Source organism: Solanum dulcamara, chromosome 11, assembly GCF_947179165.1.
Source record: "Solanum dulcamara chromosome 11, daSolDulc1.2, whole genome shotgun sequence".
NCBI lineage: Eukaryota > Viridiplantae > Streptophyta > Magnoliopsida > Solanales > Solanaceae > Solanum > Solanum dulcamara.
In genome coordinates, this window is record NC_077247.1 from 35,263,386 (window position 1) to 35,380,514 (window position 117,129).

Here is a 117,129-nt window from a genome sequence, read left to right on the forward strand (position 1 = left end):
GTAAAAGATCAGCTAACTTCTTTTTGAATTTATTTCCTTTAAAGAAAATGTGAGGCTACTTAGGAAGAAGTCAGTATTGAGTTTTTAGAGTCCGATAGGTTAATTAAATAGACCAAATCTCTTCTATGAGAGCAATACAAGTGTAGTATAGTTAGATAAAACAAGTCGTATATTATATCCCAAATGGAGAAACTTTTAGTAATTGAAAATATTATTAGCTTAGATTCTGACACAAATAACATTATACCAGAAATTAAGTTTATAATAATATCTTCTCATATGTCATGTAATGAAAATAAGTTACGTTAAGTTACGTTATATATATATATATATATATATATTGTTGGACTATTCGTAGTTAAAAGGTAGTTTGGATTGAAGACAAGTAATGATAAGATTAGTTATGTCAGGATTAATTATGTTTAGATTTATTGTTTTAGTGTTATTTTTTAGTGAATATTTGATTTGTAGTATGACAAATAATATGAATGACATAATTTCTAAGAATAAATTGTTTGTTTATAAAAATATCCTCCAAAAGTTTAAGGGATCGCTTGGTAGAGTATATTAACAAAAATAATGCATGTATTAGCTCTGTGTATTAGTAATATCTTGTTTGGTAAACTTTTTTATGCTATGTGCATTAGTTATACACTCTAGTGTGTATTGCTAATACCATAAATTTTCTAGGTATTAGTAATGCAAAGGAATATGATGCAAGCATTAACATGGTTAAAGACTCAATTACCCCTCAAAACTCTTTTTACATCATAATTGTGGATGACATCTTTATAAATAAGTAGTTTTATGCAATCCATGTTATTTTTAATATACCAAATCAAACAATGCATAAGAAATAATCTATGTACAATTAATGCAAGCATAACTAATACAAGCATTATTAATACACTCTCTTTAACATTGTTTTTATGTACCCTATCAAATGACCCCTAAATATATAAAAAGTGATGTATAAAAAAGAGTTTGAAGGGATATTTTTGCCCTACAAAACATTTTTTTGATCCCTTAATTTTAGAATAATTGTAATTTTAGTTTTGTAATATTTGACGAAGTATACTTGACCTTTAATTAGATGAAAAATGCACTTATGATTCCTTTATTTGTGAATATTCACAAATTTAGCATGACTATTAATGATTCAACCACCTAATCATATTCTTTAGTTATGTTAAGCTTGCACTGTTTTATATCTTATATAATATTCTGCTACAAACAAGATTAAAAACACTAACTTCAATTAACAAGTCTTTCGTATGTGCGCTGCACGTGAATGTCGAGTCATGTAAGATGATCACAGATAGCTTGATTTTAGAGCGTATGCTTATGTAAAGTAATATCAATAGTATAATGATAAAAAAAAATGACCTAAAAATTATACATGAATGAAAACAATAAGTGATTTTCTGAATGAACAATGTTGACTTTAAAAATTCAATTTATTTCTTGCTCATTAAACATAAAAAAATATTAATATAATTATTTAATTCGAATTAAAGACCCTTTTACATCGAAAGGAACTCGTTTATATACAATTTATTGTTTGATATCACGAATTTCATGTTTTCTTTTAGAAATATCTAAAACTAACTAAAGGAATAAAATGAATGATATTTTTTTACTCACAAATAGAGGTAATTGACTAGCATAATTATCGTCGATCAAACGCCACTTGATGATGTAATATTTGGGTATTTAACTAATTATGTAATTGTCGTCTATCAAAACACCACTTGATGATGTAATATTTGCTATTTGACTAACGTAACGATCGCCGACCATATTTTGCTTAGTGATACAATTTTTGGATATTTTGCTAACATAATTGCCACCAACAAAGCGTTGCTTGGTCATGATGCAACATTTGAGTCAAAATTGTCAAGGCTAGTTCAACTTCGTATTCCAGAGTTTTTGCATGATGACCTCAATTTTCATTATAGCATTTAAGATATATAGAGTTAATAAAAAAAAAATAATAGAACTTTTTGATCCCTTAATTTTAGAAAAAATTAAATTTAAATTTTATAATATTGACCAAGTATATTTGACCATTGATTAGATGAAAAATGAATTTTATTCCTTTATTTGTGAATTTTATATATTTAACATGATTATCAATATATAGTTTTTATCACTTAATTACTCATTAGCTATATTAAGCTTATATTGTCATTCCGTATCTGATATAATAATACAGTTACAAAAGATTCAAAATGTACCAACAACACTAATTTCAATTGATGAGTGATCTTGACTCATGCATTGCACATAATTATCGAGTTATATAAGATGATCGTAGATCGTGTGATATTGGAGCGTACATTTATTATAAGTCATATTTATATCGTAATATTAAAAAAATGACTTAAACATTATGCACAAATGAAGAAGATAAGGAATTTTTGAATGATCAATGTTGACAGTTAAAAAATTAATTTGTCGCGTACTCATTAAACATAAAAAATATTATTGTAATTTAATTCCAATTACATACTTTTTCACATTGAAGAGGAACGATTCATTTACATATTATTTATTCTGTGATGTCATGCAATTCATATTTTCTTTTGAAAATATCTAAAATTGACTAAAAGGTGAAGTGAAGGATCGAATTTACCAAAATATTAAAAAAATCACTTGTTTCAGCATATTATGATAAAGGAAAAAAATTATTTACTCACGGACTGAGGTATTTGATTAATGTAATCATCGTCGATAATAAATACAAAAAAATTATTTACTCATAAATGAAGGTATTGATTACTGTAATCGCTTCTGATCAAATGACATCTGGTGACGCAATATTTGATTATTTGACTAACGTAATCATCGCCAATCAAGTGCCACTTGATGATCCAATATTTGAATATTTGACTAACGTAATCATCAATGATCAAATGGCGCTTTGTGATGCAATATTTGGGTATTTTGACTAATATAACCCTCACCGACTTAAGGATACTCGGTGATGCAAAATTTGAGCCACAATTGTTAAGGTTTTAGCCAATTCAGAGTTCTGCATGATGACCTCAATATTCACTGTTGAATTTAAACTTTTTAATAAAAAAACTTCACAAACATTTTTTGACCCTTCAATTTTAGAAAAAAAATCTAATTATAGTTTTGTAATATTTAACTGAGTGCATTTGTCCTTTAATTAAATAAAAAATGCATTTTTGATCTCTTTATTAATAAATATTCACATATTTAGCATGATTATTAATGGTTTGATCAATTAATTACTCTTTAATTATGTTAGCCTTGTACTATTAGTCCATATCTGACAACATAGTTCAAGAAATAGTCCAAAAATTAACATTTTTCTACAAAAAGAGAAAAAAAGCACTCATTTCAATTACCTAAATCTCTCGACACGTGCATTTTATATAATTGTCGAGTTATGTAAGATGATCGTAAATCATTTGATATTAAAGTGTACATTTATTTTAAGTAATATCAATATTATAATGTTAAATAATTGCTTTAAAATTAGACAAGGATGAAAATAATAAGCGATTTTTTGAATAATCAATTTTGACAATTAAAAGTTCATTTTGTCGCATGGCCAATAGACATAAAAATATTAATGTAGTTTAATTCGAATTAAGAATCTTCATACATCGAAGGGGACAACTCATTTACATACCATTTATTTCGTGCTATTATGCATTCCATTTTTCCTTTTAGAAATATCTAAAATTAACTAAAAGAATAAAATTAATGACCGGATTTACAAATACAAATTTTTCCACTTATTTTAACTTAATATAATAAATACAAAAGTTATTGACTCACCATAAAAGTATTTGATTAATGTAATCATCGGGCACAAAACGTTATTTGGTGACACAATATTTGGATATTTGACTAACATACTTGTCTCCGATCAAATATCACTAGATGATGCAATATGTGAATATTTGACTAATACAATTATTGACGATCAAACACTTTTTAGTAATGTAATGTTTGAATCAAAGTTATCAAGCATATTTATAAATATTTTCTTTTAAAAAATAAATATATATATATATTTTAAATAAACATATTACATGTTATAACATGTAAAGATAATAATTTTTTATCGAATTATAAAATATCCACTTTCTGAAGATCTTTTCCTTCTCTTGGGATCGAATATAAATATTTCTCACACTAATTATATAGCTTAAAACTTATCAAATAACAAATAGTTATTTGCTTGAGCTACTTTTTCCAAACTTTTCAGTTAAGTTAGTTGGTCTTAACAGTTGAAAAAACCGACCAAAAACATTATCCTCTCAAGTGATGACTTACGTGTCCTAAATCTTGCGAATATTCTTATGGAATTAAGGAGATCCCCTTTTTCTCCCATGATTCCCATTATCAAGGAGCATGATTTTTGTTATTAATAACTGTTCCTTCGTCTTCATGAGATACTGATAAAGTCTTCGTACATTTTCTTCTCCCTAAACTTCATTTATGAGATTTCACTGAATATATTATTATTGTTGTTGTAATAAATGTTCCTCCGTTCAATTTTATTTGTTCATTATATTAAATTATTTTTGAAATATTTCATTCTTAATATTAATTACTTATATCTCATAAATTATTTTGTAAAAACTTAAAATTAAACATCAATTAGTACGAATGTATGATAAATTACACATATCAATTATTATTTATTAAAGTAATACGTGAAATTCAAACTGAACAAGCAAAAGTAAATTCAAACAGTGTTCTCATAGTTGTTTTTGTTGGAGGGGTCTTGCTTAAAAGGTGTTGCAACTCCCTCTTGGTCAACAGTAACAACAACAACAACCCAGTGAAATTTCACAATGTGGAGTCTGAGGAGGATAAAGTATACGCAGACCTTACTCCTATCAAGGTAGAACGACTATTTTTGAAAGACCCTAGGCTCAATTGCAACTCCCTCTTGGTCAAACACACTTATTTTCTCCTACTACTATTTATTTGCGAAAGAAAAATTATAATTTATTATTACAAATTACAATAAAAATAAAAGGTTTATATCCCCTACCCATAGGTTCAAATTAAATGTAAACTGAAATTTATTGGATAAAGTAGAAATTCAATTTATTTTTTTCAAAACCAAACATGGTAAGTTGGTATATCTATGAACCGACTAAATCCTATCTACAGAAACAATTGTCTTAACAATTTTAGAATAAACAGTTTATGCTACTTTTATAATTAACAAAAACATTTTTTTTTGCTATTTCACATGTACGAGGGTGCCAAAACCAGGGTAAGGACAGTAAGAGGGGACTCAGAACACTTCCCAGTTATGATGGGGTTGCATCAAGGATCAGCTCTTAGCCCGTTCCTATTTGCCTTGGTGATGGATGGATTGACGCGACAAATTCAAGGTGAGGTGCCATGGTGTATGCTTTTTGCGGACGACATAGTCCTCATCGATGAGACTCTTAGCGGAGTTAACGCTAAGCTGGAAGATTGGAGACGCACCTTGGAGTCTAAGGGATTTAAGCTGAGTAGGACCAAGACAGAGTACCTAGAATGCAAGTTCAGTGAGACACCTCAAGAGGTTGGCGCAGAAGTTAGGCTCGGGGACCAAGCCATCCAAAAGAGAAGTAGTTTTAAGTACCTTGGTTCTATCATGCAAGACAGCGGAGAGATCGACGAGGATGTCACACACCGTATTGGGGCAGGATGGATGAAATGGAGGCTCGCCTCCGGTGTGTTATGTGACAAGAAGGTGCCACCACAACTTAAGGGCAAGTTCTACAAAGTGGTCGTTAGACCAGCTATGTTATATGGGGCGGAGTGTTGGCCAGCTAAGGTCTCCCATGTGCAAAAGATGAAGGTTGCCGAGATGAGAATGTTGAGATGGATGTGTGGGCATACCAGGAGTGACAAGATTAGTAATGAGGCTATTCGAGAAAAGGTAGGAGTGGCCTCGGTGGAAGACAAGATGCGGGAAACGCGACTGAGATGGTTTGGACATGTGAAGAGGAGAGTCCCAGATGCACCAGTGCGGAGATGTGAGAGGTTGGCCATGGATGGTTTCAGAAGAGGTAGGGGTAGGCCGAAGAAATATTGGGGAGAGGTGATCAGACAGGACATGGCGCATTTACGACTTACCGAGGACATGACCCTAGATAGGAGGGTGTGGAGGACACACATTAGGGTAGAAGGCTAGTACATAATGGTTTTATTCTCCCTTACTCGTAGGTGTATTAACGCACTATGATTTCTTGTACTCTGATGTATGTTAGTTATGGTATTTATGTTATTATCCAATAATAATATCTACTGTTTTTTTGTGCTTTGATTATACTATTGTTTGGACCGTTTTCGTCATCTATTTATTTACTCTAATATTCTTGTCTAACCTTTTTCTATGCTTTTATTGAGCCGAGGGTCTTTCGGAAACAGCCGTTCTACATTGGTAGGAGTCAGGTCTGCGTACACTCTACCCTCCTCAGACCCCACGATGTGGGATTTTACTGGATTGTTGTTGTTGTTGCTGTCCTGTATTCAACTTCTCTTTAAAACAAATCCAAAAAATTTATTAAAGGGTTAAAAGGATGGATTATTTTTTTTTATAAAAAAAACAAAGACATTACGTTCTTTATTTATTTACTTTCATTAGGTGCAACAAATACAAATTATTTTTGACTAGCGTAACTATCGCCGATAAAAAATCACTTGGTATTGTAACGTCAGTTTCAGTTATTAAACATTGAGCCACGTGGATTGAATTTTTTACGTAAAAAGTTCAAACTTGCCCCCACAATTTTGCCACGTTTCAACAAATATTTGTCACGTTAAGCTTCATGGAAAAATAAGATCTAGAAGAACACCACGTACTAAAAACTACATTCTTAAATCACAAATTTGAGCTTTGTAAATGTTGTTTTTTAATAGAAAATGTTTTATCTTTTCGATACAAATATCGAATACGAAATTTTAAATATTCAATTCAAGACCATAAGTAAATCACTAGATAGAGAGATGATACATAAGAATAACGTTCTTCAGATTTAGAAAACATTTTTTTTAAATTTTTTTTAAAGTGCTTTATCAAGTTATTTAAAAACACATTTTCAGTAAGTCTTCATTAGACATATAAAAAAGTCTATGAATTTCTTCTTATTTAAATTAACCCTCATATTAATAAATATTTACTTTTAGTCCCAAATAATTTAACACTTTATAAAATCAAAAAATGAGCTCTTTTAAATAACAACATATTTATATACTATGATATTAATATGCGAGTTCATAAAATTAAAATTACTAATAAATTGATCTTAGAATAAATATCAAAATTAGGGTGTGAAATAAAAAAATAATTAAAAAGAGTAAGCACCGAGTAGCATTACTAAATGATGCAGAGCTTTTAATAATAGATTTCGAATTCAAATATGGAAGGGTAAGTTTTTCATGCTTAATTTAAATCTTTATAATATGCAAAGAGTCAAATATAAGAAAAAAGAATTATATCGAAAAGAACGTTGAAGAACAAATAGAAGCTGTCTTTTTCCAAACTTTTCTTTCATGGGTAGTTAATATAGTTGGTCTTAAATGAATTGGAGGGTTTAGTATATGTGATTGGTTTTTGTGTATAAAAAAGATAAGATATTGTTTTCAGATATTGAAAAGTTCAAACCGTCCAAAAACATTATCCTATATTATGGGGAAATAGGTTTAGATAGACTTAGGTGGGAACATTGGACTGATGAGCATGTGTCCAAGACCAACTTTAATATTCTTATGTGCAATTTTTGCGGTTATGAAGCTGCCCTCATTCTATCGTTGCAAATTCAAAATTTTAAAATTATAATTTATGATTATTTATTTAAATTAAAATATACAATATTATTTGAATATGAATATGAAAAAAAAATTCAACGAGAATACGACACTTTTAGTCGTAAGTCATTGAGAAAACTACGGTTACTATTATAACTAGTAAGGAAAAGACTTTTAATCACTAAAACTAGATGACTTTGTATATTTTGAAAATGATAAATAATAATATCACGACTTACCGTTATGCATGTCTTACGCTTCAAAGTTTGGCTGGAAGCTAAAAAAAACTTGTCCTAGTGAATGAGATCTAGGAAATAGAAAAAGTGGGAAAAAAAAAAGAAAAAACTAATTTTTATCATATCTATTTTTTTATACTTTAAAATAATTATAAATATTCTAAACTATTACATAATCACTCATTTCTCCTTCCCATTCGCTATTCAGCCCTCTCTCCCCCTCGCCTCTCCTTTTTTCTCTCGCTCTCTCACTTCTTTCTTCTCTCTCCCCTTCGCTCACTCTCGCCTTCTTCCTGTTCTCTCTTCCTCTCTCTCTATGCACATATATACTGATGAATATATTAATGTATTTTTATAATAATATATGTACTTATGCTTGAATATATTAAATTGACATCAGATACACTAATGAAATTGATATGGAATATATGAGATGAAATTGATAGCAGATACACTGAATCAAATTGATACTGAATAACAGATACATAATATTTGTGAGACTTATATACATTCGAAAATACATATATACATAGGGAGCGAGATGAGTGAGAGAGGGAGAGGGGAGAGCGAGAGAGTCACTGTATCGTAGATACATGTGAATCACGCTTGAATACCGTGTATCTAGAATAAATTATACCTTGACACCACATGTATTCGTGATACATATATCTGAGCCCGCCAGATACATGTATCGGCGAACAAAGAATAGTATGGAAGGTAATTTGTTAAACTACCGTGTCCAAACATAAATCGGACCTAAACTAACGAAATTTGTGTTGTTTCCTCAAAAAATAATCAACAAAAGGTCAATCGAGTATTGATCCCTTGCTTCTCATATAATGCGCACAAAACTTTCTGCCTTGAAAACAAAGTATCCATCAGACCTTTTTGTATGTGGGCTTATAAGCCGAAAGCGATAAAGTTAAAAATTCTAACATATTTTGGTTTATTTTTATCTTAAAAATAAATGCTAAAAATATTTTTAAATTTTCCAAACCTATTAAAATACTTAAAATAAGTCACTTCGATTGGTCTACATATATGCAATTTGCATTGGGGTTGTCGATGAATGCTAGTCGCTCGAGCACCCGACACCTACAACGTGGGTCCACCCTGACACCCAACCCACTGCTGGGGAGTGAGTCATGCTTCTAAACAATTCTAAAAGGGTTGTTGCCAAGGATATTGGGCCCATTATGGATTCCGAACAATGTATTAAAAATTCTTCAAGGATGATTTTAGGTAAAATTACCCTTTTACACATATTCCCCTAATATATTTACTTTTATTCCCATTTACACCAAAAAATTTCCAAATTCCCTCTTTTTCCTTTCTCTCTCTATACCTCTCTGATACATCCGCCTATTCTTTTATTCTTGCCCTAATTTGCTCTAGTTAATTTGTTACTCTTCAACTGTTAATCAATTTCAAGGTTCCAAATAAGGTATATTTCAATCTTTCCTTATATGGAATTTTACTTCATCCTCATTCAATCTGATTTCTCCTAAAATTTGTATATTTTGATTTCTTTTGAAAATCTTTGAAAAATCTTCTAAATTTTTATCATTTGTTTTCTTCTGTAAATCTTTCTGTTTTTGTTTCTCATTCCTTCAATGGAATCCGTTCATGGTCTCAAACAGTCCACTAAAAATCAACGAATTCTTGTTTCTCCTGGTTCTGATTCGTCTTGGGAAGGTTACGACGAAGTTAGATCCAAACATCGTAACGATCCAACAGTAATGAATAAGCTACGTGAGAAATTGAAGTCGAAAGCTACAGTTAAACATGCACCCAAAGAAATAGATAACAAGATTGAAGGGGTTACAACACGCCCTAATCTCCCAAAGGTATGTGTTCAATTAAGTTTTTTGTTTTAGAATGAAAATTTTGTGAAGGTTTTAATGATTCTGATACATATCATTTATGTATTAGATTCATAATGTATTTTTAAAAGGAATTTTTTTTGGAGATTTTATATTTCTGATACATCATGTTTAAGTGTCAGTTTCTGTTGTTTTAATTTTTAATGATTTTGATACATATACATTTATGTATCAGATACATAATGTCTTTTTCAAATGTATTTTTTTTGGAGATTTTCTATTTCTGATACATCATGTTTAAGTGTCAGTTTCTGTTGTTTTAATTTTTAATGATTCTGATACATATACATTTATGTATCAGATACATAATGTCTTTTTCAAATGTATTTTTTTGGAGATTTTCTATTTCTGATACATCATGTTTAAGTGTCAGTTTCTGTTGTTTCAAGTTTTAACGAAGTTGATACATATCATTTATGTATCAGATACATAATGTCTTTTTCAAATGCAATTATTTGAGATTTACTATTTCTGATACATTATGTTTAAGTCTCAATTTCTGTTATTTCAAGTTTAATGATTCTGATACATCTACATTTATGTATCAGATACATAATGTCTGTTTCATATACAATTTTTTGAGAATTATTATTTCTGATACATCATCTTTAAGTCTCAGTATTTGTTATTTTCAAGTTTTAATGATTATGATACATATACATTTATGTATCAGATACATAATGTTTTGTTCAAATGCAATTTTTTGGAGATTTACTATTTCTGATACATCATGTGTAAGTGTCATTTTTTGATGTTTCAAGTTTTAATGATTATGATACATATACATTTATGTATCAGATACATAATGTTTTGTTCAAATGCATTTTTTTGGAGATTTACTATTTCTGATACATCATGTGTAAGTGTCATTTTTTGATGTTTCAAGTTTTAATGATTCTGATACTTCTACATTTATGTATCAGAATATAATATATAATTGTTTCTGATACATCTTCTGTATGTATCAGATTCTCATCTCATGCATCAGATATTTTAATGCATATGATACATCGTATTTATGTATAAAGTTCAAGTTGTATTTAACCATTTTCATGTCAATGCAGGGAATGAAATACGTCATCAAGAAGATCCCGTCCCACCCATTGAGATTCGGAACGGCATATAGGGCTAATTTTCTTGATGATTTTGAATCATCAATAGGTGGAGATATTGTTGTCAGAAGGCCATGGATGGTTGTGTTAGCGATAACGACGATCCAAAAAAAAACTAGGAGAGACATCTCTCCAAACCAAGGAGAACTGATTGATGTCAAGTAGTTTTTTTTTATAGTAAACATTTTAGGTGATTCTGATTCTTTTAATGTATCTGATACATAAACTGTAATGTATCAGATTTAATATGTTTTAATATTTCCATACATCAGATTTACTATGTTTTTCTCTGGTGTCAAAATCGAATATAAAATCAAAGTTTATGTTTTATATTTGTACTGTATCAAACTTGTATCGAGTATAATATTCATAAGTGTCACATTTTGTGAATTCTGATACATGAATCAAGTTTTATTTATTATGATACATCATGCACATGTATCAGATTCTCATTTCTCAATATTTAATGATTCCGATACATTAATTTTTAAAATTCACGTACATAACTGTCGCCTTCTTTAATAGATCAGTAATTGATATAAAGAGCCAATCTTTTATCCATAAATAGCTGATGTGCATTAACTATTCTATAGCTAAAGTTATGTATCAGATACATAACTTATGTATCAGCAAAAGTGAAAAAATAACTGAAATCAAATTCGGTATGAATTGATGCTCTGTTTTTTCCATTCGAGACGACGCTCTATTTTTTTGCTTGAATCTTCATGGACATAACAATTGATTTTTTTAACAATTGATGTATCAGATACATAACTTATGTATCACCAAAACTGGAAAAAAATTGAAATCGAAGTTGGTTTGAATTTATGCTCTGTTTTTTTGGCTTGAATCTTCAACTTCACAACCGTTATTTTTTTAACCAAATTAATCCCATTAATTAGATTAGTAATTGATTTAAAGAACCAATCATCCCTTATATTAAGATATTATCCATAAATAGATGATCTTCATTAATTACTCATTAGATAATTGATGTATCAGATACAAAACTAATGTATCAGAAAAGTTGGAAAAAAAGGGGATATCGGGTAATTTTGATACAATGAGGGATGTATAGTAATTAGACTTTTCCATTATGGGATTTAGGTAAAGTTTACATGATTTTAATCTACGATTGTTGATAACATTCTATAATAATGTACTTTAATTTCAAAAAAGTTAAGATTTTAAAACTTAACTTATGCCATATCATTTAGAATAATGCACAAAAGGGGTCGAACTTTGTTGCCGATCCAAGCAAATTCCACCAAGTATAGTATTTCTAGACTGAAAACTATATCTGCCTGGCCCTGGCTAGTATTAATTAATGGAGTCAGGATGTATACATTTGACCTAACAAACACGTACATATCCACGTTTATGTACGAATTGCTGAAGTTTCTTGACAATTTATTGAAATACATACCCTTAACTAAAACAAGGGGAAGAGAAAAGGAAATAAAAAATTGATTATTAAAAAAAAACAACCATCTTGTCTACAGTACAATTGGTACTTGATCCACAATCAAAGCTTCTGATTGGAAAACAGGATCAGCACAGGAAATGAAGCCTGACCTTAATTATTGAGAATGTAACGTAGGTATTTTCTTGTTTGATCAGCCCAATGAAAAAAGAAATTGGCTAACACCACAAAACCCAAAGGATAATCAACTTGGATCCACACTTAAATGGCCTTTGGTGCCTGGATATTATCAGGCAGGACAAGCTCAGGAGGTGTTTCACGGACAACACCCAGCATAGAATCATACTCCTTGTCTTTTCGAGCAAATTTCTTCCGCAACGCCTTCTCAAATTCAATCGCATCAAAGCTTTTTGCATTTTCACCAGCATGAACCTGTGCTAAATTAGAATAGTTGGCTGCTGACTCCGAGATAAAAGCAATTTCTTCTTGTGTGAGCTTCCTCAGAAATCTAGCTGGATTTCCTCCCCAGACCTGTTTATGAAAAAGAACACCAAAACAACATTTATTAGCAAGCTAAAGGTAATCAATTGTCTTTCATAGTTTTTCATCCCAAGTGATGGAAGTGCACTATGCTGGCAAGGTAGAAAGGTGGCAGAGAACATAAAAATAAACTCAAAAAGGATATTACGCGGGAATCTTTATATTCACATCCCAAGTCATGTTATCTCTACACTACAACTTCACAAGTTTATGTATATGAAAAATAAGAGACCTTTTTTAAGTTGAAAATTAAGAAACATATTGCATGACATAGCAACTAGCATCGAAACTTACAAGAAAATCCATCTTTAGGTCAATAACCATGCCAGAGTCAGATGTGTGTTCTGTGTGATACCTAAGATGATGGCAAAATGAATAGCTTAAAACTGAAGTTACCACAAACCTCTCCACAAGGAATCCTTGTATTCTGCCTGACAAGGGCACCAGCAGCAACCATTGCATTTTTCTCCACAACAGCTCCATCAAGCAGAGTTGCACCCATACCAACAAATGCCTCATCTTCAACAGTACATCCATGTAAAACAGCACTATGACCTTCAAAGTTAGATTTCAAAGTTACCATCAAGGTTACTGCAAATATTCACAGCGGGTGTATGTTATTGATTTGCCAAATAGTTCTCACCTACAGTAACATTGTTGCCAATAATTGTTGGCAAAACCTTTCCACTTAGATTTGATTTGGCTACATGAACAAGAGAATTGTCCTGGATATTGCTTCCTGCTCCAATACTAATACTGTTCACGTCACCTGCATGGAATCTTTCACATTGAGCAAGAACAACCAAACTAATATATATACACACACACACACACACATTGGGCGCAAGAAAGTCACCATAGTCCTCACACTTCTCAAACATACACACGTGGCCAGATAACACATATCTGGTGCAGTTTACACAGAGGCCAAAGACTACAAAAAGTTCTATTTTGTTTACAGATGAGATAGCATATTATTTACTAATTAGAATCAATAAAGTGAACTCAAAAATAAACTAAGGAAAATAACATGCAAGCAAATTTTGATTGAAGCCCTATCCTGTTAAAAGATCAGCAATTAAAAGGCCAAAACAGAACTCTAATGAGCTAGGAATTGACTAAATGACAATATGGGAGAAACAGGAAGTTCCTAACAAATCAAGATTCAAGAAGGGACAACAACTTATAAAATATTTCCGGGCATGGGAGGATATCCATCAGTCAAAATTCATGGCAACATGTATTGAACATGAGACATTATCTTCTAACAGCGTAGAAATCACAAATATCTTACCAAACCCTGTATACTTGATTCCAATGTGTTAAGTGTAAATTAAAGTATGTTTGAATTCTGGTCATCCCGCACAATAGTGGATTGATATTTAGACAGTTAAGAGCGATTTGAGGGGGTTCTTTGGAGGTTAAAAGATGTTTTGTGATATTATAGTGAAAATCTTCCCATTGAATGATTGGCCTTGATAGATTGTATAGGCTCTTTAAGAAAGTTCCAACTCTGAGTGAACCCAAAGTAAACATACTTAATTCTACTTTGCATCTATGTTTGTTTACAGTTCACAGATGATATTTTTTAATATATTTAAACCAAACACTAATATAAGAAACCTATTTTTTTATAAAATGGTATGAAGCAGCTTTGAATTGGAGCGACATGGATAGTGAGGATTTATCTAGCTGAACCTAACCAGATTGGAATTGAGGCGTAGAAGTAATAGTTGTTATATATAAACCAAACGCCACTTGTTCAATACAAACAGTTCAACAAAAAGTACAGCCTTATCAATTTAAACTGATCCAAACTCAGAAAAGCCCCTGGTACTAGGCATGCCTCTGGGTTACAAGCACAAGGAATTGGCTATCTGGGATGGGATTATAGAGAGGACAGAAACGAAGATCTCAAAGTGGAAGTCACAGTATTTATCTCGGGGAGGTAGACTGACTCTGATAAATGCAGTGTTAGACTCTTTACCTACTTATGTAATGTCTATGTTTCCAATTCTAGCTGGGTGGAGGATAAACTTGAAAAGCTCAGAAGAGATTTTCTATGGAATGGAAACAAGGAGGACAAGGGTTTTCATTTGGTGAAATGGGATGTTGTTCAACTAGAGAAGAAAGCAGGTGGGATCTTGGTATCAGGAATTTGAAATTACATAATAATTGCCTTTTGATGAAGTGGTTATGGAGATATGCTAATGAATACCAAGCTTTGTTGAAGGAGATGATCAGGAGCAAATATGGGCAGTTGTTAGACCCCCAAGTTCGGACTTAGACGTATGGTGGGCGAGGGCAGTGTCAAGGGCTTGTACATTGCCCCTTGACACGGGCCTGTGTGGCTGTGGCAAGCAATGTGCGGGGTTGCATGCCGATGTCATGGTGTGCAGCTATGTCAAGGTGATTGGGTGATAGCAAGCAGCTTGACGAATGTCAGCGGCGCGAGATAGGCGAATGGCATCAGGCGGGCATGCACGCGATAGGCGCATGGCACCGGGTGGGCATGCGTGCATGCAATGGGGTTGGCATCGGCAGACATGCGTGTTGGCATGGGCGTTGAAACAAGGGCGATTTTTCACCTCAAAAATTCCCACTGCTCGGCAGTCGACTCGCAGCCAACTTCAGCCTTCCAACGCTAACAACGTTTGACACTTAGTTTATTTTGTATCAAACACACACAAAGGAAACAAACACACACAATGTACGAGCAAAATGCCCAACCTTTTATTTATCTCTCTCTCAGATTTACAAAAGGAACACTCGAATTTGGCTAAGTACTACAAAACTCTTGCTACCTCTACTTAGCCAAATTATGCCTACTTATATAGAAATCATGGCAGCAGCTCTCCAATTAATGTTATCATGATGTCCTATGATAACTTCTGTACTTGAATAACCTGTCTGCTAATAGCGTTTATCTTCACAAATGCTCTTGACTGATATAGATTAAGATTGAATTGATTTTGCCTCAGATACACCTTAGAACAATATTGTTTTCATTTGATGAGTAAGATTACTAGAAAGGACACAGGTAGTGTGCGCCTTTGTATGACTCTTCAACTTATTATTTTCTTGAGTTTCTGTGTGCAGCTATGGCATTTAAAACTCTCCATGCCCAACCTCTGATAAGTCTTTTCTTTTTGTTTGACACAGTGGTAGAATATTTTGGGTTAAACGGAATCACTGCAGTAATTAGTGCACTCATCTTTGCAATTGGATCCTACTTTGTAAGTGTACCACTGGACCTTCATATAGTTGGTTTTTGTCAAATTATTTTCATATGCTTGCAGAGCAGCAGTTCGGCTTGTACCTGCTTTCAACTGATTATCTACACAAAATTTTAACTGTTGTCGCCATAAATTGATCTGCTCTTTCCTTGTGTTTGTGCAGTCATGGCTACGGGTTTCACAACTTCTTCACACAATCAGCCAAGTAACCGTGGGTGCTGCACTGGGATTCTCTTTCTCCGTTTTCTGGTTTTGGTTGTGGGATGCAATAGTCCTTGACGCATTTATATCTCACTTGTGGGTTCGGATTCTAGTTGTTCTTGGCACAGCAGCCATTTGTGCTAGCTTTCTCCTATATGTGATCCGATATTGGGTTCTTGAGGAGATCAACTTATACTACTGAGAAACTACATATTAACATTGAACTTTGATATAGAAACTAACAAAACAAAACTAATAATACATATATTTCATTCATGTATTCTCCCAATATATTTTCATAATAATAATAAACATAAATTGTCAAGGAGAACTTAAAATAGCACGTTCTCCTATATGTAAATACATAAACTCCATCTCTCTGCTATAAATTTAGTAGAGTACTATAACTTTCTTTAATACCCCATACAGATCAAACATCAGTTTTGGTTCTTCTGTCACCAAGCTAAGCAGCAGATGGGGCAGTTATGTAACGGACAGCGCCACGCATGAACTTGTTGGTAGTATTGACATTCTTAATATTGTTGTAATCTAGTGATTCATCATTGTATATATCCCTCCATTTTTTGACCAGCATCTTTATGTCTTGTCTGTCCATGTTCTCTTCCTCTCCTGTGTATCTCCATGGTTTAGATCCTGCTGCACAGTAATGAACAACTTTCACCTTGTCAACCTCTACATTCTCTGGGTGACGCCACAGCATGGCTAAAACTAAGTTGTACTTGTTTGGAATTGGCTTGTAAATGTCCTTGAAGAACATGTTCAATAAGTCCTGCACAAGTTAATTTCCCCCAACAACCCATATAAGTTAATTGGACAAAGATCAACCTAGAAGAACAAAAAAGGCAAGATTAATGTTATTTTTACCTGTTCAGCAAAAGAAGTAGGAGGGGTTACTTCAAGGGTATTCAAAAGGTCATCATAAGTAGGGAGACTTGGCTCAAATAAGAACATGCCTGCATTGAAATAAAGACGAGGCTTTGGTCCCAACTCTTCTTCAGGCCACTGGACTTTTTCTGGACACTGTTGGCAATACCCAATTTTGTATTGTGGGCTATGACTCCAAGTCTTCTCACAGAAACAGTCCATCACGGCATAGAAATAGCCATCTGGCAAGTCAAACAAATGGTCTATGTTCTCAAACACCTGAATATCTCCATCCAAGTATATCATCTTCCTATACTCCACAAACTGCATTTACTCATCACAAAAAAAAATAATTAAAAAAAGAATAATTACTAGTTTGCACCAATTTAATCTCTTTTTTCTTAAAAAAATAATAATTAATAGATTGGTCAAAAAAGTGTGTGACCTTTGTGTGTTCAATACAAAAGAAAATGTTTTCTCGAAAAATAATTGAATTTTTTTTGGTATGTAAAGAAAAATATTTATATTAAAAACATTAGCATATAATCTAGACAAATACTATAGAGACAAATACTATAGAGGTGGGGTGAGGGGTACTGAAGAAACGGTGTGTTGGAGGCCGGAGAAAAACACAATTAATGTGAAAATGTCATTTGTGAAACTAGTTTTTTATCCTTCATTTTCCTCCATTTGAAAAAAACTTATTTTCCTAGAAAAATATTTTCTGAATCAACTTTCACCATACCGAACACACCCTAAGGGAGTAAGAGTACATCGCTCATATTACGTACACACTTAACATGTGGTGGTAAAATTTGTACACCATCAATATACATCACATTTAACGAAAATTTGTACACCTATCAATATACATCACATTTAACGTGGAAAAAAATAAAGTTAAAACTCAAATCCAAAATCTAGCTTATACGTACGTACCTCCCATATGCGGAGTTTAGAGTAGTTGATGATATAATAAGCCATAGCAAACTGAGTCTGATTCTCAGGAGGATAAACGGGTTGGATCTCCCGGACTATACAGCCCTGGTTGATGAGTATGTGGCGGTGTTCGTCTGGGACGTCAGGCAACACCGCCACCACAAGAGGGTAAGCAGATTTCACCTTTCTTAACCCTTTAGCTAAACCAACAACACCTTTTACGTAGTCACCATTACCTGCCAAAAATGTCACATAGGCACGGCTAGACAAACTAGCTGCCTTGCCCAAACCCTTATTGTTTGCAACATCAAATACATTTGGACTCATATTTCAATTTATGAGTTTAGAAGAGAATGTTTTTTGTGTTCTGTTTATTGATGTGTTTTTGTTGTGTATTCGTGTATGGTGTCTTGAGGTACCTTTATATAGGCGTTAGGCAAGATAATAATATATATATATTTTAAAAATTGCATGGGAAATGAAATCCACCTATGTGCACGAGCATACGACGTCGTGTCAATTCTTTTGGCTACGTCGGTTACTTTTTTATTTTTTATTTTTTTTTATATCTCGAAAGAAAATTATGGATAATTGGCGGTGCAGGTGTACGTGGCCAAAATATAATATCTAAGGTTTAGTACATCAGTCTCTTAAATTATGCAGTTTGAGTTATTTAAATATCATATACCATATCCTTTAATTATACGCATTAACTTTAATTTAAAAAAACTAAAAATTATGGGGTTTTACAATTTATTAAGACGAATACATATAATTAAAGAAGATGACATAATTTATATAGTTAACTTAATCATATAATAAATGAATGAAAATACAGACACAAAAAAAAAAGAGTTCAGAATTTAAATTGAAAGAATCTAATTGAAGCATACTTTATTAGGAAGCAAGATATTTAATTAAAATAAAATTTAATTTAAGTGTTTAAATGAATTATCCTAGCAAAGTTTAAGAAATTGACTATGAATTAAGCTTAAATTGAATAACTTATAATGCCAACTCTTTTGAAATTTTTCTTAATTATTCCCTCCGTCCATCTTTACTTGTCCACTATTGACTTTGCACAATTCTTAAGAAATTATAAATAGATGGATAATTTTACCATATCATTCTTTGAATATAATAAATATAATATCTTGAAAAATGTAATAGAAAAATGATTACTAATTAATAATAAGGATAATTTAGAAAATTATTTCTTAATTTTATAATTTAAATAAGTATTGTTGAATATCAGGTTTTAGTATATTGCATAAATAAAGATGGACGGATGGAGTAATAGTTAACCAAACTTGTAAATCTAGAGTAATCAATTTTGGCCCGCCCAACAGTATCTCATTCTTAAAGTGCACACGTAGATCTCTTTATTTAATGTAAAAGATCAGCTAACTTCTTTTTGAATTTATTTCCTTTAAAGAAAATGTGAGGCTACTTAGGAAGAAGTCAGTATTGAGTTTTTAGAGTCCGATAGGTTAATTAAATAGACCAAATCTCTTCTATGAGAGCAATACAAGTGTAGTATAGTTAGATAAAACAAGTCGTATATTATATCCCAAATGGAGAAACTTTTAGTAATTGAAAATATTATTAGCTTAGATTCTGACACAAATAACATTATACCAGAAATTAAGTTTATAATAATATCTTCTCATATGTCATGTAATGAAAATAAGTTACGTTAAGTTACGTTATATATATATATATATATATATATTGTTGGACTATTCGTAGTTAAAAGGTAGTTTGGATTGAAGACAAGTAATGATAAGATTAGTTATGTCAGGATTAATTATGTTTAGATTTATTGTTTTAGTGTTATTTTTTAGTGAATATTTGATTTGTAGTATGACAAATAATATGAATGACATAATTTCTAAGAATAAATTGTTTGTTTATAAAAATATCCTCCAAAAGTTTAAGGGATCGCTTGGTAGAGTATATTAACAAAAATAATGCATGTATTAGCTCTGTGTATTAGTAATATCTTGTTTGGTAAACTTTTTTATGCTATGTGCATTAGTTATACACTCTAGTGTGTATTGCTAATACCATAAATTTTCTAGGTATTAGTAATGCAAAGGAATATGATGCAAGCATTAACATGGTTAAAGACTCAATTACCCCTCAAAACTCTTTTTACATCATAATTGTGGATGACATCTTTATAAATAAGTAGTTTTATGCAATCCATGTTATTTTTAATATACCAAATCAAACAATGCATAAGAAATAATCTATGTACAATTAATGCAAGCATAACTAATACAAGCATTATTAATACACTCTCTTTAACATTGTTTTTATGTACCCTATCAAATGACCCCTAAATATATAAAAAGTGATGTATAAAAAAGAGTTTGAAGGGATATTTTTGCCCTACAAAACATTTTTTTGATCCCTTAATTTTAGAATAATTGTAATTTTAGTTTTGTAATATTTGACGAAGTATACTTGACCTTTAATTAGATGAAAAATGCACTTATGATTCCTTTATTTGTGAATATTCACAAATTTAGCATGACTATTAATGATTCAACCACCTAATCATATTCTTTAGTTATGTTAAGCTTGCACTGTTTTATATCTTATATAATATTCTGCTACAAACAAGATTAAAAACACTAACTTCAATTAACAAGTCTTTCGTATGTGCGCTGCACGTGAATGTCGAGTCATGTAAGATGATCACAGATAGCTTGATTTTAGAGCGTATGCTTATGTAAAGTAATATCAATAGTATAATGATAAAAAAAAATGACCTAAAAATTATACATGAATGAAAACAATAAGTGATTTTCTGAATGAACAATGTTGACTTTAAAAATTCAATTTATTTCTTGCTCATTAAACATAAAAAAATATTAATATAATTATTTAATTCGAATTAAAGACCCTTTTACATCGAAAGGAACTCGTTTATATACAATTTATTGTTTGATATCACGAATTTCATGTTTTCTTTTAGAAATATCTAAAACTAACTAAAGGAATAAAATGAATGATATTTTTTTACTCACAAATAGAGGTAATTGACTAGCATAATTATCGTCGATCAAACGCCACTTGATGATGTAATATTTGGGTATTTAACTAATTATGTAATTGTCGTCTATCAAAACACCACTTGATGATGTAATATTTGCTATTTGACTAACGTAACGATCGCCGACCATATTTTGCTTAGTGATACAATTTTTGGATATTTTGCTAACATAATTGCCACCAACAAAGCGTTGCTTGGTCATGATGCAACATTTGAGTCAAAATTGTCAAGGCTAGTTCAACTTCGTATTCCAGAGTTTTTGCATGATGACCTCAATTTTCATTATAGCATTTAAGATATATAGAGTTAATAAAAAAAAAATAATAGAACTTTTTGATCCCTTAATTTTAGAAAAAATTAAATTTAAATTTTATAATATTGACCAAGTATATTTGACCATTGATTAGATGAAAAATGAATTTTATTCCTTTATTTGTGAATTTTATATATTTAACATGATTATCAATATATAGTTTTTATCACTTAATTACTCATTAGCTATATTAAGCTTATATTGTCATTCCGTATCTGATATAATAATACAGTTACAAAAGATTCAAAATGTACCAACAACACTAATTTCAATTGATGAGTGATCTTGACTCATGCATTGCACATAATTATCGAGTTATATAAGATGATCGTAGATCGTGTGATATTGGAGCGTACATTTATTATAAGTCATATTTATATCGTAATATTAAAAAAATGACTTAAACATTATGCACAAATGAAGAAGATAAGGAATTTTTGAATGATCAATGTTGACAGTTAAAAAATTAATTTGTCGCGTACTCATTAAACATAAAAAATATTATTGTAATTTAATTCCAATTACATACTTTTTCACATTGAAGAGGAACGATTCATTTACATATTATTTATTCTGTGATGTCATGCAATTCATATTTTCTTTTGAAAATATCTAAAATTGACTAAAAGGTGAAGTGAAGGATCGAATTTACCAAAATATTAAAAAAATCACTTGTTTCAGCATATTATGATAAAGGAAAAAAATTATTTACTCACGGACTGAGGTATTTGATTAATGTAATCATCGTCGATAATAAATACAAAAAAATTATTTACTCATAAATGAAGGTATTGATTACTGTAATCGCTTCTGATCAAATGACATCTGGTGACGCAATATTTGATTATTTGACTAACGTAATCATCGCCAATCAAGTGCCACTTGATGATCCAATATTTGAATATTTGACTAACGTAATCATCAATGATCAAATGGCGCTTTGTGATGCAATATTTGGGTATTTTGACTAATATAACCCTCACCGACTTAAGGATACTCGGTGATGCAAAATTTGAGCCACAATTGTTAAGGTTTTAGCCAATTCAGAGTTCTGCATGATGACCTCAATATTCACTGTTGAATTTAAACTTTTTAATAAAAAAACTTCACAAACATTTTTTGACCCTTCAATTTTAGAAAAAAAATCTAATTATAGTTTTGTAATATTTAACTGAGTGCATTTGTCCTTTAATTAAATAAAAAATGCATTTTTGATCTCTTTATTAATAAATATTCACATATTTAGCATGATTATTAATGGTTTGATCAATTAATTACTCTTTAATTATGTTAGCCTTGTACTATTAGTCCATATCTGACAACATAGTTCAAGAAATAGTCCAAAAATTAACATTTTTCTACAAAAAGAGAAAAAAAGCACTCATTTCAATTACCTAAATCTCTCGACACGTGCATTTTATATAATTGTCGAGTTATGTAAGATGATCGTAAATCATTTGATATTAAAGTGTACATTTATTTTAAGTAATATCAATATTATAATGTTAAATAATTGCTTTAAAATTAGACAAGGATGAAAATAATAAGCGATTTTTTGAATAATCAATTTTGACAATTAAAAGTTCATTTTGTCGCATGGCCAATAGACATAAAAATATTAATGTAGTTTAATTCGAATTAAGAATCTTCATACATCGAAGGGGACAACTCATTTACATACCATTTATTTCGTGCTATTATGCATTCCATTTTTCCTTTTAGAAATATCTAAAATTAACTAAAAGAATAAAATTAATGACCGGATTTACAAATACAAATTTTTCCACTTATTTTAACTTAATATAATAAATACAAAAGTTATTGACTCACCATAAAAGTATTTGATTAATGTAATCATCGGGCACAAAACGTTATTTGGTGACACAATATTTGGATATTTGACTAACATACTTGTCTCCGATCAAATATCACTAGATGATGCAATATGTGAATATTTGACTAATACAATTATTGACGATCAAACACTTTTTAGTAATGTAATGTTTGAATCAAAGTTATCAAGCATATTTATAAATATTTTCTTTTAAAAAATAAATATATATATATATTTTAAATAAACATATTACATGTTATAACATGTAAAGATAATAATTTTTTATCGAATTATAAAATATCCACTTTCTGAAGATCTTTTCCTTCTCTTGGGATCGAATATAAATATTTCTCACACTAATTATATAGCTTAAAACTTATCAAATAACAAATAGTTATTTGCTTGAGCTACTTTTTCCAAACTTTTCAGTTAAGTTAGTTGGTCTTAACAGTTGAAAAAACCGACCAAAAACATTATCCTCTCAAGTGATGACTTACGTGTCCTAAATCTTGCGAATATTCTTATGGAATTAAGGAGATCCCCTTTTTCTCCCATGATTCCCATTATCAAGGAGCATGATTTTTGTTATTAATAACTGTTCCTTCGTCTTCATGAGATACTGATAAAGTCTTCGTACATTTTCTTCTCCCTAAACTTCATTTATGAGATTTCACTGAATATATTATTATTGTTGTTGTAATAAATGTTCCTCCGTTCAATTTTATTTGTTCATTATATTAAATTATTTTTGAAATATTTCATTCTTAATATTAATTACTTATATCTCATAAATTATTTTGTAAAAACTTAAAATTAAACATCAATTAGTACGAATGTATGATAAATTACACATATCAATTATTATTTATTAAAGTAATACGTGAAATTCAAACTGAACAAGCAAAAGTAAATTCAAACAGTGTTCTCATAGTTGTTTTTGTTGGAGGGGTCTTGCTTAAAAGGTGTTGCAACTCCCTCTTGGTCAACAGTAACAACAACAACAACCCAGTGAAATTTCACAATGTGGAGTCTGAGGAGGATAAAGTATACGCAGACCTTACTCCTATCAAGGTAGAACGACTATTTTTGAAAGACCCTAGGCTCAATTGCAACTCCCTCTTGGTCAAACACACTTATTTTCTCCTACTACTATTTATTTGCGAAAGAAAAATTATAATCTATTATTACAAATTACAATAAAAATAAAAGGTTTATATCCCCTACCCATAGGTTCAAATTAAATGTAAACTGAAATTTATTGGATAAAGTAGAAATTCAATTTATTTTTTTCAAAACCAAACATGGTAAGTTGGTATATCTATGAACCGACTAAATCCTATCTACAGAAACAATTGTCTTAACAATTTTAGAATAAACAGTTTATGCTACTTTTATAATTAACAAAAACATTTTTTTTTGCTATTTCACATGTACGAGGGTGCCAAAACCAGGGTAAGGACAGTAAGAGGGGACTCAGAACACTTCCCAGTTATGATGGGGTTGCATCAAGGATCAGCTCTTAGCCCGTTCCTATTTGCCTTGGTGATGGATGGATTGACGCGACAAATTCAAGGTGAGGTGCCATGGTGTATGCTTTTTGCGGACGACATAGTCCTCATCGATGAGACTCTTAGCGGAGTTAACGCTAAGCTGGAAGATTGGAGACGCACCTTGGAGTCTAAGGGGTTTAAGCTGAGTAGGACCAAGACAGAGTACCTAGAATGCAAGTTCAGTGAGACACCTCAAGAGGTTGGCGCAGAAGTTAGGCTCGGGGACCAAGCCATCCAAAAGAGAAGTAGTTTTAAGTACCTTGGTTCTATCATGCAAGACAGCGGAGAGATCGACGAGGATGTCACACACCGTATTGGGGCAGGATGGATGAAATGGAGGCTCGCCTCCGGTGTGTTATGTGACAAGAAGGTGCCACCACAACTTAAGGGCAAGTTCTACAAAGTGGTCGTTAGACCAGCTATGTTATATGGGGCGGAGTGTTGGCCAGCTAAGGTCTCCCATGTGCAAAAGATGAAGGTTGCCGAGATGAGAATGTTGAGATGGATGTGTGGGCATACCAGGAGTGACAAGATTAGTAATGAGGCTATTCGAGAAAAGGTAGGAGTGGCCTCGGTGGAAGACAAGATGCGGGAAACGCGACTGAGATGGTTTGGACATGTGAAGAGGAGAGTCCCAGATGCACCAGTGCGGAGATGTGAGAGGTTGGCCATGGATGGTTTCAGAAGAGGTAGGGGTAGGCCGAAGAAATATTGGGGAGAGGTGATCAGACAGGACATGGCGCATTTACGACTTACCGAGGACATGACCCTAGATAGGAGGGTGTGGAGGACACACATTAGGGTAGAAGGCTAGTACATAATGGTTTTATTCTCCCTTACTCGTAGGTGTATTAACGCACTATGATTTCTTGTACTCTGATGTATGTTAGTTATGGTATTTATGTTATTATCCAATAATAATATCTACTGTTTTTTTGTGCTTTGATTATACTATTGTTTGGACCGTTTTCGTCATCTATTTATTTACTCTAATATTCTTGTCTAACCTTTTTCTATGCTTTTATTGAGCCGAGGGTCTTTCGGAAACAGCCGTCCTACATTGGTAGGAGTCAGGTCTGCGTACACTCTACCCTCCTCAGACCCCACGATGTGGGATTTTACTGGATTGTTGTTGTTGTTGCTGTCCTGTATTCAACTTCTCTTTAAAACAAATCCAAAAAATTTATTAAAGGGTTAAAAGGATGGATTATTTTTTTTTATAAAAAAAACAAAGACATTACGTTCTTTATTTATTTACTTTCATTAGGTGCAACAAATACAAATTATTTTTGACTAGCGTAACTATCGCCGATAAAAAATCACTTGGTATTGTAACGTCAGTTTCAGTTATTAAACATTGAGCCACGTGGATTGAATATTTTACGTAAAAAGTTCAAACTTGCCCCCACAATTTTGCCACGTTTCAACAAATATTTGTCACGTTAAGCTTCATGGAAAAATAAGATCTAGAAGAACACCACGTACTAAAAACTACATTCTTAAATCACAAATTTGAGCTTTGTAAATGTTGTTTTTTAATAGAAAATGTTTTATCTTTTCGATACAAATATCGAATACGAAATTTTAAATATTCAATTCAAGACCGTAAGTAAATCACTAGATAGAGAGATGATACATAAGAATAACGTTCTTCAGATTTAGAAAATATTTTTTTTAAATTTTTTTTAAAGTGCTTTATCAAGTTATTTAAAAACACATTTTCAGTAAGTCTTCATTAGACATATAAAAAAGTCTATGAATTTCTTCTTATTTAAATTAACCCTCATATTAATAAATATTTACTTTTAGTCCCAAATAATTTAACACTTTATAAAATCAAAAAATGAGCTCTTTTAAATAACAACATATTTATATACTATGATATTAATATGCGAGTTCATAAAATTAAAATTACTAATAAATTGATCTTAGAATAAATATCAAAATTAGGGTGTGAAATAAAAAAATAATTAAAAAGAGTAAGCACCGAGTAGCATTACTAAATGATGCAGAGCTTTTAATAATAGATTTCGAATTCAAATATGGAAGGGTAAGTTTTTCATGCTTAATTTAAATCTTTATAATATGCAAAGAGTCAAATATAAGAAAAAAGAATTATATCGAAAAGAACGTTGAAGAACAAATAGAAGCTGTCTTTTTCCAAACTTTTCTTTCATGGGTAGTTAATATAGTTGGTCTTAAATGAATTGGAGGGTTTAGTATATGTGATTGGTTTTTGTGTATAAAAAAGATAAGATATTGTTTTCAGATATTGAAAAGTTCAAACCGTCCAAAAACATTATCCTATATTATGGGGAAATAGGTTTAGATAGACTTAGGTGGGAACATTGGACTGATGAGCATGTGTCCAAGACCAACTTTAATATTCTTATGTGCAATTTTTGCGGTTATGAAGCTGCCCTCATTCTATCGTTGCAAATTCAAAATTTTAAAATTATAATTTATGATTATTTATTTAAATTAAAATATACAATATTATTTGAATATGAATATGAAAAAAAAATTCAACGAGAATACGACACTTTTAGTCGTAAGTCATTGAGAAAACTACGGTTACTATTATAACTAGTAAGGAAAAGACTTTTAATCACTAAAACTAGATGACTTTGTATATTTTGAAAATGATAAATAATAATATCACGACTTACCGTTATGCATGTCTTACGCTTCAAAGTTTGGCTGGAAGCTAAAAAAAACTTGTCCTAGTGAATGAGATCTAGGAAATAGAAAAAGTGGGGAAAAAAAAAGAAAAAACTAATTTTTATCATATCTATTTTTTTATACTTTAAAATAATTATAAATATTCTAAACTATTACATAATCACTCATTTCTCCTTCCCATTCGCTATTCAGCCCTCTCTCCCCCTCGCCTCTCCTTTTTTCTCTCGCTCTCTCACTTCTTTCTTCTCTCTCCCCTTCGCTCACTCTCGCCTTCTTCCTGTTCTCTCTTCCTCTCTCTCTATGCACATATATACTGATGAATATATTAATGTATTTTTATAATAATATATGTACTTATGCTCGAATATATTAAATTGACATCAAATACACTAATGAAATTGATATGGAATATATGAGATGAAATTGATAGCAGATACACTGAATCAAATTGATACTGAATAACAGATACATAATATTTGTGAGACTTATATACATTCGAAAATACATATATACATAGGGAGCGAGATGAGTGAGAGAGGGAGAGGGGAGAGCGAGAGAGTCACTGTATCGTAGATACATGTGAATCACGCTTGAATACCGTGTATCTAGAATAAATTATACCTTGACACCACATGTATTCGTGATACATATATCTGAGCCCGCCAGATACATGTATCGGCGAACAAAGAATAGTATGGAAGGTAATTTGTTAAACTACCGTGTCCAAACATAAATCGGACCTAAACTAACGAAATTTGTGTTGTTTCCTCAAAAAATAATCAACAAAAGGTCAATCGAGTATTGATCCCTTGCTTCTCATATAATGCGCACAAAACTTTCTGCCTTGAAAACAAAGTATCCATCAGACCTTTTTGTATGTGGGCTTATAAGCCGAAAGCGATAAAGTTAAAAATTCTAACATATTTTGGTTTATTTTTATCTTAAAAATAAATGCTAAAAATATTTTTAAATTTTCCAAACCTATTAAAATACTTAAAATAAGTCACTTCGATTGGTCTACATATATGCAATTTGCATTGGGGTCGTCGATGAATGCTAGTCGCTCGAGCACCCGACACCTACAACGTGGGTCCACCCTGACACCCAACCCACTGCTGGGGAGTGAGTCATGCTTCTAAACAATTCTAAAAGGGTTGTTGCCAAGGATATTGGGCCCATTATGGATTCCGAACAATGTATTAAAAATTCTTCAAGGATGATTTTAGGTAAAATTACCCTTTTACACATATTCCCCTAATATATTTACTTTTATTCCCATTTACACCAAAAAATTTCCAAATTCCCTCTTTTTCCTTTCTCTCTCTATACCTCTCTGATACATCCGCCTATTCTTTTATTCTTGCCCTAATTTGCTCTAGTTAATTTGTTACTCTTCAACTGTTAATCAATTTCAAGGTTCCAAATAAGGTATATTTCAATCTTTCCTTATATGGAATTTTACTTCATCCTCATTCAATTTGATTTCTCCTAAAATTTGTATATTTTGATTTCTTTTGAAAATCTTTGAAAAATCTTCTAAATTTTTATCATTTGTTTTCTTCTGTAAATCTTTCTGTTTTTGTTTCTCATTCCTTCAATGGAATCCGTTCATGGTCTCAAACAGTCCACTAAAAATCAACGAATTCTTGTTTCTCCTGGTTCTGATTCGTCTTGGGAAGGTTACGACGAAGTTAGATCCAAACATCGTAACGATCCAACAGTAATGAATAAGCTACGTGAGAAATTGAAGTCGAAAGCTACAGTTAAACATGCACCCAAAGAAATAGATAACAAGATTGAAGGGGTTACAACACGCCCTAATCTCCCAAAGGTATGTGTTCAATTAAGTTTTTTGTTTTAGAATGAAAATTTTGTGAAGGTTTTAATGATTCTGATACATATCATTTATGTATTAGATTCATAATGTATTTTTAAAAGGAATTTTTTTTGGAGATTTTATATTTCTGATACATCATGTTTAAGTGTCAGTTTCTGTTGTTTTAATTTTTAATGATTCTGATACATATACATTTATGTATTAGATACATAATGTCTTTTTCAAATGTATTTTTTTTTGGAGATTTTCTATTTCTGATACATCATGTTTAAGTGTCAGTTTCTGTTGTTTTAATTTTTAATGATTCTGATACATATACATTTATGTATCAGATACATAATGTCTTTTTCAAATGTATTTTTTTTGGAGATTTTCTATTTCTGATACATCATGTTTAAGTGTCAGTTTCTGTTGTTTCAAGTTTTAACGAAGTTGATACATATCATTTATGTATCAGATACATAATGTCTTTTTCAAATGCAATTATTTGAGATTTACTATTTCTGATACATTATGTTTAAGTCTCAATTTCTGTTATTTCAAGTTTAATGATTCTGATACATCTACATTTATGTATCAGATACATAATGTCTGTTTCATATACAATTTTTTGAGAATTATTATTTCTGATACATCATCTTTAAGTCTCAGTATTTGTTATTTTCAAGTTTTAATGATTATGATACATATACATTTATGTATCAGATACATAATGTTTTGTTCAAATGCAATTTTTTGGAGATTTACTATTTCTGATACATCATGTGTAAGTGTCATTTTTTGATGTTTCAAGTTTTAATGATTATGATACATATACATTTATGTATCAGATACATAATGTTTTGTTCAAATGCATTTTTTTGGAGATTTACTATTTCTGATACATCATGTGTAAGTGTCATTTTTTGATGTTTCAAGTTTTAATGATTCTGATACTTCTACATTTATGTATCAGAATATAATATATAATTGTTTCTGATACATCTTCTGTATGTATCAGATTCTCATCTCATGCATCAGATATTTTAATGCATATGATACATCGTATTTATGTATAAAGTTCAAGTTGTATTTAACCATTTTCATGTCAATGCAGGGAATGAAATACGTCATCAAGAAGATCCCGTCCCACCCATTGAGATTCGGAACGGCATATAGGGCTAATTTTCTTGATGATTTTGAATCATCAATAGGTGGAGATATTGTTGTCAGAAGGCCATGAATGGTTGTGTTAGCGATAACGACGATCCAAAAAAAAACTAAGAGAGACATCTCTCCAAACCAAGGAGAACTGATTGATGTCAAGTAGTTTTTTTTTATAGTAAACATTTTAGGTGATTCTGATTCTTTTAATGTATCTGATACATAAACTGTAATGTATCAGATTTAATATGTTTTAATATTTCCATACATCAGATTTACTATGTTTTTCTCTCGTGTCAAAATCGAATATAAAATCAAAGTTTATGTTTTATATTTGTACTGTATCAAACTTGTATCGAGTATAATATTCATAAGTGTCACATTTTGTGAATTCTGATACATGAATCAAGTTTTATTTATTATGATACATCATGCACATGTATCAGATTCTCATTTCTCAATATTTAATGATTCCGATACATTAATTTTTAAAATTCACGTACATAACTGTCGCCTTCTTTAATAGATCAGTAATTGATATAAAGAGCCAATCTTTTATCCATAAATAGCTGATGTGCATTAACTATTCTATAGCTAAAGTTATGTATCAGATACATAACTTATGTATCAGCAAAAGTGAAAAAATAACTGAAATCAAATTCGGTATGAATTGATGCTCTGTTTTTTCCATTCGAGACGACGCTCTATTTTTTTGCTTGAATCTTCATGGACATAACAATTGATTTTTTTAACAATTGATGTATCAGATACATAACTTATGTATCACCAAAACTGGAAAAAAATTGAAATCGAAGTTGGTTTGAATTTATGCTCTGTTTTTTTGGCTTGAATCTTCAACTTCACAACCGTTATTTTTTTAACCAAATTAATCCCATTAATTAGATTAGTAATTGATTTAAAGAACCAATCATCCCTTATATTAAGATATTATCCATAAATAGATGATCTTCATTAATTACTCATTAGATAATTGATGTATCAGATACAAAACTAATGTATCAGAAAAGTTGGAAAAAAGGGGATATCGGGTAATTTTGATACAATGAGGGATGTATAGTAATTAGACTTTTCCATTATGGGATTTAGGTAAAGTTTACATGATTTTAATCTACGATTGTTGATAACATTCTATAATAATGTACTTTAATTTCAAAAAAGTTAAGATTTTAAAACTTAACTTATGCCATATCATTTAGAATAATGCACAAAAGGGGTCGAACTTTGTTGCCGATCCAAGCAAATTCCACCAAGTATAGTATTTCTAGACTGAAAACTATATCTGCCTGGCCCTGGCTAGTATTAATTAATGGAGTCAGGATGTATACATTTGACCTAACAAACACGTACATATCCACGTTTATGTACGAATTGCTGAAGTTTCTTGACAATTTATTGAAATACATACCCTTAACTAAAACAAGGGGAAGAGAAAAGGAAATAAAAAATTGATTATTAAAAAAAAACAACCATCTTGTCTACAGTACAATTGGTACTTGATCCACAATCAAAGCTTCTGATTGGAAAACAGGATCAGCACAGGAAATGAAGCCTGACCTTAATTATTGAGAATGTAACGTAGGTATTTTCTTGTTTGATCAGCCCAATGAAAAAAGAAATTGGCTAACACCACAAAACCCAAAGGATAATCAACTTGGATCCACACTTAAATGGCCTTTGGTGCCTGGATATTATCAGGCAGGACAAGCTCAGGAGGTGTTTCACGGACAACACCCAGCATAGAATCATACTCCTTGTCTTTTCGAGCAAATTTCTTCCGCAACGCCTTCTCAAATTCAATCGCATCAAAGCTTTTTGCATTTTCACCAGCATGAACCTGTGCTAAATTAGAATAGTTGGCTGCTGACTCCGAGATAAAAGCAATTTCTTCTTGTGTGAGCTTCCTCAGAAATCTAGCTGGATTTCCTCCCCAGACCTGTTTATGAAAAAGAACACCAAAACAACATTTATTAGCAAGCTAAAGGTAATCAATTGTCTTTCATAGTTTTTCATCCCAAGTGATGGAAGTGCACTATGCTGGCAAGGTAGAAAGGTGGCAGAGAACATAAAAATAAACTCAAAAAGGATATTACCCGGGAATCTTTATATTCACATCCCAAGTCATGTTATCTCTACACTACAACTTCACAAGTTTATGTATATGAAAAATAAGAGACCTTTTTTAAGTTGAAAATTAAGAAACATATTGCATGACATAGCAACTAGCATCGAAACTTACAAGAAAATCCATCTTTAGGTCAATAACCATGCCAGAGTCAGATGTGTGTTCTGTGTGATACCTAAGATGATGGCAAAATGAATAGCTTAAAACTGAAGTTACCACAAACCTCTCCACAAGGAATCCTTGTATTCTGCCTGACAAGGGCACCAGCAGCAACCATTGCATTTTTCTCCACAACAGCTCCATCAAGCAGAGTTGCACCCATACCAACAAATGCCTCATCTTCAACAGTACATCCATGTAAAACAGCACTATGACCTTCAAAGTTAGATTTCAAAGTTACCATCAAGGTTACTGCAAATATTCACAGCGGGTGTATGTTATTGATTTGCCAAATAGTTCTCACCTACAGTAACATTGTTGCCAATAATTGTTGGCAAAACCTTTCCACTTAGATTTGATTTGGCTACATGAACAAGAGAATTGTCCTGGATATTGCTTCCTGCTCCAATACTAATACTGTTCACGTCACCTGCATGGAATCTTTCACATTGAGCAAGAACAACCAAACTAATATATATACACACACACACACACACATTGGGCGCAAGAAAGTCACCATAGTCCTCACACTTCTCAAACATACACACGTGGCCAGATAACACATATCTGGTGCAGTTTACACAGAGGCCAAAGACTACAAAAAGTTCTATTTTGTTTACAGATGAGATAGCATATTATTTACTAATTAGAATCAATAAAGTGAACTCAAAAATAAACTAAGGAAAATAACATGCAAGCAAATTTTGATTGAAGCCCTATCCTGTTAAAAGATCAGCAATTAAAAGGCCAAAACAGAACTCTAATGAGCTAGGAATTGACTAAATGACAATATGGGAGAAACAGGAAGTTCCTAACAAATCAAGATTCAAGAAGGGACAACAACTTATAAAATATTTCCGGGCATGGGAGGATATCCATCAGTCAAAATTCATGGCAACATGTATTGAACATGAGACATTATCTTCTAACAGCGTAGAAATCACAAATATCTTACCAAACCCTGTATACTTGATTCCAATGTGTTAAGTGTAAATTAAAGTATGTTTGAATTCTGGTCATCCCGCACAATAGTGGATTGATATTTAGACAGTTAAGAGCGATTTGAGGGGGTTCTTTGGAGGTTAAAAGATGTTTTGTGATATTATAGTGAAAATCTTCCCATTGAATGATTGGCCTTGATAGATTGTATAGGCTCTTTAAGAAAGTTCCAACTCTGAGTGAACCCAAAGTAAACATACTTAATTCTACTTTGCATCTATGTTTGTTTACAGTTCACAGATGATATTTTTTAATATATTTAAACCAAACACTAATATAAGAAACCTATTTTTTTATAAAATGGTATGAAGCAGCTTTGAATTGGAGCGACATGGATAGTGAGGATTTATCTAGCTGAACCTAACCAGATTGGAATTGAGGCGTAGAAGTAATAGTTGTTATATATAAACCAAACACCACTTGTTCAATACAAACAGTTCAACAAAAAGTACAGCCTTATCAATTTAAACTGATCCAAACTCAGAAAAGCCCCTGGTACTAGGCATGCCTCTGGGTTACAAGCACAAGGAATTGGCTATCTGGGATGGGATTATAGAGAGGACAGAAACGAAGATCTCAAAGTGGAAGTCACAGTATTTATCTCGGGGAGGTAGACTGATTCTGATAAATGCAGTGTTAGACTCTTTACCTACTTATGTAATGTCTATGTTTCCAATTCTAGCTGGGTGGAGGATAAACTTGAAAAGCTCAGAAGAGATTTTCTATGGAATGGAAACAAGGAGGACAAGGGTTTTCATTTGGTGAAATGGGATGTTGTTCAACTAGAGAAGAAAGCAGGTGGGATCTTGGTATCAGGAATTTGAAATTACATAATAATTGCCTTTTGATGAAGTGGTTATGGAGATATGCTAATGAATACCAAGCTTTGTTGAAGGAGATGATCAGGAGCAAATATGGGCAGTTGTTAGACCCCCAAGTTCGGACTTAGACGTATGGTGGGCGAGGGCAGTGTCAAGGGCTTGTACATTGCCCCTTGACACGGGCCTGTGTGGCTGTGGCAAGCAATGTGCGGGGTTGCATGCCGATGTCATGGTGTGCAGCTATGTCAAGGTGATTGGGTGATAGCAAGCAGCTTGACGAATGTCAGCGGCGCGAGATAGGCGAATGGCATCAGGCGGGCATGCACGCGATAGGCGCATGGCACCGGGTGGGCATGCGTGCATGCAATGGGGTTGGCATCGGCAGACATGCGTGTTGGCATGGGCGTTGAAACAAGGGCGATTTTTCACCTCAAAAATTCCCACTGCTCGGCAGTCGACTCGCAGCCAACTTCAGCCTTCCAACGCTAACAACGTTTGACACTTAGTTTATTTTGTATCAAACACACACAAAGGAAACAAACACACACAATGTACGAGCAAAATGCTCAACCTTTTATTTATCTCTCTCTCAGATTTACAAAAGGAACACTCGAATTTGGCTAAGTACTACAAAACTCTTGCTACCTCTACTTAGCCAAATTATGCCTACTTATATAGAAATCATGGCAGCAGCCTACTAAGGGGAAGGACGTGCATGGCAAGTGTCAGCATTACATGGGGAACATGGGAGAACAGCCTAGGAAACGTGCCCTTGAATTTCGGAGTTCATGGGTGAGCTCTTCAGAAACTGCCAACTGCCTGCATGTGCCTCGCACACTGCTCAACCAATGCATGTGCCGCGCGCATGCCTTGCCCGCACAGTCTTGCCAGCACCATGCCAATGCCTTGCCATCGTCCATTAGGCTTGGCCTCGACACGCCCATGCCAACCCCATTGCCTGCACGCATGCCCGCCCGGTGCCATGCGCCTATCTTTGCCACTGACCTTTGCCAAGCTGCTTGCCTTCCTCCAAGTGCCTTGGTCTTTATCAAGCTGCTTGCCATCACCCAAGCATACCTTGACCTGTTGCACGCCATGCCATCGACATGCCATCCGCACATTGCTTCCACCAGCCGCATAGGCCCGCGTCAAGGGGCAATGCACAAGCCCTTGACACTGCCTTCGCCCCATGGGCCTATGTCCAAGCTTAGGGGTCTAACAAACCACCCCCACCAGTTGAACTCGACGTCCTCGACGAGACTTTTTTGAGGTAGTCCTCCAATTGTTTGTCGAATTGCCACAGTGATTTTGTTTTCTCCCAAGTAGCATCGGCCTCCTGTTTACCCTTCCATTGAATTAGGAATTCTATCCGCCTATTCTTCTTGACACCAAGTACCCGGTGATCTAATATCTTCTCAATCTCAGCATGAAATTGTGTGCGAACCACAACCGGCGCCCTCTTTGATTGATTCTTGTCCGGATAAGGTTTCAGAAAACTTACATGGAATGTTGGGTGCAGCTTCAACCGATAAGCAACTTCGCCAACTTTTTGAACCACTTCAAACGGTCCATCATACTTTGGGATCAAACCACGATGCCTAAACTTACTTGTGATTTGCTTCCAAATTTGAGGCGTAAGTTTCAGCAATACCTTGTCACCAACGTTGAATTCCAGCGACCTCCTCCGCTGGTCAGCATACTTCTTCATGCGTTTCTGGGATTTACGCAAGCTGTCTTGCGCCTCGGCAAGTATTTCTTGCTTGTCCCTGGCAAACTGGTAAGCAGCTGGGCACTTGCCCTGCGCCTTCTGCTTAGCGACATCAAGCGGCGTCATAGGCTGCCTGCCTAGGACCAACTCAAATGGACTCATTTCTGTAGCTGACGACTTGTGCAAATTATAACAAAATTGTGCACTATCCAGTAGATCAACCCAATTCCGCTGACTTGCCGTCACAAAATGCCTCAGATACTGAACGCAAAAAGGAAGCTGGGTTGTTGCATCCGCTTCCCATTCCTGAAAGGCCATGGATGTTCGTTTCAATGGACTTCATTGGTGGGTTCCCAAAGGTAAACGACATGGCGAGTGTTATGGTTGTGGTGGACAGGTTCTCGAAATATGCTGTCTTTGTTGCCGCTCCAGTAGTATGTTCGTCTAAAATTGCTGCTGAGTTGTTCTTCAAAAATGTTGTTAAGTTCTTTGGTGTGCCGGCTGATAATTAGTGACAGGGACACAAGGTTCACAGGTAGGTTCTAGACTGCCTTTTTCAATATGATGGGGACAGACCTGAAGTTCTCTACGGCGAACCACCCTCAAACTGATGGGCAAACGGAGAGAATTAACAATTTGGTGGAGGAACATCTGAGGCATTTTGTGACGGCCAGTCAAAGGAACTGGGTGGAGCTGCTGGATAGTGCACAGTTTTGTTACAACTTGCACAAGTCATCGGCAACGGAGATAAGTCCTTTCGAGCTAGTCCTAGGCAGGCAGCCTATGACGCCGCTTGATGTTTCAAGGCAGAAGGCACAGAGGAGGTGTCCAGCTGCTTACAGGTTTGCTAGGGACAAGCAAGAAGTGCTTGCAGAGGCGTAAGATAGCTTGCGCAGGGCCCAAAAACGCATGAAGAAGTATGCGGATCAATATAGAAGGTCGCTAGAATTCAATGTTGGCGACAAAGTGCTGCTGAAACTTACTCCTTAGATTTGGAAACAAATCACAAGTAAGTTTAGACATCGTGGCTTGATTCCAAAGTATGATTGGCCGTTTGAAGTGGTCCAAAAGGTTGGCGAGATTGCTTATCGGTTGAAGTTACCTGAGAGGTTGAAATTGCATCCAACCTTCCATGTAAGTTTTCTGAAACCTTTCTTTGAAGATGCTAATGATCCGGGCAGGAGTCGATCGAAGAAGGCATCGGCTGTGGTGCGCACACAGTTTGATGCTGAGATTGAGAAGATTTTAGACCACCGGATACTTGGTGCTAAAAAGAATAGAAGGAAAGAATTTCTAATCCAATGGAAAGGCAAGCAGAAAGCCGACGCTACTTGGGAGAAAACAAAATCACTATAGCAGTTAGACAAGCAATTGGAGGACTACCTCAAAATAGCCTCGACGAGGACGCCGAGTTCAACTGGTGGGGGTGGTTTATTAGACCCCTAAACTACGACATGGGCGTATGGTGGGCGAAGGCAATGCCAAGGGCTTGTACATTGCCCCTTGGCACGGGCCTATGTGGCTGTGGCAAGCAATGTGCAAGGTTGCAGGCTGATGGCAAGGCGTGCAGCAAAGGCAAGGTGCTTGGGTGATGGCAAGCAGCTTGGCGATGGGCATGTGCGAGATAGGCACATGGCACCAAGACATGCGCGAGACAGGCGCATGGCATGTGGCACAGGCAGGCGCATGGTACCAGGCGGGCATGCGTGTTGGCACTGTCAAGGCATGGGCACTGGCATGGCATGTGTAACGGGGGTAAATTTTCGCCTTGGAATCCAACACAAATTTTCCTCCGCTAGGCAGTCAACTTCGCAAGTCGACCACAGCCTACTTTCCCACAAACGTTTGACACTTAGCAAATATAAGAATCAAACACACGCAGCACAAACAACACACAAAGATACAGGCAAATTGACCCAACCTTTATTAATCTCTCCACAGATTATTACAAAGGAAATACACTCGGAATTATTGGCTAAGTCTACAAAACTTTGGCTAACACTTAGTATTTTCTCACTTCACTCGTGCCTACCTTCACAAGGCTAAACAACCCTCTATTTATAGACAAACACAGCAGCAGCTAAGGGGGAGGGACGTGTAGTCACGTGGCTGCATTACATGGGGAACAACCCTTCAACGTGTCCTTGAATTGCGGAGATCATGGGTCGTGGTCTCAGGAACTGCCAGCCGCCTCGCGTGCCTGGCACGCTGGTCGCCTGCGCGCCATGCCAGCGCCTCGCCCACGCCCATGCCAGCTTCCTGCCAACACCTTGCCATGTCCCTCAGCCTTGGCCCCAGCTTGCCCATGCCAACCTGCATGCCAGCTGATGCCTGACCTTTGCCTGCACGCATGCCCGCCTGGTGCCATGCGCCTGCCTTGTCATGCGTCTCGCGCATGCCTTGGTGCCATGTGCCTATCTCGCACATGCCTTAGTGCCATATGCCTATGTCGCATATGCCCATCGCCAAGCACCTTGCATTGCTGCACGCCTTGCCATCAACCTGCAACCTTGTACATTGCTTGCCACAGCCACATAGGCCCGTGCCAAGGGCCAATGTACAAACCCTTAGCACTGCCCTCGTCCACCATACACCTATGTCCAAGCTTAGGGGTCTAACAAACCACCCCCACCAGTTGAACTCGGTGTCCTCGTCGAGGCATTTTTGAGGTAGTCCTCCAATTGCTTGTCGAACTGCCATAGTGACTTCGTTTTTTCCCACGTAGCGTCGGCTTCCTGCTTTCCCTTCCAATGGATTAGAAATTCTGTCCTTCTATTCTCTTTAGCACCAAGGATCCGATGGTCTAGAATCCTCTCAATCTCGGCGTCAAACTGTGTGCGCACCACAGCCGGTGCCCTCTTTGATTGACTCCTGCCTGGATCATCAGTGTCCTCAAAGAAAGGTTTCAGAAAACTTACATAGAATGTCGGATGCAACTTCAACCTTTCAGGTAGCTTCAACCGATAAGCAACTTCACCAACCTTTTGGACCACTTCAAACGGCCCATCATACTTTGGAATTAAGCCACGATGTCTGAACTTACTTGTGATTTGTTTCCAAATCTGGGGAGTAAGTTTCAGCAACACTTTGTCGCCCACATTGAACTCTAGCGACCTTCTATGTTGATCCGCATATTTCTTCATGCGCTTTTGGGCCTTGCGCAAGCTATCCTGCGCCTCATCAAGCACCTCTTGCTTGTCCCTTGCAAACTTGTAAGCAGCTGGACACCTGCCCTGTGCCTTCTGCCTAGCAACATCAAGCGGCGTCATAGGCTGCCTGCCTAGGACCAGCTCGAATGGACTCATCTCCGTTGCCGATGACTTGTGCAAATTATAACAAAATTGTGCACTATCCAGCAGCTCCACCCAGTTCCTTTGACTGGCCGTCACGAAATGCCTGAGGTAGTCCTCCACCAAGTAGTTAATTCTTTCCGTTTGCCCGTCAGTTTGAGGGTGGTTCGCCGTAGAAAACTTCAGGTCTGTCCCCATCATGTTGAATAGGGCAGTCCAAAATCTACCTGTGAACCTTGTATCCCTGTCGCTAACAATATCACCCGACACACCAAAGAACTTAACAACATTTTTAAAGAATAGCTCAGCAGCAACATCCGACGAACATACCACTGGAGCGGCAATGAAGACAGCATACTTCGAGAACCTGTCCACCACAACCATGACACTTGCCATGCCGTCTACTTTTGGGAACCCACCAATGAAGTCCATAGAAACGGACATCCATGGCCTTTCAGGAATAGGAAGTGGCTGCAACAACCCAGCTTCCTTCTTGCGTTCAATCTTGTCCAATTGACACACTAGACAAGTCTTGACATACGCCTCAATGTCGTCTTCCATGTTAGGCCAATAATAAGTATGAGACAGTAAGGCTAGCATCCTTGCAATACCTGGATGACCAGCCCAAGTGGTGTCATGCGCCTCCTTCATGAGCTCCTTCCGCAAATCACCACCCTGAGGCACAACGATCCTCCCCCCCTTAAAATGGAGTAGGGCGTCCTCGATCCAATAACGTCTCACAGTGCCATCCCTCACTTGATTCATTAGCTTAGCATACATTGAATCATTGGCAACACATATTTTGATTTTATCAAGAAAATCAGATTCAAGCCTTGAAATAGAATATACTGCAGCAAGTACCTCTTTTCGACTCAACGCGTCGGCGACTTGATTGCTTCTGCCCCCATGTGAAATCATATTCAGCTAGGAACTCCTGCCATCGAGCTTGCTTGGGACTTAGCTTGCGTTGCGTTTTGAAATAGGTGTTCGCAACATTGTCCGTCTGGACAACAAACTTAGTCCCTAGCAAGTACACACGCCATATTTGCAAGCAATGCACCACTGCCACCATCTCCTTTTTGTGAGTTGAATACCTTTGCTCAGCATCATTCAGCTTTCGACTCTCAAATGCTACTGGATGTCCTGCCTGCACCAAGACACCTCCAACAGCTTTGTCTGAAGCATCAGTGTGTACTTCAAACGGCAATTCAAAGTCTGTCAGCCTTAGTATAGGCTCAGACGCAATGGCACCTTTCAGCAACTTGAAGGCACCCTCCTGCTTGTCTGTCCATGCCCACACTGCCTCCTTCTTCAGCAAGTCAGTCAAGGCTGCTGCCTTCTTCGAATAGCCCGCGATGAACTTGCGATAATAATTCGCCAGCCCCAAGAAAGACCTCAAGTCCTTCACATTTTTGGGAGCTTGCCAACCCACAATGGCCTGCACCTTTTTGGGATCCATCCGCACTTGATTCTGGCTCACCAAGTGCCCAAGAAATTTGATTTCTTGCTGGGCGAATTCGCACTTCTCCATCTTAACAAACAATTGATGTTCTCGCAGACGAGACAACACCAATTTCAAGTGGCTGATGTGATCATCCAGTGACCGACTATACACAACAATGTCATCTAAGTAAACAACTACAAACTCGTCGAGATACTCAAATAAGACATCATTCATTAAGTTACAAAAGGTAGCCGGGGCGTTTGTCAACCCAAACGGCATTACAAGAAATTCATATGCCCCATACCTAGTTACACAAGTTGTCTTAGGTTCATCACCCTCAGCTATCCTAACCTGCCAATAGCCTGACCTAAGATCCAACTTAGTAAACCAACACGCCTTGCTCAGCCTGTCCATCAAATCTTGAATCAAGGGAACTGGATATTTGTTCTTGATTGTTACCTTGTTCAAGGCCCTGTAGTCCACCCACATCCGCAGCGATCCATCCTGTTTCTTCTGGAAAAGAACTGGGGCACCATAGGGAGCTTTTGATGGCTGAATCAGTCCAGCCTCAAGCAACTCGTTGAGCTGCTTCCTCAACTCCGCCAACTCCTTAGGGGCCATCCTGTATGGAGCCTGCGCTGGGGCGATAGAACCTGGCAGCAACTCGATTTTGTGGTCAATGTCTCGCCTAGGCGGTAAGGTCTTGGGGAGTTCGGGGGGCATAACATCTTTGAACTCCTCCAACACGATGGCCACCTCTTCAGGCACATTGACCTGCACGTCAGGCTTCAACTCAACCAAGGCAGCAAGGTAAGTCATCTCGCCTCTCTTCAGTCCTCTCTCGACTGTCATGGCCGAGATCGTTGGGGTCTTGTACCTCTGCACTTTGTCCGCTTTACCAAAGGGATGAACACCCTTTATAAAACCAGCCATATGTTCCTGCATCACCATAACACCATCCAAGTGAGGCATAGGAACAAAACAATACCTTCTCAGAAAATCGATCCCAAGGATCATGTCGAAGTCTCCGAGCGGTATCACCATCAAGCTATGCTTTCCAGCCCATGGCCCTGCGCTGATCTTTACATCATACGCCATGCCTTCGATGAGCTGTGCGACTTGATTCACAGTCTTCATGTAGTTTGGGCTCTTCGTCAGCCTGAGCCCAAACTTCGCAGCAATCTTGACATCAACAAAAGTATGGGTGGCCCCCGTGTCCACCATGGCCACCAATACTTGCCCATTCACTTTCATCTCGATGTGGAGCAGTGAGGAATGCGGGTTCTTAGAAGACTCCCCCAAGGCATTTACTAATGAAATATTGTTATTCAAAAGCAAACCCAACGGGTTGGCCAAGGCAGCCACAACACCGCCCTCTTCATTTCCATTATTTCCACCAGCAATCATGGCATTCACTCGCTCCCTATTTGGACAGTTTCTGGCCATGTGGTTGCCACCACATGTCCAGCACCCTTTGTCACTGGCCGACTTGTTCCTCGAACCGCCCGAGTCAGCCACAACTTTGCCCTTCTCACCACTGCGCTCTTTTCTTTCATCCTTCTTCCACTCTTTCTTCTTCTCCGTCTTTTTCTTAGACTTCGAAGATGTAGGAGTTTCAGATGGTATTCTTAATGAACGAAAGTCCACAAGAGAATCTGCAGCAGCAATGGCGCTTGGGAGGTCCTTCACGTTCTGCCTCCTAAGCTCATTCTGGGCCCAAGCCTGCATCCCAGAGATAAAGTTGTGCAACTTGTCCTCGTCGGACATGTTTTGGATATCAAGCATCAAAGAAGTGAATTCTTTGATATAGTCTCGAATAGAACCAGTGTGTTTCAAACGATCCCTAGCAACCCATGAGGCGTTGCTAGGAAGAAATTGATCCCTCAATTCCTTCTTCAATTTTGCCCAAGAATCAATCCTAGGCCTGCCAGCACCTTCATCATCCGCATCTCTAGTCCTCCACCAGAGTTTCGCATCGCCCGACAAATACATTGTCGCAATGTTTAGTTTGTCCCCTTCCGCAATGCGAGCAGTTGTGAAGTATTGCTCCATGTCCCAAAGGAAATTCTCCAGGTCTTTTGCAGATCGTGAACCAATGAAACATTTTGGTTCAGGCACTCGAACTTTGGAAACTTCCACAGCCTGTACTCCGCTAGGGCCTGTAGCCATGGCCCTTCGCAAAACAGTGATTTCCAAGTTCAAATTCTCATTTGCCTTCCTCAAATCCTCGATTTGAGCCAAAGAGCCAACATGAAATCTATCATATTCAGTGTTTTTGAGAGCAACAATCTCTCTAAAACGAGCCAATTCAGCATGTAAGTCTTGAATTTGACTTACCAACGTTGATGCGTCTCCAACGTTTTCTGAAATTCCCACTAGTGTTTCTAGGGCCGCCACCCTATCTTTTGTGTTACCAGCGTTTGTCATAGCGTTTCCAGTCAAGCAAAGCTCTGATACCAGTTGTAACGGGGTTAATTTTCGCCTCCGAATTCAACACAAAAATCTTCTCCGCTAGGCAGTCTACTTCGCCAATAGACTTCAGCCTACTTTCTGCTCACTCGTCTGAACTTAGCAACAACAAAGAACAAACACACACAGCAACAAACAACACACAAAGATACAGGCAAAATGGCCCAACCTTTATTAATCTCTCACTCAGATTATTACAAAGGAATACTCTCAGAAAATCAGGCTAAGACTACAAAACTTTGGCTCACACACTTAGAATATATTTCACTCGTGACTGCCTTCACAAAGCCTAGGCAGTCCTCTATTTATAGACAAGCAAAACAGCAGCTAGGGGGTAGGGACGTGCAGTCACGTGGCTGCAATACATGGGGGAACAGCCTTCATCGTGTCCTGAAAATCCGGAGATCATGGGACGTGGTCGCTGAACAAGTCAACCGGCTCGCGTGCCTGGCACGCTGGTCGTCTGCGCGCATGCCTCGCCCACGTCCATGCCATGCCAGTTCCCATGCCTTGCCAGTGTCGTGCCATGCCAACGCCATGCCATGCTAGTGCCCACATAGCCATGCCAGCTTCATGCCAACACCTTGCCATCTTCATGCCACCACCTTGCCATGTCCCTCAGCCTTGGCCTCAGCTCGCCCATGCCAGCTTGCATGCCAGCTGATGCCTTGCCCTTTGCCTGCCCGCCTGGTGCCATGCGCCTGCCTGTGCCCTGTGCCATGCGCCTCGCGCATGCCTGCGTCTGTGCCATGCGCCTCGCGCATGCCTGCACCTGTGCCCTGCGCCTGTGCCATGCGCCTATCTCGCACATGCCTTGGTGCCATGTGCCTATCTCGCACATGCCCGTCGCCAAGCTGCTTGCCATCACCCAAGCACCTTGCCTTGCCGCATGCCTTGCCATCAACCTGCAACCTTGTACATTGCTTGCCACTGCCATCTAGGCTCGTGCCAATGTACAAACCCTTAGCACTGCCCTCGCCCACCATACGCCATGTCCAAGCTTAGGGGTCTAACAGCCTACTTTCCCACAAACGTTTGACACTTAGCAAATATAAGAATTAAACACACGCAACACAAACAACACACAAAGATACAGGCAAATTGGCCCAACCTTTATTAATCTCTCCACAGATTATTACAAAGGAAATACACTCGAAATTATTGGCTAAGTCTACAAAACTTTGGCTAACACTTAGTATTTTCTCACTTCACTCGTGCCTGCCTTTACAAGGCTAAACAACCCTCTATTTATAGACAAACATAGCAGTAGCTAAGGGGGAGGGACGTGCAGTCACGTGGCTGCATTACACGAGGGAAGTCATGGGGAACAGGCCTTCAACGTGTCCTTGAATTTCGGAGTTCATGGGGCGTGGTCGCTGGAACTGCCAACCGCCTCGCGTGCCTGGCACGCTGGTCGCCTGTCGCGCATGCCTCGCCCACGCCCATGCCATGCCAGTGCCCATGCCTTGCCAGTGTCATGCCATGCCAACGCCTTGCCCACATTGCCATTGTCCCTCAGCCTTGGCACACCAAAGAACTTAACAATATTTTTAAAGAATAACTCAGCAGCAACATCAGACGAACACACCACTGGAGCGGCAACAAAGACAGCATACTTCGAGAACCTGTCCACCACAACCATGACACTTGCCTTGCCGTCTACTTTTGGGAACCCACCAATGAAGTCCATAGAAATGGACATCCATGGCCTTTTAGGAATTGGAAGTGGTTGCAACAACCCAGCTTCCTTCTTGCGTTCAATCTTGTCCAATTGACACACTAGACAAGTCTTCACATACGCCTCAATATCATCCTCCATGTTAGGCCAATAATAAGTGCGTGACAGTAAAGCTAGCATCCTTGCAATACCTGGATGACCAGCCCAAGTAGTATCATGCGCCTCCTTCATGAGCTCTTTCCGCAGATCACCACCCTGAGGCACCACAATCCTCCCCCCTTAAAATGGAGTAGGTCGTCCTCGATCCAATACCGTCTCACTATGCCCTCCCTTACTTGATTCATTAGCTTAGCATACACAAAATTATTGGCAGCACATACTTTGATTTTATCAAGAAAATCAGATTCAAGTCTAGAAATAGAATATACTGCAGCAAGTACCTCCTTTCTACTCAACGTGTCGGCGACTTGATTGCTTCTGCCTGGCTTGTGCTCCCATGTGAAGTCATATTCAGCTAGGAACTCCTGCCATCGAGCTTGCTTAGGACTTAGCTTGCATTGCGTTTTGAAATAAGTGTTCGCAACATTGTCCGTCCGGACAACAAACTTCGTCCTCAGCAAGTACACACGCCATATCTGCAAGCAATGCACCACTGCGCGCCATGCCAGCGCCTCGCCCATGCCAGCTTCCTGCCAACACCTTGCCATGTCCCTCAGCCTTGGCCCCAGCTTGCCCATGCCAACCTGCATGCCAGCTGATGCCTGCCCTTTGCCTGCACGCATGCCCGCCTGGTGCCATGCGCCTGCCTTGTCATGCGTCTCGCGCATGCCTTGGTGCCATGTGCCTATCTCGCACATGCCTTAGTGCCATGTGCCTATGTCGCATATGCCCATCGCCAAGCACCTTGCATTGCTGCACGCCTTGCCATCAACCTGCAACCTTGTACATTGCTTGCCACAGCCACATAGGCCCGTGCCAAGGGCCAATGTACAAACCCTTAGCACTGCCCTCGTCCACCATACATCTATGTCCAAGCTTAGGGGTCTAACAAACCACCCCCACCAGTTGAACTCGGTGTCCTCGTCGAGGCATTTTTGAGGTAGTCCTCCAATTGCTTGTCGAACTGCCATTGTGACTTCGTTTTTTCCCACGTAGCGTCGGCTTCCTGCTTTCCCTTCTAATGGATTAGAAATTCTGTCCTTCTATTCTCTTTAGCACCAAGGATCCGATGGTCTAGAATCCTCTCAATCTCGGCGTCAAACTGTATGCGCACCACAGCCGATGCCCTCTTTGATTGACTCCTGCCTGGATCATCAGTGTCCTCAAAGAAAGGTTTCAGAAAACTTACATAGAATGTCGGATGCAACTTCAACCTTTCAGGTAGCTTCAACCGATAAGCAACTTCACCAACCTTTTGGACCACTTCAAACGGCCCATCATACTTTGGAATTAAGCCACGATGTCTGAACTTACTTGTGATTTGTTTCCAAATCTGGGGAGTAAGTTTCAGCAACACTTTGTCGCCCACATTGAACTCTAGCGACCTTCTATGTTGATCCGCATATTTCTTCATGCGCTTTTGGGCCTTGCGCAAGCTATCTTGCGCCTCATCAAGCACCTCTTGCTTGTCCCTTGCAAACCTGTAAGCAGCTGGACACCTGCCCTGTGCCTTCTGCCTAGCAACATCAAGCGGCGTCATAGGCTGCCTGCCTAGGACCAGCTCGAATGGACTCATCTCCGTTGCCGATGACTTGTGCAAATTATAACAAAATTGTGCACTATCCAGCAGCTCCACCCAGTTCCTTTGACTGGCCGTCACGAAATGCCTGAGGTAGTCCTCCACCAAGTAGTTAATTCTCTCCGTTTGCCCGTCAGTTTGAGGGTGGTTCGCCGTAGAGAACTTCAGGTCTGTCCCCATCATGTTGAATAGGGCAGTCCAAAATCTACCTGTGAACCTTGTATCCCTGTCACTGACAATATCACCTGGCACACCAAAGAACTTAACAACATTTTTAAAGAATAACTCAGCAGCAACATCAGACGAACACACCACTGGAGCGGCAATAAAGACAACATACTTCGAGAACCTGTCCACCACAACCATGACACTTGCCTTGCCGTCTACTTTTGGGAACCCACCAATGAAGTCCATAGAAACGGACATCCATGGCCTTTCAGGAATTGGAAGTGGCTGCAATAATCCAGCTTCCTTCTTGCGTTCAATCTTGTCCAATTGACACACTAGACAAGTTTTGACATATGCCTCAATATCATCCTCCATGTTAGGCCAATAATAAGTGCGAGACAGTAAAGCTAGCATCCTTGCAATACCTGGATGACCAACCCAAGTAGTATCATGCGCCTCTTTCATGAGCTCTTTCCGCAGATCACCACCCTGAGGCACCACGATCCTCCCCCCTTAAAATGGAGTAGGTCGTCCTCGATCCAATACCATCTCACTGTGCCCTCCCTTACTTGATTCATTAGCTTAGCATACAACGAATCATTTGCAGCACATATTTTGATTTTATCAATAAAATCAAATTCAAGTCTAGAAATAGAATATACTGCAGCAAGTACCTCTTTTCTACTCAACGCGTCGGCAACTTGATTGCTCCTGCCTGGCTTGTGCTCCCATGTGAAATCATACTCAGCTAGGAACTCCTGCCATCGAGCTTGCTTGGAACTTAGCTTGCGTTGCATTTTGAAATAAGTGTTCGCAACATTGTCCGTCCGAACAACAAACTTCGTTCCCAGCAAGTACACACGCCATATTTGCAAGCAATGCACCACTGCCACAATCTCCTTCTCGGGAGTAGAGTACCTCTGCTCAGCATCATTCAGCTTTCTACTCTCAAACGCCACAGGATGTCCTGCCTGCACCAAGACACCTCCCACAGCTTTGTCTGAAGCATCAGTGTGTACTTCAAATGGCAACTCAAAATCTGGCAGCCTAAGTATAGGCTCTGACGCAATGGCCCCTTTCAGCAACTTGAAGGTCCCTTCATGCTTGTCAGTCCACGCCCATACCACCTCTTTCTTCAACAAATCAGTCAAGGCTGCTGCCTTCTTTGAATAGCCAGCGATGAACTTGCGATAATAATTCACCAACCCCAAGAAAGACCTCAAGTCCTTCACATTTTTAGGAGCTTGTCAACCCACAATTGCTTGCACCTTGTTGGGATCCATCCGCACCTGATTCTGGCTCACCAAGTGCCCAAGAAATTTAATTTCTTGCTGGGCGAATTCGCACTTTTCCATCTTACCATACAATTGATGTTCTCGCAAACGAGACAACACCAATCTCAAGTTCATCCAGTGAACGGCTATATACAACAATGTCATCTAAGTAAACAACAACAAACTCATCGAGGTACTCAAACAAGACATCATTCATTAAATTACAAAAGGTAGCCGGGGCATTAGTTAGCCCAAACGGCATTACAAGGAATTCATATGCCCCATACCTAGTTACACAAGTTGTCTTAGGTTCATCACCCTCAGCTATCCTAACCTGCCAATAGCCCGACCTAAGATCTAACTTTGTAAACCAACATGCCTTGCTAAGCCTGTCCATCAAGTCTTGAATCAAGGGAACAGGGTATTTGTTCTTAACTGTTACCTTGTTCAAGGCCCTATAGTCCACGCACATACGCAGCGATCCATCTTGTTTCTTCTGAAAAAGAACGAGGGCACCATAAGGAGCTTTTGATTGCTAAATCAGTCCAGCCTCAAGCACCTCGTTGAGCTGCTTCCTCAACTCCGCCAATTCCTTAGGAGCCTGCGCTGGGCGATAGAACCTGGCAGCAACTCAATTTTGTGGTCAACGTCTCGCCTAGGCGGCAGAGTCTTGGGGAGTTCAGGGGGCATTACATCTTTGAACTCCTCCAAAACGCTGGCCACCTCATCAGGCACATTAACCTGCACATCAGGCTTCAATTCGACCAAGGCAGCAAGGTAAGTAATCTCGCCTCTCTTCAGCCCTCTCTCGACTGTCATGGCAGAGATTGTTGGGGTCTTGTACCTTTGCACTTTCTCAGCTTCACCAAACGGATGAACACCTTTAATAAATCCAGCCATGTGTTCCTCCATCACCATAACACTATCCAAGTGAGGCATAGGAACGAAACAATACATTCTCAGGAAGTCTATCCCAAGGATCATATCGAAGTCCCCGAGTGGTATAACCATCAAGCTATGTTTGCCAGCCCATACTTGATGGTTATACCACTCGGGGACTTCGATATGATCCTTGGGATAGACTTCCTGAGAATATATTGTTTCGTTCCTATGCCTCACTTGGATAGTGTTATGGTGATGGAGGAACACATGGCTGGATTTATTAAAGGTGTTCATCCGTTTGGTGAAGCTGAGAAAGTGCAAAGGTACAAGACCCCAACAATCTCTGCCATGACAGTCGAGAGAGGGCTGAAGAGAGGGGAGATTACTTATCTTGCTGCCTTGGTCGAATTGAAGCCTGATGTGCAGGTTAATGTGCCTGATGAGGTGGCCATCGTTTTGGAGGAGTTCAAAGATGTAATGCCCCCTGAACTCCCCAAGACTTTGCCGCCTAGGCGAGACATTGACAACAAAATTGAGTTGCTGCCAGGTTCTATCGCTCCAGCGCAGGCTCCATACAAAATGGCTCCCAAGGAATTGGCGGAGTTGAGGAAGCAGCTCAACAAGTTGCTAGAGGCTGGACTGATTCAGCCATCAAAAGCTCTTTATGGTGCCCCCGTTCTTTTTCAGAAGAAACAAGATAGATCGCTGCGTATGTGCGTGGACTATAGGGCCTTGAACAAGGTAACAGTTAAGAACAAATACCCTGTTCCCTTGGTTCAAGACTTGATGGACAGGCTTAGCAAGGCATGTTGGTTTGCAAAGTTAGATCTTAGGTCGGGCTATTGGCAGGTTAGGATAGCTGAGGGTGATGAACCTAAGACAACTTGTGTAACTAGGTATGGGGCATATGAATTCCTTGTAATGCCGTTTGGGCTAACTAATGCCCCGGCTACCTTTTGTAATTTAATGAATGATGTCTTGTTTGAGTACCTCGACGAGTTTGTTGTTGTTTACTTAGTTGACATTGTTGTATATAGCCGCTCACTGGATGATCACATCAGCCACTTGAGATTGGTGTTGTCTCGTTTGCGAGAACATCAATTGTATGTTAAGATGGAAAAGTGCGAATTCGCCCAGCAAGAAATTAAATTTCTTGGGCACTTGGTGAGCCAGAATCAGGTGCGGATGGATCCCAACAAGGTGCAAGCAATTGTGGGTTGGCAAGCTCCTAAAAATGTGAAGGACTTGAGGTCTTTCTTGGGGTTGGCGAATTATTATCGCAAGTTCATCGCTGGCTATTCAAAGAAGGCAGCAGCCTTGACTGATTTGTTGAAGAAAGAGGTGGTATGGGCGTGGACTGACAAGCATGAAGGGGCCTTCAAGTTGCTGAAAGGGGCCATTGCGTTAGAGCCTATACTTAGGCTGCCAGATTTTGAGTTGCCGTTTGAAGTGCACACGGATGCTTCAGACAAAGTTGTGGGTGGTGTCTTGGTGCAGGAAGGCCATCCAGTAGCATTTGAAAGTCGCAAGTTGAATGATGGTGAGTAGAGGTACTCTACTTACGAGAAGGAATGGTGGCAGTGGTGCATTGCTTGCAGATATGGCGTGTGTACTTGCTGAGGACGAAGTTTGTTGTCCGGACGGACAATGTTGCGAACACTTATTTCAAAACGCAATGCAAGCTAAGTCCTAAGCAAGCTCGATGGCAGGAGTTCCTAGCTGAATATGACTTCACATGGGAGCACAAGCCAGGCAGAAGCAATCAAGTCGCCGACGCGTTGAGTAGAAAGGAGGTACTTGCTGCAGTATATTCTATTTCTAGACTTGAATCTGATTTTCTTGATAAAATCAAAGTATGTGCTGCCAATAATTTTGTGTATGCTAAGCTAATGAATCAAGTAAGGGAGGGCATAGTGAGACGGTATTGGATCGAGGACGACCTACTCCATTTTAAGGGGGGAGGATTGTGGTGCCTCAGGGTGGTGATCTGCGGAAAGAGCTCATGAAGGAGGCGCATGATACTACTTGGGCTGGTCATCCAGGTATTGCAAGGATGCTAGCTTTACTGTCACGCACTTATTATTGGCCTAACATGGAGGATGATATTGAGGCGTATGTGAAGACTTGTCTAGTGTGTCAATTGGACAAGATTGAACGCAAGAAGGAAGCTGGGTTGTTGCAACCACTTCCAATTCCTAAAAGGCCATGGATGTCCATTTCTATGGACTTCATTGGTGGGTTCCCAAAAGTAGACGGCAAGGCAAGTGTCATGGTTGTGGTGGACAGGTTCTCGAAGTATGCTGTCTTTGTTGCCGCTCCAGTGGTGTGTTCGTCTGATGTTGCTGCTGAGTTATTCTTTAAAAATATTGTTAAGTTCTTTGGTGTGCCAAGGCTGAGGGACAATGGCAATGTGGGCAAGGCGTTGGCATGGCATGACACTGGCAAGGCATGGGCACTGGCATGGCATGGGCGTGGGCGAGGCATGCGCGACAGGCGACCAGCGTGCCAGGCACGCGAGGCGGTTGGCAGTTCCAGCGACCACGCCCCATGAACTCCGAAATTCAAGGACACGTTGAAGGCCTGTTCCCCATGACTTCCCTCGTGTAATGCAGCCACGTGACTGCACGTCCCTCCCCCTTAGCTACTGCTATGTTTGTCTATAAATAGAGGGTTGTTTAGCCTTGTAAAGGCAGGCACGAGTGAAGTGAGAAAATACTAAGTGTTAGCCAAAGTTTTGTAGACTTAGCCAATAATTTCGAGTGTATTTCCTTTGTAATAATCTGTGGAGAGATTAATAAAGGTTGGGCCAATTTGCCTGTATCTTTGTGTGTTGTTTGTGTTGCGTGTGTTTAATTCTTATATTTGCTAAGTGTCAAACGTTTGTGGGAAAGTAGGCTGTTAGACCCCTAAGCTTGGACATGGCGTATGGTGGGCGAGGGCAGTGCTAAGGGTTTGTACATTGGCACGAGCCTAGATGGCAGTGGCAAGCAATGTACAAGGTTGCAGGTTGATGGCAAGGCATGCGGCAAGGCAAGGTGCTTGGGTGATGGCAAGCAGCTTGGCGACGGGCATGTGCGAGATAGGCACATGGCACCAAGGCATGTGCGAGATAGGCGCATGGCACAGGCGCAGGGCACAGGTGCAGGCATGCGCGAGGCGCATGGCACAGACGCAGGCATGCGCGAGGCGCATGGCACAGGGCACAGGCAGGCGCATGGCACCAGGCGGGCAGGCAAAGGGCAAGGCATCAGCTGGCATGCAAGCTGGCATGGGCGAGCTGAGGCCAAGGCTGAGGGACATGGCAAGGTGGTGGCATGAAGATGGCAAGGTGTTGGCATGAAGCTGGCATGGCTATGTGGGCACTAGCATGGCATGGCGTTGGCATGGCACGACACTGGCAAGGCATGGGAACTGGCATGGCATGGACGTGGGCGAGGCATGCGCGCAGACGACCAGCGTGCCAGGCACGCGAGCCGGTTGACTTGTTCAGCGACCACGTCCCATGATCTCCGGATTTTCAGGACACGATGAAGGCTGTTCCCCCATGTATTGCAGCCACGTGACTGCACGTCCCTACCCCCTAGCTGCTGTTTTGCTTGTCTATAAATAGAGGACTGCCTAGGCTTTGTGAAGGCAGTCACGAGTGAAATATATTCTAAGTGTGTGAGCCAAAGTTTTGTAGTCTTAGCCTGATTTTCTGAGAGTATTCCTTTGTAATAATCTGAGTGAGAGATTAATAAAGGTTGGGCCATTTTGCCTGTATCTTTGTGTGTTGTTTGTTGCTGTGTGTGTTTGTTCTTTGTTGTTGCTAAGTTCAGACGAGTGAGCAGAAAGTAGGCTGAAGTCTATTGGCGAAGTAGACTGCCTAGCGGAGAAGATTTTTGTGTTGAATTCGGAGGCGAAAATTAACCCCGTTACAACTGGTATCAGAGCTTTGCTTGACTGGAAACGCTATGACAAACGCTGGTAACACAAAAGATAGGGTGGCGGCCCTAGAAACACTAGTGGGAATTTCAGAAAACGTTGGAGACGCATCAACGTTGGTAAGTCAAATTCAAGACTTACATGCTGAATTGGCTCGTTTTAGAGAGATTGTTGCTCTCAAAAACACTGAATATGATAGATTTCATGTTGGCTCTTTGGCTCAAATCGAGGATTTGAGGAAGGCAAATGAGAATTTGAACTTGGAAATCACTGTTTTGCGAAGGGCCATGGCTACAGGCCCTAGCGGAGTACAGGCTGTGGAAGTTTCCAAAGTTCGAGTGCCTGAACCAAAATGTTTCATTGGTTCACGATCTGCAAAAGACCTGGAGAATTTCCTTTGGGACATGGAGCAATACTTCACAACTGCTCGCATTGCGGAAGGGGACAAACTAAACATTGCGACAATGTATTTGTCGGGCGATGCGAAACTCTGGTGGAGGACTAGAGATGCGGATGATGAAGGTGCTGGCAGGCCTAGGATTGATTCTTGGGCAAAATTGAAGAAGGAATTGAGGGATCAATTTCTTCCTAGCAACGCCTCATGGGTTGCTAGGGATCGTTTGAAACACACTGGTTCTATTCGAGACTATATCAAAGAATTCACTTCTTTGATGCTTGATATCCAAAACATGTCCGACGAGGACAAGTTGCACAACTTTATCTCTGGGATGCAGGCTTGGGCCCAGAATGAGCTTAGGAGGCAGAACGTGAAGGACCTCCCAAGCGCCATTGCTGCTGCAGATTCTCTTGTGGACTTTCGTTCATTAAGAATACCATCTGAAACTCCTACATCTTCGAAGTCTAAGAAAAAGACGGAGAAGAAGAAAGAGTGGAAGAAGGATGAAAGAAAAGAGCGCAGTGGTGAGAAGGGCAAAGTTGTGGCTGACTCGGGCGGTTCGAGGAACAAGTCGGCCAGTGACAAAGGGTGCTGGACATGTGGTGGCAACCACATGGCCAGAAACTGTCCAAATAGGGAGCGAGTGAATGCCATGATTGCTGGTGGAAATAATGGAAATGAAGAGGGCGGTGTTGTGGCTGCCTTGGCCAACCCGTTGGGTTTGCTTTTGAATAACAATATTTCATTAGTAAATGCCTTGGGGGAGTCTTCTAAGAACCCGCATTCCTCACTGCTCCACATCGAGATGAAAGTGAATGGGCAAGTATTGGTGGCCATGGTGGACACGGGGGCCACCCATACTTTTGTTGATGTCAAGATTGCTGCGAAGTTTGGGCTCAGGCTGACGAAGAGCCCAAACTACATGAAGACTGTGAATCAAGTCGCACAGCTCATCGAAGGCATGGCGTATGATGTAAAGATCAGCGCAGGGCCATGGGCTGGAAAGCATAGCTTGATGGTGATACCGCTCGGAGACTTCGACATGATCCTTGGGATCGATTTTCTGAGAAGGTATTGTTTTGTTCCTATGCCTCACTTGGATGGTGTTATGGTGATGCAGGAACATATGGTTGGTTTTATAAAGGGTGTTCATCCCTTTGGTAAAGCGGACAAAGTGCAGAGGTACAAGACCCCAACGATCTCGGCCATGACAGTCGAGAGAGGACTGAAGAGAGGCGAGATGACTTACCTTGCTGCCTTGGTTGAGTTGAAGCCTGACGTGCAGGTCAATGTGCCTGAAGAGGTGGCCATCGTGTTGGAGGAGTTCAAAGATGTTATGCCCCCCGAACTCCCCAAGACCTTACCGCCTAGGCGAGACATTGACCACAAAATCGAGTTGCTGCCAGGTTCTATCGCCCCAGCGCAGGCTCCATACAGGATGGCCCCTAAGGAGTTGGCGGAGTTGAGGAAGCAGCTCAACGAGTTGCTTGAGGCTGGACTGATTCAGCCATCAAAAGCTCCCTATGGTGCCCCAGTTCTTTTCCAGAAGAAACAGGATGGATCGTTGCGGATGTGCGTGGACTACAGGGCCTTGAACAAGGTAACAATCAAGAACAAATATCCAGTTCCCTTGATTCAAGATTTGATGGACAGGCTGAGCAAGGCGTGTTGGTTTACTAAGTTGGATCTTAGGTCAGGCTATTGGCAGGTTAGGATAGCTGAGGGTGATGAACCTAAGACAACTTGTGTAACTAGGTATGGGGCATATGAATTTCTTGTAATGCCGTTTGGGTTGACAAACGCCCCGGCTACCTTTTGTAACTTAATGAATGATGTCTTATTTGAGTATCTCGACGAGTTTGTAGTTGTTTACTTAGATGACATTGTTGTGTATAGTCGGTCACTGGATGATCACATCAGCCACTTGAAATTGGTGTTGTCTCGTCTGCGAGAACATCAATTGTTTGTTAAGATGGAGAAGTGTGAATTCGCCCAGCAAGAAATCAAATTTCTTGGGCACTTGGTGAGCCAGAATCAAGTGCGGATGGATCCCAAAAAGGTGCAGGCCATTATGGGTTGGCAAGCTCCCAAAAATGTGAAGGACTTGAGGTCTTTCTTGGGGCTGGCGAATTATTATCGCAAGTTCATCGCGGGCTATTCGAAGAAGGCAGCAGCCTTGACTGACTTGCTGAAGAAGGAGGCAGTGTGGGCATGGACAGACAAGCAGGAGGGTGCCTTCAAGTTGCTGAAAGGTGCCATTGCGTCTGAGCCTATACTAAGGCTGACAGACTTTGAATTGCCGTTTGAAGTACACACTGATGCTTCAGACAAAGCTGTTGGAGGTGTCTTGGTGCAGGCAGGACATCCAGTAGCATTTGAGAGTCGAAAGCTGAATGATGCTGAGCAAAGGTATTCAACTCACAAAAAGGAGATGGTGGCAGTGGTGCATTGCTTGCAAATATGGCGTGTGTACTTGCTAGGGACTAAGTTTGTTGTCCAGACGGACAATGTTGCGAACACCTATTTCAAAACGCAACGCAAGCTAAGTCCCAAGCAAGCTCGATGGCAGGAGTTCCTAGCTGAATATGATTTCACATGGGGGCAGAAGCAATCAAGTCGCCGACGCGTTGAGTCGAAAAGAGGTACTTGCTGCAGTATATTCTATTTCAAGGCTTGAATCTGATTTTCTTGATAAAATCAAAATATGTGCTGCCAATGATTCAATGTATGCTAAGCTAATGAATCAAGTGAGGGATGGCACTGTGAGACGTTATTGGATCGAGGACGCCCTACTCCATTTTAAGGGGGGGAGGATCGTTGTGCCTCAGGGTGGTGATTTGCGGAAGGAGCTCATGAAGGAGGCGCATGACACCACTTGGTCTGGTCATCCAGGTATTGCAAGGATGCTAGCCTTACTGTCTCATACTTATTATTGGCCTAACATGGAAGACGACATTGAGGCGTATGTCAAGACTTGTCTAGTGTGTCAATTGGACAAGATTGAACGCAAGAAGGAAGCTGGGTTGTTGCAGCCACTTCCTATTCCTGAAAGGCCATGGATGTCCGTTTCTATGGACTTCATTGGTGGGTTCCCAAAAGTAGACGGCATGGCAAGTGTCATGGTTGTGGTGGACAGGTTCTCGAAGTATGCTGTCTTCATTGCCGCTCCAGTGGTATGTTCGTCGGATGTTGCTGCTGAGCTATTCTTTAAAAATGTTGTTAAGTTCTTTGGTGTGTCGGGTGATATTGTTAGCGACAGGGATACAAGGTTCACAGGTAGATTTTGGACTGCCCTATTCAACATGATGGGGACAGACCTGAAGTTTTCTACGGCGAACCACCCTCAAACTGACGGGCAAACGGAAAGAATTAACTACTTGGTGGAGGAGTATCTCAGGCATTTCGTGACGGCCAGTCAAAGGAACTGGGTGGAGCTGCTGGATAGTGCACAATTTTGTTATAATTTGCACAAGTCATCGGCAACGGAGATGAGTCCATTCGAGCTGGTCCTAGGCAGGCAGCCTATGACGCCGCTTGATGTTGCTAGGCAGAAGGCACAGGGCAGGTGTCCAGCTGCTTACAGGTTTGCAAGGGACAAGCAAGAGGTGCTTGATGAGGCGCAAGATAGCTTGCGCAAGGCCCAAAAGCGCATGAAGAAATATGCGGATCAACATAGAAGGTCGCTAGAGTTCAATGTGGGCGACAAAGTGTTGCTGAAACTTACTCCCCAGATTTGGAAACAAATCACAAGTAAGTTCAGACATCGTGGCTTAATTCCAAAGTATGATGAGCCGTTTGAAGTGGTCCAAAAGGTTGGTGAAGTTGCTTATCGGTTGAAGCTACCTGAAAGGTTGAAGCTGCATCCGACATTCTATGTAAGTTTTCTGAAACCTTTCTTTGAGGACACTGATGATCCAGGCAGGAGTCAATCAAAGAGGGCACCGGCTGTGGTGCGCACACAGTTTGACGCCGAGATTGAGAGGATTCTAGACCATCGGATCCTTGATGCTAAAGAGAATAGAAGGACAGAATTTCTAATCCATTGGAAGGGAAAGCAGGAAGCCGACGCTACGTGGGAAAAAACGAAGTCACTGTGGCAGTTCGACAAGCAATTGGAGGACTACCACAAAAATGCCTCGACGAGGACACCGAGTTCAACTGGTGGGGGTGGTTTGTTAGACCCCTAAGCTTGGACATGGCGTATGGTGGACGAGGGCAGTGCTAAGGGTTTGTACATTGGCCCTTGGCACGAGCCTATGTGGCTGTGGCAAGCAATGTACAAGGTTGCAGGTTGATGGCAAGGCATGCGGCAAGGCGCATGGCACAGGGCACAGGCAGGCGCATGGCACCAGGCGGGAATGCGTGCAGTCAAAGGGCAAGGCATCAGCTGGCATGCAAGCTGGCATGGGCGAGCTGAGGCCAAGGCTGAGGGACATGGCAAGGTGGTGGCATGAAGATGGCAAGGTGTTGGCATGAAGCTGGCATGGCTATGTGGGCACTGGCCTGGCATGGCGTTGGCATGGCACGACACTGGCAAGGCATGGGAACTGGCATGGCATGGGCGTGGGCGAGGCGCTGGCATGGCGCGCAGGCGAGGCATGCGCGCAGACGACCAGCGTGCCAGGCACGCGAGCCGGTTGACTTGTTCAGCGACCACGTCCCATGATCTCCGGATTTTCAGGACACGATGAAGGCTGTTCCCCCATGACTTCCCCCATGTATTGCAGCCATGTGACTGCACGTCCCTACCCCCTAGCTGCTGTTTTGCTTGTCTATAAATAGAGGACTGCCTAGGCTTTGTAAAGGCAGTCACGAGTGAAATATATTCTAAGTGTGTGAGCCAAAGTTTTGTAGTCTTAGCCTGATTTTCTGAGTGTATTCCTTTGTAATAATCTGAGTGAGAGATTAATAAAGGTTGGGCCATTTTGCCTGTATCTTTGTGTGTTGTTTGTTGCTGTGCGTGTTTGTTCTTTGTTGTTGCTAAGTTCAAACGAGTGAGCAGAAAGTAGGCTGAAGTCTATTGGCGAAGTAGACTGCCTAGCGGAGAAGATTTTTGTGTTGAATTCGGAGGTGAAAATTAACCCCGTTACATAGGCTATGGTCGACTTGCGAAGTTGACTGCCTAGCGGAGGAAAATTTGTGTTGGATTCCAAGGCGAAAATTTGACCCCGTTACAGGGTCTAACACCATGCGCCTATCTCGCACATGCCTGCGTCTGGTGCCATGCGCCTATCTCGCGCATGCCCTTCGCCAAGCACCTTGCCATAGTTGCACACCATGCCATCGGCATACAACCCCGAAAATTGCTTGCCACAGCCGCATAGGCCCGTGCAAGGGGAAATGTACAAGCCTTTGACACTGCCCTCGCCCACCATACGCCTAAGTCCGAACTTGGGGGTCTAACACAAGGCAATGGCATGGGCAATTTCGCTAAGTGTTAGGGCGAAGCTGTGAAGAGAAAATCAGCTAAGGCACATGAACGAGGCAGGTGCAAGGCACGTGAGCGAGGCATGCGCACGGCACATGCGTCGGTTGAGCAGTGTGCGAGGCACATGCGACGGTTGACAGATTTTCTAAAGACTTCGCCCATGAGGCCGAAAATTAAGGGCATGTTTCCCCATGATCCCCATGTAATTGCAGGCACATGCCATGCACGTCCCTCTCCTTTGCAGTGCTTGTAAACTGCCCTGGCAGCTTGTATATATAGGCATAATTTGGCTAAGGCAAGTAGCAAAGTTTTGTAAGCCTTCCAAATTCGTGAGTTCCTTTTGTATATCTGAGTGAGAGATAATAAAAAGGTTGGGCATTCGCCTGTAACGCTACGTGTCATTGTTTATATCGTGTTTGATACGAATTAAACTAAGTGTCAAATGTGTGTGTGTGTTGGTAGGCTAAAGTTGGTGTGCAAAGCTGATTGCCGGACGGTGGTGACTTTGAGGAGAGAAAAAAATCACCCCTATTTCAACAGTCAAGCCAATGGTGCACTGATGAAGTGGTCCACACTTATAGTGTATCAGTTTGGAGAACCATTAGAAACTTATGGGCAAGCTTTAACAGTTATGTTGTCCATAAGATGACTGATGGTTTAAAGACATTGTTTTGGAAGGAACAATGGAATGGGCAAGAACCTTTAATGTCTGCTTTTCCGGACTTATTTTCTATATGCAGCAAACCTGAAGCCACTATGGCAGACTCCTGGACACCTCAAAGGGCGGAATATTTGTTTCAGAAGGTGTGGAAAAGTTTAGTCCAATCCAAAATTAAATGTTCACTTGGTTAGTGGCCAGAAGAGCTTGTCTCACTCATGAAGTCCTATAGGAAAAGGGCTTTCATTTAGTGTCTGAATGTTTCCTTTGTAATGAGACTGCAGAGACAAATAATCATTTGTTTCTGTATTGCAAAGTGATAGCCCAATTATGGTCACTTGTCTTCAGCCTCAAAAGTAACAACTGGACTATGCTAGAGAGTTGTTGGATCAAGAGAGGGGGTAGCAACTCCCAAAACAGATGGTGGAGAGTAGTTCCTTCATGTATTTAGTGGACAATATAGAAGGAAACAAATGGGAGATGCTTTGAGGGCAGGTCTAATATTCTGCAAAAGATTAAATGGAATTGCATTGTAAATTTTCATTTTTGGTGTAAACTAGCAAATGTAGAGGATGAAGTTCAATTGGTAGATATTTTAGGCTCTTTGTAATTAGCCTTGGTTATAACTCTTTGTTGATAACTTTTTGGAGGTCTCCAGCATATCCTTAATGCTAAGAAGTACAAATTATCAGTTTTCAAAAACAAAAAAAAGTCCTAGTACTTGGAATATGTGACAATTAGAAAGGGGAATCCAAAGATAAACTGGCATTGAGCAGAAGTAAACAACAATAACACCCCAGTAATAATATGCCCTCACTGATCATAATTATCCATTTAAACTCATCTCAAGCCAAAACCATACAAAATAAAAATCGAAAAAAATTACAAGAGCAGAACTATACAATATCCTGTCATGCTAACTGTTCTTAAATGCTTCTATGTCAACATGGCTTGTCATCTTTTGGTAAACTCTGACTTGTCTAAAATATTGTTGCTTTTTATTGTACTACCTAACACAAAAGGTGCACCCCTTACTTCATTAAGAAAATAAAAAAAGGGCAGTCTGGTGCACTAAAGCTCCCGCTATGCGCAGGGTCCGGGGAAAGACCCAACCACAAGGGTCTATTGTACGCAGTCTTACATTGCATTTCTGCCAGAGGCTGTTTTCAAGGCTTGAACCTGTGACCTCCTAGTCACATGGCAGCAACTTTACCAATTACTCAAAGGTTCCCCTTCATTAAGAAAATACTCTACTTAAAAATAAATATCAATGTTTCTACAGAACAGTTCGACCTCCCTTAGCCTTTGCTCAAAGTAAAGAGAATGAAAGAACAAGAAAAAGACTAATCATCTAGCAAAGCACTTATTGTACTTCCAGATCCTATAGCAGGCCTGGTTAACTCATCATCTAACAAAGCACTTATTGTACCTCTAGATTCCTATAAAAGGCCTGGTTAAATTAACTATCATGTCTATAAAGAGATGTTCACCTCAATCCCACTTTCACTTGTCTTGAAAATAAAGACCCTCAACAGAAATATACATTACGGCTAACCAGATATGATAGTATTTTGCCAAATCTTCGCTAGATTGAGAGGGCAGCTTTCCAAATTCATGGACCTGTGTACGAGGAGGATAATTATTTTTATAGTGCTTTCACGGATGAAGCCGCAAAGGTCTCCAATCATTTGAGAACTTCGAGAATTGGGAAAAAGAACACCACTGACAGAACACTGAGATAGAGGTGGGTCAAGCCTAAAACATAAAGGTAGTTCCTGTGTGGTTGAAGCTGACAAGTGATGAACCAGCAATTTGTTCAAATATCAGAAAATGGTTGGGATCGAAATAAGAAAGTATTTGGAAGAAATCATTAAGCAATTTGTTGATGATACGGGGCCCCTTGCAGCCTTTGATCAAACAGAGTGAAGGGAACTTCCGGCAAAGTGAAGGAATACAATGGCTGGGACAAACATGTTGCCATAGGGAAAAATGTTTTCCTAGCAATGATATCTGTTGGCAGTTGATGACTAAAAATGTTATTTCATTCAATTTGAGGTGGAGTCAATGCCAATTTCAGAGATATGTGTTGTTGCTAGAGGTGCTCTGCGTTGGGACAAGAAAGAATGGAACATTGGGAGACACGTCATAAAGATGGTTAAGACTTCAAATCCAAACCCGATAAAGTGACGACCCATGTAAGAGCATCAGAAAAGTTGCCCTAAGAGCAAGATTGTTCTTTCGTGACAAAGAAATGCCACTTCAGTTTAATTCATATCTTGAAAAGATGCCCAAGCCCAACAATTTGAAGGCAACGCCTGTATGTCATTGAATAAAAGAATAAAACGCAGCTATGCTAGTCTGCCACTGCATTTGAGCATCGAAGCCAGCCTATTAAGTGGTAGTGGCATTTCATGATGCCCAGCAAAATCCGAAACAATTGTAAGGAGGGGTGGCATTAAGAAAGGCGGAGTGAGTTGAATGAAGATACAACCGCAATCAAGGCAGGGAAAATGGCAGAGGTGACATAGACACTCTTGATTAAAGTAAAAGGGGGAGAAGAGGCGTCACCAAGTTACTATTTACTAAACATGTAGGTTTAAATTGGCACCTGAAGCTTGACCCAATATCTTCTTCTTCATTTTTCTTCTTTTGAGGGAAAATAATACACCACAATGATTTTTGTTACAGGAAAGGAAAGGTTCTTGATGAGGAAAATCAGAGAAGGCACCTCTAATACTGGGACATCAACAGAGACAAGTAACATTCTAGTGAAAAGGAAATCTATTGATTTTGAAGAGGATGCTCTGCAACATGGGAAGGACACTATTCAACAGAGGAGTCTTAACAGTGAACAATAGACGGACAGCCAATATGGTCAAGATGATGACGCAGAAGCAACGAGTATAATGTATAAAAATATGATGATGGAGAACAGATAGCTGATAATGAATTGCAAGTAATTGATGAAAATGTACAATCATAAAAACTGAAAGTGAAATAAAAAGTAAATGGGGGTAATTTCAGATTTAGAATAGCAGAAATTTAGGAATTGAGAAATCTTTAAGGTGTCTTGGTCAAATTAGAAAAAAGCAAAAGAAATCAAGGTGGAAGGATGCTAGAATAGGAATATTAATAGGAATAGAAATAGTAAATAGTATCCTACTGGTAAAGGATTGTATTGTAGTGTCTATAAATAGGGTCTCAGTGTAATAATGTAGATATACAATTCAATAATATTTTTTCACTATATTTCTCACATAGTATCAGAGTTTCTACGATCTTGGTAGAGAATCAAAGAACATCCGCTGCCGATGGGCGGCTATTACCCATATATGTCGCCCGTCTAGAAATGATTATATTAGCAAAAGTCAGGGTCACCGTGTATCTTTTCGGTGACTATTTTCTCATATCTAATCTGCATAGCACCGTGCATCTTTTCAGTGACTAATTTTTAATATTTAATTTGCGTAGTACCGTGCATTTTTGGACTACTTTCTCATATCTAATTTGTGTAGCACCATGCATCACTCCAGTGACTACTTTTTCATATCTTATTTGTGTAGCATCGTGTCATCTTTCCGGTGACCACTTTCTCATATCCGATTTGTGTAGCACTATGTGCCGTCCCGCTTGGAGGTACACTGGACTTACACATTTCAGCCTTTGGCCCAGCAATGCCAGCAGGGCCAGCAGACAGAGTAACATGGGCGCCTGACAGCCAGAATGGGCTCCTGACAGCCCAGCATGGGCACAACTTGTAAAGCTGCATAGTTTACATTTGTTTAGGATTATTCCTTTGGGTTTCTCAACCCTTGTCTGTATTTATAAGTCCCTTGGACAGTTTGTAACATTTGTTCAGAAAATATATCACAGAAAATTGGCTCCTTGGCCTCCAAAAGCTCTCTCTCCTTTGCTCTAACTTTGTGGCTGCTTTGTGTGGACTGTTTGTAGACTTCTTGCGGTTTGTTCTTGCCTTGTGTGCAAGATTGTGTTAGGACTTAGCCTTAACTTGCCTTGAGTCGCAGTTTTTAGGTTGTCCCACGCGGCGTTGAAATAGCCCCGTGACAAGTGGTATCAGAGCAGGCTCTCAGACATGACGTTACCGTCGCAGCACACTGAAGAAGTTGTTCAGGGAAGAGAGGCAGGTATTCACAAGGAAACTGCCAAAAAGCGTGATAAAAGTAGGGGCAGGGAACGTTCCATGCCCCCAGCCAGTGGGAGAAGCCACGTTGTTGACGATGGTGATTGCTCAGCAACCAGCCAGCTCGACGAAAAGATCATCACCGTCGAGGCTGGCCTGACGGCACTGAACGGCCGTCTTGGTGTTGTAGAGAAAAACGTCAACACCCTTGAGTCCATCGCCCTTGATGGGCTGGACGAAGTTAAGGAAAACCTTACCGAGCAAGGTGAAGAGTTTAGAGAAGGGCTATCCACCCTCGAACTCAAGCTCACCGAAGCTCTCTCTTCCCTACATGAAGAGATTGCAGCCTTGAAGACGCGGGTAGAAGAATCCGCCCTTGCAGGGCCTGCCAACCCTGTCAACGTTCGCGAGACGCGAATAGAAGCTCCCAGGCCAAAGGAGTTTCGAGGAGACAGAAGTGCCCAGGATGTCGAAAATTTCCTGTGGCAGATGGATGCTTATTTCGAGCACGTAGTTATCAGCAGCGAGGCTGCCAAAATCAGGACGGCAGCCATGTACCTTAGCGACACAGCCATGCTGTGGTGGCGAAGGAAGAAAGCAGACATGGAGAAAGGGGACTGCACCATCGACACCTGGAAGCAGTTTAAGGAAGAACTCAAGCGGCAGTTCTACCCCCAAAATGTAGTTCACGAAGCTCGCAGGAGACTGAGGGAGCTGAAACAGACTTCCACCATTCGTGAATACGTGAAGGAGTTCACCAAACTCACCCTTCAAATTCCAAGTCTGTCCAGAGAGGACTTGTTATTCTACTTTATGGATGGCCTTCAGAACTGGGCAAAGCAAGAGTTACTGAGGCGACAAGTCGGCGACGTGGATGAGGCCATTGTGGTGGCTGAATCCTTGGCAGATTTCAGGGCAGAGTCCTCAAAGGGGAGGGACAACAGGAGCAAAATTGTTCCTCCCAAAGCAGACAACAACTGGAACAAGGGCAAATCCGTTCCGAAAAAGGAGAGCGACAACAGGAATCACAACCGCAACCAGCCTTCGCGATTACTGCCAAGGCTGGCAAGATCTCATACAGGGTAGACTTGCCCCATCACCTGAAGATTCACCCGGTCTTCCACGCCAGCCAACTGAAGCCATATTTTGGCGACATGGAAGATCAGGAACGGGGGCAGACCGAACGTGCGCAGATTTTCATTGCTCCGCCAACCGTGGATAAGCAGGTCGAAGCTATCATTGACCACCAACTCGTCCGCGGCAAGGGGTGGAATAACTCTAATGCACAATTCCTAGTCCATTGGAAAGGAACTAATCCGGAGGAGGCAACCTGGGAAAGGTATGAGGACCTATGGCAATTCCGCGGCAAGGTCCAACACTACCTACATTTGTGCGGCGCCGAGGTCGTCGCCAACTCAGGTGGGGGAGCGTGTGCCGTCCCGCTTGGAGGCAACCTGATACCACTTGTCACGGGGCTATTTCAACGCCACGTGGGACAACCTAAAAACTGCGACTCAAGGCAAGTTAAGGCTAAGTCCTAACACAATCTTGCACACAAGGCAAGAACAAACCGCAAGAAGTCTACAAACAGTCCACACAAAGCAGCCACAAAGTTAGAGCAAAGGAGAGAGAGCTTTTGGAGGCCAAGGAGCCAATTTTCTGTGATATATTTTCTGAACAAATGTTACAAACTGTCCAAGGGACTTATAAATACAGACAAGGGTTGAGAAACCCAAAGGAATAATCCTAAACAAATGTAAACTATGCAGCTTTACAAGTTGTGCCCATGCTGGGCTGTCAGGAGCCCATTCTGGCTGTCAGGCGCCCATGCTAGCTTGCCAGGCGCCCATGTTACTCTGTCTGCTGACATGTCTGCTGGCCCTGCTGGCAGTGCTGGGCCAAAGGCTGGCGCTGAAGGGCCAGAAATGTGTAAGTCCAGTGTACCTCCAAGCGGGACGGCACACGCTCCCCCACCTAAGTTGGCGACGACCTCGGCGCCGCACAAATGTAGGTAGTGTTGGACCTTGTCGCGGAATTGCCATAGGTCCTCATACCTTTCCCAGGTTGCCTCCTCCGGATCAGTTCCTTTCCAATGGACTAGGAATTGTGCATTAGAGTTATTCCACCCATTGCCGCGGACGAGTTGGTGGTCAATGATAGCTTCGACCTGCTTATCCACGGTTGGCGGAGCAATGAAAATCTGCGCACGTCCGGTCTGCCCCCGTTCCTGATCTTCCATGTCGCCAAAATATGGCTTCAATTGGCTGGCGTGGAAGACCGGGTGAATCTTCAGGTGATGGGGCAAGTCTACCTTGTATGAGATCTTGCCAGCCTTGGCAGTAATCTCGAAGGGTCCCTCGTAGCATCGAATTAGGCTCTGGCTGACGCTTCTCAAGGATTTGAACTGTCGAGGATTGAGTTTTATCATAACTCTATCCCCGATACGGTAATTGACAAGGCGCCGCTTACGATCGGCGAACTTCTTCATCTTTCTGCTTGCCTTGTCAAGATACGATCTGTCCAAGTCGACTTGCTCTTCCCAAGCCTTGGCCATATGATACGCCCTTGGGTTTCTCAAGCCAACTCCAGCGGGCAAAGACTGTGGGGTATTAGGCTGCTGTCCAGTAGCCAATTCGAAAGGACTCCTGCCGGTCGCCTCGCTCCTCTGTAGGTTGTATGAAAACTGGGCAGTGTCAAGCAACTTCGCCCAATCTCTCTGGTTGGCACTAACGTAATGCCTCAGATAGCATTCCAGTAGTCCATTAATCCGCTCAGTTTGTCCATCAGTTCGAGGATGGAAACTGGTGGAAAAGTGCAACTCCGACCCGAGCAGTGTAAACAGTTCCCTCCAGAATGCCCCAGTGAATCGGGGGTCACGATCGCTGATGATGTGCCTAGGCACGCCCCAATTCTTCACCACGTCCCTCAAGAAGAGACGAGCAGCCTCCTTTGCTTTGCAATTGGTCGATGTGGCTGTGAAGGTCGCATACTTAGAGAAGCGATCCACAACGACCATGATAGTACCAAATCCCTCAGAATTTGGCAAGCAGGTGATAAAGTCCATGGTGACGCTGTCCCATGGCCTTTCTGCAATAGGCAGCGGCTCCAGTAAGTCGCCCGGGGCCTTGTTCTCGACCTTGTCTTGCTGACAGACAAGGCATGTGCGCACGAAGACCTCTATGTCGTCCTGCATGCGAGGCCAATAATAAGAGGACTCTACCAACGCCAACGTCCGTTTCTGCCCAGGGTGGCCCGCCCAGGCAAAATCATGTCCCTCTTTGATCAATGCACGCCTAAGGCTAGCCCACCTTGGGACGTACAGTCGCCTGCCAGTAGTAAAAAGCAGGCCATCTTCCTCCCAAAACCGCTTCGTCTTCCCTTGCAGAGCCAAGGTAAGAAGTTGTTTTGCCACCGGATCCTGCAGCATGTCTTCCCTAATTTTCTCAGTGATGGTGCTAACTGTTGAGCTCATAAGGGGGGCCAGAATCGCCTTGCGGCTGAGTGCATCAGCAACAACGTTGGCCTTTCCTGGTTTATGTTCAAAGGTATAATCAAACTCCGCCAGGAAATCTTGCCAGCGAGCCTGTTTGGCAGTTAGGCTCTTTTGGGTCTGGAAATAGCTTGTCGCGACGTTGTCCGTCTTGACGACAAAGTGGGAACCCAATATGTAGTGACGTCAAGTCCTTAGGCAGTGGACAGCGACCGTCATTTCCCTTTCATGTGCCGAATAGCGTCTTTCGGCGTCTTTCAGCTTCCTACTCTCGAAGGCAATTGGGTGGCCTTCCTGCATCAACACACCATCGATGGCAAAGTCAGATGCATCAGTGTGTACCTCAAAGGCTTTGGAAAAATCAGGCAGTGCCAAAACGGGTTCTTCAGTGATGGCGACCTTCAGTTTCTCAAAGGCTGCTTCGCATTGCTCGTCCCAAGTCCACTCCCGACCTTTCTTCAACAAGTCTGTGAGAGGGGAAGCAATAGCGGAATAGGCGGAAATAAACCGCCTGTGATAATTGGCGAGGCCAAGGAAGGACCGAAGTTCGGGTACCTTCGTTGGGGCCTCCCAATCCAGAATGGCTTGGACCTTGTCCACGTCCATCCTGATTTCACCGTGGCTGATAGTATGGCCCAAGAACTGCACAATGGGTTGTGCAAAACTGCACTTATCACGTTTGACGCACAATTCATTGAGCCTTAGTACCTGGAATACTTTGCGGAGATGTTCAGCGTGCTCTCCATGCTGTTGCTGTAGACGACAATATCATCCAGATAGATGACCACGAACTGATCCAAATATGGGTGGAACAGCTCGTTCATCAATGTGCAGAATGTGGCCGGAGCATTCGTCAGTCCGAATGGCATAACCAACCATTCAAAAGCTCCATAGCGCGTAACGCATGTCATCTTTGACTCATCCCCTTCAGCAATCCGGACCTGGTAGTAGCCCTTCCGTAGGTCCATCTTGGTGAAAACCTTCGCCTGGCCCAGGCGATCGAACAGGTCCGCGATCAAAGGAATCGGGTACTTGTTCTTTACCGTGACTTTATTCAAAGCCCGGTAATCTATACATAACCTCAACGTCCCTTCCTTCTTCTTCTGGAGCAGGACGGGCGCACCAAAGGGTGCCTTGGACGGCCTGCATCCAGCAGCTCTTCTAACTGCTTCTTAAACTCGGCTAATTCGGGGGGCGCCATGCGATAAGATGTCATGGCGGGCGGCTTTGCCCCGGGAATCAACTCAATCTGATGGTCGACTCCCCTTCGCGGTGGCAACCGCTGGGGGAGCTCCTCCGGCATTATGTCCTTATTGTCATCAAGGACCTTCTCAATTGCGGGAGGAAGAGGCGCTGCCTCTAGGGGGCTGTCATTGGTCTCGACCAATGCAGCAAGAAAGGTTGGCTCACCCTTCTTAAAGCCCTTGATGAGCTGCATTGCTGACAATTGGACGCCTTTTTGTGGTACCCGAATAAGAGGCACCACGCACGAGCCACCTGGATTCTTAATGTGCAATTGGTTGAGTCGCGGCGAAATAAACGCGTTGACTTCATACCAGAAATCTAGCCCAAGCACAACATCGAAAACATCCATCGGGGCGATAGTGAAGTCTGTCATGCCTTCCCATACCCCTAAAGCAAGTCGTACCTTCGGGGCAATCCCATTGACAGAAGTGGGAGCGGCGTTAACAGTCTTCAGCATGGTGTCGCTGGACGCATATGTGAGCCCCAAGCTTCGGGCTCGTTCCTTCGTCATGAAATTATGAGTGGCTCCAGTGTCTATCATTATCCGGACGTTCTGTCCATTCAGCTTTGCATCAACAAACAATGACTCACGTGGTCTGATCTTTGCAGGCTAGGCGGCAAGCGCAGCCAAAGTCATGTGACCAAACAACCCAAGAGCATTGTCTTTCTTCTGCTCAGGGTTGGCAGGTTGTTGGGCGGCCTGCCCCGCTCCTTGATTGTACTGTTTCTCAGCAGCTATCATGGCAGTAAGTTTACCTAGTGACGAACAATTTCGGGGGGCATGTGAATTTTCCCCGCATAAGTAACAGCTCTCGCGTTGAGGGACGCCTCTCCTGCGATCCTCATAGTTTCTACGGAATCGCGAAGGCTGGTTGCGGTTGTGATTCCTTGTTCGGAACGGATTTGCCCTTTTTCCAGTTGTTGTCTGCTTTGGGAGGAACAGTTTTGCTCCTGTTGTCCCTCCCCTTTGAGGACTCTGCCCTGAAATCTGCCAAGGATTCAGCCACCACAATGGCCTCATCCACGTCGCCGACTTGTCGCCTCAGTAACTCTTGCTTTGCCCAGTTCTGAAGGCCATCCATAAAGTAGAATAACAAGTCCTCTCTGGACAGACTTGGAATTTGAAGGGTGAGTTTGGTGAACTCCTTCACGTATTCACGAATGGTGGAAGTCTGTTTCAGCTCCCTCAGTCTCCTGCCATGTATCCAAAATCAGTCTTCCACCATTCGTGAATACGTGAAGGAGTTCACCAAACTCGCCCTTCAAATTCCAAGTCTGTCCAGAGAGGACTTGTTATTCTACTTTATGGATGGCCTTCAGAACTGGGCAAAGCAAGAGTTACTGAGGCGACAAGTCGGCGACGTGGATGAGGCCATTGTGGTGGCTGAATCCTTGGCAGATTTCAGGGCAGAGTCCTCAAAGGGGAGGGACAACAGGAGCAAAACTGTTCCTCCCAAAGCAGACAACAACTGGAACAAGGGCAAATCCGTTCCGAACAAGGAGAGCGACAACAGGAATCACAACCGCAACCAGCCTTCGCGATTCCGCAGAAACTATGAGGATCGCAGGAGAGGCGTCCCTCAACGCGAGAGTTGTTACTTATGCGGGGAAAATTCACATGCCCCCCGAAATTGTCCGTCACTAGGTAAACTTACTGCCATGATAGCTGCCGAGAAACAGTACAATCAAGGAGCGAGGCAAACCGCCCAACAACCTGCCAACCCTAAGCAGAAGAAAGACAATGCTCTTGGGTTGTTTGGTCACATGACTTTGGCTGCGCTTGCCGCCCAGCCTGCAAAGATCAGACCACGTGAGTCATTGTTTGTTGATGCAAAGCTGAATGGACAGGACGTCCGGATAATGATAGACACTGGAGCCACTCATAATTTCATGACGAAGGAACGGGCCCGAAGCTTGGGGCTCACATATGCGTCCAGCGACACCATGCTGAAGACTGTTAACGCCGCTCCCACTTCTGTCAATGGGATTGCCCCGAAGGTACGACTTGCTTTAGGGGTATGGGAAGGCATGACAGACTTCACTATCGCCCCGATGGATGTTTTCGATGTTGTGCTTGGGCTAGATTTCTGGTATGAAGTCAACGCGTTTATTTCGCCGCGACTCAACCAATTGCACATTAAGAATCCAGGTGGCTCGTGCGTGGTGCCTCTTATTCGGGTACCACAAAAAGGCGTCCAATTGTCAGCAATGCAGCTCATCAAGGGCTTTAAGAAGGGTGAGCCAACCTTTCTTGCTGCATTGGTCGAGACCAATGACAGCCCCCTAGAGGCAGCGCCTCTTCCTCCCGCAATTGAGAAGGTCCTTGATGACAATAAGGACATAATGCCGGAGGAGCTCCCCCAGCGGTTGCCACCGCGAAGGGGAGTCGACCATCAGATTGAGTTGATTCCCGGGGCAAAGCCGCCCGCCATGACATCTTATCGCATGGCGCCCCCCGAATTAGCCGAGTTGAAGAAGCAGTTAGAAGAGCTGCTGGACGCAGGCCGTCCAAGGCACCCTTTGGTGCGCCCGTCCTGCTCCAGAAGAAGAAGGAAGGGACGTTGAGGTTATGTATAGATTACCGGGCTTTGAATAAAGTCACGGTAAAGAACAAGTACCCGATTCCTTTGATCGCGGACCTGTTCGATCGCCTGGGCCAGGCGAAGGTTTTCACCAAGATGGACCTACGAAAGGGCTACTACCAGGTCCGGATTGCTGAAGGGGATGAGTCAAAGACGACATGCGTTACGCGCTATGGAGCTTTTGAATGGTTGGTTATGCCATTCGGACTGACGAATGCTTCGGCCACATTCTGCACATTGATGAACGAGCTGTTCCACCCATATTTGGATCAGTTCGTGGTCATCTATCTGGATGATATTGTCGTCTACAGCAACAGCATGGAGGAGCACGCTGAACATCTCCGCAAAGTATTCCAGGTACTAAGGCTCAATGAATTGTGCGTCAAACGTGAGAAGTGCAGTTTTGCACAACCCATTGTGCAGTTCTTGGGCCATACTATCAGCCACGGTGAAATCAGGATGGACGTGGACAAGGTCCAAGCCATTCTGGATTGGGAGGCCCCAACGAAGGTACCCGAACTTCGGTTCTTCCTTGGCCTCGCCAATTATTACAGGCGGTTTATTTCCGCCTATTCCGCTATTGCTTCCCCTCTCACAGACTTGTTGAAGAAAGGTCGGGAGTGGACTTGGGACGAGCAATGCGAAGCAGCCTTTGAGAAACTGAAGGTCGCCATCACTGAAGAACCCGTTTTGGCACTGCCTGATTTTTCCAAAGCCTTTGAGGTACACACTGATGCATCTGACTTTGCCATCGATGGTGTGTTGATGCAGGAAGGCCACTCAATTGCCTTCGAGAGTAGGAAGCTGAAAGACGCCGAAAGACGCTATTCGGCACATGAAAGGGAAATGACGGTCGCTGTCCACTGCCTAAGGACTTGGCGTCACTACATATTGGGTTCCCACTTTGTCGTCAAGACGGACAACGTCGCGACAAGCTATTTCCAGACCCAAAAGAGCTTAACTGCCAAACAGGCTCGCTGGCAAGATTTCCTGGCGGAGTTTGATTATACCTTTGAACATAAACCAGGAAAGGCCAACGTTGTTGCTGATGCACTCAGCCGCAAGGCGATTCTGGCCCCCCTTATGAGCTCAACAGTTAGCACCATCACTGAGAAAATTAGGGAAGGCATGCTGCAGGATCCGGTGGCAAAACAACTTCTTACCTTGGCTCTGCAAGGGAAGACGAAGCGGTTTTGGGAGGAAGATGGCCTGCTTTTTACTACTGGCAGGCGACTGTACGTCCCAAGGTGGGCTAGCCTTAGGCGTGCATTGATCAAAGAGGGACATGATTCTGCCTGGGCGGGCCACCCTGGGCAGAAACGGACGTTGGCGTTGGTAGAGTCCTCTTATTATTGGCCTCGCATGCAGGACGACATAGAGGTCTTCGTGCGCACATGCCTTGTCTGTCAGCAAGACAAGGTCGAGAACAAGGCCCCGGGCGGCTTACTGGAGCCGCTGCCTATTGCAGAAAGTCCATGGGAGCGTCACCATGGACTTTATCACCTGCTTGCCAAATTCTGAGGGATTTAGTACTATCATGGTCGTTGTGGATAGCTTCTCTAAGTATGCGACCTTCACAGCCAAATCGACCAATTGCAAAGCAAAGGAGGCTGCTCGTCTCTTCTTGAGGGACGTGGTGAAGAATTGGGGCGTGCCTAGGCACATCATCAGCGATCGTGACCCCCGATTCACTGGGGCATTCTGGAGGGAACTGTTTACACTGCTCGGGTCGGAGTTGCACTTTTCCACCAGTTTCCATCCTCAAACTGATGGACAAACTGAGCGGATTAATGGACTGCTGGAATGCTATCTGAGGCATTACGTTAGCGCCAACCAGAGAGATTGGGCGAAGTTGCTTGACACTGCCCAGTTTTCATACAACCTACAGAGGAGCGAGGCGACCGGCAGGAGTCCCTTCGAATTGGCTACTGGACAGCAGCCTAATACCCCACAGTCTTTGCCCGCTAGAGTTGGCTTGAGAAACCCAGGGGCGTATCATATGGCCAAGGCTTGGGAAGAGCAAGTCGACTTGGACAGATCGTATCTTGACAAGGCAAGCAGAAAGATGAAGAAGTTCGTCGATCATAAGCGGCGCCTTGTCAATTACCGTATCGGGGATAGAGTTATGATAAAACTCAATCCTCGACAGTTCAAATCCTTGAGAAGCGTCAGCCAGAGCCTAATTCGACGCTACGAGGGACCCTTCGAGATTACTGCCAAGGCTGGCAAGATCTCATACAAGGTAGACTTGCCCCATCACCTGAAGATTCACCCGGTCTTCCACGCCAGCCAACTGAAGCCATATTTTGGCGACATGGAAGATCAGGAACGGGGGCAGACCGGACGTGCGCAGATTTTCATTGCTCCACCAACCGTGGATAAGCAGGTCGAAGCTATCATTGACCACCAACTCATCCGCGGCAAGGGGTGGAATAACTCTAATGCACAATTCCCAGTCCATTGGAAAGGAACTGATCCGGAGGAGGCAACCTGGGAAAGGTATGAGGACCTATGGCAATTCCGCGACAAGGTCCAACACTACCTACATTTGGGCGGCGTCGAGGTCGTCGCCAACTCAGGTGGGGGAGCGTGTGCCGTCCCGCTTGGAGGTACACTGGACTTACACATTTCTGGCCCTTCAGCGCCAGCCTTTGGCCCAGCACTGCCAGCAGGGCCAGCAGACATGTCAGCAGACAGAGTAACATGGGCGCCTGGCAAGCCAGCATGGGCGCCTGACAGCCAGAATGGGCTCCTGACAGCCCAGCATGGGCACAACTTGTAAAGCTGCATAGTTTACATTTGTTTAGGATTATTCCTTTGGGTTTCTCAACCCTTGTCTGTATTTATAAGTCCCTTGGACAGTTTGTAACATTTGTTCAGAAAATATATCACAGAAAATTGGCTCCTTGGCCTCCAAAAGCTCTCTCTCCTTTGCTCTAACTTTGTGGCTGCTTTGTGTGGACTGTTTGTAGACTTCTTGCGGTTTGTTCTTGCCTTGTGTGCAAGATTGTGTTAGGACTTAGCCTTAACTTGCGTTGTGTCGCAGTTTTTAGGTTGTCCCACGCGGCGTTGAAATAGCCCCGTGACAACTGTGTCATATTTCCAGTGACTACTTTTTCATATCCTATTTGTATAGCACCGTGACATCTTTTTAGCGACTACTTTCTTATTTTAGGATCGTGTCATCATTCCGACTCTACCCATATCATTTTCTCTCAGTAGGGTCATGTCATTATTCTCACCCTACCCATATAATTTTATTTCTCAGATTGTGACCACTTTCAGCCATCAAATCTAATAATCCAGTGGATGAGCATGTTCCGACCAGTTTTATAGTGACTTTCTTGTTTAACATCTACTCATCTCTTGATTTCAAGACGTTTCATATATTTTATACCATATTTCAAGCACTCTCCAGCGGCCATTGCATTGTTTTCAAGACATCTGAGTTTTTCTGCAGTGTTGTCTTTCTGTTTTAGATTTACTTTTGCCAAAAAAAAAGAAGAAAAAAAAGGTATACTCAGATATTTGGGTTGGATTATATTGATATTTTCTCTCTCGTGGCTAAAATAGCATATGTTTGCCTTTTTCTATGTATAGTTGTCATTCTCCATTGGCATTTTAATCAGTTGGACATTGAAAATATTTTTCTCCACAGTTATCTCTAGGAAGAAGTCTATATGGAGCAACCACCTGATTTTGTTGCTCACGGGGGAGTCTGGTAGCCTTGTATGTCAATTATGTAAGTCACTCTATGGTCTAAAACAGTCTTATCAAACTTGATTTGGGAAGTTCAACTCTGCAATTCAGAAATTTATCACTCTGTGTTTTATCGACATTAAGCAACAAATCTAGTATTTCATGAGAAGAACAAACACATTGAGATTGACTGGCATTATGCATCAAATACAGTATTTCATGAGAAGACTAAGTACATTAAGATTGACTGTCAATTTTGTAAAGTCGAGTGAACAATTTGCAGATATCTCACTACGCCCCTCATCGGTCCTCGTATTAATTACAAATGTAACAAGCTACGAAAATATGACTTGTATGCACTAGCTTGAGGGGGAGTGTTAGAATAGGAATAGATATATATGATCCTACTTAGAGTAGGAATATTAATAGGAATAGAAATAGTAAATAGTATCCTACTTGGTAAATGATTGTATTGTAGTGTCTATAAATAGAGTTTCTGTGTAATAATGTAGATACACAATTCAATAATATTTTTCTCCTATATTTCTCACAAAGGAGTTATCAAAAAGATGGTGAACCAAGTAATACAGAAATTTTTTTGAATAGGAAACATGGAAGCAAGGAGAACTGGATTGGAAATAAGTCATTGATGGTCTTGGTTCCGGACCTTTTCCTCTTGAGTACTAATCCGGAAGAGACAGTAGCTGATGTTTGGTCCCAACAAGGATGGAACATTGTGTTTAGAAGATTACTTAATGAATGGGAGATTGGGAGAGTCGCTGTTGTATTACAAATATTGGACGGGGTTTACGGGGACAACAATGGAGGAAGACTCTATTAGATGGAGACATAGCAGAGATGGGGTACTAACAATTAACACATTGTATACCGAGGAAGTCAAAGAGTTACAAGGTGGCAAGATTGGTCCCTGGAACCAGATATGGAGGACCAAGGCACCAACCAAGGTGAAGTGTTTCTCCTGGCAGGTGGCAAGGAAAGGTTGCTCCATTCATGAAAGATTAAAGAAGAGAGGCTTTCACATTGCTTCTTGATGCTCTCTATGTAATGAAGCTGAGGAAACTAATAGCCACTTGTTCCTACATTGCACAGTGAACATTATTATGGAGCTTATTTTTGGGCCTAACACAAATAGAGTGGACCATGCCATAGCACACAGTAGACTTACTCAGTTGTTGGATCAGAAGGGGGGAAGTAAAACTAAAAAAAATGGTGAAGTATAATACCATCATGTATATGGTCGTCCATATGGAAGGAGAGAAACAGTAGGTGCTTCAAAAACAAGACTAATCCATTTGAGAAGGTCAAATGGTTGTGTATGACAACCTTTTATTTTTGGTGTAAAGAAGGAATAGAACAGAATGCACAAATTATAGACTTTATAGGAAATATGTAATCTAGTAGATGTTTTATCATAGTTTGAAATGTTGTAACTCAGTTTTTAGAGGTCTCCAGCACGTCCTTAATGCTGATGAATACAACTTTACCCTTAAAAAAAAGGGTGCAGAATTAGAAGGTAATGATTTAGCTTCAACAACAGAATAAAGGCCAAGGGAGAATTAAATTGAATTGAGATAACAGAGTTTGTTTACTGTTCTGTTTTTGTTTGTCAGATGGTGGATTGGATTTTGATTGATGTAGTAAGGGTGACTGGTTGAGGGTCAAAGATAGTATTCTGGTCTCATTGAACGTATACGGTTGCATTCACTGAATGCTTTTCTAATAAATCATTAGCTCATAAAGAGACTGACAGAAATATCAGAACTTTGTTATAGAGAAAGAACTAGATTAATGATGAATTAAGAGGAACAAACAATCTCTTGTGAGTTAAGCCTAGTACAGTGATGAAATGCCACCCACTAAAGTGAGAACTGATACAAGACAAATGGTTGCTTCAATTACAAAGCTCGACTCCCTCATAAAATTACTTCTGAATCATCAAAGACAAAGCTATATTCCAAATGTCTACCCTCCGACATATATTCAATAAACATATAAGATTTTCATCAGACAAGATGGGATTTTGGCTCACTGCCTCACCTCTACTTCCAGGATAAATACAGTGTTGACAATCTTTATGTTTCAAAATCAATAGGTATGATTTAAATGCATTTCTGGGAGAAACAACATAAAGAAGGTTTCTGCCCAATGCAGCAACAGCTTTGTCCAGGCAATTAAATTTACTAGAATATCTTTAGCACATATACAGATATACCATCATATTATGGGGTGCAGAACATACCTCGCAGAACACATCCATACCAAATAGAAGCATTACATCCAACATGAACATCACCAATTAGAGATGCACTTGGGGCTACAAAAGCATCTTTATCAACCATTGGTACTTTGTTAAACAAGTTCATAAGAGTTCTATGCCTTGACACTGGAACAAGGAAGTACAAATGGAAAATGTCAAAAGATGGAGTGTAGCATATGTGCTTTGGAGCACATTGACAAACAAATATTCAAAACTTAAAATGAAAAACAAATACCTTGACCAAAAGCGAAAGAATATTGTAGTACAGGAATTAATTCCAAGGTGTATTACATTTATAATGCAAAAACATATTACAATCAAGAAATCAGATCGCAAAACTTGTTGATTGCGAGCATACAATTTCAAATATGATCAGTCCAGCAAATTATCATTTGTCACCAGACTCTTCAGAAAAAAGAAGCAACAAATATTTAAGATTACAGCAAAAGATGCCAAGCCATTAGCTTCTTTCTATTTGACAAAAAATATGTATATACAAGAATAATTTCGCACAATTAGCCTCAGTGACTTATGCAATAAAGTAGCACGAAGTCTGAAAGTTTAATAGTGTTGAACTACGGAAAGTCCAAATTATGCAGTTGGGAGAATCTACCAACAATAACAAGCCAGAAAACCATAGACATATGGGGAGATAGATATCAGACTAATTTTGCCACAAGTACTTGCATTTCATCAATAGCAGTCTTCAGAGTCATTACTCTAATAGGATAAATATATCTATCTAGTCTAGATATATAACAGATAAGAAAATATTTTCCAACTTCAATATAGGCACACCTTTTTCTTCTACACAACTAAAATAAATCCAACATCATAGAATTATCATCTACCCTCCCAAACCTCATATGTGGGATTATACTGGGACTGGGTATGTTGTTGTTGGATAATTGAACTCAAGTTTTTCAACAAAATCCACCTACGACAGTGATCTCACGACTGACTGAGTTAAGAAACCATTTTTTATTTATTAAATATACTAAATCAAACACATTGCAACATTTAGGTTGCCCTGAATAACCAAGATTCACAATGGTTGCAGGATTTGACTTTCTTTTTAGCTAAAGCGACGGACGTTGTTAGGTGGTATCCTAGCATATGTAAATAATACAAGTACTCTTATGAGATTTAACATGAATAAGAATGTGGGACTAATTTACTCCAACAAGCAACTCCTAACTCAGAAAGGTAGTCACAATATATGTTAGTATGACAATATTTCTTCTGAAAGAAAGAATCTCCATTCTTCATCTGTTGCCAAAATTACCCACCTAGTCAGGAAATGAAAAGTCACACTAGTGAAATCAAAAACTGAGATCCACCTTTCAGTTTTTTGAAGTCATTTATAACCTCAAGACATAGAAGGGGAATGGTAATGAGATTGGAGAAATGAATAAAACCTCAAAATGTCACTAGTTCTATCATCTTCAATATTCAATCATATGCGAAGCGACTAATAGATTCAGTATTTAAACAACACTCGATCACATATACGAATCAATGGATCAACTACAGCTCAAACAAAAAATGTAGTTGGAGTCATCTCTATAAACCATTACATTTCATTTCACTTGTTTTATCAGTAAACCATTCACTAAATTCTCACCCATTTTATTCCAAATATGAAGATAAAACAGTTGGGTCAGCTACATGATGCTCTATAATCAATATTCCACTCTATTGTGTCCGAATTTATAAATTTTCAGGCAAATTAGGGATTGTGTAATTAATTAAAAAGCTTTCTCATGTGAGAAAGAATCAATTATCAAATACCAGTATTTGTAAAGGTAAAATTTCCAATGATATGGAGAGGATAGAGTATACGTACGGTGTTCATGGAAGTAGTAGTTGCCTTGGAGGCGGCAGCCCAAACGATCAATGGCTTGACCCGTTTCCCGGATCCAGAACCCGACTGTGTATACTGCTTTCCCCAGCGTACCCATCTTCAATCTTCCTCAAAATCTGATTCTGCACACAACGGGATTCTTCACTTAATTCACAGAAAGAAAATGGAGTCAGTTGAATCGGACGAGCGCACTCACCTTTTCTCTCTGTTTAAATCATTTATTATATTAAATAAATTTAAAAAAAAAACTATTTTACAGAGCCCGTTTGGATGGGCTTAAAAAATATAACGAAGTGTTTCTAGAACTTTAAAGTGCTGAAAGTTATTTTTATAAATAAGCAGTTGAGTGTTTAGATAAAAGTGCTTAAATGAGGAAAATGATGTGAATTTTAGGGTTAAAAGAATAAAAAGGGCAGTTTGGGAATTTAGTTAAAATATAAGGAATATAAAAGTAATTTTCATGATCAAAGAAAATGACTTTAAGCACTTAAAAAAAATAGGAATTCTAACTTTTCATTTTTGACTGACTTTAAGAATTTTATGGCTTAAAGTTAGTATTAGGCAAACACATTCAAAAGCTAAAAAGGGTTGACCAACTTAAAGCCCATCCAAACGGCCTCATAATGATATTTTTGATTGAATGTCAACTTTAAAATTGTAAAATACGATTTGTATTGTACATTAATGATTATATAAAATAATTAGAGTAATGATTGATGAATATGTTTGATAAACGAGTATCACATCAAACTTTCATTAGTCCTCAACTCATATATTAATCTCATTATCACAACTTCCTGTTAATTTAAGCTTTTCAATTAAAAAAAATGAGTTATCTGTTAGTTAAACTTTGTAGATTATCATATTAGCCATAACATGAGTTCTACATCTTCTACTTACTTTGGTAATTTTATTTCTATAATGATGGCGTTTAGAGCAATCTACGCAGATTACTTCATCAAAATTTATTATCATTCTCCGACATAAAAACTGATTAACTTTGTTTTTCAAAGTTTATGCAGATGAAATGAAATCACCTGACGTATTTATGGTAAATGAGTAATTTCATTTGTGCACTTTGTAAATAAATAATGATTTCAATATTTGTAAAAAGATCATGAGTTCACGTTCACCGTGATATCAACCTAAATCCATCCGTGCTTACCACTTACCATGCTTATACAGGAATGAAATTTTCATTTGCCCTAAACTCATATATGAATCTCATTATCATAACTTGCTGCTAATTTGAGCTTTCCAATAGAAAAAATGAGTTATACATCTTCTAGTTATTTTGGCAATATTTTTTGTAATGGTGATGTACAAATCCGCCTACGCAGATTACTTCACGAAAACTTACTATCATTTCTCCAGTATAAATACCAAGCAACTTTGTTTCCCAAAACTTACGCAGCTAAATTGAAATCATCTGACGTACTTCTGGTATATGAGATAATTTGATTTACGCACTTTGTAGATAAACAATGTCTGATTGATACTACTTCACTTTCTTATTAGAGCTCAACTTTCTATGCTATCTCCTTCAGAAACAAAATGCGAGTAAAACTTCCCGGTGCAAATCTGAATTTAGCCGAATTCCAATGAAAATATCGGACAATGGTGGAAACCAAAACATAAAATAAAAATGCGAGTACTGATCCTAGTATTCTCAACTTTTCCACTTTACAAATTATAATACAAACAGGCAAACAACATCACATACAATTCCAAACTTTCTTCTTTCTATTCAATTAAACAAATAGAATATAGGAGAAGATGAGTTACTCTTTGGATCAAGCTGACTTCACTATTAGGTCGAATCAACCTATCTCATATGTCACCAAAATCTCGTATAATATGAATCAGATTGTATTTGGAGGACTATACAGTATATTTTACAACATAGCTCACTGCATATGTAAGGGTAGCAATGAAGCTAAATTTCTGATAATGTTTCAAGAGAAGATGCTGGTGTTACCGTGCTTGACAACCACTCCAACAAAGCTTCATTCACTAGTTCTGGAACTTCATCGTGGGGACAATGCCCTGCTTTCAGGTTAACGACGGTTGTGTTTGGATAGAACTCCTTGATTCGATTGGCATTGGCAGGACCAGCCAAAGGGTCTAGGTCACCCCACACCAACAGCAATGGGCAAGAAAGATTTCTCAACACATTGTCAAGTGTATACTTTCTCAGGTTTAATATGAATCGCGTCACTAATCTGTAGATTGCAAAAGAAGAGGACATTGGTTAAGCTTCTTAAACTAGAAAACAGAATTCAACCAAACTTTTGAGAAGCGCCATTGGTATCTTTTCCATAAAAAGTAAAGCAAACAAACGTAGTTCCAAGCAACCTGGTCCTGATGAGGCATACCAGTGATTGAGTTACATAAAAATCTGATGTTGGAAGTATGTCTAATGTTTCATATAATCATGAGTTCTATCCCTTTATTGTAAGCCTGAAATGACATGATAAGGAGGGTGAACTGTCTGGCAACAGCTGTCAAATCAAGTTTTCTCCCTTCTTGTTGTATTTGAACATTGACCAATTATGCATTTTCTTAGAAAGTCCTGGTTATTTCAGTTTTAAGTTCCGAAGGAAACATTGTAAGGTGGTTGACTGGGACACGGAGTTTAAGAGAGAAAAGATTTTTGACTTGCGGTCTGAAATATGCCATGACATTTTTGTAGCTATATAATTATGTCATTGAGGATAAAATGAGAAGTTAAAAAATAAAATTATTTCTACATATAGAAAGGTGTCATGAGTTTTTGGAACGGACTAAAAAGAGAAGAGTATCACATAAAGTGGAATTGAGGGAGTATGCTAGAGCTATAAGAGAAAAGAACTTGATTAGAATGAAGGAAATTTTCCTTCGTAAGGTTACTTTAAAATAATCCAAATTATTTGGGTGAATTTCTAATAATACTGTTTCTTTTCCAAAGCATATAAAGTGATGTTATTTTGGCTATTAGACGGAAGCAAAACCGTAGACAGCTGCATTCATACCGGTAATAAACCTCCCCTGCATTTGGGTCAGCTGTAGGTCTAGTAATTGAATTGATGAGATAGTCGTCGACGTTTGAAGAATTAATGTAGACCTTCAAGTGAAAACACATTAAGCAAGTCAGTTTTTTGATAATATGACTGAAGAGAATGAATGGTACTGGAAACATAAACAAATAAAATGAAATTAGATGCAGGTAAGCAGCTATTCATTCTGATGCCTCATGCCGTTAACAAACAGATGATGTTCAAGGCATCATTCTGCCACAGTTTGACCGCCATTAATTATGAATAAAAAGAAGACAATGCCAAGAATAGTCTCAGATAGAAGGAATCATCAAGGCTATCAACACACACTGTCACAATCTGATTGAACTTTTAAAGTGTCAATTTGACAAATTCCACGAGTGAGTTTTAACAGTGGTTAGATTCATCTTTGAATGTGAAAAAAAAAAGGTTTACCCTTTGGAAAAATGCATAAGGGTTTTAGAACGACAAAACAAAGAACTACAGACTTCCAACTTTTGCATTCAACACCTTGAAACAAATCTACAGAAATTTCACTAAAAGAATAAATATTAGACTCTTAAAAGGAGAAAAAATATGAACAAATTGGGTAAGAGAGATCAATCCATAAGAATCAAGCAAACCAGTACTGGTGGACCTTGGAGCATACAAGAACGTCAGTTACAATATTGAAAGAGATCTTTCGCCGTTTATCCATTTCTAAAGGTTGTACCATATTTAGAAGACATCAAGAAAAGTTAGTACTGTTTCTGATTGTCAATTCAATTCTAGAGATATTATGTGGATTTACATGTCTGCAAATCTAAAAAGTAGAACAGTTATGTATATATTGGAGCAAACAAGCCGAATAATTTGAAATCCATTTTGAAATTGGAAGAAAAGAAATTGATTAGCTATTAAAGGAACATACACTCTTCAGAACAGATTCAATAAGAGCTGGTTGCTTTACTTGCCAGAATAAGAATCCAAGGAATACACGTTGAAAGCTTTCCTTTAGTGGATTTAGAATATATATCTGTAAGGCTGTTTCTTCAGTTCCTTCAGCTGCACTGCTGGCATCCCCAAATTGTCCTGCGCTATTCAACAGTGTAACTCCCTTGACTTGATCGGTGAGAAACGCTGCTGCTACCAAAGCAGTAAATCCCCCAAGACTGTTATATAATATATAACATATTCACATATAAATTCAATTTCAGCACTACAAAGCATATGTTAAACTGCGGCAACAAGCTAGAAAAGAGGGAAATGAATCTTAACAATTTCAAAGTCCAAGAACCTATAACTGATGCACTATTTTTGCAAATAAAATGTTACTGCTATTTTTTTTACTTATTTTACCAGATAAATCAAACTTTATATCTTCACTAGTACCAAATCAAAGTGATGCTAATGTATTATATCATCTGAACGTATTACGTCCACAAATAAATAATTAACATAAATAGAATCATTGTGAGATGTGATTCTTTAGAAACCACAATTTTTAAGTAGTGGTAAATTATTTCAGATTCATTACATGCTGCAATTCTCCACGAAATCAATAAATCGTTTTCTAGACATTCCTAACAGCCTGTAAATGAAAATTCTGCATTTCTATATTTTTTTCCAAAGGAGCTCAGGCAGATTGGCACAAATTCTTTAAAAGTGAATGAATGAAAACAGCCAGGACAAAAGAAGTGACATCAGAGCAAGAAAGGATTGGTCCAGTTGTACAGACCCTCCACATCCAACAATGCCGCAGGGGGTTCAAGTCACCAAGGAGGAAAAATGGTAGTAAAAACTACTGGTATCCTTGGGCAGGTGAAGTGGCGGGTGGGGCTTAGCAAATCAGGAAAAAATAACTAGATAAAGGATTAATGATATGGTCTTTTGGAAATTTACAAAGACAGCTGCTCTCTTAAGCTACGAATCCACCAATGTGTAATGAGACATTTCTTGAATTATAAATTTAAGACATTTCAACATGATATTAGAGAATTTGCATCGCTTCCAAATATTTTGAAGCCACTCAATGTGAAATCTTAGGGACAATGGTTAATCCATCCTTATTCCTGGCTACCAATTAATGGTGATCGCCTCAATTAACATACAACCTTTATTTCCAGAAAGTAAATTAGACAATAATTTTTGAAACTGGTAACTTAAGTAAATTGAATAATATGCATAAGAAATACTGTAGATGGTCAAAAGGAAAACAAGGATTTCCAACATCCAGGAAATTCAGTAAAATGACAAGTTGTTAAATACACGAGCTAACCTGTTTCCCACTAAAACTGCTGGTTCTATCACAATTTCCTTCAAGAAGTCGACAACCTGATCTCTCCAAATGAAGGCATCATATTCTATCAGTGGCTTCTCGCTCCAACCAAATCCTATCAAATCCAGAGCATAAACCTTGTATTTTTTAGCCAGTTCTGGTATGTTGTACCTAAGAAAGCAAGAAATACAGCTCAGAAGCTTATAAGAAATAGTACTGTGCGAAGAAAGATTTAATTCCCAACAGAATCACAACTTTATTGTGCATCTTCAAAACACTTATCGATATAGTTAAAGAGGTATGAGCAACATATAAAGATTGCAATTCCATAACTAAAGTTAATATCTGTTATACTTGCAAAACCCCATTCAAGCAGAAATGACGATGATTTTTCAACAATGTACAACTGTTAACAGTAGCTTCGGTCTAAGTAAGAATGCACCAGTATTTTGATCCTACAGCTATACAGTCCTCCAAAGTTTGGTTCTTAATTTTAGCAGCAGCATTTCAATTTTATGCACAACTAATTTATAATTGATCTCAATCTATCACCACTGAATCTCATGGAAAAAGGTCATGTATTACACAAGTATAGTTATTACCTCCAGTGAAAGGCAGAAGCACCAAATCCATGAATTAGAACAACTGGAAATCCTTCTCCTTCCACTACATAATGAATTTTGTGGCCGCGCCACGTCCAATAGTTGTACCCCTCTGGCTTAAATGGTAATTTCTCCAAACCTATATCATCAATCCCTTGTCAAGTAACTCACATTGGCACAGATAATAACGAGAATTCCAAGTTACAAACAGGTAATGGACTTAACCTTTAGAGGGTTCAGCAACTACAGAAGTGATCATAACTGAAGCTCCAGCAGCAACTGTACCATTAAAAGCAAAACCCCTTCTACTCAATTCGCATTTTCCCCCTTCACCCAAGAAAAAACAAAAACACTTCTTTGTAATTTTTCAAGAAAAGCTCGCATTTTTCATATCAAGATTCAAAATTGATGGGTTCCAGAGATAGTGAAGAAGTAATGGAGAAACTTACTGAAATTATTATTTCTTCCAGGCAGAGCTAATCTTGTACCTACAGGATTCAACCATTCAGTTCCAATAGTGGCACAAGAAGTTGACATTGAGTACTAGTATATTACAACCTAGAAACCTCAAAAAGCTATACTAGTTCACAACCTAGAATTTGAAGGTTCAATGAAGGGGGAAGAAGATTTTTTTTCTTTGTTCCGTGCTTCAATTCTGAATTTTTTTGTGTCTGTTCGTATGTGGCTGCTATTCGTTTTGAGCTGATGGTGGTACAAAGAGAATCTTACATAAATGTTTATAAGTTAATTACTTACATATAGTTTGAGAATTACCAATTTTATCATATTTTGATATATTTAGATATATCTAGATATATTCCAATACATATATCTCAAATTACATTTGGTCAAAATTAGGTGTAATTTGTTCTAGATACACTTTATCCAAGTGAATTCGCATGTATTTGGAATACATAAAAAAATCTCGCTCGGCTCCCTTTCCTCCCTCCAATCTTGCTCACTACTGTAATGATCCTCCAAGTTATTTTCTCATTTTTTGTGCATTTTTAGCGTTTTGAGCTTTCCCATAGTAGAACAGTTGATTCGGTTTTCAGACAGTGTATTTGATTTTTATGCAAGTTTCCCTATTTGGGAGCTTCTGAAGTTTGAATATTTGAATTAGGTCAAAACTTCAAGTAAATGATCTGGAATTGCAATTTTGATGGTTTCATCAAATCCAAAACATCGAGTTTAGGCTAGAGAGACATTTGGTCTGAGTTTCGAGGTTTCTCGACTCATTTTGAGCTACCTTGTGGAATTTGGCTAACATGGAGCTTTGGAAGTGGAGCCCACTTTTTATTGAAATAACATCAGATGGAAATTTCAATAGCGTTGTTAAGTTCGACATGTCGAATTTGATAAGGTAGCATAATTCGTTTGCGTTCATGAGGTTTCGAACGAACTCCGACGGTCTGATCGAAGAATTTGCCACTTAGCTAAATTGTTGATATTTGATCCATGTTTTGGTCATCGCGATCGCGAGGGTCTCGGCCCGCGACTACGATGAAGAAATTGCGAGATTGATCAACTTGGGTTACTGCGATCGCAAGATCAGACCCATACAATCGCGACGGTCTTTTTTTGTTGGCATCACGATCGCGACCCTTGGGTCCACGGTCACGATGAGCAATTGCCTGGCAATATATATATCCCTCATTCTATTCAATTTCTGGATGACTAATTCCACTAATTACATCATTTCTGAATCTGAATCTTATCCCCAATACTCTATTAGAAATTGGCTTTGTTTCATTGTAGCAATTCTAACCATTCGCCTTCCCCCAATCTTCTAGCCTACCATTTTATGTTTCACTTTCAATTAGTACTCCTAGACTTATAAACTAATTGAAAGCCAAAAAAATAATTAAATGTATATACAATGTACAAAGCCATAGTCAAAGAATAAAAGATGATTCATGACATGATCTTATATCACATGAGACTATATATACATAAAGATGATTCATTCCTTCATCAATTACCGCTCTCGTATCCCTTTGGACTCTTGCGTCCCTTCAGTAACTATCGATAAAAACTAGACAAGTCATACCCCATTGCTATCTCTTCTCCTACAATTATCAAAGTTCACTTTCTTTTTCGTTAATATATCTTTGAGCCTTTCAGTAGCACCTACAATGCGCACTTCCTTCGTTATAACATCAACTTAAGACTTTATTTCAACTCCACCAATACACAACAAAGGCCTCAATTCAGTGTAACCATACTCCTTGAGCGGTTCTAAAAATAATTATGTAACTTCATATGTCTATCTTGCAAGCTCTATAGATGGACAGACAATCAAATCGATTTGTCCTGCCCCCGGAGCAATAGGCATTATAACCTCTTCCTGCAAATCCACCACGATACTGTAAAAGCCATACTTATCATATCGCGACCTGATAAAATAACAGGAAGACCCTATACTTGGATTGGCGTCGACTGAATAAATCCGATTTGCTTTAAGTTTCTTCTATATAGGTTCAGCCGTTCAGGGAACCTTATGTCCTTGAAATTTTTTATTAGTGAAGGAATATTTTTGTCATCCACAATAATATGCCACTGCCTTCGAAAGGCACTATAGGCCTTCTCGGTCATCCATCTAATGGTTAATGGTGGCTTTCAATCACTTTAAGAAAGGTTGTGCTATTTTTTGACATTTCCGCTGCTATTCTTGAACAATAGGCAACAAAAATGGATCTTCTATGAAGATAGAGGAGAATTATGTCACTGAGACATGTTTGTGTTTAATTTGTTGAATATGAGTTTTGATAATTGATCATTACTTCATAATTTTGTAGGTGTGAAGTACTAAGATTTCCGTGAAACTTTTCACCGTTGGAATAAAATTTTGTTGGCAATTTTATGTAAGAAGTGATATACAGATTCCCTATCTTTTAATATCTCTCTTGATTCCTCATATATGTAGCTAAACTATTATAATTAATTGGACAAACATGGAAAACTGATGGCAACAAAGTGTTATTTGTTATTTCGGAAAAAAGACGATTTAAAATTAATTTCAACTTTATAAAGAAAAAATTAATTTTAGAAAAGAGGAGTCGCCATTTAATTTTTTGAAGAAATTAAGAAAACTTAATTTAAAACACCCTAACAGATTTAAGTGTTAAAAATTCAGAAAAAAATGTATGAGGTTCTTATTTCCACTTTGAGAAGGTGTTAAGCATTCAAAGTGGCCGCTCACACGCGGTTATACGACGATTTAAAAATTATTTGACTAACTTTTAAAAATATTAATTTAAAAGGAAATGAATACTTTAAAATTTATTTTTTTGGAAAAAATATCAAACTTAAACATTGAAAATAATATACATGTATAAAAAAAGTAAAGTTTACCAAATGCCTAAATAAAGGTAAAAAATCATCTAAAGAGTAAATTAACATGAATTGATTTATCTTTAGAGAAATATAATTAATTTAAAACAAATTAAAATTAATATCAAAGCAAGCATAAATAACATAAGTGAATAAATTATTACAACCCGAATTAATATAAATAAATAATAAATAACACATAAAAATATTGCCCGACATTTAGTTTCTGTACGCCTGGACTAAGTTGTTGGGTCATCTGCGTTTTGGCCTTAAGCATAATTTCACTGTATATCGCAGTTGTATACGCACTGTATATCAAAATATATATACACTGTATATAGTGTATACAACTTTATTTCTATATATCAAACTGTATACACACAGTATACCACCTGTTTTTTCTCTGTATCTGTTGTATATCAATGTATATCCGACTGTATATATATTGTAGATCAGTGTATACAACATTATTTTCTTGCATATCAGAATTATAAATACTGTATATCAGTGTATACGACACTATTTTCCACACGTGTTCCATGTTTACAGCCCAATATCAATATATAAATTATGAATATTATCTTCTTTTCCATTTATCAACTTTCCAGCAATTCAAACAAGATGATGGGAGACTCAAAACTCAACGATATGCAATAATGGGGTCCAAAGATGGACTCGAATTGATATCACATGCACCAAAATAAAATTACATAAGCATTTACTTATTTTAAGCTAAACCAAGGAACATATCATGATATTTTAAGTTATCAAATCGATAAGTATCCTAGAAGTGACTAACAACATGCATATATGCGGATAAAGAAAAGGAAAGAAGAAATATATTCAAGTAACTAAAGAAAACGGATTTAATATATACGCTATACTAGCTCAAATTTTAAAGAAAAAATTACATCAATTAGGTCATGAAAGTTCTAATTGAATAATAACTTTAAGCATATTTTTGTTATCTAAATCATGTTAAAAGAATAAATTAAAAACATGAAAATCTATATTGTTAAAGGAAATTATTTGGAAAAATAATGAACAAAACTAAGATCTTTCATGAAATAATTCTAACACATGATAGCTAATTAATTCTAACACATGCTAACTACAAAAAATTTCTATCATTAATCTAATTATTCTTAATACATGCTAACTAAAAAAAACAAGACTACGAATTAACTAAATATAAAACATGAAATAATTAAATAAAATAAAGTTGAAAAAATATTTTACCTCTTTTCGGGCAGCAAAACTGAAGACGATGAGCGGAAGACAACTTTACCACCACCCAAGAGTTTGATGGAACTCCAATTTATAAAAAAAGAAAAGATTAAAAATTTAGATTCAAGCCTTCGTGGGTTCGATGTTATAAGAACACTGTTCTTAGCCTAAAATTCAACTCCAATCTCTTATTTTCCTTGAAGAAAAATATAGATTGAAAGCTAGAAATTTTCACAACTTTTAGGCTAGGGACAAGAGTCCAAAATCCTAGCCAAGTTAAGAAAATTTTTAACTTTGGAGTGAATAAAAAACCTCCCACTTTTTCTCCCTTCTTAATAAGAATATGAGCCTTTATATAGGTTCCAAAAACTTCAAATTTTCTTGCAATTTTCGATGTGAGAGATTGAGGATTTTTTTATTATTATTTTTATTTTAGAAAAAACTAAAATTTGAAAAATGCAAACTATAATTAAACTAACATAACTAACATTGTATTTAGTTAAAAAATGAAATCGTTTTGAGATAATTTTTGAATAACTACATAAATAGTAATCAAAGATATAGTTTATAAAAATATGTATATTATACTAAAATTTATAAATAAAAAAAAATAGTTAAGAATAACATGAAAATATATTTGTTTTTATAAAAGCTAATTATCTCAAAAATGTTTGAAATTCAAAGAAACTCGATAGCTAATTTGCGTTGTGGAGGGTTAAAATTGGGTGTCAACATTATTGATGTACAATATTAAAGGTAAAACAAATATTACCTAATGATCATACATAAGCGTAATGAGGTAGCTCACCACCGTGCGAAGCGCATATAATTTACCTAATAATAATAATAATAATAATAAACAATGTTTTAACAATTACATAGAGTTTGGAACACTAATATTACTGAAAAGAATTGTTAATATTCGTTTCTTTTTCTTTTATTTTTTTCAGTCTTTAATTTGAATATATGACATGATCCCTAGAATGCTTATATATTGACACTGATATGTTAAAATTTTGGTAAGCTTATGGTCAACTTATATTAGGTCTTTGATATTATTGTTAATATTTTATTTTGTCTATAATAGCATAACTTAAATATAATATGGAAAAAATGATCAATTTAATAAATTATAAATAGATATAAAAAATAATATCCTCATTATTTATTCCTAATCTACGAAATAAAAAAAAACGAACACAACTAACCATGATGGTAGGATTCATTATGTTTTTCAAATATAAAGCCATCCATTTGATTTTATACTTGTGTCTTTGAAAACCACATTGTATTCACTAAAAAAATACAATAAAATTATCAAAATCAATCCTTGAATGATTAAATATGAAAAAGCGGACGTCATATAAAGAAAATATATTTCATACCGCGTTAATCACATGGGAGAAAAGTAGAATTCATCCGAACCTCATTATTCAAAAAATATAATAATATACATTAAGTCAATTTTTTTAATGCATATATAGTATAGTATATGTTGAATTTTCTTAATGAAAATTTGTCTGTCATCACTACTATTAATAAATACGAAATATATGGTTGAACGCACTTTAATTCACAATTATAATGTCGAAATATAGAGATAGATGGATACTAACTTGTGGTTGCCATGAGAAGAACAAAGAAGACAAAACAAAATTTAATCAATGACATATTAATGTCACGCCCCGAGAGAGTACTCTAGGCGTGGCCGACACTCGAAGACCATTGCTGGTCCCCAAGCGAACCACTTGATCTAATTACACATTCATCCATTCAACAAAAGACTTAAATGACAAAAAGGGGACAATCGTATGGGCAAATCGAATCAACAACTCATCAAAGAATAACATATTTAACAAAATCCCAACTCAACTCTATCTCAAAGAATAGTTTTGAAAACCAAAACAATGAATCAACACTGTCACTATTTGTCTATAAAACCTCTAACACTATCTAGAAGGTGCCAATGACAAGTCCATGCCTACCCAAAAACAAATACTCAAAGAAAATCTAACAAATTTAGAGTGCCTCTGGATTCAAGGAGGACTCTGATCTTGGGCGCATTTATAAGCCCATGCACTATGTTTGGCCATTGTTGTGTGATATTCTGAGAAGATATTGAAGCCAAATGACTTATTTTGGATGAAATATCAAGCAAGTGTGCAATAAGGTATGAGTTCCAACATATGCAGGAATTTTGCAAAGAAAAAGCCAGGAAAAATGGTCATGGCGCTATAGTGCCACGATGCGCCACTGCAGCGCCAAACCCTGCACAGATTCTAGTGGCGCGATGCGCCAAGATGCAAACTACTGAGGCATGTTTTGGGCGCGATAGTGGAGCGATGCTCCACTGCAGCGCCAAGTGAAAAACTACAGGCATACTCTGGGCGCGATATTGGCGCGATGCCCCACTGCAGCGCCATCAACTTTCCAATTATTTATTATTCCGCCCATCAATAATTGAAAGGAAAAATCACTTTAAATAGTTCTTTGTACTAGGGCAGAAGGGGGAGAGACGTTTTTGGAGGCAGAAAAAGAAGAGAAAAAAAAAGAAAGAAGAAGAGAAGCACAAAAACATCTTAGGTTCCTTTCTTCCTTTGTTGTATTTTAATTTGTATGGAATTGATTCCTTGGTGTTGTTATTTAACTATGAGTAGCTAAACACCCAAATTCTGGGGATATAGCTACGAAACATGGTTTAATAGTATTTAAACTTGGTGGAAGATGGGTTATTGATTCTAATTACTCTTCTATTCTTGTGGTTATGATTTTGATGTTTGCCCAGCATTAAGATATATGTGTTGTTTATCTTGAAATGGGAAGAGGATAGGTAGATAGAATAAAGAATGGAAGGAATGTGTTCATACTAATATATTTTAGTGTGATTAGTAGATAGGATGCTTGTGACATATACCTATTTACCACATTTGGTTATGATAAAAGATGATAGTTAAATACATTCTTAATGTTTCATACCTATCACCGCTCAACGATGTAGTTAGGTTGGCAATGAAGATAGGCAATTATAGGTCAGAAAACCATAATTGGATTTAACCCTTTTTATCAGTAATTAAATAGCCCATCGGAAACTAAGATTGAATAATAGTAAATTTGATTTCACGTTATGCTATAGCCCTGGAATCTCTTGAAGCCTTATTAATATACATAACTATTGCATTGTTTTCACTTCGAGAAAGTTTTAATACTTCCAAAAATCAGTAACAAACAATCTTAAACTCATTGCATAACTATAATTAGTGTAGTCATTTGAAAAAAACTGTTTGCCTTATCAAGATCCCTGTGGGTTCAATATCTGGCTTGAAAGAGCTGTTTTACTACTTGAGAGACTACGTACACTTGCGTGTGCAATTATAGCCACAATAAATTTTTGGTGCCGTTGCCGGGGACCTTAGAAATTAGGAAAATTGACTTTCTATGTTGATTGTGCTAGCTTTAACAACTTTGTCTTAGCTGTGAATTTTCGCAGGTAACTTAAACATTACACTAGACAGAGACAAAGAGCTTGTAGATCCGTTATCCGAGCCTGAACGATTCTTTCAATGGAAAAGGCGAACAACGGCTTCGCAAAACTTAATACATAAACTAAATCTGGCAGAAAATCATGATTTAGAAGGAGAGGTCTTGCTAGAGGAGCTCCCTATAGCCATGGCAGCCAGGATAGTACGTGATGTGACAGTCCCACTCACTGCAAATGTCACCTCTAGCATTCAAAAACCGCCAGCTGGAGGGAGATTTGAATTAAAACAGAACATGGTGCAATTGTTGCACTCTAATGGACAGTTCACGGGATTGCCTCATGAAGATCCTCAAGTTCACATCCAAATTTTTTTGGAGATCAGCGACATTTACATGCCAATTGGGGTATCTCCTGATTATGTGAAACTAACATTGTTTTCTTTTTCTTTGATAGGAGAAGCCAAGGGGTGGTTGAAGTCGAAACCACCAAATTCAATCACTTCATGGAATGATTTGGCCCGCAAGTTTCTTATAAGGTTCTTCCCTTCAGGGAAGACGGCTAAGTTGAGGGCTGAAATTTTAAGCTTCAAGCAAAAGTTAGGAGAAAATTTATACCAATCGTGGGACAGATTTAAATCATTACTCATTAGTTTCCCTCATCATTATCAAGCTAACGAAGTGTTGGTCCATACCTTCATAGAAGGGTTGGAACCCAACACCAAAATTCTTCTTGATTCAGCTACAAGTGGGCAAGCCTTGGAGAAAACATATGATGAGTTATACACATTGTTAAATCGCATATCCCAAGGAAATCCGGAGTGGAATGGAGGAAATGCTAGACCTGTCATCCAAAAACAAGCAGGCATGTTAGAGTTTGATGCATAACTGCATTGACAGCACAAATTGCAGCAATGCAAAATATGATGACAACACATTTCAACATGCTAGCAAAAGGACAGCAGCAGGCTTCAGTGAGCATGGTTCAACAACAACATATGTGGTGCGAAGTATGTGAAAGCAGTGAGCATGTGGCAGAATATTGTGGAGCAAATCCAGAATCAATAAATTTTGTAGGTAATGCACCTAAGGGTGTTGGCAACCAAAACTATGGAAATACTTACAACCCAAATTAGAGAAACCATCCTAACTTCTCATGGGGTGGAAATCAACAAAATCATCATCAAGGGCAAACTCAATACAGACCACAAGGAGGTGGACACCAATACAATAATCCTAGTCAAGGATACAATGCTCAAATTCAAGGTGATCAAGGATCAAGAAAATCGGGAAGCATGAGTGTTGAGGACATGTTGAAACAAATCATGACAGACCAAGCCAAGCTAGCTTCCGATGTCCGACAAAATCAACTAGCTACCCAAAATTTAGAGAAACAGCTTGGGAAATTGGCAAGTGCACATAGTTCTCGCCAACAATGGGGCTTACCAGGTAACACTGATCCCAATCCCAAACAGGTGGATGTCGTAAGTACTCGTAGTGGTCGCCCACTCACTAAATTGGCTCCCAAAGCACAATCGGCAAAGGAAAAAGGCAAAGAGCAAGTCGGACAAGAAGGTGAACCTAGCGGTTCAAAAGCAATAGAGGAACCAAAGACAAAACCTCCTCCTTCATTTCCTCAAAAATTTAAAAAAAAGAAAGAAGAGGAGTGTTTTGCAAAGTTTATAGATTTGTTGAAACAGGTGCAAATTAATTTGCCTTTAATTGATGTTTTACAGGAAATTCCAAAGTATGCTAAATTCGTCAAGGATATTGTGGTCAATAAAAGCAAGTTAGCTGAATTTGTAACTGTGGCACTCACTAAAGAGTATAGTTCAAGAATCTTGAACAAAATCAAGCTTCCAACTAAACTAAAAGATCCAGGTAGTTTCACGGTGCAGGTAACCATCGGTAAATATAGTAATACAAAAGGTATTTGTGATCTGAGTGCTAGTATCAACTTAATGCCTAGATCCATGCTTAAGAAATTAGGCCTAGGAGAACTTAAAGCAACAACTATTTTACTACAATTAGCGGATCATTCTGTAGCTAGACCTGATGGTATCATTGAAGATGTTTTGGTACAAGTAGGATCCCTCATCTTTCCTGTTGATTTTTTCGTTTTAGATTTTTAAATGGAACCCGATGTTCCTTTTATCTTAGGACACCCATTCTTAGCAACAGGCGGGGCACTAATTGATGTGGCTGCAGGTAGATTGACTATGAGAGCACATGATAAAGTGGAAATGTTTGATGTATATCATGCACTGAAATTGCATGCAATTTATGAGAAGTTGTCTGCTGTAACCATCATTGATGAGAAAATATCAGCTCAATGTACTACCTCAAATGATCTATTAGCGAAAGTCGTAATGGGTCAAGATATTAAAGAGGACATGGAAGCTAAAGAGCTAGCAAGTGTGCTTGATATGCCAAATATTAGCATGTGGAATGTCACGACCCAATTTCGTAGGTCATGATGGCACCTACTATAACCCTCTAGTAGGTAAGCCAACCCGTCAACCCGGAACTTCAAGTAATGTGTTTGAAGGCAAAAACTATATAAGAGCATTGAATTATAAAAGTAAACAGAATGAATAAGCGGAAGTAAACCAAAACATGTTTTAAACAACTAAAGATCCCTCCCAGAACCTGGAAGCCACAAGTACAGAGCTGCTACAAAATAAAATACGAGTACAAGTCCCGAAAGTGGACCAAAAAGATATAAAACAACTGGCTAGTCTCAGAAGGCAAAAGACGGGCCATCCATGCTGAAGGAGACAAGAATGATCTAAAAACGCCAAGTACTCACCCTAGTCTCCGAAGTTGACTGCAACAGGCTTGATTTATCCACGGCGATAACTGGTGCTCGGTCCTGCATCACGAAAGTAGATGCAGAGTGTAGTATGAGTACCAAGACAACAGGTACCCAGTAGGCATCATAGGCCGACTGAGCAGAAAAGGTAAAAACAATATGAAAAAGAAGAATAGCCTAAATAGGAGTCAACATAAGCATCAAAAGGAAAAAAAAGTACTACCTATGAAAGCTACAGCTAACTATACCCAACTGGGCCCCCATAAGCCCAACCGGGACACTCGTGCGCAAGTTAAATAAAAACTCGGACGAACCCCCATAAGCCCGCCGAGTACACAGAATAGCTACAACTACCAAGGCTAGGAACCAAGAATCTGCGATGTTAGGAGCCAAAGTATTATATCATTTCCAAACCCAGAATCTCTAAGAGTCAATCGATCTAGTGGTGACTTAGGGGTCGAGGCTGGGACTGAGACCCAGAGGCTCACCTGTATGTTCAAAGTGGTCAAGGCCAGGACTGGGTACCCGGATGCTTGCCATAATACATAAGTACGGTCGAGGCCGGGACTGGGTACCCGGATGCTCGCCATAACACATCGATATGATCGAGGCCAGGACTGGATACCAAGATGCTCGTCATACTACCAAGTCGACGGAGGCCGGGGCTGGGTACCCGGATGCTCCTCGATAATTCAGAATGGAGGCCGGGACTGGGTACCCGGATACTCACAGATATTTTATCTTATGGTGCCGAATATTCTCCTTTCCAACTAAACAATAATAGTACCGAGAATCTCATTTCCAATGAGTCAACCAATATGCCATCAAAACTAAAACCGGAGCCAAAGTCAACGATCACGAAATCTAGTGCTGCCGACGCCTTACAAAAGTCAAGATTATATCGAGTTATGGATGATGGTATTTTTAAGAGCAAGAGTAACGCCTAGCTAAGGCCAAACTACTAGGCACTAGCCCGCTACACCATTCTACAAGGATCTAAGTCTACCGGAGCGACGCCGGGACATCTAAAGCAAGTTTACATCCTATACTAAGGCCAACATACCCCACTGTATCAATAACATGCTCATTCAACTCTACTTATAAAACTTAACAAATAACGACAAGATACACATGCTTCTAAATATCCGAAAACCCGATAATAAGCCTAAAGCATGATTTCTAACGCCTAAGATATACAATCAAACTACCCAACCCAAATTCCAACTATTTCAACATGCTTTCACACATTTCGGCTCAATCTAAAGAAAGGTAAACCGTAGCCTACCTGTAGGCCAAACACGCGGGCTCCAAATCACTGTGCTGGAGCTTTTCCCTTTCGAACGACCTCGGAACGCTGCCAAGCTGTCAAAAATAGAACCACAACGTCGATACGGTCGTTTAGACACTAATTTCATAATTTTTGGAAATGGACCAATTTTGGGGTCGAAAACGGGAATTGTGGGGCCCACATACGAAATTCCAGATTTGACCCCCAAAACAGGTTCTAAACGTCACCCCAATCACACAAATCAGATTTATAACATAATTCGGGGTGGGAAATTACGTAAGACGATCAAAAATCAATTCCCACATTTTTAAACTAAGAAAACGATATAAGGCAGCCTCTTTACACGTCGATTTCTCAAAAACGACATACTGTCAATCAAAACAAATTATACCATGTCGTTCCTTGCGAAAAACCCCACTATCTAGCCTCAAGAATCACTCAAAACGGAGTTATATTGACCAAGATACACTCTTTCAAATTTCAACAAAATTTCATTCCGAAAATGACTAAATCTGCTGCTTAAAATCAATTTATTACCTCGAACGACGTGCCAAAAATAGATTCTGAAACTTCCACGATGTTCTCCTTAAATTTCCACGCAAGATAGCCTCTGGAATCACCCAAATCGGATTTATATTGGTCAAGATATAACTTGTCAAAGTTCTTCAAAAATCCATTCCGAAAATGGATACTGCTGCAAATAAAATCACGATTTTTACCAGAATCGAATACTCCAAATCAGTTTTCAATTTCTCCAATGCATTCTCCACGAAAAACCTCACAATTTTGCCTTTTGAATCACCCAATTTGGAGCTCTAGAACTCAAGAAATGAGGGTTCAAAGTTGAGGAGAAAATCTGAAAATATTCTGCACTGCTGCAGATTTTTTCTGGTTTTTACCACAATTTAAAGTCTCCGAATGGACCCTCGGAATTCGTTCGGAATCCGATAAAAATAAACCAGATATGCTACCCTACTAAATTCGATATTCCAGACTCAATGGCGCATTCAGAATTTCCATACGAGATCATTTTAATAAAAAGTGGGTCCCACACCCAAGAGTCATTTTAAGTCATATTCCACAACATGCCTCGATATTAGTCCGGAAGCCTCAAAAAGCGAACGAAGGGTCGTTCTAGACCAAAATCAACATTCCGGACCTAACCGCGCTGTCAGAATTTTTATTCGAGCGCATTTTCCAAGAATGTTGACCAAAGTCAACTATAGGCTAAGTTTCAAAGTCAAAAGTGCCAAATAGCCCCAAACTCGTATTGATTGACTCGATAGTCATTCCAACAGTGCTACTAGCCTAATTTGGTCATTCCGGAGCTGATGGAACCATCAGAATTTGAATTCGAGATTTCGTTAGCCCAAAACTCAAAAAGTCGCAACTAAACTAACTTAGGCCTTTAAAATACCAAAATGGACTCGGGACCTCTAAAAATTCAACCAACACTTCTTCTAGACCAAAAACCATCTCCTGAATCCAGCGGAGTTGTCGGAATTCCATTCCGAGCATCGAAACTCCAAAAGTTGACCAAAGTCAAACCTTGGCTTAAAGTTCCTCAAATTCTCAATTCAAGGCCTCAAATCTTCGTTACAGCTCCAAAACTGATTCCGTAAAGTCTCCTAACCCAATTTAGACATTTCAGAGCTGCTGGAATCGACGGAATTCCGTTCTGAGATCTGTAGCTCCGATTGACCCCAAATACCACTTTTTAACACTTAAAACTTATGAAACTCAAAATTTCCAAGGACTTAACTTTTCATAGGATTTTCTAAAAATCAACACCCGATAACAATTAGAAATGACTCGGGGCATCTAAAGGGATGGGTAAAATGGTCATTTTACAAAAATTTCAAAAAAATGACCTTGAGGGTCATTACAATATCCACTACTAAAAGAACTTTCGTCCGCGAAAGTAAGGACAAGAGTATACCTGGAGGGTCCAATAAGTTGGGGAATTGCTCCCGCATCTCCTGTTCGGTCTCCCATGTAGCCTCCTCGATCGGACGATGGCGCCACTGGACCTTAATCACAGGGATGGACTTAGAACGAAGCTGGCGAACATCTCTGGCTAGAATAGCAACTGGCTCCTCAACAAAAGTCAGGCGATCATCTAACTCAACAGAGTCATACTGAAGCACATGAGACTCATCTGGAATGTACCGGCGCAACATAGAAACGTGAAAAACAGGGTGTATAGCTGAAAATGCTGGTGGCAAAGCCAACTCATAAGCAACCTCTCCAACTCTCCTCAGAATCTCAAACGGCCCGATATACCTAGGGCTAAGCTTACCCCGCCTGCCGAATCTCATCACGCCCTTCAAGGGCGACACCCGCAAGAACACCTGATCTCCTACCTCGAAGCGCAAGGGCCGACGCCTGCGATCAGCATAACTCTGGTGCCTACTCTGAGCTGTCCTTAACCTATCCTGAATAACCCGAACTTTGGTTATGGCATCCTGAAGTAAATCGGTACTGTGCGGCCTAGGCTCTGAAGACTCAAACCAACCAACCGGAGTACGACAACGCCTACCATATAAGGCTTCAAATGGGGCCATCTGAATGCTAGAGTGGTAGCTGTTGTTGTACGCAAACTCTGCCAAAGCTAAGTACTGCTCCCAATGACCCTTGAACTCTAATACACAAGCTCGCAACATATCCTCCAGAACCTGAATAGTACGCTCTGACTGACCGTCGGTTTGTGGATGAAATGCCGTACTAAGATCAACCCGGGTGCCCAACTCTCTCTGAAAGGCTCTCCAGAAATTGGAAGTAAATTGAGATCCCCTATCTGATATAATGGATATTGGTACCCCGTGCAGACGGACCACCTCCTGAATATAAATTCGAGCTAGACGATCTGCAGTAAAAGTGGACCGTACTGGTAAGAAATGCGCTGACTTGGTCAATCGATCAACGATGACCCAAATACCATCATTACCCCTGGATGATCGAGGCAATCCCATCACGAAGTCCATGGTAATTCGTTCCCATTTCCACTCGGGAATGGGTAATCTCTGAAAGAGTCCACCAGGCCTTTGATGCTCCGCCTTAACCTGCTGGCAACTTAAACAATGGGATACATACTCAGCTATATCTCTCTTCATACCGCTCCACCAGTAATGTTGTCTCAAATCTCGATACATCTTTGCGGTGCCTGGATGGATAGAATATTTAGAATCGTGGGCCTCGTGAAGGATCAACTGAATGAAGTCTCCAACTCTGGGAACACAAAGGCGACCATCGAACCGTAGTATGTCATCCGAATCTATAGAAGCCTGGCCACCCTCGCCTCGTAATACTAACTCTCGAAGCTTTACCAATTCTCCATCCTCAAACTGTCGACCACGAATCTGGTCCAATAAAGACGATCGTGCTCCCACAAAAGCCAAAATCGGTCCGGAATCTAAGATTTCCAACCTGACCATCCGATTAGCCAAATACTGGATGTCCAAGGCTAAGGGTCGCTTTGTAGCAGACAAGTAAGCTAAACTACCCATACTCTCCGTCTTCCGGCTCAAGGCATCCGCTACTACATTTGCCTTGCCCGGGTGGTAAAGAATAGAGATGTCATAATCGGCTAGTAGCTCAATCCAACGCCGCTGTCTAGAATTAAGATCTTTTTGACTCATAATGTACTGTAAGCTACGGTGATCTGTACATATCTCGCAATGGACTCCATATAAGTAGTGCCTCCATATCTTGAGCGCGAAAACTACCGCCGCTAGTTCCAAGTCATGGGTGGGGTAGTTGCGCTCGTGCACTTTCAACTGTCTGGAAGCATAAGCAATAACCCGGCCATGCTGCATTAGTACACACCCAAGACCTATACCAGAAGCATCACAATATACCGAAAAGATCTCTCCCTCAACTGGCAGAGTCAGAACAGGAGTGGTGGTAAGCAAATCCTTAAGCTTTCGAAAGCTCGACTCACACTCCTCGGACCACACAAAGGGAACATCCTGGCGGGTCAAACGGGTCAATGGGGCTGCAATGGTAGAGAAACCCTCAATGAATCGTCTATAATACCCAGCCAATCCAACAAAACTCCGAATCTCCGTAACAGATGTGGGCCTAGCCCAACCACGAATAGCCTCAATCTTCGCTGGATCCACTCTGATACCCTCTCTGGATACCACATGTCCCAGAAATGCCACAGACTCCAACCAAAACTCGCATTTTGAGAATTTAGCATAAAGCTGCTGATCTCTCAAAGTCTGGAGCACAACCCTCAAGTGTTGCTCGTGCTCCTTCCTACTCCTTGAGTATACCAGTATGTCATCGATGAATACAATCACGAAGGAGTCAATATAAGGTCTGAATACTCGAGTCATAAGGTCCATAAAAGCTGCGGGGGCATTAGTAAGCCCAAACGACATCACAAGAAACTCATAGTGGCCATAACGAGTGCGAAAAGCAGTCTTAGGAATGTCAGCTGCTCTAATCTGCAACTGATGGTAGCCAGACCTCAAGTCAATCTTAGAAAACATGATCGCACCCTGAAGCTGATCAAATAGATCATCGATACGGGGCATGGGGTAACGGTTTTTCACCGTCACCTTATTCAACTGCCTGTAATCAACACACATCCGCATAGTCCCATCCTTCTTCTTAACAAATAAGACAGGCGCACCCCACGGCGACACACTCGGGCGAATAAATCCCTTACCTAGAAGATCCTCAAGCTGCACGCTGAGCTCCTTGAGCTCTGCAGGGGCCATACGATAAGGTGGTATAGAAATAGGCTTAGTTCCCGGCTCCAAATCTATGGCAAAGTCAATATCTCTCTCTGGGGGTAGACCAGGTAGGTCAGTAGGGAAGACATCAGTATACTCCCTAACCACAGGAACTGAATCAATAGTAGGGGCCATGCTGGACACATCACGGACATAAGCTAAGTATGCTAAGCACCCGGATGCAATTAGCCGTCGGGCTCGCATAAAGGATATGATACCAGTCGGTGAGCGACTATAAACACCCTGCCACAAGACCGGGGGAATACCAAGAATGGCTAATGTAACGGTCTTGGCATAACAGTCCAAAACCGCATGATGAGGGGATAGCCAATCCATGCCCAGAATAACATCGAAGTCCAGCATATCAAGTAAAATAAGATCTGCCCGAGTCTCATGCCCCTGTATAATCACCACACAGGATCTACAAACCTGATCCACTACTAAAGAATCCCCTACCGGGGTCGAAACATGTAATGGGACCTCAAGTGACTCATAAGGAATACCCAAACGTGGAGCAAAATATATAGACACATAGGAATATGTGGAACCTGGATCAAATAAAGCTGAAGCAGTCTGCTGACAAATAAGGATAGTACCTGTGATAACATCATCTGATGCCTCAGCCTCTGCCCTCGCCGGAGCAGCATAGAAGTGGCCCTGTCGGCCTCCCCCACGAACATTCACCCTACCACCTGACCTGCCTCCCCGGGAACCTCCCCGAATACCCTGCTGACCATCGCCACGGCCGTGACCCCGATCTATACCTCCTGGTGGAGGTGGTACTACTGCCAACGGTCTAGCCCGGCCGGGACACTCTCTAGCCCAGTGCTCTAGTGAGCCACAATCGAAACATCCTGAAGCTGAGCGACCCGTGATAACTCGTCCGCGGTAGGAAGAAAGTGGACTCAATCCCCTCAAGCTCTGCCCTGCGATGGAACCCCCCGAACGGGGCTGACTACTCTCAACTGCTGGTAGAGCGGCCTAAATCGGCCGACTGGATTGACCCTGCTGGTACCTATCCTGCTGAAACCGCTGGCGGGGCCTGTCATAACTATCATGGCCTCTAGAATGTGACCCACTGAAGCTACCCTGATGCCTGGGTCTCTTATCGCTTCCCCCTTGGGCCTGGCGATGAATAATTTCGATCGTACGGGCATGATCCACCACATCCAGAAAAGAGCGGCCCGCAGAAACAAGGTGCTCGGTCCCCAATCTCAGGTAAGGTCTTAATCCACGTATAAAACATCGTACCCGCTCCTCCTCAGTAGGTAGAATCATAGTGGCATGTCGGGAAAGCTGATGAAATCTAGCCTCGTACTCTGCAATCGTCATGTGGCCCTGCTCCAACCGAGTAAACTGATCCCGAAGTCGGTCCCGAACACTCCTAGGGATGTATCGAGCTAAGTAAGCCTCTGAGAACTGGGCCCATGTCAATGGTGGTGACCCAGCTGGTCTGGACTGCAAATAAGAGCGCCACCACTGTCTGGCTGCCCCTCTAAACTGGTGAGCAGTGAAGTCGGCGCCTCTGGACTCCACAAGACCCAAGGAATGGAGCTGCTCTTGACAGGTAGTCAAGAACTCCATGGCATCCTCGCCAGTGGCTCCAGAAAATATCGGGGGCGATAGCCTTTGAAATATCCCTAACATCTTCTGATCTTGTAATGACATCATACCCTCTGGAACTGCTGGCGGGGGTGCAACAACTGGTGGAGGCAGTTGAACCTCAGGTACTGGCTGAAAAAGCGGATCCCGCGGTGCTAGTATGCCTGATACTGGGGTCGGGGCCTGTGGTACAACTCCAATAGCCGTGAGGAGCTGCACAATCGCTGCCTGTAGTGCAGGGGTCATAACTGGTGCAGCTGGAGGCTGTGCTGGTGGTGGTGGTCCCTCTGGCTGAGTAGGAATAGGAGCGTCCTGATGATCCTCTACCAGCTCTGGCTCTATCTCTGGGTTGGGAGCTGGTGCTGCTCTCCTACCTGTCCCACGAGGACGACCTCTAGGCATGCCGGGCCTTGGTGCGTTATCATTACCGGTGGTACCGCGCGTACGAACCATTCCTGTGAAAGAGTGAGTGGAACAAATGAGATTTCACAGAATTAATAAGACACAACACTGCACGAAATGATACAACATAGAGAATGTTCCTAATGACATCATGTAGCCTCCCGAAGATAAGTTACGGACGTCTCCGCACCTATCCGCGAGACTCTACTAGACGTTAGCTCTGTACAAGTGAGACCAACGAACCTGGGGCTCTGATACCAACTTGTCACGACCCAATTTCGTAGGTCATGATGGCACCTACTATAACCCTCTAGTAGGTAAGCCAACCCGTCAACCCGGAACTTCAAGTAATGTGTTTGAAGGCAAAAACTATATAAGAGCATTGAATTATAAAAGTAAACAGAATGAATAAGCGGAAGTAAACCAAAACATGTTTTAAACAACTAAAGATCCCTCCCAGAACCTGGAAGCCACAAGTACAGAGCTGCTACAAAATAAAATACGAGTACAAGTCCCGAAAGTGGACCAAAAAGATATAAAACAACTGGCTAGTCTCAGAAGGCAAAAGACGGGCCATCCATGCTGAAGGAGACAAGAATGATCTAAAAACGCCAAGTACTCACCCTAGTCTCCGAAGTTGACTGCAACAGGCTTGATTTATCCACGGCGATAACTGGTGCTCGGTCCTGCATCACGAAAGTAGATGCAGAGTGTAGTATGAGTACCAAGACAACAGGTACCCAGTAGGCATCATAGGCCGACTGAGCAGAAAAGGTAAAAACAATATGAAAAAGAAGAATAGCCTAAATAGGAGTCAACATAAGCATCAAAAGGAAAAAAAAGTACTACCTATGAAAGCTACAGCTAACTATACCCAACTGGGCCCCCATAAGCCCAACCGGGACACTCGTGCGCAAGTTAAATAAAAACTCGGACGAACCCCCATAAGCCCGCCGAGTACACAGAATAGCTACAACTACCAAGGCTAGGAACCAAGAATCTGCGATGTTAGGAGCCGAAGTATTATATCATTTCCAAACCCAGAATCTCTAAGAGTCAATCGATCTAGTGGTGACTTAGGGGTCGAGGCTGGGACTGAGACCCAGAGGCTCACCTGTATGTTCAAAGTGGTCAAGGCCAGGACTGGGTACCCGGATGCTTGCCATAATACATAAGTACGGTCGAGGCCGGGACTGGGTACCCGGATGCTCGCCATAACACATCGATATGATCGAGGCCAGGACTGGATACCAAGATGCTCGTCATACTACCAAGTCGACGGAGGCCGGGGCTGGGTACCCGGATGCTCCTCGATAATTCAGAATGGAGGCCGGGACTGGGTACCCGGATACTCACAGATATTTTATCTTATGGTGCCGAATATTCTCCTTTCCAACTAAACAATAATAGTACCGAGAATCTCATTTCCAATGAGTCAACCAATATGCCATCAAAACTAAAACCGGAGCCAAAGTCAACGATCACGAAATCTAGTGCTGCCGACGCCTTACAAAAGTCAAGATTATATCGAGTTATGGATGATGGTATTTTTAAGAGCAAGAGTAACGCCTAGCTAAGGCCAAACTACTAGGCACTAGCCCGCTACACCATTCTACAAGGATCTAAGTCTACCGGAGCGACGCCGGGACATCTAAAGCAAGTTTACATCCTATACTAAGGCCAACATACCCCACTGTATCAATAACATGCTCATTCAACTCTACTTATAAAACTTAACAAATAACGACAAGATACACATGCTTCTAAATATCCGAAAACCCGATAATAAGCCTAAAGCATGATTTCTAACGCCTAAGATATACAATCAAACTACCCAACCCAAATTCCAACTATTTCAACATGCTTTCACACATTTCGGCTCAATCTAAAGAAAGGTAAACCGTAGCCTACCTGTAGGCCAAACACGCGGGCTCCAAATCACTGTGCTGGAGCTTTTCCCTTTCGAACGACCTCGGAACGCTGCCAAGCTGTCAAAAATAGAACCACAACGTCGATACGGTCGTTTAGACACTAATTTCATAATTTTTGGAAATGGACCAATTTTGGGGTCGAAAACGGGAATTGTGGGGCCCACATACGAAATTCCAGATTTGACCCCCAAAACAGGTTCTAAACGTCACCCCAATCACACAAATCAGATTTATAACATAATTCGGGGTGGGAAATTACGTAAGACGATCAAAAATCAATTCCCACATTTTTAAACTAAGAAAACGATATAAGGCAGCCTCTTTACACGTCGATTTCTCAAAAATGACATACTGTCAATCAAAACAAATTATACCATGTCGTTCCTTGCGAAAAACCCCACTATCTAGCCTCAAGAATCACTCAAAACGGAGTTATATTGACCAAGATACACTCTTTCAAATTTCAACAAAATTTCATTCCGAAAATGACTAAATCTGCTGCTTAAAATCAATTTATTACCTCGAACAACGTGCCAAAAATAGATTCTGAAACTTCCACGATGTTCTCCTTAAATTTCCACGCAAGATAGCCTCTGGAATCACCCAAATCGGATTTATATTGGTCAAGATATAACTTGTCAAAGTTCTTCAAAAATCCATTCCGAAAATGGATACTGCTGCAAATAAAATCACGATTTTTACCAGAATCGAATACTCCAAATCAGTTTTCAATTTCTCCAATGCATTCTCCACGAAAAACCTCACAATTTTGCCTTTTGAATCACCCAATTTGGAGCTCTAGAACTCAAGAAATGAGGGTTCAAAGTTGAGGAGAAAATCTGAAAATATTCTGCACTGCTGCAGATTTTTTCTGGTTTTTACCACAATTTAAAGTCTCCGAATGGACCCTCGGAATTCGTTCGGAATCCGATAAAAATAAACCAGATATGCTACCCTACTAAATTCGATATTCCAGACTCAATGGCGCATTCAGAATTTCCATACGAGATCATTTTAATAAAAAGTGGGTCCCACACCCAAGAGTCATTTTAAGTCATATTCCACAACATGCCTCGATATTAGTCCGGAAGCCTCAAAAAGCGAACGAAGGGTCGTTCTAGACCAAAATCAACATTCCGGACCTAACCGCGCTGTCAGAATTTTTATTCGAGCGCATTTTCCAAGAATGTTGACCAAAGTCAACTATAGGCTAAGTTTCAAAGTCAAAAGTGCCAAATAGCCCCAAACTCGTATTGATTGACTCGATAGTCATTCCAACAGTGCTACTAGCCTAATTTGGTCATTCCGGAGCTGATGGAACCATCAGAATTTGAATTCGAGATTTCGTTAGCCCAAAACTCAAAAAGTCGCAACTAAACTAACTTAGGCCTTTAAAATACCAAAATGGACTCGGGACCTCTAAAAATTCAACCAACACTTCTTCTAGACCAAAAACCATCTCCTGAATCCAGCGGAGTTGTCGGAATTCCATTCCGAGCATCGAAACTCCAAAAGTTGACCAAAGTCAAACCTTGGCTTAAAGTTCCTCAAATTCTCAATTCAAGGCCTCAAATCTTCGTTACAGCTCCAAAACTGATTCCGTAAAGTCTCCTAATCCAATTTAGACATTTCAGAGCTGCTGGAATCGACGGAATTCCGTTCTGAGATCTGTAGCTCCGATTGACCCCAAATACCACTTTTTAACACTTAAAACTTATGAAACTCAAAATTTCCAAGGACTTAACTTTTCATAGGATTTTCTAAAAATCAACACCCGATAACAATTAGAAATGACTCGGGGCATCTAAAGGGATGGGTAAAATGGTCATTTTACAAAAATTTCAAAAAAATGACCTTGAGGGTCATTACATGGAAGAAGAATTTAGAACCCTTGAACAGAGAATTGGGTCCTTCACCCAAGCCTTCTCTCGAGGAAGCCCCTAAATTGGAGTTAAAAAAACCGCAAGCACATCTCAGGTATGTTTTTCTTGGAATAAATAACACTTTACCTATAATCCTTTCATCTACTTTGTCTGAGGCACAGGTCATAACAACACTAGAGGTACTGAAGAGGCATAAAAAGGCCATTGGGTGTCAAATGGCTGATCTTCATGGCATCAGCCCCGCTTTATGCATGCACAAAAGTTTCATGGAAGAAGGACATAAGGCTAGTGCACAACCATAACGCCGGTTGAACCCCATCATGAAAGAGGTTGTGAAGAAAAAGATAATTAAGTGGCTAGATGCAGGCATAATATACCCAATTTCTGATAAGTGGGTAAGCCCATTTTAGTGTGTACCAAAGAAAAGGGGAATGACTGTGATAACCAATGAAAAAAATGAGTTAATCCCTATAAGAACAGTGACTGGGTGGCGCATATGCATGGACTACAGAAAGTTGAATGATGCAACAAGAAAAGATCACTACCCTGTGCCATTCATTGACCAAATGCTTGATAGGTTAGCAGGCCAAGAATACTACTGTTTCTTAGACGGATATTCAGGTTACAATCAAATTACCATTGCACCAAAGGATCAAGAAAAGACAACATTCACATACCCTTACGGGACTTACGCATTCAAGTGTATGCCATTTGGCCTTTACAATGCTCCTGCCACTTTTCAGAGGTGTATGATTGCAATATTTCATGATATGGTGGAAGAGTTTGTAGAGGTTTTCATGGATGACTTTTCAGTTTTCAGAGAGTCTTTTGATCTTTGCTTGAAAAATCTAGAGAAAGTACTTGCAAGGTGTGAAGAAACAAACCTTGTCTTAAACTAGGAGAAGTGTCATTTCTTGGTAAAAGAGGGTATTGTGTTAGGACATAAAGTGTCAAAAGATGGGTTGGAAGTGGACAAAGCAAAAATTGAAGTGATTGAGAAACTTCCGCCACCAATCTTAGTAAAAGGAGTTCATAGATTTTTAGGCCATGCCGGATTCTACCGGCATTTCATCAAATATTTTTCAAAGATAGCCAAACCAATGTGTGGGTTGCTCAAAAAAGAGGTAAAATTTGTTTTTGATGATGAATTTTTGCAGGCATTTGAACTCTTGAAGAAAAAGCTGATTGAAGCTCATATCCTGCTAGCTCCTAACTGGGAGTTACCTTTTGTGCTGATGTGTGATGCAAGCGACACAACAGTTGGTGCAGTTTTGAGACAAAAGAAGGAGAAAATTTTTCATTCCATTTATCATGCAAGCAAAACTCTTGACTCTACTCAGGCCAATTACATGGTCACGGAGAAGGAAATGCTAGCGTTGGTCTATGCGTTTGATAAATTCCGCTCTTACTTGGTAGGTATAAAAGTGATTATTTTTACTGACCATGCAGCTCTTAGGTAACTATTCAACAAGAAAGATGCCAAGCCAAGGCTCATTAGATGGATTCTGTTGTTACAAGAATTCGATATTAAAATCAAAGATAGGAGGGGATGCAAAAATCAAATACCAGACCATCTATCAAGATTAGAGGGTTCGTCCCATGTGGCTGAACAGAAGCTGATAAAGGAGGAATTTCTGGATGAGCAACTGCTAGAAATAGAGGTACAAGATCTCCCATGGTATGCAGATATAGTGAACTACCTTGTTAGTGAAGTGTTCCCTCCTGATGCTACCTCACAACAAAAGAAGAAGCTTATGCATGATGTTCGTCTCTACATATGGGACGCGCCTTATTTATTCAAGCGAGGTGTTGATCGAATGGTGAGGAGATGTTTTCCAGAAGCAGAGCTACACCAAGTATTGGATGCATGCCACTTATCACCATATGGCAGCCATCATGGAGAAGAGCGCACTGCACATAAGGTACTTCAATCGAGTTTTTTTTGGCCTACATTGTTTAAGGATGCTGCAGGTTATGTGAAGAACTGTGACCAATGTCAAAGAATGGGCACCATATCACGAAGACATGAAATGCCTTTGAACAACATTCTTGAGGTTGAAATCTTCGATGTATGGGGGATGGACTTCATGGGTCCTTTTCCGTCCTCATGTCGAAATCAATATATATTAGTGGCAGTGGATTATATGTCCAAATGGGTTGAAGCCGTGGCCCTTCCCACAAATAATTCAAAAGTGGTGAACAAGTTTTTAAAAAAGCACATTTTCACTCGATTTGACACTCCCAGGGCAATTATCAGTGATGGAGGGTCATACTTCATAAATCAAATAGTAAAAAATCTCTTGGCTAAGTATGGGGTGAGGCATAAAGTTGCTACAACATATCATCCTCAAACCAGTGGGCAAGTTGAGTTATCCAACAGAGAGGTAAAACAGATATTACAAAAGATTGTGAATGCTCAAAGGAAAGATTGGTCGAAAAAAATTAGATGAAGCTCTTTGGGCATACCGAATAGCGTACAAAACACCCATTGGAACCTCCCCATACCAAATGGTATTCGGTAAAGCGTGTCACTTACCAGTGGAGTTAGAACATCAAGCTTACTAGGCAATCAAGAAGCTTAATTTAAATCCAGAGCTAGCAGGCCGGAAGAGGTTGAATCAATTGCACGAGTTGGAAGAGTTTAGGCTCCATGCTTATGAAAATGCCAAGCTCTACAAGGAGAAAACAAAGCGATGGCATGACAAGCACATCATCACTCGCACTTTCGAACCAGGATAAAAGGTGCTCCTCTTCAATTCTAGACTCAAGCTCTTCCCTGGAAAATTGTGATCCAAATAGAGTAGACCTTTTAAGGTAGTGTGTACAACGTCACATGGAGCTGTGGAATTGTGGAATACAATGAAAACATCTATATTCTTGGTAAATGGACAAAGAGTAAAACATTACTTTGGTGAAGATGTTAACCGGGAAGAGAAAGCCATTGAACTGAAAAATGAGTGAGGCAACAGCTGGGTCGTGCCACGACGGAAAATAAGGCGATGCACGAGAGGCAACCCGTGATGTGTATCGTAACTTAGGACTTATAGTTTGTAATTTTATTTTTCTTTAAAAATAGAGTTTGATGTTGCGATTTTATATATTTATATATATATATATATATATATTGCGTCGAGCTATGACAAAAAATAAGGCGCTAGGTGGGAGGCAACCTACCAGTTGTTTATATAATTGTGAAAATTTCATGTGCAGAACAGCAAGTAGCAGTGTAGAACAAGCTGGAGTTTGGAGAAGCATAGGCAGAAAAATAGCTCTTGGCGCTACACTGGTGCGATGCGCCACTACAGCGCCTTAACGAAATTCTGCAGAAATTCATTGTGGAGCTACACTGGAGCGATGTGCCATTACAGCTCCAAAACCTACAAGTAGTTTAGTGGCGCGCCGCGCCAGGAGCAAAATTACTGAGGCATGTTTTGGGCGCTATAGTGGCGCGACGCCCCATTGTAGTGCCCTAACAAAATTATGCAAGATTTCATTGTGGAGCTATACTGGTGCGATGCGCCACTATATTGCCACCATCGGGTTCGGGCCAAAAGCCTGAATATCAGGTTTAAAATAGACCAAAACCCCCCAAACCCTCCATTACCTCCATTATCTCCATTTTTCCTCCTCCACGAGCCGACCCTAAAACTCTTACAACCTTTCCCTTTCAACTTCCCACTTTAATTTCTAAAACTCCCAAAACATTGCCCCTTCAACTTCCACTCTAATTTCTACTATAAATCACCTTTCTCCACACACATATTATACCACAAAACATTTACCTCACCAAACCATTACTAAATCTTCCTTCTCTCCTGTTTGAACTTTTCCAAACAACCCCATTGCCAAAAATCCGATTTTTTTCTTCCAAATTACCCTTCTCATCTCTAATGGCATCCAAAGGAAAACAAGTGGCCCAAGAAATTGGCAGCAAGAGGTTCCAAAAAACTGGACTTCTTCAACCACTGGACAAACAAGCTCAGGGATACCACCGCATCGATTTAGTAGGCAAGCACTGGAGCAGTATGGACTAGATTGGTTTGACTCCCAGAAAGAAGCTAAATACATGGGAGATAAATGTGTGAATGAAGAAAAGCTACAGACGGATTTTCCCCGAATTCACGAGATGGTCTACAATTTGGGTCTTCAATTCATTTTTGAAGACCAAGGTGAGTGCAATCTAACTCTTGTCCGTAAATTTTATGCAAATTGGAACATAGATTAGTCAAGTACCAATAAGGTAGAGGTTCGGGGTAAAGTTATACATTTTCCAACTAGAAGTTTGAATGAATTTTTGGGGACACCACATTGTGATTTTAATGAATTTATAGATATGAAAGAACAGCCACCATACAGAGATATTCGTCATACTCTTTGTGGTACTAACTTCGTTGCAAGACAGAAGAGGGCAAAAGACACCGATAGGCATAATATACTACATTATTCACATTTGAATAGTGAAGTCAATATGTGGTTGAAAATCGTGTGAAGTATCTTGTTGCCATGTAAGCATGTGTCAGAAGTGACTAGGGAAAGGGTTGTCCTAGTTTATCGTTTGATGAAGGGGTTACAAGTAAATGCAGGATCGGTGATCCGTCGCAATATGCTGAAATTTAGAAACAATAAGAGATGGCGTTTCTGTTATGGAAGCATAATAACCCGAATGTTGAGGGCTTAAGGAGTTGAGGAAGAAAGTCACGATCTAAGTGCACCAAGGGTGCCGCATTTGATTTGTAAGGTGGTTGACGTGACCAAAACAAGGAGTTATGACACATCACATGGATAAATGTTATCGGCCGTAGAACGACAAACTCGCGATGAAAGTTGGATGGGTCGCATGTTTGGAATGGCAGAATTGCAATTGCGTATTGGTGGTCGTCCGGCAACGGACGACGAGATGACAAAATTGGCAGAGCGCTATACTCTTACGGATAGTGCTATGCATATGTGCAGGGTGGGGTCAGCTTTTCAAGAGACTCTAGATGATGATGAACCCACCATGGAAGAGGTGGGAGAAGATAAGGAAGATGAAGAACCAGAGGATACGGCTACCAATGCTCTTATGGTGGTAGATAACACAACCACCGTAACTGAAGGATATGATGACTGAGCTATGCAAGGAGTTCTTTCTTTCACTCTTAAAACTATGCATTGTTGTAAAGCACTGGGGACAGTGCTTTGTTTAAGTGTGGGGTGGGAGTTGGAATTGATCATTGTACCTTTGTAGAAACTTTATTTAGTGCATTTTTCATTTTGGGTTTCTTGGTAGTTGTTTTTGGTTCTTTAGCCAAGGATAGTCCCTTTTGAACCGTACAAAAAAAATGTGTTTCAGTCGGTGTGTATGGAAAATGTTTGACTAGGCTATGCATGTGAGGAAAGGCATGTTATGAAATGAAATGACTAGTTTAAGACACTTAAATTCTTGTATTTGACTCAAGTGATGCATGCTTAATTTTAATTCATATGATTGTGTAGTTGGCATTCAATAGTTATCATCCTTCAATTGTACATGTGCTATGTGTGAGTGAGGATTGTATGTATTCAGTGAAGACATATCGAGAGCTAGAACTTGCTTGGGGTGTATGCGAAAAAAAATAAAGATTGTATAATTTAGAAAAGAAACTAGGCATTTCTTAGATAGCCTTGGTTATTTTTCCTGGTTTTGTACTAAACCCAAGCTTTCAATCCCCTCTTATTCTTATTAAGCCTCATTTTGCAGTTCAATTAATCCGACCCAAAGTCCTAAATGCTCGAAGAAATAGATAATGATCAAACAAAAAAGGGATAAGCAAAAAGGAGGAGTGTATAGGTTATATATATATATATATATATTGTCTATATGTATAGAAAAGGTACCAAATAATGGTTCTTACCTTCCCATCATTTTACATCACAACCGATGAAGACCTAGTAATCCTAATACTATTGCATTCTTGTACTAGTAGAGCAAAACACTAAGGGCAAGCCTATGATAATTTTTTTGTCGCACTTGAAATCGTTTGAGAGAGTGAGTGATTTTGTTGCAATATACCCACAATACTAATTTAGCGCTTGGGGGTATTTCGATGTGGTGAGATGTACATGTTAAATTGTAGGAATTTGATAATCTGTAGAATGTCCAATTAAATGATGCATATGGATTTGTTGTGTTATAGAGTCAGTTCTTGAGTTTAAGAGGTGTTGAACTAGTTATGATGATGTGAACATGTGTAGCCAGGTGCTCAATGTACATCTGAGACAGATTGCCTTATGTTCATGCTAGGATCAACGTCTACGCTCAATTCAGGTATTTATTCGAGGACGAACAAAAGTCTAAGTGAGGGGTGGTGATCTTGGGCGCATTTATAAGCCCATGCACTATGTTTGGCTATTGTTGTATGGCATTCTGAGAAGATATTGAAGCCAAATGACTTATTTTGGATGGAATATCAAGCAAGTGTGCAATAAGGTATGAGTTCCAACATATGCAAGAATTTTACAAAGCAAAAGGCAGGAAAAATGGTCATGGTGCTATAGTGGTGCGATGCGCCACTGCCGCGCCAAACCCTGCACAGATTCTAATGGCGCGATGCGCTAGGATGCAAACTACTGAGGCATGTTTTGGGCGCGATAGTGGCACGATGCCCCACTGCAGCGCCAAGGGAAAAACTACAGGCATACTCTGGGCGCGATAGTGGCGCGATGCCCCACTGCAGCGCCATCAACTTTCCAATTATTTATTATTCCACCCATCAATAATTGAAAGGAAAAATCACTTTAAATAGTTCTTTGTACTAGGGCAGAAGGGGGAGAGACGTTTTTGGAGGCAGAAAAAGAAGAGAAAAAAAAAGAAAGAAGAAGAGAAGCACAAAAACATCTTAGGTTCCTTTCTTCCTTTGTTGTATTTTAATTTGTATGGAATTGATTCCTTGGTGTTGTTATTTAACTATGAGTAGCTAAACACCCAAATTCTGGGGATATAGCTACGAAACATGGTTTAATAGTATTTAAACTTGGTGGAAGATGGGTTATTGATTCTAATTACTCTTCTATTCTTGTGGTTATGATTTTGATGTTTGCCCAGCATTAAGATATATGTGTTGTTTATCTTGAAATGGGAAGAGGATAGGTAGATAGAATAAAGAATGGAAGGAATGTGTTCATACTAATATATTTTAGTGTGATTAGTATATAGGATGCTTGTGACATATACCTATTTACCACATTTGGTTATGATAAAAGATGATAGTTAAATACATTCTTAATGTTTCATACCTATCACCGCTCAACGATGTAGTTAGGTTGGCAATGAAGATAGGCAATTATAGGTCAGAAAACCATAATTGGATTTAACCCTTTTTATCAGTAATTAAATAGCCCATCGGAAACTAAGATTGAATAATAGTAAATTTGATTTCACGTTATGCTATAGCCCTGGAATCTCTTGAAGCCTTATTAATATACATAACTATTGCATTGTTTTCACTTCGAGAAAGTTTTAATACTTCCAAAAATCAGTAACAAACAATCTTAAACTCATTGCATAACTATAATTAGTGTAGTCATTTGAAAAAAACTGTTTGCCTTATCAAGATCCCTGTGGGTTCGATATCTGGCTTGAAAGAGCCGCTTTACTACTTGAGAGACTACGTACACTTGCATGTGCAATTGTAGCCATAACAGACTCACCCAAATCTGAGAGTAGAAGTGATCTTCAATGATGCGCTTATTGAGAATCTCTAATATATGTATCTATATCATGACACGATTCAGGCCTAATGGCGCTAGTACTTGAAATATATGAGTATGTAAAATGGTAGGAAGGAAAAATAATCAACAAATATTTACCTCAAGCTCATCAATCAACTCAAAGGATATGTAAAAATTTAAAACTTAGTAAATGTTTCTCAAATCAACTCAATCATCTACAATCTCAACCTAACAATCCTATCATGGAAGATCATATCCTAATTAGTAGTTTCTCTAACCGACAACCATCACCTATGAGCCGGTGATGTACAATGAAGCGGTGTCGTTGCCACACCCCATCCAATACCTTGCTAAAGTAAAGGACAAATCACTATCATTGGATACACAATCAATCAAATTCCATTGTTTTGAAGCTTAACAGGTTTAACCCTCTATACTATGCTGGCGACGTAGTTCATGGAAATTGAGTGGTAACTACACGCTTTACCCAATTCAGTGCTCAATACTTCTCCCAAGACTCAATATGATCATAAGACTCAAACCAATCAGTTTATACAAGTCAGTCCATCTAGTCACATTGGACTCTAATCAACTCAATCATCATCTCAATCATCACTTCTTTCAATTAGACGTTCTTCTCAAGACCCATTCATGACCCATCAGAACTCCAAATCAACAATAATTTAGACTTCTACTATCCAAATCAAGTTTGACTCATACTCATTCAACATTCACCAATCAAACTTTTAGACTCAATCGTTGTGTAATATATTGAAATTTAATACTCAAATAGGGTTTATGTAGGGAGAAACAAAATCAACTATATTAAGTGTTTAATTGATGAAAATTATCAATCATGCAAAGTTATGCCAAAATATACTAGGATTTAAGAGATTTTTCAAGATTCATTCGCACGAGACTTATATCTTACTCAACCAATCGTATACTTATGGCACATGAAAGAACATAAACCATGCTTTAGTTAGCCTTACATACCTGTAACTCGAAGAACAATAAAAAAAATTGGATGATGGGAGTGAAACTTGAACCCTAGCTTCTTTCTCTTCTCTAATCCTTGCTCTCAAAATAAACTAAGTGTTAATGAGGGCTTAGGCATATAAGGTACTGTTAAGGGGCTCAAAATAGTCCTAAAAAGTCGAGGTTTTGATTGGAAAAGGCTGGAAAAAGATAAACTATCCTTCATAAAAATCTGATTTTGGCCGTATACGGGTCGTTTCTACAGCTCGTCAAAACTTTAACGGGTAGTAGGACTCACTCATCTTGTCAAACTCTAAAAATTGAGTCTGTGAATATCTCCTATGAGTCATTTCTACGACTCGTATACTTTTTGATGAGTCCTCATCACCACTCATAGGAATGATTTTGCTTTTGGAAATTTTCTAAAGTGTTTTGGAGGTTCTAGGGGTCGTTTTTACGACCCATAAGAATTTCTACGAGTCTTAATCAAGACTCGTAGAAAAGACCATAAAGACTGAAAATTTTCTAAGTGTTTCAACATTCTACAGTTCATTTCTATGATCCGTACAAATCTCTACGGGTCGTAATGTTGACCCGTAACTATAGATGGTCTGACAGCCTCTAGTAAAATGGTCATATCTTTTTACTTTGAACACAAAATGAGGCAAATTTAGTGGCATTGGAATAAGACTCAAACATCTTTAATTTGATAGGTCATGAGCC

The 117,129-nt window shown here is 39.6% G+C and overlaps 5 protein-coding genes and 1 long non-coding RNA gene across 7 annotated transcripts; 1 reads left to right on the forward strand and 5 right to left on the reverse strand.

The window, feature by feature from the left end:
* Positions 1-12,477: 12,477 nt before the first annotated feature.
* On the reverse strand, positions 12,478-13,887 carry LOC129875079 (gamma carbonic anhydrase 1, mitochondrial-like). The gene is made up of 3 exons (XM_055950511.1): positions 13,635-13,887; positions 13,395-13,546; positions 12,478-12,982 (listed from the first exon to the last, which is right to left on the reverse strand). The coding sequence occupies exons 1-3, from the start codon at positions 13,870-13,872 to the stop codon at positions 12,713-12,715; spliced, it is 660 nt and encodes a 219-aa protein (XP_055806486.1). The 5' UTR covers positions 13,873-13,887; the 3' UTR covers positions 12,478-12,712.
* A 2,752-nt stretch (positions 13,888-16,639) lies between these two features.
* Positions 16,640-18,633, reverse strand: LOC129875102 (galactinol synthase 2-like). The gene is made up of 3 exons (XM_055950536.1): positions 18,253-18,633; positions 17,314-17,637; positions 16,640-17,218 (listed from the first exon to the last, which is right to left on the reverse strand). Exons 1-3 carry the CDS (start codon positions 18,577-18,579, stop codon positions 16,892-16,894), a joined length of 978 nt encoding a protein of 325 aa, XP_055806511.1. The 5' UTR covers positions 18,580-18,633; the 3' UTR covers positions 16,640-16,891.
* A 13,488-nt stretch (positions 18,634-32,121) lies between these two features.
* LOC129872813 (gamma carbonic anhydrase 1, mitochondrial-like) lies at positions 32,122-79,356 on the reverse strand. Its single transcript, XM_055947696.1, has 5 exons — positions 79,134-79,356; positions 77,270-77,413; positions 33,279-33,404; positions 33,039-33,190; positions 32,122-32,626 (listed from the first exon to the last, which is right to left on the reverse strand). The coding sequence occupies exons 1-5, from the start codon at positions 79,246-79,248 to the stop codon at positions 32,357-32,359; spliced, it is 807 nt and encodes a 268-aa protein (XP_055803671.1). The 5' UTR covers positions 79,249-79,356; the 3' UTR covers positions 32,122-32,356.
* A 1,515-nt stretch (positions 79,357-80,871) lies between these two features.
* LOC129873686 (uncharacterized) lies at positions 80,872-85,759 on the reverse strand. Of its 2 annotated transcripts, none has more exons than XM_055948825.1 (7): positions 85,495-85,759; positions 85,271-85,372; positions 85,046-85,184; positions 84,444-84,614; positions 83,136-83,337; positions 82,163-82,254; positions 80,872-81,373 (listed from the first exon to the last, which is right to left on the reverse strand). In XM_055948825.1, the coding sequence occupies exons 1-7, from the start codon at positions 85,580-85,582 to the stop codon at positions 81,088-81,090; spliced, it is 1,080 nt and encodes a 359-aa protein (XP_055804800.1). In that variant the 5' UTR covers positions 85,583-85,759; the 3' UTR covers positions 80,872-81,087. The 2 variants fall into 2 exon arrangements, with proteins under 2 accessions (XP_055804800.1, XP_055804799.1); XM_055948824.1 differs by having other exon boundaries at positions 83,097-83,337.
* An 8,615-nt stretch (positions 85,760-94,374) lies between these two features.
* On the forward strand, positions 94,375-95,211 carry LOC129872531 (uncharacterized). Its single transcript, XM_055947495.1, has one exon. The coding sequence runs from the start codon at positions 94,375-94,377 to the stop codon at positions 95,209-95,211; it is 837 nt and encodes a 278-aa protein (XP_055803470.1).
* Positions 95,212-95,689: 478 nt separating this feature from the next.
* Positions 95,690-98,161, reverse strand: LOC129873687 (uncharacterized). The gene is made up of 3 exons (XR_008762741.1): positions 97,717-98,161; positions 97,177-97,253; positions 95,690-95,951 (listed from the first exon to the last, which is right to left on the reverse strand). It is a non-coding gene; the product is annotated as an uncharacterized LOC129873687 (long non-coding RNA).
* Positions 98,162-117,129: the final 18,968 nt, after the last annotated feature.

Excerpts from the sequence above, each read along its gene's own strand:
- LOC129875079 (XM_055950511.1), bottom strand. The coding sequence starts at position 13,872 with ATGTTTGAGAAGTGTGAGGACTATGGTGACTTTCTTGCGCCCAATGTG. Across the intron at positions 13,547-13,634 it reads TGGCAACAATGTTACTGTAG|GTCATAGTGCTGTTTTACAT; the intron begins GTGAGAACTATT and ends CTAACTTTGAAG. Across the intron at positions 12,983-13,394 it reads CAAGGATTCCTTGTGGAGAG|GTCTGGGGAGGAAATCCAGC; the intron begins GTTTGTGGTAAC and ends TTTCATAAACAG.
- LOC129875102 (XM_055950536.1), bottom strand. The coding sequence starts at position 18,579 with ATGAGTCCAAATGTATTTGATGTTGCAAACAATAAGGGTTTGGGCAAG. Across the intron at positions 17,638-18,252 it reads CTAAACTCCGCATATGGGAG|TTTGTGGAGTATAGGAAGAT; the intron begins GTACGTACGTAT and ends GAGTAAATGCAG. Across the intron at positions 17,219-17,313 it reads CTACTTCTTTTGCTGAACAG|GACTTATTGAACATGTTCTT; the intron begins GTAAAAATAACA and ends TAACTTGTGCAG.
- LOC129872813 (XM_055947696.1), bottom strand. The coding sequence starts at position 79,248 with ATGGGTACGCTGGGGAAAGCAGTATACACAGTCGGGTTCTGGATCCGG. Across the intron at positions 77,414-79,133 it reads CTACTACTTCCATGAACACC|TGTCAAGGCATAGAACTCTT; the intron begins GTACGTATACTC and ends TCCTTGTTCCAG. Across the intron at positions 33,191-33,278 it reads TGGCAACAATGTTACTGTAG|GTCATAGTGCTGTTTTACAT; the intron begins GTGAGAACTATT and ends CTAACTTTGAAG.
- LOC129873686 (XM_055948824.1), bottom strand. The coding sequence starts at position 85,582 with ATGTCAACTTCTTGTGCCACTATTGGAACTGAATGGTTGAATCCTGTA. Across the intron at positions 82,255-83,096 it reads TTGAATCTGTTCTGAAGAGT|GTCTACATTAATTCTTCAAA; the intron begins GTATGTTCCTTT and ends TTTCACTTGAAG. Across the intron at positions 81,374-82,162 it reads GCAGGGGAGGTTTATTACCG|ATTAGTGACGCGATTCATAT; the intron begins GTATGAATGCAG and ends TGCAATCTACAG.
- LOC129872531 (XM_055947495.1), top strand. The coding sequence starts at position 94,375 with ATGAGTGTTGAGGACATGTTGAAACAAATCATGACAGACCAAGCCAAG.